This window comes from Hemitrygon akajei, unplaced genomic scaffold (genome assembly GCF_048418815.1).
Source record: "Hemitrygon akajei unplaced genomic scaffold, sHemAka1.3 Scf000049, whole genome shotgun sequence".
Taxonomy (NCBI): Eukaryota; Metazoa; Chordata; class Chondrichthyes; order Myliobatiformes; family Dasyatidae; genus Hemitrygon; species Hemitrygon akajei.
In genome coordinates, this window is record NW_027331935.1 from 3,198,435 (window position 1) to 3,342,613 (window position 144,179).

The following is a 144,179-nucleotide window of genomic DNA, read 5'->3' on the forward strand; positions in this document are numbered from 1 at the left end:
TCTCCACTCTTTTGTCCCCGGAGCCGCCTGCGGGCTCGACTGGCCGCCAGAATCAGCCTGACAATCAGAATATTGAAAAGCAAAATCAGAAGGAATGGGATACAAGGGGTTAAAATGCGGTGAAACATTGTAAATGCTGGACATGAGGGAGAGTGTTTGCAGCTCGATGTAATAACACAATACCAGGGAACACCGTCAATTATTACAATATGCTCTAATGTAAAGCTCCAGGGGACACACTCCAAACAGGCCAGCACACTCACTGTCCCGATAACCACAGCAGCCGTTCTCTCCGTGCAATATTTTGTTTTCAGCTTCTCACAGCAAATAGCCACAAATCGATCGACGGTGAAAGCGACAGTCAGCCAGACGGAGGTCGCAGTGCTCGCAAAAATTAACCAAATATAGAGTCTGCACACAGGAGCGATGTCCAGAAATGATCCGGAAAAATAAGTTTTAGCAGTCCCCCTCAACAGCGGATCGGAGATAACAACAAATAGATCGGCCTCTGCCATTCCCACCATGTAGCGATTGACACATTTGGAGAGTCCGCATTTCCCCCGGGACAGGATCACAATCGCCACCAGGTTCGCTGGAAGAGAGACAGGGAACAGCAAGTTGAGAAAATACTGGCAAGAAGCCAATGCAGCGGTTTGATGCGATCCTGTCATATTTCCACTTCATAGTTTCATTCAGCGGTTGAAGTTTTGAGGGAGGCGCAGAGCTGCCAGAAAAATGCATGGAATTTATACAGTAAAATAGTCAATATGGTCTTCATACCTATTCCTTACTGATGAACGAAATGTGAAGTGTTAGCGGAAAACTAAACTTCCTCAGAGTTAATACGATTATTTTGCTCCGCCGCCTTCAGCATCTCGTATGGATGAAATGAATAAATCCGGATGCTGATGGCAATCATCAACTTCAATATCGCTCCTTGTCATTGGAACAAGGCCGGATCGAAAACAGGAAATGCTGGAAACGCGCATCCAGACAAAAGGGATATCTGTCATTTCTCAGAACTGTTCTCGGAGAGATCTCTGACATGAGTGTTAAATGGTTTCTCTTTCCATACAAGTTCCTTGTATGACTTTCATATGCAGAAAGACTGGATCGACTAGGCTTATACTCACTAGAATTTAGAATATTGAAGAGGGATCTTATTGAAACGTATAAAATTCTAAAGGGATTAGACAGGCTAGATGCAGGAAGACTGTTTCCGATGTTGGGGAAGACCAGAACGAGGGGTCACAGTTTAAGGATAAAGCGGAAGCCTTTTAGGATCGAGATGGGGAAAAACTTCTTCACACAGAGTGTGGTGTATCTGTGGAATTCTCTGCCACAGGAAGCAGTTGAGGCCGGTTCATTGGCTATACTTAAGAGGAAGTTAGATATGGCCCTTGTGGCAAAAGGGATCAGGGGGTATGGAGAGAAAGCAGGTACAGGGTTCTGAGTTAGATGATCAGCAATGATCATACTGAATGGCGGTGCAGGCTCGAAGGGCCGAAGGGCCTACTCCTGCACCTATTTTCTATGTTTATATGTTTATTGTGGCTTCGTGCTTCCAGCCTTTTCCGTTTTTGTTTCCTATTCCAGGATTGCCACCTCACTCACGTTGCATCAGATCATTGACTGATTCCAACAGATGAAACGCAATCTGACACAACATCGCAAAGAGACATGATTCCCCCCACTGAATCCATCACAAGGAAGCAGGGCAGAGGGTTTCAACGTCCAGCAGCAAGCTCGTTGCCATAGCCAGATGCCTATAACATAATTCAGATAACCGCTCACATACAAATGCAGACAATCAATTGATAAAGACAATGTGTCTAAATGTAGAGTAGCTATTACAAGACCAAAAGAACAGAAACCGCAAATTCGCGTTATCGATGACAAACAGCTGGACCCTCTGAATTCCGCTGACGGTTGCTGATCCGCTGAACACCTGCAGCGTTTCGTTTTTCAGATCCAGATCCCACAATCCACAGTCTCAGTGTTTTCATTCCGGACACTGGGAGTGGACTGGTGACAGTGGAAACAGGCGACACAAACAATCACAATGTTCGTTGTAAACTTCAATTCTCACGCACGGCAAATGACACTCCGACTTACTGGGAACTCCAAAGGCTGAAATAAAAGGATAGTAAATTTCTCTTATCCGCAACATCACTGGATACAGCATTTCAGTGAGAATTTGTGACTCTGTTTCTCCCGAATTCACAACTCCGGCAGGCAGCTGGTGCATCCAAAACGTCCCTATTTATACAGAGGATCGGTCTCCAGAGATATCTCTACCTAAAATGATTTGTCACAGTTACTTGAATATAGATATTAATACAACACCATTGTATCTCACGGAAATATTGGGCCGATTGTAAACAAGTCGATAAAAAAATACTTGGGCATTGCATCAGCATTACTCATCTGGTGAAAGTAATGTCGTGACTCTAATTACAGCTATTGAGCTTTGTAATCGATTTGCAGATTTCATGATTGTTTTTTTCCGTGCATTACTGCTATCCCTGTGGTTACCCATTTCGAACTGTCCTTCAGTCCTTCCACTCCCTCAGCCACCAAACCGAGAGAGAGAGAGAGAGAGAGAGAGAGAGAGAGAGAGAGAGAGAGAGAGAGAGAGAGAGAGAGAGAGAGAGAGAGAGAGAGAGAGAGAGAGAGAAGACAATAGACAGTAGGTGCAGGCGTAGGCCATTCGGCCCTTCTAGCCAGCACCGCCATTCACTGTGATCATGGCTGATCATGCACAATCAGTACTTCGTTCCTGCTCTCTCCCCATATCCCTTGACCCCGCTATCTATAAGAGCTCTATCTAACTCTCTCTGGAATGCATCCAGAGACTTGGCCGCCACTGCCTTCTGGGGCAGAGCATTCCACATATCCACCAGTCTCTGGGTGAAAAAGTTTTTTCACATCTCTGTTCTAAATGGCCTACCCCTTATTCTTAAACCGTGGCCTCTAGTTCTTGACTCACCCATCACCGGGAACATGGTTCCTGCCTCCAGCATGTCCAATCCCTTAATAATCTTATATGTCTCAATCAGATCCCCTCTCATTCTTCTAAATTCCAGTGTATACAAGCGCAGTCGCTCCAATGTTTCAACATATGACAGACCCGCCATTCTGGGAATTAACCTTGCGAACCTACGCTGCACTCCCTCAATAGCAAGAATGTCCTTCCTCAAATTTGGAGACCAAAACTGCGCACAGTACTCCAGGTGGGGTTTCACCTGGGCCCTGTACAGCTGCAGAAGTGCCTCTTTACAGCTATAAATAATTCCTCTTGTTATAAAGGCCAGAATGCTGTTAGCTTTCGTCACTGCCTCCTGTACCTGCATGCTTCCTTTCATTGACTGATGTACAAGAACACCTAGATCTCGTTGTGCTTCCCCCTTTCCTAACTTGACTCCATTTAGATAGTAATCTGTCTTCCTGTTCTTGCCACCAAAGTGGATAACCTCACATTTACCCACATTAAACTGCATCTGCCACACATTTGCCCACTCATCTAGTCTGTCCACGTCACCCTGCATTCTCATAACATCCTCCTGACATTTCACATTGCCACCCAGCTTTGTGTCATCGGCAAATTTGCTAATGTTACTTTTAATCCCTTCATCTAAATCATTAAAGTATATTGTAAACTGCTGCGGTCCCAGTGCCAAATCTTGCGGTACCCCACTGGTCACAGCCTGCCATTCCGAAAGGGACCCGTTAAATGCTACTCTTTGTTTCCTGTCAGCCAGCCAATTTTCAATCCATGTCAGTACTCTGCCCGCAATACCATGTGCCCTACTTTTGCCCACTAATCTCCTATGTGGGACTTTATCAAAAGCTTTCTGGAAGTCCAGGTACACTACATCCACTGGCTGTCCCTTGTCCATTTTCATAGTTACATCCTCAAAAAACTCCAGAAGATTAGTCAAGCATGATTTTACCTTCATATATCCATGCTGACACGGACATCGTTCTACTGCTATCCAAATGTGTCGTAATTTCCTCTTTTATAATTGACTCCAGCATCTTTCCTACTACCGACGTCAGGCTAACCGGTCTATAATTCCCTGTTTTCTCTCTCCCTCCCTTCTTGAAAATTGGGACAACATTAGCCACACTCCAATCAGCAGAAAGTGATCCTGAATCTATAGATCATTGGAAAATGATTACTAATGCGTCCACGATTCTTTAAGTACCCTGGGATGGAGCTAAGCGTCTACTCGCCCTCCGTCAAGGCGCACGTAGTGTTGCCGAATACTCCGTGGAGTTCGGGACGCTAGCGGCCGACTCGGGTTGGAATGATGAGGCACTCCAGCAGCTATTCCGGCAAGGCCTCTGTGATAAGGTAAAGGACAAGTCGGCTGCTAGGGATGACACTAACAGCCTGGATTCAGTTATCTACCTGGCCACCAGGTTGAAAAACCGACTCGGAGAACGTCAGAGAGAGAGAGAGAAACAGTCGTCCTACTCCTTTGGCACCCCATGGCACGCTTTAACATCTTCTACCAGCCCTACCTTCTCTCCTCTTCCCGTCCGTAGAATAGCACCCGACCCGGCCGTTTCCACCACCCCGGGAGAGGAACCAATGCAGCTGAGATGGAGCCGTCTTTCTCCCACAGAGCGACTCCGGGGATTCAGAGCTGGGGATTGTTTCTGTTGCGGTCAGTCTGGCCATTTTCGTGCTACCTGTTCCCTTTGGCCAAAATGGAGGGCTCACCAGTAGAAAGGGGGATGCTGGTGAGTCAGACAATATTCGCTTCTGTTCCCCAATCCGGGATGCAGATCCAAGCTACTGTAAGCTACAGCCAACAGTTCCTGTACTTGAGAGACTCCGGTGCTGAGGGCAATCTGTTGGATGAAAGAATTGCTTCCTAGGCTGGAATTCCTCGGGAGCCGTTGAGTAACCCTCTGGAAGCCCGGGCACTGGACGGAAGACTTCTGGCCCGAATAACTCACCGTACACCACCACTGTCTTTGATCCTCGCTGGGAGCCATCGGGAGCTGGTACAATTTAACTTAATTTCCTCTCCTCAAGCTCCTATAGTTCTTGGGTACCCTGTTAAGCCGGCATAATCCTTATATTGATTGGTCCGCCGGGAAGATAGCCAATTGGAGTCCGTTTTGTCACTCCACTTGTCTACAGTCGGCCCTTTCCCCTGTAAGAACCGCCACGACCTCATCTGCCGTTGAACCCCCCGACTTGTCCATGGATCCAGCGGAATACTACGACCTGGGACAAGTGTTTAGTAAACAACGCGCCCTTTCCCTGCCTCCACACCGACCATACGATAGTAAAATCGACCTTCTCCCCGGAGCCCATCTACCCACCAGTCGGCTGTATAACTTGTCCCAGCCAAAGGTGGGTTACATCAGTGAATCTCTCGCGGCGGGCATTATCCGACCTTCATCCTCCCGGGTGGGCGCAGGGTTCTTCTGTGTGGGGAAATAATGATGGTTTTCTCCGTCCCTGCATCGACTACCGAGGCCTAAAACATATAACCATAAAGAACAAGTACCCACTGCAGCTTATAAGTTCTGTGTTCGAACCACTTCACGGAGCCGCCATCTTCTCGAAGTTGGACCTGCTAAGCGCCTACCATATGGTCCGAATAAAGGAAGGGGGCGAGTGGATGACGGCATTCAATACCCCTTTAGGCCACCTCGAGTACGTGATTATGCCTTTCGACCTCACCAATGCCCCCACGGTTTTTCAAGCCTTGATTAACGATGTACTAAGAGACTTTATTAACCGTTCTGTCTCTGTCTACCCAGATTAGATCCTAATATTTTCCAGCTGTCCCCAGCAACACTTTCATCATGTGCGTCAAGTCCTGCAGAGACTGGAGGAGAAAACAATATTCATAAAGCCGGAGAATTGCGAATTCCACGTCCCCTCGGTCAGCTTCCAGGATTATATTATCGACAGCGGACAGGTGATATCCCTGAACAATTCTAAATGACTCCCTTCACCGTGTATCTCTGCACTTTTATGTTTGCCGATTCTGTTATCTGTTCCTCAATGTGCCCCAGAGTACGAGTTTATTCGAGTGATGTCCCACTCGTAAATAATATCACAATCATTTCGATGTTCTTCGTTCACTCAGCTTCAGGAATAAAATCGGCAGATACCGCTGACACTCATTGCCCGGTGTGTTACCAGCACAACCATCAATACGTTTGCCTCTGGTGTAAATACTGGAGGGATATTTTTCTGTCATTTATGGATTCAACTCAGTAAACAGATGACTTTATCTGCTGCTTTATCGTAAAATACCGGTTTACTTGGGGTTATCTCGAAAGTGCCCTGGTGGAAATAAACGCAGGACATCTAAACAAGGTGAGGCACCAAGTAATTTCAAATTAGAAACCATTATCACCAGAGAAACACATACAGACAGACTGACAGAGACACACACACTTAGAGGCACACGCACACACACATACTCACGCTCACGCATACACATACACACAGACAGACAGACACACACACACGCACACAGACACAGACACACACACACACACATACTCACGCTCACGCATACACATACACACATTCTCCATCTTTCACTCGCACACGCACACCCTCTCACACTCATACACACTCACTTTCCATCTCCCGCTTTCTCTCCAACTGTCTCTCTCTCTGTCACACACACGCACTCACTTCCTCCATCTCTCTCTCTCTCTCTCTCTCTCTCTCTCTCTCTCTCTCTCTCTCTCTCTCTCTCTCTCTCTCTCTCTCTCTCTCTCTCTCTCTCTCTCTCTCTCTCTCTCTCTCTCTCTCTCTCTCTCTCTCTCTCTCTCTCTCTCTCTCCCTCCCTCCCCCACACGCTCGATCTCTCGCCCCTTCATGTATTAAACTATTTGTCGATGTCTCTGTTCATGCCTTTCTCTCCCGACACCGAAGGCTTCAAACAAGATATTATACGGTTGAACTTGCAAGTTGATTAAGGGACAGAGAAAAAGAAAACAGAAACGACATTGAAACGGTCGCACGGCCATGTTGCAGAAAGAATGCAACGGTAGCCTCATGAATGAAAAAAAAACATTGGGTTGGGGGAACAGAGAGTTCGTTTCAATCCGGAAATGAAGAGAGGGCTGATTTGCAATCCACTTGAAATACAAATTATTGAGAGGAAACGATAGCAGTGCAGGGACAATCAACAAACGGGAGACATTCAGTCCGATTATATGAGAGTGTATGTTTCATTCTCCACCTGCCTGTCGCGGGCAGAGTGTGAAGAGGGGCGGTTCATTATGTACCCATTGGACTCCAGTGCAGTGTGAGACTGTACGGTTCATTTTGTAGATTTCAGCCCCTGGTATAAACTGAGAGTGTGGGATTCTATAGGTGTCACTCTCTGGTTCAGTGAATTCATTCTGTAAATTCCAGTCTCTGCTACAGTGCGAGAATGTGGGTTTCATTCTGTATCTGTCAGTCTCTGCTGCAGTGCAGTGTGGATGTGCGGGTTACATTTGTGTCTGTCAGTCTCTATTGCAGTGTGAGAGTGTGGGTTTCATTTTGTGTTTGTCAGGCTCTGCTCGAGCGGAAGGTGTGTCGTCTCCGTCCAGAACCTGCGCACATCTGATACAGTGTGAGCAGGCGTATAATTTTCTCCATCTTTCCAGCTCTTCCTCAAATCAAGTAAATATAGTAAATCTAGTAAAAAAAAAAAGAAGTAAAACAAGATTCTGTATTCCCAGAACTATTTGTTAGGACAAGCGTCTTCTGCAGTCGGCTATGTTAAACGTGTGAGATGGACAGTGCACTTATGAATGATGACGTGTTATGGAGCAGTACGCCCTGTGTAATAGATTCATATGGCAAACAGACCGTTCGGCCAGTCTTCGTTGCTCAACCACATAGAGCCATGTGATTAGCGCCTGATCTGAAACTTTCTATGGCTTGGCAACACAAATCTGTACACGTTGTATGAAAATAAAGAGAATATTGAAATTATTTAGTTTAAGTAAATAAGTGCCTAAGTAAGATCAGAATTTGGTAGGAACAAACCTCTGAAATACAGCGCGTGTCATGTTCCAGTAACATTTATGTGAATATATTTCACTGAGCAATTCGAAATTGCTACCTTCACTGTGTATCTCTGCACTCTTACGTTCCGCGATTCTGTTATCCATTCCACTATGTGCACCTCAGTATGAGTTTGTTCAAGCGATCTCTCACTCATAAATAATATAATATTCGTTTATATATAATATGACAGCCTCAGCTAGTGCGTAATATGTTTTGTATATTTCTCATGGTGTGTGATGTGACGGTGCAGAAGAAGCTGCACTCTGTGCCTGACCCCGTGTGAGTGTATGATGGGACAGTGCCGAGGGAGTTTCGCTGTTTTGGGACATCCGTGATATACTGTATTTAGTCAAGCAACTAATGCTGTCAAACCCCTGTCATGCTATCGCGATTGCATTACTGCGCTGGACCTGTGCTGGGTCCTCGGAGATACTGGCACCCGAGATTTTTACACTGCTCTCCGTGCCCACTGCCGAGCTGTGCAGGGCGCCCAAACTTTTGTTTCGGACTCTTTTCCTTTTTTGTCATTTGGAAACTGTAAAAGATGGAAATAATAATAAAAGTAATCTTGCTTAAAATATTAAATAAATATCTCATCTTTAACTTTTTGTCTTTTCGATATCAGGTAATTTTTATCCGCTTAGCTGCTCACAGTAACATAAATTTTGACCAGGGGTGCCCAAACATTTGCATGCCACTTTATTTTGGTTATTTTTGTGCTGCAATTTATTCCTGGCACAATTTCTTCCTTTCACATTTCCCCCGACAAGTCAATCTCCGAAATCACATGCAGTGTGAATCATTTGTGAATGATTCCCTCATTCGTGTGTCTCCATCCATTTCACAGTTTCAAAATACATATATTGTAATATTTTAAACATGTGAAATTCTGCACATGATGTAATCCAAAGCAACTCACAAAACGCTGGATCAACTCAGCAGGTCAGGCGACATCTGTAGACATAAATAAACAGTTGACGATTATTCCATCATCTACCCGAGACCTTTCTTTGCGTCTGGCAAGTAAGCGGGGAGACGCCATAGTAAATAGCTTGGGGAGGGAAAAGAAGAAGCGAAATGCGTATAAAAGATAAATCACTGGAGCGGTCTCAATCTGTTAAGAGGGGACAGAGGAGCACAGGGAAAACGGAAGCAGGAAGGCGACGACGTGTGAGGTGATAGGCGGGTGGGAATAAACATGAAGCCAGAGTGGTGAATAGAAGTAGAGGGAAAGAGGAGGGATGTTTTTAACCGACACTCATGACATCAGGTTGTTGATCCTCCGTCTTGAGTTCATTCCCACCGTGGCACAAGAATAAGCCATGAACCGAGAATATCGGGTCGGGATAAGGAAACAGAATCTAATGTCTGGACACCAGAAAGCTCCGCTTTTAACGGCTGGAGCGCTGGTGCTCGACGAAGTGAAGCCCAGTTCATCACGGGCCTCGCCAACGTGGAGACGGCCGCAACACATCAGGAGAAATGTTACCTCACCTTGAAGACTTGTCCCGGGGAGCTGAATAGGAGGAGGTGAATGGCAGGTGTAGTAGGCTGACCGCTTGCAGGGAAAAGTACCGTGAGAGAGATCAGTCTTGAGGGAGAGATGACAAAGGGAAATCACTCCTGAACGATCCCTCCCGACAGCGGAGTGCTGGGGTTGAGAGGTAGTGATATGTGTCTTTGAGCTATCCCTTTAAAAATATGGTCGGCCTATCCGCGCTCACCTAACCTTCCCACCGCCTTAACAGCGACAGTGTTCCTTTTGTCCTTATCTAAAACACAATGTCAACCCGAATTCAACATATTCTACATTTCAATTTCCACCATCCTACCAGGAATCTTATGTTTATTTCTCCCCCACCCTCGACTCTCCGCTTTCTGCACGGTTCAGGTGCAACGCCTTTTAATTCTGTTTGGGAAGCCTCCAACCTAATGGCGTGAATATCGAGTCTCCTACCCGTAAAAATGCTACTTCGCTGCTCTGTTCTATTCTCCACACTGGCCTCTTCTCACTTTCCTATCACCCCGTCGTGGTCCCCTCCTTCTTCCCTTTCTCATATGGTGCATTTTCCTCTCTCATCCGAGTCCTTCCTCTCCAACCCTTTAGCTTCCCTGTCCTGTTGGCTTCACCTGTCACCTTCTTGCTCGTCTCCTTCCCCTCCACCAGCTTTTCTATTCTGCCGGCTTCACCCTTCCTTTCCGATTCTCAAGAAGGATATTGGACAAAAGCACCAACTGTTTTATTTGTTCACTTCCGTGAATACTGTCTAAACAACTGAGTTCCTCCAGCATTTTGCGTGTGCTGCTTTTAATATTTGGTGGTGAGATATCGTGCCGGAGCTTCCGATTCGAATGTGTTATTGCAGTGTTCCTTTTGAGCCAGTGATGGCTCGTTGTATTCCAATGCTGAACTTGCGTTAAAAGCTGTTCCCTATAATGTTCAGGTTGGTAATGACTATGGAAACTTACACTGATATAATGAGTTTCAGAGGCCAGGAACTCTCATCCTTGCAGCGACGACAGTTTGGAACTAGTTACTCTCAAGTACAGCAGGTTGTCATTGTTCTAACTATGTGATTTTGAGATGGTCGTGTGTCTAATATTACATTGCAGGAAGACAGTGTTGAATTTATTTGCCAGTTTTACGGCTCCGGGTTGTGACTCGGAAAGGAAAGGCTGCACCTGCTTGAAACAATTGGGCTGGCAAAGGTAATGGAACCGAATGAACAGAGTTGCAGATGACAACAGATGAGTCTGTATCAGGGCAGCGTGAGTGTCAGGAAATGTTGAAACCAGGGTGTTGTGTCCGTCCATCTGGGAAGAATCTGGAGCGACACGGATAATCAATGGACAACATTCTGACCTCCTTCTTGAAAGTAGAGGAGACGTATGCTGGTCAGATGGACCCTCAGTATCGGATCCGTTTCCAAATGAGAGTGAGAGGGGAAGTCAGCACCTGCTTCAGCTGCTGCCTGAACTTAGTCTGGCTGACGGCGTAAAGAGCGGTGTTCGTGCAGCAGCTCAGAAGTTGCAGCATGTAGCACAGATCATTGAAAAATGTAGGTATCTTCAACCAATATGGGACGTCCACTGCAGAAAGCAGTCTGTTCCACATTGCCATCACCCCGTACAACGCCCATAACAGGATGAAATTTCCCGAGATGACCAGCAATAAAACGAGGGACTTTCTGCGGCTCCGCATCTCCGGGTCTCCGGAACTCTGACCACGGCTGGAAGCCCGGAGTCTGCCGCGGGCTCTGCTGACGAGTAAAACGTTCGTGATGGTGAAAGCATTCAGCAGGATAACAACGAGGAACGGGATCACAGTCGAAAATGCAGAACGAGCGACATCGATTACTGTCCAGAATAGTGACCCCAGTAATTCCCATCTCTGCATGCAAGGCCACGCTATGTTCGAGGAGGCATATATATCTTGGACCATGAAGAACCAGAAAACGTTCTTTAAACAACTCAGTGCAGTCACTGTGCACAGAACCACAGCCGCCGTTCTCCCATTGCAATACTTAGCGTTTAGATCCTGGAAGCAAATGGCCACAAATCGATCAAAGGTGAAGGCGACGGTGAACCAAACAGAGCAATCTGTGGCGGCCTGCAATAAGAAAACGTGGGTTCTACACACGCGGACGTAAAACAGGAAGGAAAAGTCATCCGAAAAAGCCTTCGGAATTTTCATCAATATAACGTCCAGGAAAACGACCGCTAGGTCTGCCGCTGACATGGCCATCAGATAGCGGGTGACTGTTTTAGAGAGTCCGCACTTTCCCCGTGATAGTATGAGAATCGTCAGCACGTTCACTGTGAAAAGCAGAAGTACAGATAATATACTTCAAACTGAGAACATCGTTGTAAAATTTACTAAGAACAAAATCAAATACTTTCACGATTCAGAGGTCGAAGAATTTATCGTTGATTGGAGACAGTTTCTAGTTCAATCAGGGATTAATATTCAATACGAATGCTAATTAGTGGAAGTGACGTCATCCACTGGACAGAAGACGGTTTGAAATCCGATATCCGAGTGAGGACAAAAATGAGCGGATGTCGTTTGCAGCTTTTCTCTCCCCAAATAAAACATACAATCTGTGAGACGCAGCAAATATAAAGTTCAACATGAGCCACATTTCAATCGAACAAATCGTTCTGATATTTGCCCCGGTTCATTGCCGTATCATCGATCTCTGTACACCATGGTAACACACGGCCAAAATCAATAAGGCAAAGTTTGTTCTTTTTGATCGAATACCGTGGCTGCATGCAAAATGGAACTGAGGTCAATGAAATTCATAACGTTTCAGCTGGACATGGTTCGGGTAAATGCCGTAACCTTTGTATCTTCTGCTGCTTTGCTCCTGCGTTATCAAATCTGACATTTCACAAGGAGGCGCGGATCTGATCAATATATTTGCTGCGGAAACTGTCGGACGCTCATTGAGCGCCTCGGCCACTAGACCACAGGTGGAGTATATTTGGAGATTGTTGGAAAGCATTAATACCCAATGAACACACGGTTACACAGAGAGAGTGTGAGAAAGCTGCAGGGAATCGAAACTGGCGGCATAAACAAAAGCACGAATATTTAGGTCAGCCCAAAGTGTAAAATAAAATAGTCATGTAGAGGTCCGGTGGAGAAAGTACAGCAATGTGACCAATAGTAAGTTAGGTACAGTTAGATTCAACGTGCAGTGAACGCGTTGTGAATGGCTGGGCTGGTCAATTTCAATTGCCTCAAAGCGGCCGGGTCAAGGCAAGAAGCTGTCTTGACAACATGAGTGAACCAACAAGCACGAATATTAATAGGGCGGGATACAGATTACGTAGTAACTCCACACACTGAATAGATGGTCTTCACGTTTTTATTAATTCCACACCCACTGATTTTCCGTTTGTCCCATTGTCGTCTTGCATTCAGTTTCGGATCGTACTGTAATATCCCGTACTATCTAAACTAACCCCCACCCCCCACCCCATCCCCGACTGATGGAGCTGTTATTTCCGGGCCATTTTACTTCTTTCGCTAAGGACATTAAACTGTTTCTACTAATCTTCCTGATTTGTTCCACAGTTACTCTTTCTGTGGATAGAAAATGTTCGACTGTCTGTCAGAAGTGCAGATGCCTGTACTGTGTGTTGGCTAACCCTATCAGAGTTTGCAGCCTGTGTTTTGGACTAATAAAATCATATAAATGCAGAAAGCACTCTTTTTTTCTTCTTCACGAATCACTGTTTGGCCGCGCTGAATACATGACGTGCCAGACCGGCCTTTAGCGAGAAAGTCAGACATGGTCCAAGTTTTGGTGAGGAGCAGAGTCTGAGGTGCAGCACAGATATTGATTAGAGATTCGGAAGGGGGATAGAGTGTAGATGAGACTTCTCCCTCTACTAAACCAGTATTGAACAGGGAATTATGGGTTCATCATGCCCGGTGACAGAGTGAAACAAAGTCTTTATCAGCCGAAGAACTTTGATTCTACAGAGGAGGCGCCGATCTGTGGTGTTTACTTTGAATGTTGAGTAATGGAAAGGACAGAGGCTTGCTCTGTGCTCACAGTCAAAAACAAACAGACGGATAAAGACGTCAATTGCAGCTGTCGTGTGATATTTATGGAAGGTTAGTGCAGCGGGCAGAGACAAATTTTGGAATCGGCGCAAATTTAAGTTTACATTCCCGATAGGTAAAAAAGCAACACAAGAAAATAGAACGGCGCGTATCTTTGAAAATCCCCGGTGATTGGTGCCGTCTACACGATACACTGGAGCAACTCAACAAGGCTCGTGGACAACTTCCTAAACTACGACTGCAAACATCTAGATGTTCAGGAGCAGCAAAGCATGGCGATTCCGCTGCCTGGACATTTCCCTCTAAAATACGCCCTCTAAAAAGGAACATCGCAATTCCATTACAGTCTCTGAGTCAGGACCCTGGTACTGTCCCCCCAACAGCCATGTGTGATACCCAGTCCTCAAGTACATCAGCTGTTCCACAAAACAACTGACACATCCGTTCGCAAAGACAGGCAGGGATGGACAATACAATGCTGGGTCAGCTTGAGAAATTCACGGCTCTTGAGCAAGTAAAACAGAAATTGAATGTAAAGATTTGACAGCATCCCTAACTGTCAGAAAAGAGAGTAAGTCGTCAGTCTGACACTGGCGTTTTCAACCTTTACCGAATATAAACGTGGAGTTAAGAATATATATCAAGCAATCAAAAAGGACAGAGTGTAATTGTAGGTAACATGGGGAACAGTAGACGTGATATGCGTGTTGTGTGCGATAATAAAACTATGGTATAGCTACCGCTTGAAATATTTTCAGCATGAGACATCGACTTACCAGAGATGGTAACAACAGCAAGAATTGGGTAATAAATCGGAGCAAAGTTCCAGAGCGCGATTTGTATCCTCTGTGATAATGTTAGTTCATCTGAATGAGTTTTGAAGTGAGCATCCCCATTGAAACGTTCTGATCCATTGATGTAACTTTCCACTGAACTGATCCCAGATTCAGACCGAATCCTGAACTGTCCCACTCCACTCTCCAGGGCTTGTGCGTCGGAGCTCCGATTCCCAGTTCTGTTGAGCAATGTCATTACCGGAGTCGATGCTCGTACTGACAATCATTGTAGGCAAACCCTATTTGTAATACAGAAACACGCTCCAATGACTTAATCAGATCTCATGGGTGTTCACTTAATTAAACCCAGTGGATGAACAGGTGCAGTTAACCCCTGCATAGACGGTGAAACAAAGAGACAAGTATAGAGTGGATGGAACAACATGTAAGGAGCGGGGTTTAAACCTATTTGTCATGAGCTTGCGGTAGAGAAACTATCACCGAACATTTTCTCCAGACGGCTGGTGCATTAGATAGTTGTTTTTCTTGTTGTTGTTGTTGTTGTTGTTTTTTTACGTACACGGTCTGTTGTTCACTTGTATGAGCGATCGATGATAAACCTTCTAATGCTCAAGGACAGGATTAAAACCTCAGCTTTCCAAACGCACGATACAAATCCACATCTTATAAGACAAGAAAGCATGGAAACAACAAGGTTCCTGTGAAATTTCGATGTCGAAACATGATAGAGCGTATGGCGGATAGTGATGCTCCACCAAGAATATTGCATTCTCCGGTTATACTTTATCTTGTACACTCGGATCTATGCTCAGCATCATCCCTCATCACACCATGCTCGCTTTCCATAAATTAGGATTCCGTTTAATTACTCCTTTAATCACTGAGCGAGGGACAAGTAACAATTTCTTCTCAATTACTTTGCACCGTCAGAAGGTTCTGATTGTATTTCTCCTCCCTGAATCCGCATTATTTGCAATGACTAGATAATATGCAGATGCTGGAAATCCAAGCAACACACGCAAAATTCTGTCGGAACTCAGCAGGACAGGCAGCATCTATGGAAAAGTGTGAATAGTGGATGTTTCAAGCCGAGACCATTCATCAGGACCGGCAACAGAAAACTGATGTGCCACACCAGCGGGTTCAAGAACAATTACTTCACTTTAACATTCGACTCCCAAACATGTAATTACTGCGGTTCAGCAGCATCCTGACCAGTGATCACTTTGCAGTAAAATTAGCTGAGTTTATTCTAATTGTCACATACCATAAGACTATAAGACAATGGAGTACAATTAGGCCACATCGAGTCCGCTCCACAATCCCACCATGGAGAGTCATGAGCCCTCTTAACCCCAATCATCAGCTTTCTCTCCTGATACCTTTGATATCCTTACTTCTCCGGAACCTATCAATCTCCGCTTTAAGTACTGTATACCCGGCGACTAAGCATTTGGGCGATAATGTCTCTCGAATTAATCTGAATTTTTGAGGTTGTCAACAAGAAGCTCGAGGAATGCACGATGCTATGAATTGGATCCCTGAGCATTGGCAAGCTCCCGCGAGATGGTCTGCTCCAGGGTGTTACAATACATAGTGTCCAGAAATTGACATCGTGGTAGGTGACACAATGTGCTGGGGGGCTGAGGATCCCTTTATTTAGGATTGCCGGCCGGTGACCAGTGATGTGCCGAAACGATCGATGTTGGGCCTTTGATAAATCACTGTACAGGTTCTAAATTATAGGAACCACCATCAACACCGGGGAAACATGACGTGCAAATGGTTCCAGTGTCACAGAACAAATTCTGAAATACAGTCTTTGCGTTTTCTGGCAGCCTAAACGTTGACACTACTTCATGTCGATAGAATCGATAGTTTCTGGCAATGTACCGGATGACTGGAAAATTGCAAGCCTTACTCCGCTATTTAAGAAGGGTGAAAGGCAGCAGGAAGGAAACTATAGACCTGTTAGCCTGACAACAGTAGTTGAGAAGTTGTTGGAATTGATTGATAAGGATGAGATTACGGAAAACCTGGAGGCACATGAAAAGATTGGCCAAAGCCAGCATGGAAAGGAAAATTCTGCCTGACAAACCAATGGCAATTCTTTGGGGAAATTATAAGTAGGGTAGAAATAAGAGAAGCGGTAAACGTGGTGTATTTGGATTTTTTGAAAGCCTTTGACAAGGTGCCGCACATGTAGCTGCTTAGCACGATAAGAGCCCAAGGACTTACAGGGAAGTTACCAGCATAGGCGGAGTACTGGCTGGTCGGCAGAAAATAGAGAGTAGGAATAACGCCATCTTATACTGACTGGCTGCCGGTTACCAGTGGAGTTCCACAGCGGTCGTTGTTGCGGCAGTTACTTTTTATGATGTATGTCAATGATTTGAACTACGGTATTAATGGATTTGTGGCTCAATTTGCCGATGATATAGGTGGAGGAGTGGGTAGTGCTGAGGAAACAGAGAGCCTGCAGAAACTCAAATAGTTTTGGAGAATGGGCAAAAAAGTGGCAAATGAAGTAAAATGTTGGAAAGTGTATGATTATACACTTCGGTGGAAGAAATAAATGGGCAGTCTATCAGATGGGGAGAGCATTCAAAAGGCAGAGATGCAACGAGACTTGGGAGTCCATGTATAAGACACCCTACAGGGTAACCTCCAGGATGAATTGGTTGTGAAGAAGGCGAATCGAATGTTGGCATTCATTTCTAGATATATAGAATATAAGATAAGTGATATGATGTTGAGGCTCTATAATACACTCGTGAGACCACACTTGGAGTATTGTGTGAAATTTCGGGCTCCTAAATTTAGAAACGATATACTGACGTTGGGGAGGGTTCAGAGAAGATTCAGGAGAGTGATACCAGTAATGAGAGGGTTACCGTTTGAGGAACGTCTGGCAGCTCTTGGGCTGCATTCCCTGGAGTTCAGAAGAATGAGGGAGGATCTCATAAAAACATTCCAAATGTTAAAAAGCCTGAACAGATTAGATATGGCAAAGTTATTTCCCATGGTAGGGGAATCTAGGACAAGAGGGCACGGCTTCAGGATTGATGGACGTCCTTTTAGAACTGAGATGCGGAGAAATTTAGTCAGAGGGTGGTCAATCTGTGGAATTTGTTGCCACGAGCGGCTCTGGAAGCCTGGTCATTGGCTGCATTTAAGGCAGAATAGATAGGTTTTCGATTAGCCAGAGTATCAAAGGGTATGGGTTGAAAGCATGGAGCGGAGATCGCTGAATGAAGTAGATCAGCTCATGATTGAATGGCGGAGCAGACTCGTTGGGCGGAACGGCTTACTTCTGCTGCTTTATCTTATGCTCTTATGGTCTTATATCGCCACAGAGGAGGCTTTGATGCGAACTGTTAGAGTTTAGGAATTTATGCATGACATTGACACGCTGAACACCGAAAGATTAAAAACAAAACTTGAAATTTTAGTAACCAAAGAGTCAAAAAAACAACAAAACCGTAGAAATTACACATTCCTGTTTAATTCGAAATAACTCGGCTGAAAAGTCAATAGTCAAGGACCAGGTCGACCGAGACCGGAAGGGCTAACACTGCCACTTTAAATACTCTCCAGGGTACTAAGGAGTCCGTGTCCAGCTAATTAAAACCCCCGACTCGTGGCAAGACTACAGGTAACCATTGTGGCAAGAGGGAAAATTCGAAGGATACTGAATTGGACACCAGCAAAGTGTATACGGAAAACCCGGTGCATGAGATGCTCTGCGGTTTTTCCGGATGATGGCAGATTGTTTAGTGGATTGAATGAGCAAGCCTTGGAAAACCTATGGACAACAACTGAAATACTGAAAAGGAAAGGAAAGTGACAGAGTCAGACTGGTAATAAAATCTTCAGGAAATTTAGACCAGGGGTGTGAAGGACAAAGGAGAGGAACGGGTTCTGCTCCGCACGACATTCTTCCAGTTTCCGACAGTCGGCAGTGTAAGTCGACTTTGATTGGATCATCAAAAGTCACGGTTATCAAGGCGATAAGAGTTATGATCATCTAAATCAGAATGAGAACAAAGATCAGCAAGTAAATGGGTCAGTTTTACTAGGGACAGAATCCCTGTCCGCCACGGAATTAACCCAGTGAACTGTACACCCGGATGCCTTCTGTTCCATATTCTTTTCGCGGACAATTAAAGGATTCATCTCGAAAACGCGGCTCCCTGTCTCTGCATTGCCTTTAAAGTCTCCTGGTGAAATGAAGTATCTTTATTGTCATTGCATAGTACAATTTCTCATGCACCGATACAGCGAAAATGAGTTTGCAACCCTCGTACTCAATGTTATGAAACAACAAATAAAATAAATAAACAATAAATAAAATCAAGTAACCAACCAGTACAAGCAATGTCCAGCAGTACAAAAGTGCAACACAGATGCATGACAGCCATAAAACCAGTATTAAAAGTAGAAATATTTACTAATTTATGGATGATGCTCGATCAATTGGTTCAGAGCAATTATAGCTCTGCGGGAAAAAGCTATTCTTCAGTCTGAAAGTGCGGGCATAGAAAATCTTATAACGTCCGCCAGATGGAAGAAGTTCAGACAGATGATTGTGTGGGTGTGTATTGCTCTGACAAACGCTTGTAGCTTTCCTTAGGCAGCGTAAGCTGTAGGTGTCCTCCAGGGCTGGTAGTTGTGTCCCGATGTGTACGCTAGAGACGACCCGTTGAAGTGCTTTCCTATCAGCTGCTGTAGAACTGAGATACCACACAGAGATGCAGTACGTTCAGGTGCTCTCTACAGTGCAGCGGTAAAAGGTCACCAGCATCTGTTCAGGTAGACCAGCTTTCTTCAGCGTCCTGAGGGAAAAAACAAGCGCTGCTGTGCTTTCGTAACTATTGTTGTGGTGTTAGTGGACCATGTAAGGTCCTCTGAGATGTGTATTCCCAGAAACCGGAAACTGGACACTTCCTCCACTATGTCTCCGTCAACGTAGACTGGAGTGTTCTTCTCATCCCGTGACTTTCCAAAGCTGATAATTAGCTCCTTAGTCTTTGCTGTATTAAGAGACAGGTTGTTCTCTGAGCACCAGATCACTAGGTTCTGTACTTCCGCTCTGTACGCTGATTCGTCTCTGTTGGAGATCAACCCGATCACTGTTGTGTCGTCTGTGAATTTGACAATAGTGTTGGAGTTAAATGCAGGTACACAGTCGTAAGTGAAGAGGGAAAGTGTATGGAACTCAATACACAACCTTGTGGTGTACCAGTGTTCAGGATATTAGTGGAGAACAGGCGAGGGTCCCGTCTCACTGCCTGCGAACGCTCTGACAAGAAATTCAGGACCCAGTTGCAGAATGATGAGCTGAGTTTGATCTCCATGAGTTTGGAGATGAGCTTGCTGGGGATGACGGTATTAAAAGCTGACAGAAATCTCACAGAAGTAGAAGTACCACTTGTCCACCGTTACCTGCATAGATCGTCCAAATAAAAAAAAACACAGAAAAAATGACACAATCTCTGCCTCAGTCCTAATGTCCTTAATGTAATCAAAAGTCCTTCTTTCCATAACGTACCACGTGCTTCCAGATTAGCTTATTACCCATCCTGGAAATATTACCACTGATGCAGAATCTATCGTCAGTCTACCCTTCCGAAATCCATTTTGATAAAACGGTATATCACTTCTATTTTCAGAAATATAATGCAAAAGCTCGATTATCAGACATTCTCTAAACGTATATCAATGGGACATTAGCGAAATAGGCAATATAACTGGAAGAATCAGACGGGGACTTCCCAGCGGAGGCCTAACCTGCAAGTACGATTTATACAATTTAATAACACCTCAAGAGAGTTATCTAATAATAAAATATCATTTATAATCCATTCCTGGGCACGCCTGACTTGCACTATTGATAGCCTTCTTAAAGTCACACAAAGCAAATTCTACATTAGTGATATATTCATTGCTACATGTGACTTCCAACCCCTTATCCACACACAGTTTAAATTTTTTCACTTAAATTATCTTGAAAATGAATCGCAGAAAGTGACCCTTCTACTATGTCAATCTACCCTATTTCAGTAACAATATTGTTACACTCATTAATCGATACTGGAATGTTATTATCCCTGCAAACACATTCCCCACCCTCTTTGTCTTAATCATTCCCCAAAAACACCTAAGTCGATTTTCTGTTCTAATGTTATCACAATATAACCTTCAGTAAGCCTTATTTGCAACGTTTACCACGTCCCTCAGCGCGGACTGTTCCTTTTACTACTTATAAGGTCACTCAGAAACTGATATTCGTAACTTTCCAAAACGCCCTAGTGATCTCCCTAATTGCCTCTGCACACTTCTCAATCCAGCATGATGCAGATCTTCTCCTATTAATCTCAATTTACCTGAATCACTTAAAATGCAGTTTGATAAATAGAGTGGCATAACTTCACATAAATCTCAAACTTGAGTCCGAACAGACGTTCATCAAGTAAAAGCTGAATCTTCTCCCAATTTGCTTTACCAAAAATCCACCTGCAAAAACGGCTTACAGTCTTCGATACAAATGCATATCCAAACTCATAACGATGGGGCAATGCTCACTCAACAACCTTCTCACTCCAGACAAATTATTTGAAACCAAAGTTAAATCTACAGCAGTTCCAGAACGATAATGAACATCACATCTCGTGGCGACAAGCAGGTTTCCTGAATACATACAGTATCGGGAATAAAAGAACAAATCTGAAATAAACTTCTTAAAATATTGACCATCAGAAAACAGGCTTTTCGCATTTCACTGCCATATTTGAATTCCATTATGTGTCTTCACAAGTAGACTGGGATACAGATACTCCACACATCACAGCTTCGTTCATAGCTTCCAACGTAACACGAGTTGTAACAAAATACTCCACTGCGCTTCCACTTTAATGTAAATTTCCTCAGTGGGGCTAGATGATTGGGCAGTACAATTAACCACATCCGTTATAAAGATCAGAAATGTGTAAAGCATCTTCAGTAAGAGATCTCTGTTACCGACATATATCCACTGGCTTCACAGTCTGTACTATGACTGGCAGCACATCATCAATATTCGGAATTCCTTGTCCAAGGCCCTTCTCCATGACTGACATTCATTTTAACTAATTATCATGTCAATTCTAAATTGACCGACAGGCGCCTCAGCCGGTAAGAGCAGGGCGCTCAGGTTGTTGGAAAAGTGCCCCATGGTCAGCCTCTCCTCTTCTGTTGGTGCCACTCCAACTGAACGTCGGAGCTCAGCGAGTTGCTGTTGTTGGTTCCAGCCGGACTCTCTTCCTTTTTCTCGCACGGTGTGTCTGAGATGTGAGGAAATGTTCTGAGACAGGCAGTGAGCGAGGAGGCGAGACCTACACACTACTTTTGCCAAACGACCCCACCTTCCAGCCGGCTGACCACTTTGCGCTGCTTCGGTCCAGCACCACACTCCCCCCCCCCCCCCCCCCCACCCCGCCCACACACCTTCATGCTCTGACTTATTCTCCTTTTATCACCTCTGATTAAGAGTTTTGGCATGAAACATCGACGATTTCGTCTTTTCCATAGATGTTGTCTGGGGTGCTGAGATCCTCTAGCGATTTTGTGTGTTGCTTGAAGTGCTTCAGGTTTTTACTTCTTGCACAAATAACCTACGTGTGTAATGGGAATATAATTGTACACAGTATTGTACGGATAGTCACAATAAAGTTCAAACAAGTGTGTGAGTTTATTTTCACTGTTATACCCAGTAAATATTCTTGTAAATAAAATATACCTTTGACCTCCTCCCTACCCACTGCACCTCAGTCCTTAACCTCTTAAATGCACTCAGCGTTTCTGTCTCTTCTGCAGAAGTAGTTTAACTGTAATTGACAATTTTCCGCGTTCTTTTCTTAAGTGTTAACCGTTTGAAAAAGTTGAAGATTGTTAAATATTCTACAATATTCATGCTGTTGTATGATCTGTCATTTCTTGGCTACCGATAATCGTGTATTAGCAGCATTTACAAAGAATTCACTGAAATTCACTCATCTAATCGAAACATTAGGACAGGCTTCGTTTTCAATTTTAGAATCTTTTTATTGTTACGTAATCTTCAACAGCTATAAAATGATGCAAAACTTCAACAGATTAATATGTATATAATTAATAAAGCTGAAGAAAAAAAACTGACAGTAAAATATAAATATTGAAATATATGAATATAAGGTAAACAAAGAAACCCATCTAACTAGGGGAAAAAAATCTAAGTAGAAAAAAAAGAGAAAGAAAAAATGAATCAACCCCCCCCCCACTCCTGATCACCTAAATATTAAAAAAGTCGTCAACCGCCATTTCATATATATAAATATATAAATTGGAAGTAAGCCATATAACTTAATTCAAATTAAATGATTATATTTGGCAAAAGAACCCCCATCTTCTCTCAAAATCAAATTTAGGATCAAAAGTTCTACTAATTTTTTTCCAAACTAAGACATAACATTACTTGAGAAAACCATTCAATTAATGTACGGGAAGAAATAACTTTCCATTATAATAAAATAGCCCTTCTTGCCAGTAGTGTAACAATTACATGTTGATCTAAAGATGAGATACCCTGAATATGATGCGGAAATATTCCAAATAGAACAGTCAAACTAATAGGTTGTAAATTAATTTTCAAAGCTTTAGGAATTGTGGAAAATAAAGATCTCCAAAACGATTTTAACGAAGAGAATGACCAGAACATATGTGACAAAGTCATCAATCGACCATCACAAAATAAATTTGTAAAAGAATGGATTCCTTTATTTTTCCGTAGAAGAAAAATATGGTCAGTTGTTTACGGTTTAAATGAAAAGTTTCGATATAAAAAACTAGACAACGCAAATATTTTAAAATTTAATTACAATCCGAAACTGAACCCAAATCCGTAGGGATTGTTTAATAACCGGATGGAGATATAAATTTGGAATTTTAGAGAGCTGTAAATGTAGTGGAGCTCCTAAAATTGAAGTTAAATGAAATTGTTTAACAGCTTTTAATTCCAAATCAACACATAATGGTTTTTGGTTCTTATCAACACAATATAACCAAAAACATAATTGTCTAATATTCACAGCCCAATAATACAGTCTTAAATTAGGAAGTGCAAGTCCACCATCTTTTTTAAATTTTTGTAAACGATGCTTATTAATTTTTGGTCTCTTATTGTTCCAAATAAAAGAAGAAATAAGAGAGTCAATTTGATCAAAATTCTTTTAGTTAAAAAATTATGTTTTGGAAAATATATAAAAATCTAGGTAAAAATAATCATTTTCACAGCATGAATACGACCTACTAAAGAATACTAAGTGGATTCCATCTAGAAAATAATTGTTTCATTGAGTCCATTAAAGGAACTATATTCGCTTTATACAGATCTTTATATTTTTTAGTAGTTATGATACCTAAATATCTAAATTTATTAACAATTCTAAAAGGAATATCATTATATATGCTAACATGGACATTTAATGGTAACAACTCACATTTATCAAGTTTAATTTATACCCTAAATATTTACCAAAATCTTTAAGTGTTTCCAAAAGATTTGGAATTGATTCCTCAAGATTTGAAATAAAAAGCAAAAGATCATCTGTATAATGAGAAATCTTATCTAAGGTTCCATTCATACAAATACCACGAATACTTTTAGATTCTCGTAATGTTATTGCTAAAGACTCCAATACAAGATTAAATAATAAAGGACTTAATGGACATCCCTCTCTAATGCCACGAGAAAGAGAGAAAAGAGAACACCTGCATTTATTAGAAATGACAGGGGAAATAATATTCTTGTAAATCATTTGAATCCATCTATTGAAATTATTACCAAAACCAATATTTTCTAATTTTTTTTTAAATGGCCACTCAACTCTATCAAATGAATTTTCTGCACCGAGAGAGGTAACACATTGAGGTTGCTTAGATAATGATAAATATATAATGTTCATCAATCTCCGAACGTTGGAGAAAGAATAACGCCTTTAATAAAGCCCTTTTGATCCATAGATATTATTTTAGTTAAAGATTTTCCAAGCGATTAGTCATTATTTTAGAGAGAGTTTTGCATCCGCATTTAATAGCGAAATATGTCTAGGTGATGAACATTCAACAGGATCTTTATCTTTTTAAGAATTAAGGAAATATATGCTTCACAAAGAGAAGGTAAATTACCCTTCTCAAAGTATTCATGAAATATTTCCAGAAGATTTTTTTGTAAAATCCCACTGAATAACGATCAAGTCCAGGAGCCTTACCTGATTGCATTGATAAAATGTTTTTCTGAATTTCGTGTTCGGTAACTGGAGCATCAAGCATCTGTTGACCTTCAGGAGAATTTTTTGGAAATATAATCTTATGTAAAAAAAACCCTCATTTTGGAAGAATCTGCAGGAAATTGAGATCAATAAAGATCAGAGTAAAAATCTTGAAATCCTAATGTCCTATAATTAATTACTATATCTCTATTATTTTTACGCATCTTTAAAATTTGTCTTTTAGCTCTAGCTGTTCTTGATTGTGAAGCACAGAGCTTATTATTTTTATCACCAAAAATATAAAATTGACTTTTGAATTTAAGCAACTATCCTTCAAAAGGATTTCTTAGTAATACATTATACTGTGATTGTAATGCTACTCTTCTTTTAAATGAAACAACATTTGGAGAGATTGCATTGATGTTATCTAATTCTTTAATTTGTTTAAAGATTTTATCTAATTCTATTCTTGCTTGTGTCTTCAGTTTAGCTATATACAAAATAATTTGTCCGCGTAGATAAGCTTTTAATGTATCCCAAATTACTAAATTAGAGACGTTTCCTATATAACCATATAACCAGTCTTATAACATATAGCCATATAACAATCACAGCACGGAAACAGGCCATTCCGGCCCTCCGAGTCCGTGCCGAACTCTTAATCTCACCTAGTCCCACCTACCCGCACTCAGCCCATAACCCTCCACTTCTTTCCTGTCCATATACCTATCCAATTTTACCTTAAATGACACAACTGAACTGGCCTCTACTACTTCTACAGGAAGCTCATTCCACACAGCTATCACTCTCTGAGTAAAGAAATACCCCCTCGTGTTTCCCTTAAACTTTTGCCCCTAACTCTCAAATCATGTCCTCTCGTTTGAATCTCCCCTACTCTCAATGGAAACAGCCTATTCACGTAAACTCTGTCTATCCCTCTCAAAATTTTAAATACCTCGATCAAATCCCCCCTCAACCTTCTACGCTCCAATGAATAGAGACCTAACTTGTTCAACATTTCTCTGTAACTTAAGTGCTGAAACCCAGGTAACATCCTAGTAAATCGTCTCTGCACACTCTCTCATTTATTGAAATCTTTCCTATAATTCGGTGACCAGAACTGTACACAATATTCCAAATTTGGCCTTACCAATGCCTTGTACAATTTTATCATTACATCCCAACTTCTGTACTCAATGCACTGATTTATAAAGGCCAGCGTTCCAAAAGCCTTCTTCACCACCCTATCTACATGGGACTCCACCTTCAGGGAACTATGCACTGTTATTCCTAGATCTCTCTGTTCCACTGCATTCTTCAATGCCCTACCATTTACCCTGTATGTTCTATTTGGATTATTCCTGCCAAAATGTAGAAACTCACACTTCTCAGCATTAGACTCCATCTGCCAACGTTCAGCCCATTCTTCTATCCGGCATAAATCTCCCTGCAAGTTTTGAAAACCCAGCTCATTATCCACAACACCTCCTACCTTAGTATCATCGGCATACTTACAAATCCAATTTACCACCCCATCATCCAGATCATTTATGTATATTACAAACAACATTGGGCCCAAAGCAGATGCCTGAGGCACCCCGCTAGTCACCGGCCTCCATCCCGATAAACAATTATCCACCAGTACTCTCTGGCATCTCCCATCTAGCCACTGTTGAATCCATTTTATTACTCCTGCATTAATACCTAACGACTGAACCTTCTTAACTAACCTTCCATGTGGAACTTTGTCAAAGGCCTTGCTGAAGTCCATATAGACTACATCCACTGCCTTACCCTCGTCAACATTCCTCGTAACTTCTTCAAAAAATTCAATAAGGTTTGTTAAACTTGACCTTCCACGCACAGGTCAATGCTGGCTACTCCTAATCAGATCCTATCTATCCAGATAATTATAAAAACTATCTCTAAGAATACGTTCCATTAATTTACCCACCACTGATGTCAAACTAACAGGTCTATAATTGCCAGGCTTACTTCTAAAACCCTTTTTAAACAATGGAACCACATGAGCAATACGCCAATCTTCCGGCACAATCCCCGTTTCTAATGACATCTGAATGATCTCCGTCAGAGCTCCTGCTATCTCTACACAAACTTCCCTCAAGGTCCTGGGGAATATCCTGTCAGGATCCGGAGATTTATCCACTTTTAAATTTCTTAAAAGCGCCAGTACTTCCACCTCTTTAATTGTCATAGGTTCCATAACTTCCTTACTTGTTTCCCACACCTTACCCAATTCAATATCCTTCTCCTTAGTGAATACCGAAGAGAAGAAATCGTTCAAAATCTCTCCCATCTCCCTCGGCTCCACACATAGCTGACCACCCTGATTCTCTAAGGGACCAATACTATTCCTCACTATCCTCTTGCTTTTAATATAACTGTAGAAACCTTTCGGATTTACTTCCACCTTATTTGCCAAACCAAACTCGTATTTTCTTATATTATTAAAAAGAAAAAAAAACTCTTTTATCTGAGCTTCGACAAACTCAACAAATTCCGAAATTTGTAATAAAAGTTCTGGGAAACGCCAAAATGGTCTGGTAGAAACAACATCTTTCAGTACAAATATTAAGTTTAAAGGAGCATGATCAGAAACAGCAATCGCATCATACTCACATTTCTGAACATTGAATAAATGTCGAGGGTCAACTATAAAATAGTCGATTCTCGAATATTTATTTTAAACATGTCAGGAAAAAGGGTATTCTGTATCACTAGGGTGCATATGCCTCCAGAACTCAATTAAACCGTAATCAATTAAAAAGTAATATGTGATGTAGAACGATTAGGGAGTTGATATTCGGATGATGACATATCCATTAAAAGATTTAGACAAGCATTAAAATCACCACCCATTAATAACATATATTCATTTAAATCAGGTAATAGAGCAAAAACAGTTTTAAAAAAATCAGGGATCATCAACAGTTGGTCCATTTTCCTATTACAAATTATTCTTTCAACAATCAAAAATCTACCATTAATATCAGCTATAATATCCTTTTGATTAAAAGGAATACTGGAATCAATAGTAATAGAGACACCTCTAGTATTACTCTGGGAGTTTGCGTGAAACTGAGGACCATCCAATATTTAAAAAATCGATTTTTATCACATAACCTGATATGCATCTCTAGAGCAAAGACTATATCAGGCTGGAATCGGTTAATAACTTTAAATGTTTTCTTACGCTTAATAGGATGATTCCAATCGCGAACATTCCAAGTTAAAACATTTAACTCTTTAGATATCACCATGGAACTTTGTATCTAAAAACAATAGTTAGACTCATGTCAGGATAGGGTAGTCGAAAATGGCGGAGATGAACAACAAAAAAAATAATTGGCGTATGCTCTGGGATTCCATAATGGGGGGGGGGGGGAGCATCCCACCCAAACTACAAAGCCCAGAAACAAGTCAATATCAATCGACGTAAGCCCCAAGAAAAGCATAGGTGCCAATCCAAGCTCCGCCTACCTAAGTTAAAAAAAAGAAAAAAAATCCCTGTCTCCCTCTACCGAACATAAAACCCATTAGAGTCTCAATATAATTAACTTGGAAGAAAAGTGTTTTTCTTGTAAAACAAAACGACCTTCAGTTTGAAAGTAACCTTCACAACATTAGATAAGGGAAGAAACACACATCCAAAATAATTCTTTAAATAGTTGCACAAAAAAAATCAATCGCCATCTTTAAATTGTCCCAACTATCTTTAGAACATAAGGAAATCCAAATAATTATTGAAAAGTTCCTTACAGAAGCATACGAAACAAAAAAAAACAATTAATTAAGTTAAATCTGCAGAAAAAAATTCTAAATGGTTCAAACTTATTACAGTCTATCAACAGTTCTCCCTCTATGTCTTCTGAAATTGAAGCCATCCAAACGAGTCTATTTCAGAGATAAAAATGCATTTTGGGGTAAAGACTACTGTAACCATCAAATCTTCCAATCTCATCACTCTTTACACCCGAGACAATCAAGACATTATAAATCATTCAATCTTCAGGCTTCAGACTCGTCATCGGATGCGGCAGATAAAGATTTAATAAAATTCAATGCTTCGACTGGATCATCAAAAATATGAAAGCAAGACATTTTGACAAAAAGCCTTAATTTCGCTGGATACTGAAGCAGTGGAAAGAGCTTTTTTTCATACGCTAATTTCATAAACGATGCAAATCTACCACGCTTCTTAACCATTTCGCGTGGAAAATCTTCCAAAAAGCGGATGTCCGAATCCTGATACTGAAACTGATTGCATGTCCATAAAGTGACCCTCGTATAGGATGTCTGCACATAAGGTGATAGACAGTAAATTACAGAGTAGAGGTGTTCGCAGGTGTGGAAGGGTGGGTTAGTGGGTAGAGATATCCATCAGCCTTACTGCTTGGGAAAAATAGATGTCCCAGAGGCTGGTAGTCCAGGTGAGGACGCTGCGTATTCTACCCCCGGAGGGGATTGGGACAAACAGTCCATGAGCGGGATGTGTGGAGATAAATTATGAAAATCAGGTTGGTGCTTAATCTCGAGAGCGGTAATCTGGAAAATAGCAATGAGATGTTTTTAGAATAGAATTACACAGAAAAGGGAATTTTCAATCAGTTTCCCAGACAGTCAACATCAAGCTACAATCTTGGATACAGTTCCTGGCTAGAATAATGCTCCCAACCTAGGAGTCGAACGCAATTCTTCTGATTCAGTTATCTACATCGACACCTAAGTCATTAACATACCTGACAAACAATAACGGGCCTAACACCAAACCCTGCTGTAGACTTAGCAGAGTCAAAGATAATCTATCGACTCTCTGCTATTCCAGAAAAGAACGTTCATCAATCCGTCCACAAATCGGGTCTAAATACGGTTGGGTGCATAACTTTTTTTATTAGAAAGTTCCCTTGAATAGTACTCTCGAACTCTTTTATATGCTTAGAAGAACATACATACAACACTTTTTGATGCATTTCATCTGGTGATACTGTGATTTTCGTCTTTCAAATGACTTGAAATGATTGAAACAAGCGACAGAAGAAATGATCCTATCTTCTCCGTCAATAAATTGTACCCTATTCCATCTGCCGTGCTGATGCCCCTCCCCCTCAATATCAGAAGCGAATGTGCTCCGCTGAATGGGACAAAATAAATCTGGTTGAAGTTGATCGTCCATGTTGATTGTTCAGCATGATTGTCTACTTTAGAAACAACACTGATCAGAAAAGGTCATATTTCAGCAGCTGACGTCAGATGTTTTAGGAAGCACATTGGTCACGTTCATATTATCTTTTGTCTAAAAGTTCATAACTTGTAACATCCTTTGGGGATGAATACGAGTTCATGGCACGGTGACAGAGTGAGAAAAACACTTTACTGTAACTGTGTAGCTGGTTGTCCCTCATGCGAATGATGTCATAATCATTCTAATTGCCTCAGTGGAATTACTCTCAACTTCATATAACCCTGTAAAACCTGCCAGCAGTCCAAATCAACAGTCGGAACGTTCCGTGCAACTGAACGCTGCTTCTGACAGAATATGGGATATCCAGCAATATTCTACATCGTGGGCATTTTCTATCCTACAATTGTTGCGATCGGTATCCCCGGTAAGATACTGGAACTGGTCACTATATGTATGGTGCTGTCGTCATCTTGATTTTTGTTCGGCCGCACTGTTTGGAGTTTTACTGAGCACAGAAACTACCTTCGTCTGAAATGTGTTTCCAGAATTGAGGATTCAAGCATCTGATAGTTTTGTTATTCAGCTTCCATATTGTTTCTATGTGATGCTTTTTGTTGCTTTTGACAATGACATTGGTGCCGCTATTGCCATAGTTCTATAGTTTCACCGTGCTCAGCTTTCTGATCCTACAGTGGTCGCATCTCCAGATCAGAAGCATTTTCAACCGACCGGCCAGTCGAATATCGACATACAGGTCTGTTCTTGCATAAAAAGGTAAATTATAACTTATGCATTACATCTCACGATTTCGCGACAAATACACCTTTCAGCTATTTCACCTCAAATAATGGAAATTGTGTTGTTTAGGGAGCGATCGACCTTCAGCGGTGCGTGAGTCGTGGAGATCAGATTTCCGGTTTTAATCTGTCGGAAACTCGACAACCCAATGCTAATTCTGTCCATTATTGTCCAGCCGGTCTGCACGGACAGAGTCCGCACAAACTGAATTTCTGCTTTTCACCTCCAAACAAAATCATACCCTGAGTAGCATTGGATAAATTGTGCATTCAGGCATTTGTAGCTAACGATAGTTCTTTATTGATTTTTTTTCTCTCTCTCCAAATTTCTTGTAGTTAATTTAACGGCCATTGTGATCCTATCTCGGGGAAAATGCGGACTCTCCAAATGCATCACCCGTTACCTGGTTGGAATGGCAACAGCGGATATGATGGTGGTAATAGTTTTCGCTTTAGTGGAACAGACCAACAATATCTACATTTATTCCAGATCCCTGCTCATCACTCCTGTATGTGCAGTAACACTTATATTTTTTCTTGTGACGAGGGACTGTTCTGTTTGGTTTACGGTCAGTTTTACCGTCGATCGTTTCATCGCAATATGTTGTCGAAAGCTCGGGGAACGATACTGCACTGAGAGAACAGCAACGGTGGTTATGGTGACCGTGGTTATAGTGAGTTGCGGGAGAAATGCCCCGTTTTACCTTGTTGTTGAACCTTACGTCATCATTGACAACATACCGTGGCGTTGCGCCCTCACACATGAATACGCTACTTCACCCGTGTGGAAAGGAATGGAATTAGTAGCTGGCATTTTAACACCATTACTACCAATCGGCTTAATTCTTGTCTTCAATGGGTTAACAGTAAGACATATAATTATGGCAAATAGGGTCCGCAAAGGGCTTCGGAAGAGCAGCGATAAACAGAAAGATACCGAGTTGGAAAACCGCAGAAAATCGATGATTTTATTGTTTGCAATTTCAGCTAATTTCATATTATTTTGGATGCCGTATACAGCTCATTCCCTGCAATGGCAAGTGGAAAATTACTATTACCTGGACAGATATTTGAGTTCCCCGGTATATATACTACAGCAATTTGGGTACATGTTGCAAACTCTCAGTGTATGTAGCAATACTTGTATCTATACACTGACACAGAGGAAATTCAGACAAGAGCTGAAGGATGGAATGAAGTATGCTTTTACGTTAAATGTCCATCTGTGCAGATAACGTCCACTCCAATTGTAATTCAGCTGATTTTTAGAATAAAACAGTTTTTAAAAAACAGTTTCTTAAGTTCAAACAATCATATGCCTGACTATCCGGAAATGTGTAAATTCCAAACTATCACAGAGACTTGCCAATCATCCTGGAAGCATTACCACAGCATAAAAGCCAAGACGAACTGGCTAAGGGACAGTTTCATCCACCAGGTCACCAAACTGATTAACTCGCGCTAATTTGAGTGTCTTTCTATGTTATATTGACTGTTCTATTTATTATAAATTCTTATAAATTACTAAGATTGCACATTGAACATTTAGACGGGCATGCAACCTTAAGATTTTTATTCCTCGCGTATCTGAAGAATGTAAGAAATAAAGTCAATTCAATCACAAGGCGAGGAATGACTTCCGGACTTTTCGGGGTTCAGATGTTTCAACGTGCTCATAGTCGGGTAAGAGAGAGTAAAGGGAAATCCTTTGAAACACAGTGAGAGTGTGACAGTATCACAGTTGCAAAAAGGGAGGACATTGTTGTGGGATTGTATGGTAATAGACTGTGAGAAAAATTCAGAAGTAGGAAGGGAACAAACACACGTTTGAGAGTATTCTGTACAGAGCTCCCATCACCAAAACGAAAACAACACAGAGACAGTGACGGATCCGGAGATAGATTTTGCACAGCTGCTTATATTAACACGGCTGTTGTCACAGGAAACTTAAACTTCACTGATATTCATCGGCAATTCCTCTGTTTAAAATATTTAGATGTGACGGAATTTCTCAGTTGTGTACAGGAAGGAGACACGGCACAAGTAGTGCGCAGGCGGACTAGTGAACAGTCCATCTTGTGCTAATAGTAGAAAGTGTAATGGGTCGGATAACTAATCTCTCCACGTGTCAGCATTTCAGAACGATCGAGCACAGCTATTCGACATACCTTACACTGGGATATCAGCAGACAATATGGAATGTACTTAATTGATACTATTGGGTAGGTAGGTTTTAGCCGATATTAGGGAAGCGGTTAGTTACTTCAAATGCATAAGAGAAATATTGAGGTTGTTAATGCAGCACGAGATTGGGGTTCAGCATTGGCCTCTTTCACTGAGGCGGGGATCTGATAGCCCCGTAATGTAACCCTGGTTGATGAGAGATATGGAACACCTCTTCAAGTAGAAGAAAGAAATATACTTAAAGTGTTGGAAGAAAGGATCAAGCAGGGCTATAGAAAACCACACAGTAACCAGGAGGGATTTAACAATAGACTTAGGAGAATTAAAAGGGGTCATGAGAAGGCATGGGAGAGCACATTAATGTAGGTGAAAAACAGGAAGGTAACGAGAGACAGTGTGGGAGAGATAAGAGATAAAAGAGTAAACGTGTCTGCAGTTCACGGAGGCAGTGAAATTCCTTGCTGATACTTTGCTTCGGTATTCACCAGTGAGTGAGCCTTTGATGAATTTGGATACAGTGGAAAAAGGCAGGTGTGGTGAGTCATGCAGACGCTTAGAATTACGAGCTGGAAACGGGGAATACATGAATATAAACCATTTTCCGGTGCTAGAAGGTATGCAATCCAGGTAATTAGAGAAAGCGAGCGGAAATATTGCTGGGATTTTGGACATGACATTTGTGTCATCACTGGCCACAAAGTAGTGCGGGACGATTAGAGAATGGCAAATTTTATTTCTTTGTTCAAGAAAGAACAAACAAATAGGGATAGTCTTCAGAATTACAGGCCAATGAGTCTTCGGTCAGTAGAGGGCATGGTATTGGAGATGTTCTTAGAGACAGAATTAATGGAGAACCGTATTCTGGTTGGGGATAGTCAGCATGGATTGGTGTCCCTTATGAGCCGGAATAAATTCCATGAAACATTGAAAAATAAGCCGAGGAAGCAGAAAGGTCGATGTGGGGCATATTAATTGTGTAAGCTATTAGACTGAGTTCCCGATGGTGCAGACTTTAAGAAAGTCACGTAGACTGGGATCTCGTGAAACCTGGCTGCATAGATTCGGAACTGGTGATCCTAGGGAAGGCTGAAGAGGTAGTGGATGGAGTGTATTCTGCATGGAGGACAGTGACTGGTGATGTTCCGCAAGGAAGGTATAACCTTTAGTACGCTTTACAACTATATGTAGATTCTTCTATTATTGTGTTCTGAGAGACAGGCTTTAATTTGATCATCCTGCAGGATTGGATAATTTACTGAGTTAGGGCTGATTTTGAAAGCAAATTACAGAATTCGGACTGAAACTGCAAGCTATCTAAACTGAAATCACATATACTTATTATGGGACTGAAACTGCAAGCTATCTAAACTTAAATCACATATACTTATTATGGGACTGAAACTGCAAGCCATCTAAATTGAAATCACGTTTACCTATTACAGGACAGATACTACGATTACATCAAAACATTTTTTTCCCAATGAAACCCTGCAACTCAAGATCAGTATTTCAAAATATTCAGCAGTAGCCTTTGTTGCGTTCCAAATGAACCAGCCTCCGAGAAAGCGAATTTCAAATTGCCAATTCAAGTACACAATGAATTTGTCTTATGTGAATTTACCTTTGAACAGCGTATTTATCGTATCCGGAATAGATACACTCATATCTCGATCTATTTAAGGTTGATTTCACATGGCTAGTGTGGAATACGTGTCTCCCTCTGAAATCAATACCACAGCAAACAAACACAAGAACCCATTCGAAATCGGCTGGTAAGGTGAAACAAATTCTAAGCTGCAACGTTTCTTCCTTCAACTCTGTCGCTGGTAACTGGCGTATATGCAATAAACAGTTATTTCCTAGAGTAAAAGTCCTTATAAAATATTCTAAATAAAAACAAAGGGAAACCAGATGTGGGGGACTGAGGCCCCCATACAATAAAACTTTATACAATTTCGGAAAAAGAAGCAGTCTCTGATATTCACATTTTCCTGCACATTTATTTTAAACAATGAAGCAGACATTTGCAGACAGTGAGATCCTCCTGTGAATGAAAAGATTAATTCAAACATCCTTTCAATGTAATTCTAACAATCACACGACTGCCTCTGTTCATTCACGCAGGCATTACCTCTGTTTCTTTTTAAACTGAATTCACTAATGTTCAGTCCTTTTGAAATATTTTACATTCTCAATGCATTCACACTTTAAACTATCGCAGAACCTTTAAGTGTTCAACAGTGAACAAATAAACTTTAGTTAGAAACATACAACACATACAACGACGTCACCAAATCTCCAACGATTTAAACATTTTCTCACCTCCAATCACTGACCAAAGATAGGATTGAGATTAAATCAACGATTTGTTGTACGTTATCAGGTTTAATGATCCCCATCACCACCGATAAAGTAACAAACTTGTAAAATGTACAGTCGCATTTATCACACGACACCCCCCCCCCCCGCCCACCTCAATCCGGACCTATGGTCTTCACTGCCTTATTGATGGAGTGATGGTATATTCCTTTAGTGTGTAACCTCCCTTATAATCGGATGGAGGAGTTTAGGATGATGGCGGAGAATCGTTTGCTAGCATCTTCTGACTCAGCTCTATTTATATCTTTAATATCTCTTTTTCTTACCTTTCTGAGTTCGTTTGAAGGCTGTAACCTGGAGTTAGTCGATATAGGAACATATAAAACTCTGAAAGGGATGGATAAGATAGAGGCAGGAAAATTGTTTCCACTGGTAGATGAAACCTGAACTAGGAGACATAGTTTCAAGATACTGCAAAGCAGATTTTGGGCGGAAGTGAAGAGGAACTGCTTTTACCAGAGAGTGCTGAATCTGCAGAATTCTCTGCCCAATAAATCAGTGCAGGCTACCCCTGGAAATATATTTAAGACAAGGTCGTATAGATTTTTGGAAAGTAGGGGAATTAGGGGTTAAGCAGAATAGTCAGATAGGTGGAGATGAGTCCATGGTCAGATTGGTCATGAACTTATTAAATGGTACAGTAGGCTCGATGGGCCAAATGGCCTACGCCTGCTCCTATTTCTTAAGTTCTTCTGTTTTTATGCTTGCCGCTCGTATATTTACATTTCGTTGGCACGTCTAGCGGATTCCTCTGCTAATACCCAAAATTAAATTGACGGATTCTTTAATTCTTCACTTAGTCGTCTCTCCTTGTATTTTATCCTTGTACCGTTGGATTACGCTGCTCTCTGGTGATCAGTTGCCTGTAACAGCTCACTACGATTATCCGCCGGCAGTAATGTCCCAATATCATAATCAATATCTCTCAGATGCTGAGGTATAAAGGATGTTGTGCATGTTACATTCTTCATTCAGATTCCTGCCGCTCTTTACTTCCATTGTGACTTCTGTCTGGTCTCAAATGTGGAAGAGAGTCAGAGTAGTGACAAGAGTACATAATGGAAAACATGATTGCTTCATCTAATCTGTCCGTTTGACCTTCATTTTGCTTCCTCAATTCTACCTCAATGAAGCATCCTTTTGCTCTGGTTTCGTTTAACTTCCTTGCCTCACATTGTCCCGTGGGTAATCATCCAAATCGTTATCACAGCGTCTTTTATTTTCCTTCATACATCCATGTCCAGCGATATCTCCACACTGAGGAGATATCAGTCAGGATAGAATTTTGATTACGGATGCTGTTTGGCCTTTCGAAGCAAGCAATAATTTCACTGTTAATCTAGAAGTTTTCTCAATACAACAATAAATTAAATTTCATAAAGGCAAATGTGTGCAGATGCAGCTAGGACTTCAGAAAGTAAACTGAAAGGAACTGCTTGACATTGAGCCAATTGCGAAGCAATGAGGTCGATTTCAAAAAGGTTATTCACGCTGTGCAGGAAGCTTTCAAACCCAAGCTCGTGAGATGCATAAGAAAAACAATAGATTATTCTTGGAAATTCAGAGTAAAATGTATTATCAAAGTACGTAAAACATACAACCTGAGATCCTTTTTGTCCACAGGCATATTTGGAAATCTATACACGAGAATATAGATGAATAAATATATAGGTAAAATATTGAAGAAAATACAGCAATAAAAAGAACCGAGAAAAGATAGTTCTGATGTTAACCGTAAGGCATATGAAAATATGAGAGTAATGGTCGAGAGTTAAAGTCGTATTTCAAAAATACTCTTTGAGAAGCATGTTGCCGATAATGGTAAGATTGGCAGCAATAGATATTGACACTTATAACTGAGCAGTGAAATAAAGTTTAAGGAGGAAATTTATTGTATTCGGAATAATAGTAGGGCTTTAAGCTATGCAGAGAAGGACATAGTGGATACTCTTAACTTATAGTTTGCAACCTTATTCAGCTGCGAATATCATAGCAATACGCCAGTGTGTAGAGATACAAAAGGATGTTTTAATAGTGACCAGCAATGTTAGAGTCTAATCAAGGACAGAGGGAGCAGACAAACCAGTTCTCTTTGGATACATTCCCCCCCCCCCCCCCCACCAACACAATTTGTTTTGGTGAACTGATTCTTGCTCTCTTGCTCTTGGATAACCTTGTCAGAAAAATTGGTGCCGATACAAGAAGCTTCACGTAATGTTCTGGTAAATCATTACTCAGCCAAGCACCTATTTGTTATGTGAAGAGCGCGGACTCTGAACTGAATATGGTTCTGGGACAATCTAATCAGAGGAATTGAATGTCGACACAAGGAACTTCAGGTAATGAGCTGCTTAATGAGACCATTCTCGGAGGAGTAGCTACTTATGATGTAAAATGTCGGACCTACCAAACAAGCAATCTGCAATCTCGTTAGACGCTGTCTGTGTTGCCTTATGTAATTGGTGTAGACTAGTCAGAGTTGAAAGACAAAATGCACAAGTCTGGAGTGGGACACTGCTGTTTGCAGCCCTGTACAATGATCAGTAAGAAGGTGATCCATGTTGGTCAGCTGACCTTGAGCCAATGGAATAGAGATCAACTGATGAGGAACACTATAAGAGTCAGGAACTCTAAATACGCTGGGGCGATAACTCTCCAGCAACCAGAAACCCACCATCGCGGATAAGGACACGTGGAGATCGGGACCATGAGGAACGTCTGGGCAGTGTGATCACTTTTCTCTTCATTGACTGTTCAAGGAGGGTCGGGAATTCTAATAGGGTACACATAGGTCCATAGCTTGTGAACCCACGTGCTCTTCAGTTGGGAAAATATAAGTTACTTCGCTGTAAATACAGATCCACTCTGCCTCACTGATCATTATTACAAGGGCTGATACTTGTAATGGGATTGTCGTCCCTGCCTGGTCTCGAGGATGAATCACTTTGTTCAGCTGCTGACTCGAGTCGGACCGCGGCGTGAGGTATAGAGAGAAATGATGCTAAACATGGTGAAGAATTCAGGTGTGTCTGCAAATCCAATGTATTTCTCTTGCTTTAATTGGAATGGATGCTTCCAGACATACCTGTTGGAGAAGGGGCCGGAGAATGAGGAGTTTGACCCTCACTCACCCTGTTTCTGAGCGGAAAACTGCTGGGAATGCATTGTGTATGGTCGGACTACGGGAAGCTGTCGACCAGGAAGTTTAAACAGTTGCTCAAACCAGTAGCAGTTGGCTATCTAATTACGAATTTGATAGTAATTACGACAAATTGCTAACTTGGAAAGTCACAGGATTAGAATCAGAAAACGGCTGTCTCTATAAAGTGGAAGCCCAGCGAGATAGGTTAGATAGAAAACATAAAATGCTTCAAAAGAAGGTTGAAACCTTTGGAGAAAGGATTACTTAGTGGAGCATTCTGGACCTGATGCCTATGAACCAGTTTGAGTTGAAGTGTGAACAATCACATAAAAAAATGTAAGCTAGAGAAACCAGCCGGACTACTGAAGGATGAAGGAAACGGTGCTGTGAAAAAAGGCGGCTATGGATGTGATTGAGATATCAGTACAGAAAAGACAGAGTGACACAGGTGACATTGAAAAGTGTTTAACGGAAGTTCCAAAGCTTGCTGCACAGAGAGGAATAACATGTGATTTGGGATCTAAAAACGGGAGGAATTTTATATGAGGAGGATGATTGGTATGATTTAGCAGATGGATCCACTAGATGCAGTTACGATAATTACCAAGCACCATTTCCAGAGGAACTTTCATCGACAGCATACCAACGGGAGCTGGTGCTACCGTTTGCAGGATTGGCACCGTTAGTTACTGTCAGAAAGGGAGCAGCAGGGGGAAGAAGATCAGATCAGAACAGAACATACATGTACCACATCTTTGGGGGTATAGAAGCTTAAATATATTGCAAAACATAACGGGACATGTGTGCTTGGAGAGCATCCTTGGGAGCTTTTCCAAGCAACCTGTCATCAGAGAGCAATACCTGTCCGAGATGACTCCAGGGAATGTGTCTACATCCAAATATTCATTCAGCTTTGCCAGATAGACAACAACATTATGGGAAACCAGTGAACAAGTAGTCGGAAGAACCCAATTATGACTTTTACGGGTCTCGACAGAGGGGACCCGGTAGAAGGACTAGGCAAATGTTAGAAGAAAATAGTTGAACATTCCACTGCATTGTGTGCATGGACTGTGTTCCAAGGGGTTTGTGGAACAGCATTATAGTTGAACCATATGGGACCAGAGGCCTCAAATAGATGGTTGAGAACAGTTGTGTATCACTGCACCAATGAATCTAAAACGGCAATGGAAATATTGGATCCTTCTGAATCCAGACATACTGAGGCATGTGTACCGAAGAAAATGAGTAACGTGTGGGAAAAGGAGATACAAAGACCAACAAAACTCTCTACTGGGAAGCCGGTGCCTGTTAAATATCAATCTGTCTGGTAGGAGACCTCCCTGCCAGACTATCAAGGTGCAAGGAAGGGAAGAGGAAAAGGAACAGGGAGACTTGAATGTGGAGTAATTAAATGCTATAACTGTGGTCACGTGCGACACATTAAGAGAGAATGTCCAAATCTGACACGAAAAAGAGCGGAGCATTGCTGTTTGCTCTTGCTGGGGGCAGAAGGACCGGGACCACAAAATAACATGGTGGACATACGGCCGTCCGGGCAATTGTACCCTGAGCTTCAGTGACGGTGAAATTTCCACCGCGATTGACTTCTGAGATTCCCTTGGTAGCTGCAGTGCTTACGGAGATCCCGGTCTCGCATGTAGGTCTACTGGAGTCATTCGTGACAACAGAAGCAAATCATTGTCCATATCCTCGTCAGCCCTCACAAAAATCGGCGACGAAGTGCGCCAAATGGTCCTTGTGCTCCTGGGACTTGGTTCCAAGGATCTCCGTCTTACATCCTCAGACAGGCGGTGAGAACTGCTGTCCCTGGGTTTAGGTGCTAGAGTTCCAGTTTGCTTTAGCACCTGCTTAGTTTGCTCCTGCACTACAGGTCTCTTTCCAGCGCACTCCTTAGTGGAAAGGCTCCGGATTTAAACGGGCCTAAAGGCGGCCACCAGTTTGTCTTCTCTCGAAAGAACGAAAGGGTTCCTTGAAGGCTGTAGGTTACCCTGAAAGGAGGTTTATCCCCTCGTCGTCTGCTGGTATCGGGAGAGTTAGTGGGGGGGAGGGAGGGTTCGAAACACCAAGGCAAACACAACCCTCAACCAAGCTGTTCTTATCCCCTCGCTGCAGTTCACGGATGGGTTATGCTGAGACATCCGAGGGTACCTGATGATTATTGTTCTGAGTGGAGAGTCATCAATATAAAAAATAATGCATTCCGTATGATCCCATATCCATATCTGCAACACCATAGTTTGCTGCTGGAACTACTGGGAAACCAGCGTCATATCGGACCGTCCCTCTAAGACGAAAATTTACCCATTTTCCCAGAGAGAACAAATGCATTTACCTGCCTCAAGTATTTTACCAGATAAACTCCGCCTGCTGCACAAAACCGGAATCTGTCGAAGCTGCTGCTGTCACAGAACTCCCGAGGTTGGACATTCTTAGCAGTTCCCCAGGAAGCTGCAGCTTTCGACTTTCCGCCCGCAGGTGAGCTGCGTAATCACAGAAAAAAAGAGCATCCTCAATATCGGCGCCAGTACCTCTCATCGGCCGAGAGTCTAGTGCAAACTTTCTGCCGTTCTGCAAGGGTTAGACTGGATCTTGAGCAGGCGACGGACTTGTCATCGACCGAGGTTGGGAAATGGAACAACGATGCATTGAGTCCATGCTCGGGTTAGCTCGCCTCGACCTCATGCTGTAGTTCCATTTTCGCTCTGCCAAACGAATATTTCAGACGGATGGACTGGTCGATGAGAATTTCTATTTTCTCCGTCGGTTGTCCCATGAAGTAGGCATCATTCAGGTTATTCTGTGAGTCTGTAGCGGTAAAGTGTGGCAAAGGCATCTCCGTTTCTGGCGGACTGTCAGACGTCATTCGTAGAAGAAGGTTCGTGGATAACTGCAAGGTCCAGACTTCGATCCCGTAGTCAGCCACAGACCGCCCCCCTGTTGAACATTCATTGGGCGGTCTGATGCTCGGCTTACTCCAGCCAGGTGAGGAAACTCCTCCCTCATGGTAGCGATGAGTTCGAGCAAATCTCTGAACTACATTCCCAATGCACGGTGTCCCAGGCAAGCTCCCTCTCAGTCAAAAGAGAGACGTGAAGGTCAGCTTTCCGCGCCCCAAATGGACGGCTGGAGGTCAAGCACTAACGAGCAATGTAGAAAGAAACAGCGGCAAGAACCGAGTGACTGACGAATTTCTCCTGAGTGAGATGATGCACTGATACCAGAGTGGTACCGACTGGATCCGGCAAGCAACTCTTGCCTCCTCCTTACAAAAGTTGACCAATGGCTACAGACAACCCTGAAACTTTAAAGGAGTTTTTACAGCGTGTAAACCCCGGAAGCTGGTGCGGATGTTTGAGTATCGTAACAAGACACCTCCCCGATGGTCAACTGCTAACACTCTCTATTTTGGCTCCTTAAAAGCCTGATCCTTTAGGGAATTGACTTTGTCCCCTGAAATCGCTTTGTTTTTAATAAATCTGTAGAATCCATTCGGATTCTACTTCACTTAGTCTGCCAGAGCAACTTCATGCCTTCCTATGGCCCTCCGGATTTCTTTCTGAAGTGTTCTCTGAAAATTCTTACCGTTCACAAGCTCCTCATTTGTTCCAAACTGTCTATATCTGAAATGCCCCTCTTTTTATTTTCTTAAACATTTCCTGACAACCAACTTTACTTACGCTTGTTACCTTTAACTTGCATTCTGACTGTTCATTCATTCAACCTTTGCATATTCAATCTTTCATTTTTGAAGGGCCCCCAGTTGCCAGAAAACAGCCTTTCCTTATCTACACCTTAGCAAATCATTTCTGACACAATCACAATTAGTTTTTCACGAATTCAGAAATTCAACCCATGGAATAGACCTTTCTTCGTTCCGTGTTTACTTTGAAACCGATGGCATTGTGATCACTAGTTCTAGGTGTTCCCCAACATAATTTTTGTCACTTGTCCTGTCTCATTACCTAATAGCAGATCCAGTATCGCATATGCATACTTCTGAACTTATTTGTAGTGATTAAGGACCCTTACCTGAATATAGTTGAAAAAAATGTATCCTATCTTTGTCCTTTGGTCTTGGTCTTGCTCCTTTGTCCATCCTGGTCTATGGTCCTTTTCAAGTGCGGATTTCCCAGTGAATATACAGAAAGTTAAATCACCTACTATGATAAATTTAATGCTTTTGCAACAGTCTGCGATATATCCTAAATACCACGGAGTATTGAGTGGTCCATAATATAGTTTCATTAACGTGATAATATCTTTCCTATTTCTCTGTTCCACCCATAGCTGCTCATTAGTCAAGTCGTGCATTCTGTCCTGACGAAAGACTGTTATGATATTTTCCCTCACAAATAAAGATTCCCTTCCTCCTTCGGGTCATTCCACTCTATCGTGGCTGATGCAACGGAACGCTGGAATAGTAGATCCAATATGGCCCGCATTCTGGCACCCGGGAAACAACATATCGTCCAGGAATTTCGATCTTCTCCATAGAAACTCCTTTCTTTTTATCTAACTGACGGACCCCTTATCACCGCAACTCACTTCTTTTCCTCCCCTCACTTCTGAGTTACAGAGGCAAACTCAGTGCCAGAATCCCCAGCACTCTGACTTTCCACTGCTCAGTCATCCTCGAAAACGATATACAAAAGGGGCATACCTGTTGTTCAGCAATATGGCCACAGGGATATTCTGTAATGGCTTTTAAGTATTTCCCCTTCCTGACTGTTTTCTGTGTCCTGGACCTTGTTTTTAAGTAGCTCTCTGTATGTCCTATATCTCACACACCCAGCTTCCTCATTGGTCCGGTGTCTTTAAAGTTCCATCTACAAATACTTAGCGCGGGTTGTTAGGAGCTGCAGCTGGGTGCACTTCTCGCAGTTGTAATTACCAGAATCACTAGATCTTCCTGCCTTTCCATATCTCGCAAAAGGAGCATTCTGCTATCCTGTCTGTCATTTCTACATAACGAAAAGCTCAAATATAAAATATAATCAAAAATTAATTAAAGCGGATGATTTCAGTTTGGCGAGCACTTGGTGGAACCAATGATCACAGGTTGCCACAGCAATCCGCTTTGTTGGCTCCATGGCATTGAATATAATCATTAGTCTTTCTCTGTCAACAGGAGCTGCTGACGTGCTGTGCATTTGTACTTGGAATTACATCAGTGTGCTGTGCACAATTACAGTCAATCTACTACAGTCCAACTGCTACATATCGACGCTCTTCGCCATGGATCGTCAATCGAACTCTGCTTCGCCGTTTCGGCAGATTTACCAATAAGGAATTCGCTTTCCACAGAAAGCGAACTGACGGTGTCAATGGTTGTAAGGTTTCAAGCCTAATCACTGCAAATCACTTCTACCTCAGAGACTCTCCGAATTTCCAATATTCCGTCTTCCTGTCTTTGTGGGTGTTCGCTCACGCCGGTTATTCAGGTTTGCATAAATACATATGAAACTGTAGCGATGTGCTACACACAGCGTTAAAATATCGACACACAGTCGGTAAGTCGTTTCGAGACTACTTTATTCAAATTTAGCTGCGCTGGCATTTAATCCCAAGCGCCCGCCCTCTCCGGGCGGAAATGACGTCAGGGGTGGATTACCAAAGTCTCTACCCGCGCGCTGGCTATTTGTGAGCCGGTTCACCTGCGCAGAAAGTGGGTCGCCACATAATCCTCCTCCGAGAACCGGCGATACACCCCCCAATGTCCACAGTCTGCATCGGCCTCTGTTTGGGAGGTCTGCCTCTGCGCCGTTGTGCCTAAACCTCGCCCGCTGCGCCAAATCCACATGGGCTGGTTTGAGACGGTTCAGCGTGAAAATCTCCTCTTTCCCCCCAATGGCCAGATCGTACGTACACCCGTTGTTGTTGATCACCTTGAACGGCCCCTCGTACTGCCGCTGTAGCGGTGCCCGGTGTCCGCCCCATCGTACAAACACAGACTTACAGTTCTGCAGGTCTTTGGGTACATGGGTCGGGGTCCGTCCGTGCTGTGAAGTCGGTCGGGGGGCCATGTAGCCGAACCTTTCGCGTAGTCTGTCCAGGATTGCTGCGGGTTCCTCCTCTTGCCCCTTTGGGGCTGGTAAGAACTCTCCTGGGACGGCCAGTGGTGCGGCGTACACCAACTCGGCCGACGAGGCGTGCAGATCCTCTTTGGGCGCTTTGCGAATTCCAAGCAGGTCCCAAGGAAGCTCGTTCACCCAGTTAGGTCCTCTCAGGCGGGCCATGAGAGCCGATTTCAAGTGACGGTGGAAGCGTTCCACTAGTCCGTTCGACTGTGGGTGGTAGGCAATAGTGTGGTGTAGCTGCGTTCCCAACAGGCTGGCCACAGCCGACCGCAGGCTGGAGGTGACCTGGGCGCTTCTGTCGGAGGTAATGTGGGCCGGTACCCCGGAGCGTGCTACCCAAGTTGCAATCAGTGCTCGTGCGCAGGAATCGGCAGATGTGTATGTGAGCGGGACCGCCTCTGGCCACCTCGTGAACCGGTCTACCATAGTTAGGAGGAAGAGCGCTCCTCGGGACACTGGTAGGGGGCCCACGACATCCACATGAATGTGATCGAAACTTCGAACTGCTGCAGCGGGACTTTAGTGTTTCGCTGCGCAGTGCCAAACAGCCAAAGTACAGGGAAACACTAAAGCCCCGCTGCAGCAGTTCGAAGTCCGTGCCACGCGAACTTGCTGGAGACCAGCCGGACGGTTGTCCTGAAAGATGGGTGCGCCAAACCGTGTTTGGAGTCGAAAACTCGCCGCCTCCAAGCTGCCGGGACGATGGGGCGAGGTTGGCCGTTAGCCACGTCGCACAGGAGGGTCCTCTCACCTGGGCCTACGAGAAAGTCCTGCAGCTGCAAACCCGAGACTGCGGTCGTGTAGCTGGGCATCTCGTCGTCTGCCTGCTACGCCTCCGCCAATGCTGCACAGTCCACTCCCAGGGACAGGGACTGGACAGCTGATTGGAGATGCGTCCGCCACGACGTTGCCCTTCCCCGAGACATGCTGGATGTCCGTCGTGTACTCGGAGATGTAGGACAGATGTCGCTGCTGGCGAGCCGACCAGGAATCGGACACCTTCGTGAACGCGAAGGTCAACGGTTTGTGGTCCGTGAACACGGAGTTCTAAGAAGTACACGAGAGCACTGCACTTGAGTTCGGGTGGTCATTGCTGCTTGCTGAAGAACGCCAGGGGTTGCCAGCGCCCCTCGATGAGCTGCTCCAGCACCCCACCGACTGCTGTGTCGGATGCGGCCACCGTGAGGGCGGTCGGAACGTCCGTTCTGGGGTGCACCAGCATCGCGGCATCTGTCAAGGCTTCCTTGGCTTTGACGAAAGCGGCCGCGGCCTCCTCGTCCCAAGTAAAGTCCTTGCTTTTACCCGACATCAGGGTGTACAAAGGGCGCATGATAGGGGCTGCTGAGGGGAGGAGACGGTGGTAAAGGTTCACCATACCAACGAACTCCTGCAGGGCTTTAACCGTGTTGGTCCGGGCAAAGTGGCGGATCGCGTCTACCATGGCGGGCAGAGGTGTTGCCCCGTCTTTGGTAATCCCGTGGCCCAGGAAGTCGATGGTATCGAGACCGAACTGGCACTTGGCCGGGTTGATCGTGAGGCCGAAATCACTCAGGCGGGAGTAGAGCTGGCGGAGGTGGGACTGATGTTCCTGACGACTACTGCTGGCTATACGGATGTCGTCCAAATAGATGAACGCAAAGACCAGGTCGCGTCCCACCGCGTCCATTAGCCGCTGGAACGTCTGTGCGGCGTTCTTCAGGCCGAACGGCATTCGGAGGAACTCGAACAGGCCGAACGGGGTGATAAGTGCTGTTTTGGGGATGTCTTCAAGGTGCACAGGGATTTGATGGCATCCCCGGACGAGATCTACTTTGGAAACGATTCTTGCCCGTTTTCGGATTTGCTGCAAAGTCCTGTATGTGCGGCACGGGGTATCGGTCTGGAGTTGCAGCCAAGTTCAGTCTGCGGTAGTCGCCGCATGGTCTCAAACCCCCGGCTGCTTTGGGCACCATGTGCAGGGGGGAGGCCCATGGGCTGATGTGGTGCTGTACCCCGTATCTGGGCATGTCTGCCTGAACTGCGGTGCCAGAATCGTTGGAAAGTCCGGCAGGATTCTGGTGAATTCGTTGTCCGACAGTGTGATGGAGTCCAGGTGTGTGGCCGGCAACTTGGTCTCACACAGGGAGAACGTCTGGAAAGTCTCGGCATGTGCTAGTCTTTTCCCTTGCAAGTCGACCAGCAGGTTGTCAGCTCGCAGGAAGTCCGCCCCCTGGAGTGGTTGGGCTACGGCGGCCAGTGTGAAGTTCTACGTGAACCGGCTGGCGCCTAACTGCAGCTGCACTGTGCGGGTGCCGTAGGTCCGTATCGTCCCGACTGTTTGTCCCAGACGTAATACAGTCTGTCCTGGTAGCCAGCAGCCGTAGCCGCCATAGGGCGGCAGCTAGCCCTGGCCCTGGCCCTAGCAGGGCTTGCGACAGCGGCGGGCTTTTGTGCCCCTCCGCTGGTGGTAGAAACACCACTGTTCACTGTCCTCCTCACTCTTGCCTCTGTGTTGTTTGCACCCCCTGCCGGGCTTGGTCTGCTTCGCTGTTGGGCGCGTGGCCTGGTAATCTGACCGATGGACGCCACGCTCTCCCTTTTGGCTTTCCACAGAACGTCTGCCCGGCGTCGCTGAAATCTGCGTCGGCCTGCAGCAGATGTATGTCCTCGGGCAGTTGCTCTAGCAATGCTTGCTAGAACAGAAGGCAGGGCTTGTGTCCGTCGACCAGGGCCAGCATCTCGTTCATCAATGCTGACGGCAGTCTGTCTCCCAAACCGTCCAGGTGAAGCAGGCGGGCACACCGCTCATGCCGAGAGAGGCCAAAGGTCCCAATGAGCAGCACTTTGAATGCTTCATGTGTGCCTTCTTCCGGGGGCGACTGTATGAAATCCGCAACCTGGGCAGCCGTCTCCTGATCAAGGGCGCTCACCACGTGGTAGTAACGCGTGGAATCAGAAGAGATCTGCCGAATCTGGAACTGGGCTTCTGCTTGGCTAAACCACACGCATGGTCGCAGCGTCCAGAAAGTCGGCAGTTTTAGCGAAACTGTGTGAACAGATGAAGAGTTGGTCATCTTTGGTCCAAATCCCGTTTGGACCGTCGGGGTCACCAATGTAGCGATGTACTACATACAGAGCTAGAGACGACATGCAGTCAGTAAGTCTTTTCGAGATTAGTTTATTCAAACTTCGCGGAGCTGGCATTTAATCCCTAGCGCCCGCCCTCTCCGGGCGGAAATAACATCAGAGGTGCATTACCAAAGACTCTCCCCGCGCGCTGGCTATTTGTGAACCGGTTCACCTGCGCAGAACATGGGTCACCACAAAACCATAATTAAAAAATAGAAAAAAGAAAGTATAGTAGTGCAAGTCAGGTCCAGATATTTGGAAGATACGGCCCGCATCCGGGTCAGGATTTGTTCAGCAGTCTTATCACAGTTGGAAAGCAGTTGTTCCTAAATCTGGCCGTACGAATCTTCAGGCTACTGAAACTTCTCCCCATGGGAAGTGGGACAAAAAGTGTGTTGGCTGGGAAGGTCTTGTCCTTGATTATCATGGTAGCACTGCTCCGACAGCGTGTGGTGTAAAGTCAGTTCAAAGATGAAAGATTGGTTTGTGTGATGTGCCGGGCTATGTTCACTATCTTCTGCAGCTTCTTGCGGTCTTGGACAGGACAACTTCCATAGCAGGTTGTGATGCACCCTAGAGTAATGTTTCCTACGGTGCACCTATAAAAAATAGTGCCGGTTCTAGGAGACAGGCCAAATTTCTTCAGCTTTCTCAGGAAGTAAAGGCGCTGGTGGGCCTTCTTGGCAGTGGACCTATATATTGAGTTCGATGGGAACTTGGCTAGACAGTCATGGGTGTACAGTGAGTACAGCAGGGGGCTGCGTACACAACCTTGTGGGGCACCGGTGCTCAGAGTGATTGTAGAGGAAATCTTGTCCCCTATTTTTATAGCCTGAGTTGAAGATCAAGCTGCAGATCTGAGTGCTAAGACTCAGGTTCCAGAGCTTAGGTATCAGTTTATTTGGAATGATGGTATTAAAGGCAGAGCTGCAGTCGATGAGAAGGAGCCTTACATTGGCGTTTTTATTCTCCAGGTGTTGTAAGGAGGAATGTAGTGCCAGAGCGATGGCATCTGCCGTTGACCTGTTGCTCTGGTAGGCGAATTGCAAAGCGTCGAGTTTGACCGGTAGGTTATGGTTGACGTGTACCATAACCAAACGCTCGAAGCACTTCATAGCAACTGATGTTAGAGCCACAGGTCGGCAGTCATTCAGGCATGCCACCTTGCTTTTCATCGGCACCGGGATTATCCTTGCCTTCTTAAAACACGATGGGATCTTAGACTGAAGCAGGGAGCAGTTGAAGATGTCAGCAAACACACAGCTAGCTCACTGGCTAGCTATCCCGTGACGCCATCTGGGCCCGTTGCCTTCCTTGGATTTATCTTCAGGAAGGCTCTTCTAACGTCTTCCTCGGTGACGATGAATCTTGATGCCACCAGGTCCGGTCCATCCAGAGGTGGTGGGACGCTCCTCTTCTGTTCGAATCTTGCGTAGAATACGTTGTTGGTCAGGAAGAGAAGCGCTACAGTTATTGGTATTCCCAGCCTTTTCATTGCGCCCACTGATCTCACTTACACCCTGCCATAGTCTACTGGCATCCCTTTGGTTAGCCTGGGCTTCCAACCTGGCTCGATGTTGCCTCTTGACGCCCTTAATGGCTTTCCGGAGTTCACGCCTGGATTCCATTTAGCGACTGTTTTATCCGGACCTGAAAGCCGCAGTTCTTGCCTTCAAAAGGGACTGGACCTCAGAATTCATCCAACGTTTGCGGTTAGGCTATACCGGCATTGTCTTGCGAAACACACAGTCCTCTGTGCATTTCCAGATAAAGTCCGTGACAGCTGAGGCATACTCATCGAGGTTAGCTGCTGAGTCCTTGAATACGAACCAGTCCACCGATTCAAAGCAGTCACGGAGGACCTCATCCGTTTCCTCTGTCCAACGCGACAACACGTTTGACACCGTGACCTCCGGCTTTAGTCTCTGTGTGTAAGCTGGAAGGAGGAATACGGCCGGATGGCCCAATTTTCCGAAGTGAGGTCGTTGGACGCAACGGTAGGCATCCTTGACTGCTGTGTAGCAGTGGTAAGTATATTCGGGCCTCTAGTGGAGCAGGAGAAATGTTGGTATAACTTTGGGAGCGCTTTTCTGAGGTTGGCCTGGTTAAAGTCCCGGATACCTGGTCACAAGTTCACTGATGTTGGTATACAGTGTATTCACAGCACACTCCACGTCCGCCTGTGGGGGGGGGGGGGGGACGGGACGGGACGGGACGGAATTTAGACCACTGTCGGTATGACTGAGATGAATTCCCGTGGCAGATAATAGGGACGACACTTCACCGACAGATGTTCCAGGTCCGGACTGCAGGAGCTTGTCAGTGTTACTGTGTCCGAGCACCACACAGTGTTGATCAGTAGGCAGACTCCACCTCCCTTCGTCTTGCCCGAAGACGCCTTGCGGTCCATCCAATGGATCGAAAATCCCTCTGTTCGGATGGCACAGTCGGGGGTGGCAGGGCAGAGCCAGGTCTCTGTGAAACTGAATACACGGCAGTTCTGCATCTCCCTGCAGTAGGTGAGTCTCTCTCTAAGATCATCCACCTTGTTCTCTATGGCTTACACATTAGCTAGAAGGATGGTGGGCAGAGGGATCCTAAAGACCCCCCCCCGCTTCAATCAGACCAACAGCCCAGCTCTTTTCCCATGCTTCCTCGGTAAGTTGTGCATCTTTCCAGGTTTCCATCGATGCAGTGTGTTGTTGACAGTTCATTGAGGTTGGTGGATGCGTCCCGCGGAGATCGATCGGCGCGTCGCGTCGTCGGGCACTCCAGGTCGGGCCGAGTGACGGGGGAGTCTCCGCTGCCACTTCCAACTGTCAGGGACCCGGGCTGTCGACCGGATCGCACCCCGAAATCGACACTTAATCCCGGAGGCCGGGGCTGCCGGCTGAAACAAGTCAGTGAACTGTGTCACATTTGCGGAGACCTCCGCTCCATCCGAGCCCCGGGCTCAATTTCCAATCGGCGGCGGAGGTCTCACTTCCGGCAGCTGTGTATAGCCACAAACGAGCTCTACGGTAGTCGCTCCGGGGAAGCGTCTGGGGTATGTTGAGGTCTCCGACATCACTTCTGTGTGGTCGTCTGCTTCGGAGAGGTGCTGGTTGGAATGGGCCATGTCTCTCGGCGCTCCGACGCGGTAGAAGGCCGCGGGTTTCCAGGAACGTGGTGGAACACGGACCAGGCCTCGACGATCGGGTACAGGAACGGTCTGGAGTTGAAGCAATTCTGGCGTGTCGATGATTTCAAGCTGGATCAGTAACTTCGCCAGTGTATTGTTGATCTTGTTAGTTGTAGAAAAATTGGAGGTTTAGAAGTGTTTCTCGGGAATAGGATAGCGTAGAGGGCAGTTTTCCCGGGACAGCACGTACAGAGTCACCTGTTACTGGCGCTATCTATAGGATTGAAAGTAAAACGAGATACTGAGTGTTGTCCCTAACCGATTGGATCCGATATCTGCAGGCAGGCAGCAGATCCTTTCATAATAAGATTCACACGTGTATCTAACTTGCAGAGTTTCATCAAGAGCAGAATCTATTGTTTCTCCTGTTGTGAAACTGAAACCCTGCCCACTGGACCCTGACTCAAATGCTTGAAACGATGTCCCAACATGGAACCTGATAAAACTAATCGAATCCACCCCGTCTGCAGCGAATTATGTGAGGAGAATATATTATAGTGCAGTGTGATCCCAATATGTCGATATTATTTTCTGAGGGTATGTTCCTCTTGTTCCATCAAAAATCCCAAAGAACATAAAACTTCAATTTCCGTTTTTCAATTGTGTGTTATATTTACACACTACTACAGTAACACATCTCAATTGCTTAGGATTTCTAAAATAATCAGAAATTGTGTCTTTCCACAATATCTGACCTCATTTATATTCTCTATTCAAACACTACGGAAGAAGTCAAGTTCCATTTAGTTTTTTTGACAATTGAGCCTCTCAACCAAAAACCTAATGCTGATTTGAATAGCTGGAGCAGCGGCAACGGGCCCTGGGATGCTCAGCCGGTTTGATCTGTCGCCAGCTGAACTAGATTAGACAATTTACTTGGCAACGCTACATTAATTATAAACAAGCATCAGCATGGATATGATAACCCCAGGGACACAACTTACCTCAGGAACTCTGTTGTTCCTTTACTAGCTGCACGCACTCACAATACTCCTCCATAATCCTAACGTAGGGTACGATTGATACTTCTTCACTAAACCCCTGGCTGTGTGGTCTTCCTTGCGGTGGTTATTCTCCGAAGTTCCCGCTGATAGACATTTCAACAGTGTCATTCTTATTGTCTTTGCTTGTCATTACAAAATGTTGTCGGTGGCTCTGACCTCTCATAACATGTCTCGGCATTTTTTTGGCTGTCGCCCAGAGTGGTAAAAATTTATTTTCCTTCTGGCAAGTAAAACCTTGTAATTAATGTCCATGTGTCTTTAATCGCCGCAGTTCAGCCAGTTTCTCGGCTCAGGTTAATCCAGGCACAGACACAGATTGTCTTATTGATAATCGTGCGCGTTTTATCTTACCAAAGAGTAGCCCACAAATAATTTATTATTGATCTGGTTCACTAGATATCAGTAAGGGCATCATTGTGTCCAGTTTTAATTGCTTATTTATAATCATTCCTGAGGAAAATGGTAAGACTTTTGGCAGTGTGGAGATTCATCGAGATCATGGTGCCCGTGTCCATAGACCACTCAAACCTACTGCACAGGTTGACATAGTTCCATTAAGCCGTATGGCGTGTTGGCCTTCATCAATCTTGGGACTGAGTTCAAGAGCGGCGAGGGAAATTTACATCTATATCAGACTTCACTTACCACCCTCTTGGAGTACTGTGTTCCGTTCTGGTCAGCTCATTACAGCAAGATGTGGGTACTATAAAGGGTGCAGACGTACTTACAGGGACGATGCCTGGATTGGAGAGCTTGTCTTATGAGAATAGGTTGAGTGAAATTTGCCTTTTCTCCTTAGAGCGATGGAGAATAAGAGGTAACCTGATAGAGGTACATTGATCTAGTGGATAGCCAAGGTTCCCAAGGGCTGAAATGACGAACACGAGAGGGCATAGTTTTAAGGTACATGGATGTACGTACACGGGGGATACAGATGAAGGTTTTTCACGCAGAGAGCGCTGGGTGTGTGGAATGCACTGCCAGCAAACGTGGTAGAGGCTGATAGGGTCTTTTAAGAGACTCCTACATTGGTACATAGAGCTCAGAAAAATAGAGGACTATGCGGTATGGAAATTCTAGAGAGTCTCTACAATAGATTACATGGTGGGCCGAAAGGTTTCTCATGTGCTGTAGACTTATATCTTTCTATGCTTCTATAACCACTTCAAGAGATCAGAAAAAAGAGATTACATCGCCAATTGGGAAAAAAAAAACCCACATCGGATCTTGATTTCCTCCAATTAGATGGCAAAACAAAGGCATTTCCTTAGTCTACATCGACTGCCCTGGCCTCATTCCAGTTGTCTGTTTTCTTCCATATTTTCATTCCTTCATGGACAGCACTTCTCCGTCTGCAGGAACTGGTTCCCAGATCTAAAATTTATCCTTTGACTTCATCCACCTTATTCACACCTTGGACACCGCATGGGTTCCAGTAATGCCAGAGGTTTCATCGGCTACGGGAGACAGTCCATGTTTCAAGCCTGCACTCGTGGAAATTCTCAAATCCTTCTGTGGTATATCGACGACTGTACTGACGCTACTTCCTGCACCCACGTGGAGCTCGGAAATATCAACAACTTCCGCTCTGCTCTCAAGTTAACTGGCTCTGGTTTCTGAAACCGTTCTTCATATTCTCAATCTCTCAGTCCTTTCCAGTGGCATATCTGGTGATACCATTTATAAACATACCAAACCTCACAGGTCGAACATTTATATCCCTTCACACCTTGTCTGTTGTAAAGTTACTTTTCACTTCCATTCTCTCAGTCTCTTCTGCGTCTTTTCTTAGGATAAGTCAATGCATTCAGGGACCGTAAAAAAAAAAAAATCGGCATTTTCCTTACACTGGTGTCAATGCCGTCCGGTTCTTTGACTTCAGTTCTCGCACATCTGCGCTCACCGCACTGCACTGCTGCCATATTTGGAATATGGCTCCTTCGATATTACCTATCACCTCACGATACTCCGTCTCCCGCAATTAATTCCCATAAATGTCGGCATCTGCAACGGGATCTTGACATGAAGCAGGTTTCCCCCGATCCCGGCCCAATCCCGCTCTACCTACAGGCGTCGATCTCTAGGTGAATTCTCTGTCCATTCCTCTTGCCCCTCTGGTCTCTCTATTATCACTTATTCCTGCAAGCAGAACACGTTGCCAACCTCCTCATTTACCACATTTTAGGGTTTACAAACCATCTTTCCAGTTCAGATGCCATTGCACCTTTTCTGTCCTGTCCACCTCTTCTTTCTGGCATCCATCCTATTCCAATTTCTGACGCTTGGCTTCCCTTTCCTTCCTCGCATGATTCTTCCTTCTTCTGCCATTAATTGCTTTGAAGTGTAACCCCCAGATTCTTAATTCATCACCCATCACTCACACACCACCACTACATCTAATATTATCTCTGCCTTGTACACTTTTCTTTCCACCCTCTCCCATCTTCTTCGCCGCTCCTTTAACGTACCGTTGAAGGGTCTCTGCTCGAACCATTTACTACTTTACTCCCCTCCATAAATGCAGCCTGAGCTGCTGAGTTCCTGCAGCATATTGTGTGTGTTGCTCCGGATAACACAAAAGGAACAGGCTGTCTGCTGTATCAATGCCTCCATAATCTCATTAACCGCGATCCTATCTCGCCTAAGCTTTCGTCGTCCAGAGAGAACTGTACTCAGAAATATACTCAGTGTGACAGTAGTCTTGTTAAAAACGTTTTCTTCTGAAACACCTACTGTCTTTGTCTTTCCTATGAAACTCCTCTCGCTTACCTTAGGTATAGAGTTGCGCTGGTTACACTCTCCGTTCGGGTTCAATCTGTAAATCCGGTTTGACTACGTGTTGCCAGAAAGATTTTGCTGAGAACTTTAAGTTGCTGCAGGAACATGATGATGAAATAGATGGCTTTGTTGCTAAGTTGGCAGATGATACAAAGACTGATGGAAGGGCAGGTAGTGCTGAGGAAACAGGTAAGATGCAAAAAGAACTAGACAGTTTAAGAGAATGGGCAAGAACGTGGCAAATGACATGGAATGTTAGAAAATGTATGGTCATGGATATTAGAAGTAGAAATAAATGTGGGGGCAATTTTATAAACGGGGAGAAAATTCCAAAATCTGACATGCAAAGGCTTGTGTAGACCACCGTAAAGGTTAACTTGCGGTTGAGTTGGTGATGAGGAAGGCAAATGCCGTGTTCCCATTCATTTCCAGAGATCCATAATACAGGAGCAAGGATGTGATGCTGTGGATTTATAAGGCACTAGTGAGGCCTCACCTTGATTATTGTGAACCATTTTCGGCGCGTCCTCTTAGAAAAGATGTGGTAGCATTCGCTAGTTTCCAGAGGAGGTTCACAAGGATGATTCCAGGTATGAAACGGTACGAGGAATGTTTGATGGCCCTGTGGCTGTACTCACTGGAACTTAGAAGGATGAGGGGGATCTCATTGAAACCTTTCGAAAGTTGAAAGGCCGAGATAGAGTAGATGTGGAAAGGATGTTTCCCATGGTGGGAGAGACTTGGAGAAAAGCGCACAGCCTCAGGATAGAGGAGTGTCCATTCTAAACAGAGATACGCAGAAATGTATTCAGCCAAAGGGTCGTGAATTTGTAGAATTGTTGTCACATGCAGATGTGGAGACAGACCGTTGGGTGTACTTTAGGCAGAGATCAAAAGGCGCTTGATTGCACTTGGCATCAAATGTTACGTGGGATTGAGGAGGAGACAGCACAACTCTGGATTCTCTGGCCGCGTCAGTCCACTCCCAAATTCTCTCAGCTCCTCCTTTTCTGTTGCCCTGGCAATCTGTTACTAATGCTCCGACTCCTGCACTCGGAACAGAACTAACTCCCGCCTTTGGACCCCAAAAGATACCTCGTCCGTACAGGAAACGATTATATCACCACCAGGCAGATAAACTGGTGATCCCGATGGCTGCAGGAATTTGATTACCCAATGGCAGCTGACGTTCCAAAGTTGGCCTGCTACTTTTGGTAATAATGAGGGAATCCTGGTGTCAGTGGTCAATCTCCTGGATGGACTCCAAGAGCCTGTAACTTCTTACGGGTCAAGGATACCCAGATGTTTCGATATTTCCTTGTCGAGTGAAGGAGGGATTTTGACTTCCCAGTACAGGTTCAATGGGATGGCCACCGACTGTTGGACCTGTGCCAAGACAGAGGAACGGTGATAGTCTATGCAGTCAACTTCTGCGTGCTTGCTGTAGAAACGAACACTCACTACTGCCTTCCAGCGTGGACTCAACGCTGGGTTCCGGTATGATATCGCTGTCCGGGATGAGCACGATAGTCTGGATGACCTGAGTAATCTGGCTATTCGAATGGATGACCGAGTAACTGAGTGACGCAGGGATTTATACTCGAAAGGCTTTCTTAAATTTATATATTATAATTATAGATTATTTGTTAAATGTACAGCACTTAAAATCTGTCATGTTAGAGTATGAATATATTAAGAATGTAATATTATTCCACGAGGACTGGACATTTGTGAGTTCACTTGAAATAGTAAAAGAGATAATTCGTGCGTGAATGAACGGAAGGCAGCAGTGTATTTGTTAGGGTTGTATTGACAGGATGTTTGAGTTAATCCTCTGTTTCATAATAGGAGGTGACAGTCTGAAAAAGTCTGTTTCTTTTTGTGAAATAAATTTGCAGGGACTGATGTGACTTTCAGAGGCTAAGTCTCATTCCGAAATTGCATGGTGCTACTGCATATAGGCCTCACCAACCCTTATCCTCCTTCCCTCTGTTCTTTAGAATATTGGATAAGGATTTTCACTCTGGCAATTGCCTGATTATTCAGAACACGCCAGTTACCTGCGAAGGTTTTGAAGGTAGAAAAGTGCAAGCTTGGACTCTGTGTTGCCTTACCTGCACACTTAGATGTTGTCTTTTATTTGTTTGTTTTCGTATTGATTTCAGAGGGAGACACAGTATCCACACCGGCCAGGTGGAATCAGGGTTAAAGGTTGAAGATATGAGTGTATCTATTCCGGGTACAATAAACCCACGGTTCAAAGGTAAATTTGTATTCCGGCAAATTCGTGTGTTCTTGAAAGTGGAGTTTAAATCAGCATTTTGGGAGGCTGGTTCATTTCGGGAGCACTAGATGATGCCGGTCAAGACGTTGAAATGCCGATTTTTAGCTGCAGTGTTCCATTGGGAGTGTTGCTTTGAAGTGATCGTGGTATAAGTTCTGTAACATGTGAATGGGAGTTTAATTTAGATAGACTGTAGTTCCCGTCCGAATTCAGCATTTTGCTTACATCATTAGGCCTAATGCAATAAATTATCGAAGTGCTGCAGGATGGCCAAATTAAAGTCTGTCTCCCTGGACACTGTAACAGCAGAGTCGACATACCGTTATAAATTGTAATGAAGTTTATACCTTGCTCGCGGAACATCACTGACCACTGTCCTCCAGGAAGAATACACTCCGTCTACTAGCTCATCTGCCTTGCGTAGGTAAGGAAAATCTTAATCCATTTAGTCAGGTTTCACTTTAACCCATGCCACCAGATATTCTAAATGGGGAACTAGGTCAAACACGTTCCAATATTAATAAACCTGGCGTCTGCTGTTCTGACCTCAGTCGTCTATTTTTTTTTTCACTCTTTCGAAGAATTCAGTCTGTCCCTCCAAAAACAATGCTGACTATCCCCAACCATGATACGTTTCTCAGATACTCATAAATTCCGTCTCTCAGAATCCTTTCGAATTGCTTTTCTACTAATGACAAAAGACTCACTGGCCTGTAATTCTCAGGACAGTCCCTTTACATCTTTTGAAGAAAGAAATAACATTTGCTATGCTCCAATCATCTCGTACTACTCCTGTGGGCAGTGAGTACGCGAATGACATGTACAAAAGCGGAGTAATATCTTAGCTCGCCTTCTCTAAATACCAGGAAGCATATCCCTCTAAACGCGGGAAATGTTTTATTTTAATGTTTTGCAAGTTTCATATAATTGTTATCGTTGGCATGACCCAGCAAATTAAACTTTTTATACTATATCCACATTCATGAAGGTGAATACTGGTGAATACTGAAACAAAGTTTCATTAAGGACCTTTACTCTTTCCCTGCACTCCAGAAACTTCCTTCCTCTTTTATCGCTGATCTGTGCCATCCTCTCTCTAGTCATCCTCTGTTCTTCACGTACCGTAATGCGACTCTCGAAGGCCTTCTAATGGTCACTTCAATCTCTTTTCACTCTATTCTTAAATTCCTTTCCTGGCTACATTGTGACTATCCATAGCCCTGCCTGATCTTTTCTTCCCAAACCTTAAGTATTTTTTCTTTCTTCCTCTTGGCGAGATTTTCCATATCTCTTGTCACCCAGGGTTACTTTTCGCGACCATCGGTTTTCTTCCTTAGTGGGACAAGCCTATACTGAACCCAAATCAAGTGCTCCATTTATATCTAACCGTTTCTGTTGCGCATTTCAAGGAGCACACCATTTCCCAAATTCGGCTCCAAGTTCCGACCTAACAGCAATAAGTAAATACATTCCTATCCCAGCGTAAGGTTATAGTAAATGTCGACAAATTGTGCTCTATCGTTCTGAAATGCTGACCCGCGGAGAGATCTGTAACCTCATCCGTTTCAATTTCCAGTACAAGGTCCAGAATGGACTGTTCGCTGGTCCTCCTGCCCGCTTATTATGCCAGGAGTCCGTTCAGGACACAAATGAGAAATTCTGTCATATCTAAAACTTTTAACCTGAGGAAGTGCCAATGAATACTGGTGAAGTTTAAGTTGACTGTAACAACAACCGTGTCAATATGGCACCTGTCCAAAATCTATCTCCCGACCAGCTTTTCGCTTTCTCCAGGTTTTCTTATTAGTGAAGGGGTTGGGAGGGTGTGCGGTGGTCTGTACAGAATATTCCCAAACGAGTGATATCTCCCTTCCTGCTTCTGAATACTTCTCGCAGTATATGAACAGACAATCTCTCCACGGTTGTTCGCTTTCTGCTGCTGTGTTACTGTCACACTCTCCCTGTGCTTCAATGCACACATTACTCTCCTTTACCCGATTCTGTTCATATTGAAAGAACTGAACCCGGGGAAGTCCAGAAGCCATTCCTGACCTTGTGTTTTTTAGATCTCTGCGATAGTTTAGAGTAATTCAAACAATGTAACAATCATGCCAGCCCATTGAAAATTTGCGCCAGTGTTTCCTACCTTAAACGTATGAAGAATGCAGCCTTCCGAGGGGTTTGCAATTTCAGGATGACCAGGCAAATGATGGTTAGAATTTATGACAAGCCTACATATTTTAATACCGTTTTATTTGAAAAATCTGCTGATTGCAAATTAACATAGATGCTATCTAAACAGATGGCCATTTAACGTAAACACATACTTAAAACCATTCATCAGTTCCTTTCTGAATTTCCTCTGTGTCAGTGTATAGATACAAGTATTGGTGCACATACTCAGAATTTGCAACATGTACCCAAATTGTTGTAGTATATATACCGGAGAACTCAAATATTTGTCCTCATAAAAATAGTTTACCAGTTGCCATTCAAGAGAATGAGCTAAATATGGTATCCAAAATAATATGAAATTAGCTGATATCGCAAACAGCAAAATCATCGACTTTCTGCGGTTTAATATCTCGGTATCCTTCTCATTATCACTGTTATTCCGAAGTCCTCTGCGGACTCTATTTGCCGCAATAACATGTCTTACTGTTAACCCATTGAACACTAGAATTAATCCGATTGGTAGCAACGGTGTTAAAATGCTGTCCAACAATTCGATTCCTTTCCACACGGGTGAAGTAGCGTATTCATGAGTGAGGGCGCAACGCCACGGTATGTTGTCAATAATGACGTAAGGTTCAACGGCAAAGTAAAACGGGGCACTTCTCCCGCAGCTTACAATAACAACGGTCACCATAACCACCGTTGCTGTTCTCTCAGTGCAGTATCGCTCCCGCAGCTTTCGACAACATATTGCGACGCAACGATCGAAAGTAAAACTGACCGTAAACCAAACAGAACAATCCCTTGTTACAACCCTAAAGACAAGTGTCAGAGCGCATACAGGAGTGATGAGCAGGGATCTGGAATAAATGTAGATATTGTTGGTCTGATCCACTAAAGCGAAAACTATAACCACCATCATATCCGCTGTTGCCATTCCAACCAGGTAACGGGTGATGCATTTGGAGAGGCCGCACTTCCCCCGAGATAGGATCACAATCGCCGTTAAATTAACTACAAGAAATTCGGGGAAAAAAAAAAAACAAGACTGAATTATCGTTGGCTGCAGCTCTCTGAATGCCCACCATTCTCCCAATGCTATGCAGGGTTTCGTTGTTCTGGAAGTAAAAAGCAGAAATTCAATGTGTGCCGGCTCCGTCGGTGCAAACCGGCTGGAGGAAAATAATGGTCCGGAGTGACAGTGGGGGGATTGGTGACCTTCAGACAGTTTAGAGTGAGGCATCTGATTCCCACGATGCACGTACTGCTGAGCAGTCGTTCGCTCCGGAAACAACACCATTTCCATTATTGGAGGTGAAACAACTGAGGTGATAATTTGTAGTGAAATTAATGATGTTCAAAGCATAATTTATTAATTAGTGATTATGGAAGAACTGACCTGCGAGTCGAAATTTGATTGGACGGTATTTTAAATACCGATCTGTCGATCTGCGTTGTGGCTTCAGAAAGCCGAGCAAAATAAAACTATGAAGGTATAGCAATATCAGCAACAAAGTATTTGACAAAAGAGAAAATCTTCACATCGAAAAGAATATGGAAAATAAGACTGAAAATAGCATTTGTGCTGAGTAAAAGTCCGAACAGTTCAGCGGATCAAAAGCAAGACGACCGCACCATATATATTTTCTATAGTGACCAGCTCCAGTATCTTACCAGGGATACCGATCGCTATAATTGCAGGATAGAAAATGGCCGCGATGTAGTAAATCGCTGGATATCCCATATTCCGTCAGAAGCAGAGTTGAGCTGTACAGAAAGTTCCAACTGCGCATAAGGACCGGTGATCGGATTTACAGAGTTATATGAAATTCAGAGTAATTCCTCTGAGGCAATTAGTGTGGGTATGACATCAGTCACATAAGGGAAAACAAGTTACAAATTAAAGTGTTTTTCTCACTCCGAAACCGTGCCATAAATTCGTCTCCCCAAGGATGTTGCAGGTTATTGACTCCAAAAACAAACAAAAAAAAAGATAATATGAACGTTCCCAATTTAATTTCCAAGACGCCTGACTTCAGCTGCTGAAATGGGACATTTTCTGATCAATGCAGTTTCTAACATAGATATTCACCCTGAACGATCTACATGAACAATCTAAGTCAAACAGATTTCTTTTGTCACATTCGGCGCAGTACATTCGCTGCCGACATTAAGGGCAGGAGTTTAGCTCAGGAGGTGAAATGGAGTACACGTCTTCATTGAAGGAGAAGACAGCTTCATTATTGTCATTGTGTTCGTTCTCGCCACTTCGAGTGGTTTGTGTGATAAACGTCGCAGTTACGGCTGATGAGACGTATCACAATAGAGCACGCTGTTCCAATTTTCATTCAGACACATCAAACTAAAACAACGTGAATCCAACACTGTTCTAGCGTACAAGGCCAGAGAGTGGATGGTTGATTCTTTGACTGTAACGGGTCTACTGCAGGGATTGGTGTTCGGTCCGTTGTTATCTATCAACCGTGTGGTACTAAATTGCTCAAACACCAAGATTGCATACAGAGTTGTTTTGTGTAATGTATGTACAGTCACATACAATGTACAGTCAGATATGCAATCAGATCAATGTTTGTTGCTAAATCTGATGGCCTGGCGATAGAAGCTTTCCAAGAGACTCTTGGCCCTAGTCTCCATGCTGTGGTATCGCTTGCCAGAGGGACTCACCTGAAACAGTTCATGGTTGGCGTGGCTGATCAACCGTTCCACTTGGTCATCGAGCCTTTTTTCATGCACCCGCTGCTGTACGTATCTCACCAAGGGGAAGGTTCACATCCACAGATACGTTGGGATGTACGCACCATCCTCGCTGTGCCCTGAAATTGAGGGTAGTACAGTTCACGTACTAGGCAGTGACAGAGCCAGTCAGAATGTTGTCAATGGTGCCCCTGTAGAAAATCTTGAGGTTTTGGGAACTCATGCCAAACCTCCTCAGCCAGCTGAGGTGAAAGAGGGGCTGTTGCCATTTTTTTCACAATCTAGCCGTCATGTAGAGTCCAGGTGAGTCCAGTATGTAGAGTCCAGTCCTCGATGATGTATAAACCGAGGAACTTGACACTACTGAACCTCTTAAATGCAGTCCTAGTGATGTCGACCGATGTTAGCTTGACTCTGTTCCTTCTCTAATCTACTATCGGCTCCTTCGTTTTTTCAACATTGAAGGAGATGTTGCTTTCTTTGCACAAATGTGTCAGGGTGTTGACTTCCCCTCTGTACGCTGTCTCATCATTGTTGGAAATAAGGCCTATCGATGTCCACTCAGCTGCAAATATGATCAGAGTGTTGGAGCAGTGCTTGCCAACACGGTCATGAGTGTATAAGGAGTCGAGGAGGTGGCTCAGGACAGAGCCCTGCGTGGCTTCTGTATTGAGCGTTAGAGGGGTAGTGGTGAGTGGGCCATTTCTTACCAGCTGCCGGCGGTCCGACAGGAAGTATAAAATTCTGCTAAACAAGGTGCGGTGCAGTCCGATGTCTCAGAAATTCGTGTCGAGAACTGTAATCGAATAACATCATTATAACGTATGTATCTCTCTTCATAAGTGTTTGAGCTTTGCACAGTCTGTTGATTGTTTGTGTCACTTGGCGACTTGAGGGGGGGGGGGGGGGCGGAGTGTAGGCCTTGACCAGCCTCTAAAAGCATTTATTTATCATTGTGGTGAGTAAGGCAGGTCGCCGATCGTGCAGACACGGTAATTTGGTATTCGTGGTACACGTACAATCAGAATGTTTTGAAGCTGGAGGGTACTACGCAGCGGGAGAAGGAAATAATAAAAATGTCTGCGATCACACCAGCCAGTTGTGTCGCGTACACTTTGAGTTCCCGCCCTGAGTGCTGCACATTCATTCTCTGATGAGATGCCTGGGATTCAGTGGGTGGCTGCGAAGCGACGGCGTTCCTCAACGCGGTTCCACAGTCTACGTTGTGTCTCACCAGTGTGAAGGCGGCCGCTCCGGGAGAACCGGGTATAAGCGTCTGTCCTGGAAGGACAGATTTTCGCGAGTGGTGGTTGGTGACGGAGGAGGTGCAGAAGCCGGTGTGGCACTTGTAACGCTTGCAGGGATAAGATCAGTAGGGAGTGATAGTGGACAACGGAGTGAGGGGAAAGAGATAGCTGCCGAAAGCGGATAAAGCCCTGGGGCGTGCTAAGATACGTGCATCGTCGTAAGACACCGTTAGAGACGGAGAAGTTATAGAGAATTATAATTTTCTTTGATAGTAGATAGCGACATAAAGAACACCTTTTCCTCCAGTAGTGAATTGAGAGGATAGTATGAAAACAAATTCTCTAGAAAGGTGACATCCATCTCAAAAAAATCTCAACTCTTTCTGTGTGATCAATTCGTTCAGTCAAGCCAAGGCTAGGCACATTTTGTATTAAAATCAAATCATTCGAATCTGGAAAATAATGGTGATTACCATCTAAAATAAATGAAAATTCAGGAAACCGCGCAAGGCCTCAAGTGTGTGTCGATGGTTTGTCAGGTACTTCAGTGGGAGTTGTCTAAGGGATTTGGGCCGGAAGGTATACTTAGCTACTAGAAAGAGTTGTTCTGCCAACTCCAAATAAATTCCTAGTGGTGTATCTGCGTTGAATACAATGCTGCCATTGTCTGTGTGAATGTTGATCTCTTGCTGGTCAGATAAGTATTGTAAACAATTATGCTAAATATCAGCAACTACAGCCAGCATTACATTGCTAACGGCTCAGGGAAACGCGGGTCTTAAATCTTCAGGAGCACATATACACATGCATGTAACAGCTTCTCTGCAGCAGCCCAGTTTGTTTTATAATTAGAGGTCACGGGGCTCTGCAATGCCGGGGCTATGCAATCAGAGACATGTTGTTATTCCTTGTGAGTCTGGAAGAGAGATTTTCAGGCTTTTTCGTGGGGGAGCGAGTGCGAGAGAGAGGACGCGACGGAGAGCGTCGGAAGAACACTGGGTGGAGTGGACTGAAGAGAGAGCAATCCGAGGGCCGGCAACGTCTGGAGGTTGTGGGGAACAATTGAATGAATAGTGAGCTCCAACGTTGCGCAATAGACTGTTTCAGGATAATGGGCCCTTTTCTTCCTTTTGTTTCTTTACCAATCTTATAGTCAAATTAAGAATTTTAAAGCTCAATCGTTTAATCGCATATTGTTTATTGTTTGATATGGTACGGTGCGGGTTTGTAACTGGGGCGATATATCACGCAGCATCCACACAAATGTAATTTCTCAGCTTGACGGGGCCGGTGGCCGTTTCCCCCTGGACAAACATGTTCTGGCCGAGCCTGAGGAGAACAATTCTAGGCGCTCGTCTGGGATTGATTCCACTGAATGCTGCGTGATTGCATTGAGCATTGAAACAGTTGTCTATGTGTTTAAATCTGGGCTGGTATGGAGGCTGCTGGGGTGCAGCGTTGGTGCACATCCGTGGGGTTGATTTCGTACCCCGGATGAATTGTGAATTCGATTTTTTGAGTACTGTTAAAGCTGTACGCAAAGTCGAAACTGTAGTACGGAGTTCTATAAAACGGCGGGATCAGGCCTAGTTTTAGTTGTCTATCGGTGCCCCAGGTGAGGTGGGGACATGGCCTGTCCATACTGTCAGGGAGGAAGAGAAGGCAGCCGTGCGGGTGAGTCACAAGTTGAGTTTCCCGTAGCTGGGTCGGAACTTCAAGGACGGAGTTCTGTCGATTCTGAGGAGAAAGAGTGCCGGAGTAGGAGACACAGACTCGGATGCGCGGTTGGCGCTGAGATCGCACGGCTTCCTCCCTCAACTCAGTTAAAGCGAATGTGATTAGTTGACAGTTTGAATGGGCTGGCCGCTGACATTGGTAGAATGTTGGGTTGCAGTCTCCCGTAGAAACAGCTGTTAATTATCTACAGTACTTTTGGCCGACAGGAAGCCCTGTGGAGCTCATGCTGGGGTTTGAGAACAAGTGTTAGTTTTCCATCACCGTGAAGCCAGAAGAAAAAGGGGGAGAGGTGACAGCGAAGATAGAGGCTACATGTCCAAGACCCCAGGCTGGGAGCGCTCTTCACTCGTTCCTCGCGGTCTGTGGTATATTCTGCTTTTCGCTAACTTCCCAATCATTGAGAAAGAGACTCCCGACCCTTCTACCATTGAGTTAGATAAGGAGGTGCGGAGGTCTCAGAGAATTAGGAGACCACCAGATAGGCTGGCCTACGTAGCACCAGGCGGACAGAAAGTGACCCCTACTGTCACTCTCAGTAGGTGTGACAGTTGGGGAGCTATGTTACTGCTTTGTAAACCTGGACGCGACTTTGTGTTTTGCAGGAAAGGTTGGCGAATTAATTCAACGTCATGAGGAAAAGACTGCATATGGTTGGGGGAAAGTGTAAAATGCTGTGCAGCTGCTAAAGGAACGGCTTACTTGTAGCAACCCTGTTGGGGTTAGAACTAGAGATTGCGTGGCTCCGGAATGCAGGGAAAATCCAATAAGAGAAATTATGTTCCTTCTTGTGCGTATGGAAGAGAGATTTTCACGGTCTTTCCTTGGGGAGCGATGGCGAGAGATGATGCGATGGAGAGTGCCGGATGACCACCGGACGGAGCGGCCCGAGGAACGAGGGTCCGAGGACCGGATACGTTTGGAGGTCGACGGGAACAAATGAACGAATTGTGAGCTCCAACGTTGAGCAATAGACTGTTTCATGAGAATGGGCTCTTTTCCTTTTATTGTTTCTTTACTATCCGTATAGTCAAATTAAGAATTATAAACCTCAATCGTTTAATCGCATATTGTGTACTGTTTGATATTTTGCGGTGCGGGTTTGTAACTGGGGCAATAAATCAAGCGGTATCCACACAGACGTGATTTCTCATATTGGCGGGACCAGAGGCGGTTTTTCCAAAGACGAACACGTGCTGGCCGAGCCTGAGGGTTACACTAATGTATGCTTACATGTGTACAGGGTATTTTAACAATTACGTTTAAGATTTTATTCCTGGTATGAGACATCAGAGAAAACCATATCAGTTGTGTAAAGCTGTAAGTGGTGAAGGCTCGACAGATTATGTTCTCGGTGGTTCCCATTATCTGAACGTACTGAAAACAAGCTGCACGTACTTACGTCTTTGAGGTTCTTTATCGACGAACTCACTGAACAACGTCTGCATTTCTTTTCGTGCTGACTGACTAAATGAAAGAATGTAATAAGGCTTGCAAATAAATAACACCGAATTTGTTTTAAACTTACGAAGGTATAAATATGTTTCGAAAAATAAACACGGCACAAGGTGGTGATAAAAAAGAAAGTGACTATCTCTCCTTCACCGCCGGGTCACTCCTAATATCAGAACGAAAACAACAACGATAATAGTGTTTCCATGTCATTGTGTTCCGGCGGTTTTTCCGTCACTCGTTGGTACATTGACCGTACATATCTGTCCAATAAGGTGCACGGAAATCCTGTCCACATTACGGAGACATCTGGTGAGGAGACTCAAAGTCGATTCGGGTATCGCATTGTGAACACCATCGCAGCTCACTCACCCACTAAAGTCCATGCCTTTTGCAATAGCGAATTAATGTGTAACCAGTTCCCAGTATTCTATCCGAATGGATCTGCAGCCGATCTATAAGGATTAAGCCCAGTGAATCCCAGGTACACTGGCAAATTGAGTTTCAAACTGTATGCAACAGGGGGCAGATATTCACGGTGGAGACGTGCTCGGTGACTCCCCTCCTAAAATATCCTACTTTCTGTCTACACAATGGACGGAACAAGAATACGATGGAATATTCCACACATACGGTAAAATAAATATTCAGCATGTCGATAGGAATTTTGATGTCACCCAGAAAAAGAACCCCGCTGTATCAAATTGAACTCGGCAGAGTCTACTGTTTGCAATGTTCTACTAAACAGCACTTCCAGCGCCTGGAGTAATGACCACAGCTGCAGGGAATCTCGCCACCTCAGTTCCTGTGCCGGTCAGGAAACTGCTCTGCCGAGAAAGATATGTCCGTCCGTCACTTTTCTTTGATCTACAATTTTCCGTTCGCTTCTTGAAAGACTGCAATCGTACATTATTTCCATCTGAGGAACAATTGGAGAAAGATGATAAATGAAGCCTTGGTAACAACGCATATTTCGCAAAGAAATAAACGAAACCAGTGCAGGCGTGGATGTATTAATCAATTAACCCGATGTATTGATAAATACGCCGTTGACAATAAAACTGCGGAGTAGGAGTTGAAAGGAACTGTTGTCACAACAAAGGACAGCTGTTTACCAGTTAAAGATAAAGGCCATTTAAAAGAAAAGTTGAGTCAAATCGTGAGACTGGCAAAGTCAGCCTCACAAGCAGTGTGAGCAGGTATACCTTGCTATCAGTACTGAGATATTCTCAAATGATCCGAGCGCTTCGCATCGATATCAACTCTACAATGGATAAAGAGTTGATTCATCCTCCAGTGATGATACCAGTTCCACATATCGCACATTGCACATTGACACCCGTTCGACAATGGATGCAAGGAGGTGATCCTCCAGAGAGCCGTGCGCCGCACATCGATACCCCTTCCACAATAAATAGAGAGTGAGGCTTCCCCGAGAAAGCCGACGGCCGCTCATGGGTAATTGAAAGGTGAATTTGAACACATCTTCTGTCCTGCATGTGCTTAGATGGGTGACGAAGAGGAATGCTGAGAAAACTCTGAATTGAGAAATGGGACAGAGATAGTCATGGAGTCAATAGTCCATTATGTCAGAAAAATAGGCTGCTCCGCCCATCCAGATCTTCCCTCTGTCATCTTCCGTCTCGCCCCATTTATCTTCACCCTCCGTCCGCCTGTCACCCACGTACCTACACAATCTTCACTGAAATGATACAATCAATTCGGCATCTGCCACTTACACTGGCAGTTCCTTCCACACTCGCACGACAGTCTGAGTGAATAAGCGTTCCCACATACCCCGCTTGCATATTTCACCTTTCACCCCAAACCTAGTTGTAGATTCACTCAGAAGTTGGCGAAAATCTCCGAGCATTCACCCTGTCTGCAACTCTCACAATTTCGTGTACATCTGTAAAATCTCCATTCATTTTTAGGCTCTCAAGGGGAAAAATTCTTAACCTGTTCAACTTGCCCCTCTAACTCTGGTCCTCAGTCCCCGAACTCTTCCTTTCAATTTATCCCTGCACACTTTGAAGCTTATTGACATTATTCTAGCTACGGCCTCATCAAAGTGTTGTACAGCTTCAGCATAACGTCCCAACTCCTGTACTCAGTGAACTGATTGTGAAGGCCAATGTGATTAGAGCTCAGTTGAAGCCGATCTGCCAATCACGCCAGATTCTTGGAATTTTCGATCTGTATTCCCGGGTCCCTTTTTAGATACTGGACACGAAAGTCCACCTATTCAGTATGTGTTTCATAACTTGTTGTATCTTTCCTCACAACGCAGACCACCTCACACTTGCTGTATTAAATTCCATCTGCCATTTTCTAACACATTTTCTAGCCAGTGAACATCAAGGTACAAGCTTGGATAGAGTTCCTGGCTGGAACAACGCTCACAACATAGGAAAATCCCGATTTGTTTTCTGATTCAGTTTTCTACATCAACATCTAAGTCATTAACATACATGATAAATCGCTACGTACCTAACATCAATCCTTGCACTACATTTGTCACAGTCGAACAATCAACCTTTCCACGCTCTGCCCATCCAGAAAAGAACGTTCATCAGTCTGTCCACAAACCACAGCTAAAGTCTTCAGGGCAAGTGACATTTTATTATGAAGTGTCCCTGGAATATTGCTCTGGATCTCGTTTAAATGCTGAGAAGAACATACGTACATCGTGTTTTGTTGTGAAACCTGCCATCAGCCGTTTCTGTGACTTCCGCCATTCAAAAGACTCGAAATGACTGGAACAGTAGGAAGATGCTATCTTCCCGTTCAATAAAGTGTACTCCATTTCGCCTGCCAAGCCAATGTCCCGCCCTCAATGTCAGAAGCGAATGTGCTCCGCCGTATGTGACAAAATAAATCTGTTTGAAGTTGATTGTCCATGTTGATTGTTCAGGATGATTGTCTACGTTAGAAACAACACTAATCAGAAAATGTCCCATTTCAGCAGCTGACGTCAAATGTCTTGGAAATTACTTTGGCAATTTCCATTTTATCATTTGTTTAAAAGTTAATAGCTTGTAACATGCCTTGGTTAGAAGACGTTATTGCATGGTGACAGCGTGAGAAAAACACTTTAATGTAAGTGTTTGTGTAACTGCTGGTTCCTAATGTGACTGATGCAATAATCACACTAATTGCCTCAGGGGAATTATTCTTAATAGCATATAACTCGTAAAACCTGGCACCAGTCCAAGTGAACATTTGTAAAGTTTCATAAGATTCATAACGAGTTAATTACGTCTCTCGCATTGACTGTAATTAACCTGACTAGTGATGTGCAATAAATTTCTCTTGTTGTTCTATACCAGCTGCTTCAAACAACAAAATCATACGGATTTATTCGCAGCAAACAGCATATTTTTTAAAAGCTAATTATACGTAACATACGTTTACACTTATACAGGCTATTTTAACAATAATATTAATTACTTTGTTCCTGGTATGGACATCAGAGGAAACCATATCGGTTGTGTAACGGTGATGAAGATTTCGCATTCTCATGTTCCCCGGTGGTTCCCATTATCTGAACCCACTGAACACAAGCTGCACCTATTTTCGTCATTGCGGTTCTTTATCCGCGAACCCACTGAACAATGTCCGGATATCTTTTTTCGTGCGACTGACTAAAGATAAGAGTGTAACGGGACTTGCACATAAAGAACACACAATTTCATTTAGAAATACAAAAATAAAAATGTGCCATGCCTTGATATATAAGCACGGCCAAATCAGATGATAGAAAATAAAAGTGAATGTTTAATCTAATCCGCTGGATCACGCCTATTAGGAGTACTAAAATAACAAAAAAAGCCAAGGTTAAATGTCTTTATGTCCACTGATATTTCGGTCACTCTGGTACAACTCCCTCTTCTGAACTGTACAACCGATAATATCGAGTTCATAACTATAAGTTGTACGAAATTTCTGTCCACATTACATCGCCATCTCCTACTGTGCATGGTACATGACGCTATTGAATAGAAACATAGAAACATAGAAAACCTACAGCACAATACAGACCTTTCGGCCCACAAAGATGTGCAGAACATGCCCTTACCTTAGAAATCACTTAGGGTTACCCATAGCCCTCTATTTCTCACAGCTCCATGTACCTGTCGAGGAATCTCTTAAAAGATCCTGTCGTATCCACCTTTGCCAGCAGCCCATTCCACGCACTCAGCACTCTGTGCGTAAAAAGCCTACCCCTGACATCTCCTCTGTACCTACTCCCACGCACCTTAAATCTGTGCCCTCTCCTGCTAGCAATTTCAGCCCTAGGAAAAAGCCTGTGACTATCCACATGATCAATGCCTCTCATCATCGTTTACATCTTATGTGATCGCACATGTGTGATTTTGACTGCGCATTTTGAAATTTGCGGATTTATCTGTATTTTATTTGCTGCAAGAGTGCGGTCATTGACAAATAAAGTGCTGAAGAGCATTTTTTTAATATAAAAAGTGATATTGATATAGTTTTACGGCCATGCATCGTCTTTTTGCTGTCCGTCATACGGTTGGACAAGCAATGAAATTACCAATATACTTGAAGTTGGTTTGAATAAGCAGTGAAAGATCGTCTGTCCGAATGAGCTGTGATAATAACATTACGGTATTGATGGAACTGGACAGGTAGAGACATTGCTTGTGTTGTCGGTGGCACGCCAGAGTAAGCACTGATAACACCAGTGTTGCTTGTGTTGTGCCTGTAGAGCTGTGACAGTCCTGTTCATGGCAAGGACGGGAGTAGCACCACTTGCCTCCTCACAGCCCAGAAACGGAATCAAGTTATCTGTCTCGTAAATGTAACCCTTCTCAATCTGTTTATGCATTTATCAGTCTATCTATGCAGCTATCTATCTATTTATAAGCGCCCTTTGGCGACAAACTGAAAACGTCTTTCTTTGAAATAGCCGTGGTGAGAATTTCTGTGGAATATGCAGAATTATAACTAGAAAACAGATGTGCACTTGAGATCATTGTGAATACCGGTGAAGGTAAAATTCTGGTAGATATCAATGCGTTATGTCCTAGTTGATTATTTTGTTGTTTTATTTCCAATTCCTATCTATCGGCCTCAAACGTCTTTGTCCAATGACAAGAAAGACGTCGAGATTGGAGACCTTCTCAACTGCAATGAATAACCATGACGCCTACCGTGCCTGGATTTGCCCTTCGCTCTCCATGAAGCGTTGCTGCACCGGCTTATTTTGTGCTGGATCTTGTAGTTGACCAGATCTGCCGAGTCCCGGGAACTGGCTTCACGTGCTGGGGTAGGCAAAGCCCTGACTCACGGGAGTTCGAGTTTCCCGGCTCCGCTCACCTGGTTTAACCCCTGTGTCGAAGCGCTGCACCAGGGTTGCCACAGTCCGATGCAAACAGTTACTGGGAGCCACCGGTAAGAGCTGGGTGTCAGGAGGGACCTAAAAGTAGACAAGCTGCCTCTGGGTAGAGTACGACAAGCCTGACACCAGAGGTGCAAATAAGTTACTGTTTATAACATTTTAAAATGAAGGGTCTTGGAGACTTTATTTTGGCAGGGAATTTGAGCTGCTAATTTGAGAAACGTTAATAGTTAGTAACTTTCATAGCTCGTACAACGTGCACTAAATAAGTTTCAAATCTGATCTTTGGCAGAGCACAATGGCTCTCTGTTAACGACAGGGAGTTTTTAAGCGGGTAAAATGTAGTAGATGTATATGTGTTCCTGAAAGTGGAAGACCCACGTTTCGCTGAGCCATTAGTTCTGGTTGTAGTTGACGATATTTAGCATAATAAAGGTTTACGATGTTTTCTTGACCAGTACAAAATCAACATTTTCTGGATGACAATGACAGTAATTGTATTCACTGGAGAGACACCATCTGGAGTTTTGCTGCACAGTTGGCAGAATAACACATTCTAGCAGGTCAATATACCGTTTTCCCATGTCCTTAGATGCCTCCCATTGAAGATCCTGAAAAGCATCTTCACATGCTTGAAATTTGGTGCAGTTTCCTGTATTCTCATTTACTTCAGATAGAAAGCATACTTATTTTCCATGTTTCGTTATTTCATTTTGCACAACATTTGTCTGACCTTCGACTCCCTTGTCCACTATCCCTCCCTACCACTCTCCTTCCTGGTACTAATCACTGCAAGCGTTACAAGTGCCCTCCCTGCATCTACACGTCCTCCCTCATTCCACGTTGGTGACACCCAATATAGATTCCGGTACTGCATTGTGGAACAGTATCGCTTCGCATTCACCCTCTAAAATCCATGTTTTTTGCATCAGCGAATGATCGTGTAAACATTCCTTGGTGTTCCTATCCAGAAGGATCTGCGGCCGGTCTATGAGAACGGAGCCCAGTGAATCCCAGGTAGACTGGCAAAATGAGTTTCTAACTCCCTTGCAACAGGATGCACAGATTCACATTGGAAACCACTCCTAAGATATCCTACTTTTTGTCCATAGTTGACACGGATCAAGTATAATGGAATATTCCACACTTAAATCTTCAGCAAGTCATTACGGATGCTGAAGCCATGCAGCAAAGGACCCCGCTTCATCACATTTCACTCTGCAGTGTGTACCGTGTTCAGTGCTCATCTCGGCAGCAGCTCCAGCGTGGATATATATCTCCGTCCGTCACTGTCCGTCCCCAACTCTTCACATTCACAACTTGAAAGGCTGCAATCCCATAAAAAAGAAGTTAATCATTGCCATCGGAGGATCAATTGGAGACAGATAATAAATGATGTCTTGGTAACAAAACAATTATCGCAGAAGTCAACAAGACTAGTACGAGCGTTGATGCATTGATCAATGATTAATGGCGCAGTGGACAATTAAATGGCTGAGTAGGAATTCAAATGAATTGTTGTCGCAACAAATGGCAATGGGTTTCCGAGTTAATGATAGAAAATCATTTACAAGAAAAGGTGAATAACGGACAGACTAGCGCAGTCAGCCTCATAAATCGTATTCAAAGTGTGAAATGGAAAAGCGTTTATCAGTGCTGAGATACTCTAAAAGAATCCGAGGGCCATCGATCAGTAAGAGTTCCACAATGGATACAGAGTGTGAGTCAGCACACGGTGATGACAATAGTCCGGCACATCGCTTGTCGGTACCAGTTCACCGATGAATACAGAGAGGTCAGTTATCTTTCAGTGAGCCATGGGCCGCACATTGATACCAGTTCCACGATGGATACAGAGAGGTCAGTCATCTTCCAGTGAGCCGTGGGCCGCACATTGATACCAGTTCCACGATGGATACAGTGAGGTCAGTTATCTTCCAGAGAGCCGTGAGCCGCACATTGATACCAGTTCCACGATGGATACAGTGAGGTCAGTCATCTTTCAGTGAGCCGTGAGCCGCACATTGATACCAGTTCCACGATGGATACAGAGTGGTCAGTCATCTTCCAGAGAGCCGTGGGCCGCACATCGATACCAGTTCCACGATGGATAAGACGTGAGAAATTTTCCAGTCAACCGAGCGCTGCACATTGGTGCAATTCCCACACTGGATGCAGAATGGTGAGACTTTGTTCTCCCTACAAGCCGGGGGCAGCTCATTGGTACGAGTTCCACAATAGGCACAGAGTAGTTTGTACTCCAATAACAGAAGGAAATGTGATTGAAAGGTGAGCTTGAACACACCCTGTGTTCTGCACATACTTTGACTGGTGACGGTGGACAATGAGAAGACACTGAATGGGGAAATGTACGAAAATAATCATGAAGTCACCATTATTACTACAGAGAAATAGGCTATTCCGTCCATCTAGGTCATCGCTCTGTGATGTTCCGCTTCGCCCCATTATCTACACCCTCCGTCCCTCTCTCATCCACGTACCTAAAAAACCTCCACTGAAATGATACAATTGAATCCGCATCTACCATTTACGCTTGTAGTTCCTTTCACACTCGCTCGATCCTCTGAGTGAAAACCTTCTGCTACATACATTCTTTGCATATTTCAACTTTCTCCCCAAACCCATGAGCTCTAGTTGTAGATTCATTCAAAGGATAGTACATAAAACACAGAAAACTGCAGCATATTACAATGCCGTGCCAAATACGTAACCTACTATAGACCCTCCCTGGACTTTCCCGAGCGCATAGCTCTCTGTTTTTCTGAGCTTCATGAACCTGTCCAAAAGGCTTGTAAAACAACCTATTGTTCCGCTTTCACCACCGCCGCCGGCAGTACATTCCATGCACACACAACTCTCTGTATGCTCCCTGTAACTAGTTCCAAGCACCTTAAAATACTGTACCCCCTTTCGTTCGCCATTTCAGCCCTGAGGGAATAAAAGAACCACTTACTATCCACACGATCAATGCCTCACATCATCTTATACACTTGTATCAGGTCGCCTCTCATCCTCCGTCACTGCAGGGAGAAAAGGCAAAGTACACACAGACTGTTCACCTAAGGTACGCCCTCCAATCCAAGAAATCCAATCCAATCTACTCTGCACTGTCTCTCTAGTATCCACATACTCTCTCTATAATGTCAATAGTATAGACGCTGGATGGGGAATATCTGCGTGCATTCACCCTGTTCATTTCCCCAACTCTTCCTTTCAAATTATCACTGCACTGTTTGAAGCTTATTGATATTTCAAAACTGTAAGTTGGTTGGCAGAACAGCCCACGATGCTCTATCTGTGGCCTCACCGATGTGTTGTACAGCTTCAACATAACGTCCCAACTCGTGTACTCCGTGATCTTATTGTGAAGGGCAATGTGATCAGAGCTCAGTCCCATCCTATCTGCCCGTGACACCGCTTTCCTGGAGTTATCGATCTGTAACGCCAGTATTTTTTTTAATACTGTACACTAAAGATCACATATTCAATAAATGCGACTTAACCTGTTGTATCTTTCTTCACAATGCATATTTGTCTGTATTAAATTAAATCTGCCATATTTCAACCCATTTCCCAGCCAATCAACATCAAACTACAATCTTGGATTGAGTTCCTGGTTGGAACAAAGCCCCAACTAGGATTCGTCCGCAATTCTTCTGATTCATTTTTCCACATCGACATCTGAGTCATTAACATTCATGGTAAATGACAACCGCCTAACACCAATCCCCGCAGTAGCCTTCTCAGAGTCAAAGTATCACCCACCCACTCTCTGCTAATCCAGAAAACAGCGTTCACCAGTCCGTCCACAAGACGCTTCTAAATTCGTGCAGGTGCTTATTTCTGTTATTATCAAAGGTCCCTGGAATATTGTTCTCGATCGCTTTTATATGCTCAGAACATAAGTATAACGTGTTTTATTGTGATACATGCCATAAGGTGATACTGTGACATTCGTCATACAATTGATTCGAAATGACTGGAACAAGCGACAGAAAAAAATGATCCTATCTTCCCCCTCAATAGAGTGTACTCTATTTCACCTGTCGAGCCAATATCCCGCCCTCAATGTCAGAAGCGAATGTGCTCCGCTGAATGGGACAAAATAAATCTGTTTGAAGTTAATGTCCATGTTAATTGTTCAGGATAATGGTCTATCATTAGAAACAACACTGATCAGAAAATGTCCCATATCAGCAGCTGACGTCAGATGTCTTGGAAAGTGCAATAGCAACGTCCATATTATCTTTTGTTTGAAAGTTAACATCCTGTAACATCCCTTGGGGATACGAATTCATGGCACGGTGACAGAGTGAGAAAAACAAATTAATGTAAGTGTTTGTATAGCTGGTTGTCCCTCATGCGAAGATGTGATAATCACACTAATTGCCTCAGTGGAATTGTTCTCCATTGCATATAACTCTGTAAAACCAGTCACCAGTCCATATGAGCAGTTGGATCGTTCCTTGCAACTGAACGCTGCCTCTGACGGAATATGGGATATGCAGCGATTTACTACATCGCGGGCATTTTCTATCCTGCAATTGTAGCGATCGGTATCCCTGGTAAGAGACTGGAGTTGGTCCCTCTATGTATGGTGTCTTCTTCATCTTGCTTTTTGTTCCGCTGTACTGTTTAGACTTTCACTGAGCACAGATGCTATCTTCGTCTGAAATCTGTTTCCAGAATTGAATATTCAAGCAGATGATAGTTTCTTTATTCAGATTCCATATCCTTTCTATGTGAAGCTTTTTAAAAATGTCTTTTGTCAACTGCGCTGATGCCGATATAGCCAAAGTTGCATAGTTTCACCACGCTCGGCATTCTGAACCGACAGTGGACACTTTTCCAGATCGGAAACTGTTTCAACTGACCGGCCAGTCGAATATCGACACTCAGGTCTGCTATTCCATAAAGCACTAAATTATAACTTATGCATTAAATCTCGTAATTTCACCACAAATAAACCCTTCAGCTATTTGACCTCAAAGAATGGAAATGGTATTGTTTGTAGAGCGATCGACCGTCACCAGGACGTGACGTGGAAATCAGATTCTCGGCTCTAATGTGTCTGTCGGCAACCCACTGCTAATTCTGTCCACCATTGTCCAGTCGGAGAGTCGGAGTGCACGGACGGAGTCCGGACAAATTGAATTTCTGCTTTTCACTTCTAAAAAAAAATACCATTGGAAAAATGTTGGGACTTCAGACATCTACAGCTAACGATAATTCTGTGTTTTTTTTTTCATTCTCCAAATTCTTTTAGTTAATTTGATAGCGATTGTGATCCTACCACTTGGAAAATGCGGGCTCTCCAAATGCATCACCCGTTACCTGGTTGGAATGGCAACAGCGGATCTGATGGTGGTTGTCGTTTATGCTTTAGTGGAACAGACCAACAATATCTACATTTATTCTAAATCTATGCTCATCACTCCTGTATGCGCTCTGACACTTGTATTATTTGTTGTGACGAGGGACTGTTCTGTTTGGTTTACGGTCAGTTTTACCTTCGATCGTTTCATCGCAATATGTTGTCGAAAGCTTGGGGAACGATACTGCACTGAGAGAACAGCAACAGTAGTCATGGTGACCGTGCTTATAGTGAGCTGCGGGAGAAGTGCCCCGTTTTACTTTGCCTTTGAACCTTACGTCATTATTGACAACATGCCGTGGCGTTGCTCCTTCTCACATGAATACTCTATTTTACCTGTGTGGAAAGGATTAAAATTACTGGATAGCATTTTAACACCGTTGCTACCTATCAGCTTAATTCTTGACTTCAATGGGTTAACAGTAAGACATATAATTGCGGCAAATAGAGTCCGCAGAGGGCTTCGGAACAGCAGCGATAATCTGAAAGATACCGAGGTGGAAAATCGCAGAAAATCGATGCTATTATTGTTTGCAATTTCTGCTAATTTCATATTACTTTGGATGCCCTATGTAGCTCATTCCCTAAAATGGCAATTGGTAAATTACTTTTATCAGGTCAGATATTTGAGTTCTCCGGTATATATACTACAGCAATGTGGGTTCATGTTGCAATCTCTCAGTGTGTGCACCAATACTTGTGTCTATACACTGACACAGAGGAAATTCAGACAAGAGCTGAAGAAAGGAATGAAGTATGTGTTTACATTAAATGGCCGTCTGTGTAGATAATTGTGTAATACTTGGTATTCGGCGGAGTTTTAGATTACTTCAGTAGGTTTGGCAAAATGTCATAAAATCAAACAATCATGTGCCTGGTCATCCTGAAATGAATGATTTCCAAACCATCACAGAGACTTGACACTCACCCTGGAAACGGTACAGCAGCATAAAAGCCAGGACCAGCAGGCTTCTGGACAGCTTCCACAACCAGGCTACCGAGCTGATTAACTCACGCTGATTTGAGTGTTTTTTTCTGTTACATTAACTGTTCTATTTATTATAAACTATTATAAATGAATGTGATTGCACATTTAGACGGAGACGTAACCTAAAGATTGTTATTGCTCATGTATGTGAAGGATGTAGGAAATTAAGTCAATTCAATCACAAGGCGAGGAATGACTTCCGGACTTTTCGGGGTTGAATGTTTGAAAATGCTCAGTGTCGGGTAACAGAGAATAAAGGGAAAGCCCTTTAAACACAGGGAGAGTGTGATGGTATCACAGCTGCGGAAAGGGAGGACACTGTAGTGGGACTGTGCGTTAATAGACTGTGAGTGGAAATCAGTAGGAAGGGAACAAACACTCGTTTGAGAGTATTCTGCACAGAGCTCCCATAACCAAAACGAAAACAACACACAGAGACTGTGACAGTTCGTGTGCAATATTAACACGGCTGTTGTCACAGGCCACTTAAACTTCACTAATATTCCATAAGACTATTTGTTATGGTTACGGGTATTTCCTCTGGTTAAAAGGATTAGACGTGACAGGATTTCTCAGTTGTACCCAGGCAGGATTCCTGGCACAATAAGCAGATAGGCTGACAAGCGAACAGTCCAAGTGCAGTGGGTCAGTTAACAGATCACTCCGTGGGTCAGTACTTCAGAATGATAGAACACAGCTATTCGATGTTTACACGAGGATAGGAGCAGACATTTAATCAATTCAATCACAAGGGGAGGAAGACTTCGGACAGTTCGGGATGCGATGTTTCAAAATGCTCATAGTCGGGTAAAAGAGAATAAAGGAAAAGCGTTTTAAACACAGGGAGAGTTCGATAGGATCACTGCTACAGAAAGGGAGGACACTGTCATAGAATTGTCTGTTAATAGACTGTGAGTAGAACTCAGAAATAGGAAGTGACCAAACATTCGTTTGAGAGTATGTTGTACAGAGCTCCCAACACAAAACGAGAACAGCGCACCGAGACAGTGACAGATCGGGAGATAGATTTTGCATTGGTGCCATATTAACACGGCTGTTGTCACAGGCAGCTTTATAACCATATAGCAATTACGGCACGGAAACTGGCCGTCTTGGCCCTTCTCGTCCATGCCGAACGCTTACTCTCACCTAGTCCAACCTAGCTGAACTCAGCCAATAACCCTCCATTCCTTTCCTGTCCATACACCTATCCATTTTTTAAATGACAAAATCGAGACTGCCTCCACCACTTCCACTGGAAGCTCGTTCCACACAGCTCCCACTCTCTGAGTAAAGAAGTTCCCCCTGGTGTTACCCCTAAACGTTTCCACTATAACTCTCAACTCATGTCCTCTTGTTTGGATCTCCCCTACTCTCAATGGAAAAGCCTATCTACGTCAACTCTATCTATCCCCCTCATATTTTTAAATACCTCTGTCAAGTCCCCCCTCAACCTTCTACGCTCCAAAGAATAAATAACTAACTTGTTCAACCTTTCTCTGTAACTTAGGTGCGGAAACCCAGGTAACATTCCAGTAAATCTCCACTGTACTCTCCCTATTTTGCTGACATCATTACTATAATTCGGTAACCAGAACTGTAAACAATAATCCAAATTTGGCCTCACCAATGCCTTGTACAATTTTAATATTACATCCTAACTTCTGTACTCAATGCCCTGATTCATAAAGGCCAGCACACCAAAAGCTTTCTTCACCATCCTGTCCACATGAAATTCCACCTTCAGTGAACTGTGCACAATTATTCCTAGATCACTCTGTTCTACTGCATTATTCAATGCCCTACTATTTCCCATGTATGCCCTATTTTGAATAGTCTTACCAGAATGTAGCACCTCACACTTATCAGCATTAAATTCCATCTGCCATCTTACTGCCCACTCTTCTAACCGCCCTAATCTCTCTGCAAACTTTGAAAACCTACTTCATTATCCACAAGGCCACCGACCTTAGTATCGTCCGCATACTTACTAATCCAACTTACCACCCCATCATCCAGACCATTAATGTAGACGACAAACAACATTGGACACAATACATTTATTTGGATTTATTTTCACCATACTTGCCAAAACAACCTCGTATCTTCTTTTTGTTTTTTTCTAATTTCTTTCTTAAGATTCCTTTTTATATTTTTGTATTCCTCGAGCACCTCATTCGTTCCATGCTGCCTATATTTATTGTAAATCTCTATCTTTTTACGAACCAAGTTTCCAATACACTTGAAAACCACGGCTCTCAAACTTTTCACCTTTCCTTTCAACCTAATAGGAACATAAAGGTTCTGTGCACTCAGAATTTCACCTTTAAATGACCTTCATTTCTTTACTATATCCTTCCCATAAAGCAAATTGTCCCAATCCACTCCTTCGAAATCCTTTCGCATCTCCTCAAAGTTAGCCTTTCTCCAATCAAAAATCTCAACCATGCGTCCAGTCCTAACATTCCCCATAATTATATTGAAACTAATGCTGTTGTGATCACTGGACCCGAAGTGCTTCCCAACACATACCTCCGTCGCCTGACCTATTTATACATAACAGGAGATCCAAAACAAGCCCTTCTCTAGTCGGTACCTCTATGTATTGCTGCAAAAAAAAAAATATCCTGCACATATTTTGCAAACTCCAAACCATCCAGCCCTTTTATAGAATGTGCTTCTCAGTCTATGTGGAAAATTAAAATCCCCCACAATCAAAACCTTGTGCTTACTACAAATATCTGCTATCACCTTACAAAGTTTCTCCTCCAATTCTCGCTCCACTTCACGTTGTCTACAATGCACCCCTATAAGTGTTACTACACCTTTCCCATTCCTCAAATCTACCCAAATAGCCTCCCTAGACCAACCATCTAATCTGTCCTGCCAAGCACCACTGTAATATTTTCCCTGACAAGCAATGCAAATTGTCCCCATCTTGCCCCTCCGATTCTATCACACATGAAGCAACAATATCCAGGAATATTTAGTTGCCAATCACACCCCTCCAGCAACCATATTTCATTAATAGCTACAACATCATATTTCTAGGTATCAATCTATGTTCTAAGCTCATCCACCCTTCTTACAATGCTCCTAGCATTGAAATAAATGCATTTAAGAAATCTTCCACTTCTTAGTCTCTGTTTATCCCTATTGTTGCAAACAACTTTACTATCTTCTTTTTCTTCCTTCTCCTCTACATCTTCAGTCTGTGCGCTCCCTTTCTATCACCTGCCTATCCTCCTTCACACATCGTCTACAAGCGTTCTCTATTTGTGAACTAACCTCCTCTCTCCTAGTCTCTTCAATCTGATTCCCACCCCACCCCCAACCATTCTAGTTTAAAGTCTCCGCAGCAGCCTGAGAAAATCTCCCCGCCAAGATATTAATCTCCTTAGGATTCAAGTGCAACCCATCCTTTTTGTACAGGTCACACCTGGCCCAAAAGAGGTCCCATTGTTCCAGACACTTGAATCCCTGCCCGTTGCTTCAATCCCTCAGCCACGCATTTATCCTCCACCTCATTCCATTCCTACTCTAGTGGCACAGGCTGTAATCCCGAGATTACTACCTTTGCGGACCTTCTTCTCAACTCCCTTCCTAGCTCCATATATTCTCCTTTCAGGACCTCTACCCTTTTCCTAACTATGTTATTGGTACCTGTATGTACCACGACTTCTGGCTCCTCACTCTCCCACTTCAGGATATCTTGGACGCGATTAGAAACATCCCGGCCCCTGGCACCAGGGATGCAAAGTACCATCCGTGTCTCCTGACTGCGTTTACAGAATCACCTATCTGAATACCCCTGACTATCGAGTCCCCTACTAGTACTGTCTTCTTCTTCCTTTCCCTATTTTAGAGGACTACTCAGAGATAGGTTCTACAAGTATCTGGAGAGACAGGGACTTATTAGGAAAAGTCAACATGGCTCTATTCGTGGTAGGTCATGTTTAACAAATCTATTAGAGTTTTCGTGGAGGTTACCAGGAAAGTGGATGAAGGCAAGGCAGTGGATGTTGTCTATATGGATTTCCGTAAGGCCTTTGACAAGGTCCAGCATGGGAGGTTAGTTATGAAGATTCAGTCGCTAGTATACATGGTCGGGTCTTAAATTGGATTAGACATTGGCTGAATGGGAGAAGCCAGAGAGTGGTAGTTGATGATTGCCTCGCTGAGTGGAGGCCTGTGACTAGTGGTGTGCCACAAGGATCAGTGCTGAGTCCATTGTTATTTGTCATCTATATCAATGATCTCGATGATAATGTGGCAAATTGGATCAGCAAATTTGATGGTGATACAGAGATTAGAGGTGTAGTGGACAGTGAGGAAGGATTTCAAAGCTTGCAAAGGGATTTGGACCAGCTGGCAATATGGGCTGACAAATGGCAGATGGAGTTTAATGCAGACAAGCGTGAGGAATTGCACTTTGGAAGGACAAATCAAGGTAGAACATACAAGGTAAATGGTAGGACACTGACGAGTGCAGTAGAACAGAGGGATCTAGGAATGCAGATACATACTTCACTAAAAGTGGCGTCACAAGTAGATAGGGTCGTAAAGAGAGCTTTTGGTACATTGTCCTTTATAAATCAAAGTGTTGAGTATAAGAATTGAAATGTAATGATGAGGTTGTATAAGATATTGGTGAGACCAAATTTGGAGTATTGTGTGCAGTTTTGGTCACCTAATAACAGGAATGATATTAATAAGGTTGAAAGAGTGCTGAGAAGGTTTACAAAGCTGCTGCCGGGACTTGAGAAACTGAGTTACAGAGAAAGTTTGAATAGGTTAGGATTTTATTCCCTGGAGTGTAGAGGAATGAGGGGAGATTTGATAGAGGTATAGAAAAGTATGATGGGTATAGTTAGAGTGAATGCAAGCAGGCTTTTCCCACTGAGGCTCACGGAGAAAAAACACAGAGGACATGGGTTAAGGCTGAAGGGGGAAAAGTTTAAAGGGAACATGGGGTGTGCTTCTTCACACAGAGAGTGGTAGGAGTGTGGAATGAGCTAACAGATGAAGTTGTAAATGTAGGTTCACTTTTAACATTTAAGAAAAATTTCGAGAGGTACGTCGATGAGAGGGGTATTGACGGATACGGTCCAGGTGCAGGTCAGTGGGACTAGGCAGACAAATAGTTCGCCTCAGCCAAGAAGGGCTGAAGGTCCTTTTCCTGTGTTGTAATGTTCTATGATTCCATGAAATCTTTTACGTGGCCATTTATAACTTTGTGAACCATGGATCAGACATCAGCTGGAGTTCTGTGTGCAGCCTTGGTCATCAGCTTGAAGGAAGCATGTTTTAACAGTGGAGAGGGGATTCGTTGGCATGTGATCCATGTCAGGGTGATAACAGTCATGCAGAGTTTAGTGAAGAGACAACATGGGACATTTTCTCGAGAGTGAGGTCATGTAGAAATGGGGTGAATAGGATGCAGGTAGGTGGAAGGTGGAGGGATCTGTGGGTCTTTGGATCTCACTGTATTTGGGATGAGTGAGGCAGAGATACTCAGTACATGGAGCAGCACCTCCATCGCTGTAGAAAGAAAGGTTACACATCAGGGCCTGACGAAGAGTTTTGAATTGTAAAGCAGAGAAGGGACGTGGGAGCTTGAAGGAAAGAGAATAAAGACATTTGGAAAATAAGGCATGACTGTGGTGGAGAGGAAAAGGTAGAAGGCAGGAGTTAGAGAGGGAGATGTGGGGAGTGAGAAATTAGCACCTGGTCTGAGGGAGGGAAGATGAAGTATGCTAACTTCACAGAGTCAATACAGGAGGTTGGAACGGAGCTGGCTCTTGAGAGAGGGATAGAGTGAGAGAATGGGACTGAGATGCAGTGTGAGAGAGAAAAAAGAATTAGGAGAATCGGAGATAATGTGGGAGTTAAAGAGAATGGGTGGTATGCAGAAAGAGAGATAAAATGAGACCGAGATGGAGAGGGAGGGATAGAGTGAACGTGTGAGAGGGGAATGTGAGAGTTGGAGGAAGAGAGGGGGAATGGGATGGATGGTTGAAGGCAGACAGTGTGCAGCTATACTCTCCCCTAGAAATGGATAAAGCAGGAAACAGTTCCCCGGAGAGCAAGAAATGTGCTTACAAGAAGGGAGATGTCAGCGTTCTTATTTTATGCAGAGAGTGGTGTGTGTGTATGTGTGTGTGTGTGTGTGTGTGTGTGTGTGTGTGTGTGTGGAATGAGCTGCCGGCAATGGTGGTGGAGTCAGATACGATAGGGTCTTTTATGAGACTTATGGATAAGTAAATGGAGCTTAGAAAAAATAGAGGGCCTCAGTGGAAAAAGCCTGCTTGCATTCACTCTAACTAAACCCATCATACTTTTCTATACCTCTATTAAATCTCCGAGTAAGCCGAGTAATTTCTAAGGAAGGGACATATTTGGCACAACTTTGTGAGCCGAAGGGCTTGTATTGTGCTATAGGTTTTCTATGTTTAACAGAAGAGGAGCCAGATAGTGTAAGGTTCTAGTTCCTCTCTCCACTTCCTCATCCCCACCAAATTCCCATTAGTTAGGACATTTGTTGCAAACTCCCCTTTGTCCATTAAGGGACTTGCACCACCCACCCAACTGAACTGTGCACACAGACTCCTACCCTAACTCTACCCATTGTTTCTGTCCAGCTAAGAGGCTACCAATGTTCAGTTCTCCACATTTATCTGGAATTATAGATGAAATAAAATGAACACACTCCTCAAAACCTTGTGTTCAGCCAGTTCCATGTTTATTGAGCACGCACAAGCAATAGCAATTCAAATCATCAGCTTCACTACCAAATAATATTCAGAAATTCCAATGATCATTTTGTTATTCAGGCCTTCAAACCAATGTAGCCAGAGCTCCTGTCACCATCTGACACGTTATACAGTCTTTACACTCTGTTCTCTGAGGCCATGCCCCTCTCTTGCTCTCTTAGTTTGTGTGAGTCTGTGAGTAGAGGTCGACTTTACATGCTCAGTGTGAGAGGGATGGAGATCAAGAATGTGCCAGAAGGGCAGAAAGATGATGAACGCATGTTAGAGGGAGAGATGGAGTACAATAGTGCCTCAGTGGGAGAGATGGAAAATGAGAGTGTGTCAGTGGGAGAGATGGAGAATGAGAGTGCGTCAGAGTGATGGAGAATGAAAGCATGTCAGTGGGAGAATGGGAGTTTGTCAGTGGGAGAGCTGGAGAGAGTTTATCAGAGGGAGAAATGGAGAATGAGAATGTGTCAGACTGAGAGCTGCAGAAAAAGAGTGTGTCAAATGGAGCGATGAAGTATGAGAGTGTATCAGACACAGATGTGTAAAGGTGTCATGGTGAGTGGGTGGATATGTGCAGGGGTGTCGATGTGATTGAGTGGATGTGTGCAGGAGTGATTTGTGGTGTGCGACTGTACATAGGTTCCTGTGCAAGGGTGTACTGGATGCTTTCCTCAGACATCCAGAGATACAGAGACATTCCTCACAATATCCACGTCCATGACAACTTCACTGGCTGGCATTTTATCAAAAAAGCTATTCATTATTTCACACATAATTTTAGTCCAGTCAAACAGGTAACAGCAAAATTGGTGATCAATTAAAGCAATGAAGCCTAATACCAGCTAATTTTCTAATTCTATTATAATCCCAGATGTGTGTCTCACGTTGATCCAAGTCCTGCAGTGAGGGGTGTTAATGTTTATAGGTACCAGACAGTGTGGAAGGTATGTGTCATCTCACACAGACCCAGTCACGTTAGTGAAGGTTGGCGCTGTTTACATGGTCCATACACTGTGGAAGGTGTGTGACGTCTCACGCTGACTGAGTCCAGTATTGAGAGATGTTGATGATGTGTAGGGGCCATTCTCTATGGAAGGTGTGTGACGTATCACAGTGACCCACTCTTAGAAGGAAGGGTGTCGGTGTTTACATGGATCATGCCCAGGATGTTCTGTTTTTTAAAATCATAAGGGTGATCTGCTCCTCCTGGAAGCATCCGGGTCTGTGTGGTCACTCTCAGTTCTAGACTTCTGCTCTCACTACTCAATGGGATTGCACTTCACAATGTGGCCAGCTGAAAATCTGCAGGCTACAGCACGCTGGGTAATCAGCAGAATATAGCAACATCTTTAGGCTCAGCTAGGATTAACACGCTGTGGCTTAAGGCAGGCTAAAGAAAGGAAGTGAATGTAAAGTGTCAAGGAGCGGCAACAGCAGAGTTCCTCATTCATTGATGGGTCACTTCCTCACTCCTCTGCAGGCTCCGACGTGACCTGCACAAGCTCGATCTGAGGAGCTGGATCCCGAACATCTCCTGGAGCTGCAACCCAGAGAGCAGGAAAGGTGAGTGACTGCTGAGGTGACAGAGTCGAAAGAGTGGAGTTGTGAGGGGGAAAGATGAGCAGGGATATTAGAGGCAGAGGTGGGACAGAGAGTGCGGCATCTAATTTGAAGGGAGGAGGATTAGGGGAGAGAGCATTGAGAGAGTGAGAGAGAAATGAGAGATGAGGAAGAAATGGGATGAAGGGAGTGGAAGGTAGCAGGGTGAATAGAAGGAGAGAATATTGGTTTCCATTTTCCTCCCGTTCCGCCCTCCACCCCATCACGTTCAGTTCTCTCTCTCACCTTGCGTCGAGTGGCTTCCCGCACTTCCTCATCACTCATGTCTCCACTCGACATCACCCGCACTTCAATCCACTCGTCCTCTTGCTCTGAACAAAACAGCCAGTGTCAAGATGGTATCACTATAATGATGTGTTTCGTCATCTCTGTACCTTCGATTGCGCAATCTCTTCCTCCCCCATCTCCACCCTTTAACACCTTGATCCACCACCACCCCCCCACCCCCGAATCTTATTAAATATGTAAAGTATATTGTTCTTCCTGACGACAGGGGAAGGAGAAGTGTGAGGAAAAAGTCAGGCTGATGGGGAGTGTGGAGTGGTGGCCATAGAGTGCGAGATCGAGGGATAGAGCAAGAACTGCTAGTTATGGGAAGCAGTGAATGAGGGAAAATCAGATTGGGTGGGGTGAAAAGTGGTAGCGAAAGGGAATGTGAGTGAGAAAGGAGACTGAACTGTGAATAAAAGATGAATGAAAAAGAATCTAACTGTTCTTGGCCTTCCTGCTGGGTCTAGTATTCATTTTTAACCATTGCTTCAATGATATACTCGGCCATCTTCATCTTGCATGATGCCTGGACATGTCTAGTCCGGTGGTATTTATACCCCATGGTGCATCCGTCCAGAGTGATTTGTCCTCATCCAGTCAGGTTTCCACAGTACCACATCGTCTAATATTGAATTCCAGATCCTACACTGAGCCCGACCTTCATCATGGTTAAAGTTGTTTTTCTCTACTTTACTTCAATGGCATCCTTCACCATGCAGTCGCAAAAGCCATTGGTGTGGCACTGTTGTTTTGTGCCGTTGAAGTCAGTCCTACAGCCAATGTGAATGCAATGTTCACCTGTGCCAATTTCTGTGGGTAACCCGGTAACACGTCCTGTGTTCCTTGATGCGGGTTTCCAGTGTGCATCCCATCTGGCCGACATAAGATGCCACCCATTCACTGGGACTACTGTAAACGCCACCCGACCTGAGTTCCAGTTCATATATGACCCGCATAAACAGTAACTTGAGCTTCCTTACAGGTTTGTGGATGGTATTAATCTGATAATCTTTCAATCCTTCCCGAAATATAGAAAAAACAGGCAGTAGCGACAAACGCCTCCTCACTGTTAAGTTTCCAGGTTTTTCTGAGTATCCTTTGAAGGACCCTGTTGATTTTCTTCATTTTGTAGGGATTGTTGTAGGAACATCATACATAATTGTTTTCTTTCCTCGGAGAGCCCTCTCGTTGCAAAATAGTTTTTTGCACAGTTATTCAAAGAAGAACGTACTTGGGAGGTGTGATGGTGATTGTTATTGTGGAGGTACAAGTCCACGTGTGTGGGTTTCTGATAGATGCCATGTCTGATGCAACCGTCCGATTTCTGCTGGATTAGAATGGACAGGAATAGGAAGCAACCATCCTTTACCGTCTCCATCGTAAATTCAATGTTTGGATATTCCAATGGCCGAGGAATTGTTGGAGTGTCTGCTATCCATGTAGCTACACTTTGAAGATGAATATCTCCAAAGTGGGAGAGATTGAGGCATGGAGTGTGAGACCTCCCAATTACCATAATCGGATCGTTTCCTGGCCATGTGAAATCATGTCAGTAAGATTAGAGTGGTACACCATAATTACTGCAGAATTTAGCGCTCTGGTATTGGGTGTAGTGTGTTAATGAGGAATGACAACTTATCATCACATGGAGAACACACCCATGTAGTAACACATCAAGGGAAAAAAAGGCCTTTTCAACCAAATGGTCAATGCTCACCAAGGTACCAACTTGAACTAGCCTCATTTTCTTGTGTTTCGACCACATCCCCCTAAACACATATCCATGCAGATATCGTTTCAATGCTCTTATTGAGCCTGCCTGAACTACATTCTCTGGCTACATGTCCAAGATACGAATCATTCAATGTGTGAAGAACTTGTACCTCAGATCCGCTTTACACCTTTCCCTGGAGTATTTACAACACATAAAAACATTGGAGCAGGAAAATAAGAGATTCAAACAGAATTAGGCTATTTAGCCCATTGAGTGCAATCAGCTATCTCCTCGTGGCTGATCCAATTTTAGCTCCAATCTCCCACTTTCTCCCCATATCCCTTTATGTCTACCGAGTCAATAATCTATCAACCTCTGTCTTAAATGTATGTAAATATATGGACACCACAATTGCCTGCGGCAAAGAATTCCACAGATCCTCTCTCTTGCAAAGGAAATTCCTCCTCACGTCTATTCTAAAAGGAAGCTCCTCTATTCTGAGGCTGTGACCCTTGATCTTGGACTCTGCCATCAGAGGAAAAAATCTCTCCATATCCACTCTATCAAGACCTTTCACCATTCAAAAGGTTTAAATGAGGTCATTCAACATACTTTTGAATTCAAGTGAATAAGTCCCAGAGCCAAATGCGTTTCATATTCAAACGCATTTCATATGACGTGCCATTCAATCCTTGAATAATTTTAGTGTACTTCCTTTGAAGCATCTCCAGTTTCTACACATACTTTTAAAGATAAGGGGCTCAGAGGTGCTCACAATACTCCAAGTGAACCCTCACCAGTCCTTCTTAAAGCCTCAACAATACTTTCTTGCTTTAATATTGTTTAATATTCTTCCTTGCTTTAATAACCAATTTGCAATCGTCTATCCTGCTTGTTACTTCTTCAACAAATTCCAACAGGTTTGGTAGGCAAGATTTTCCCTTAAGGAAACCATGCTGACTATGGTTTATTTTATCAAGTGCCTGCCTCAAAATACCCTGAGATCTAATCCTTAATAATCGACTCCAACATCTTCTCAACCATGGAGGTCATACTAACTGGGCTATAGTTTCTTTTCCTCTGCCTCTGTCTTCTTGAAGAGTGGAGTGACATTTGCAATGTTCCAGTTTTCCGGAGCCATTACAAAATCTTGTGATTCTTGAAAAAAAAGCACTGGATGCCAACACAGTCTCTTCAGCCACCTCTTTCAGAACCCTTGTGTGTACACCATCTGGTCCGAGCGACTTATCTACCTTCAGACCTCACAGTTTCCCAAGACCATTCTCTTCAGTTACAGTAATTTCTTAGCCTTCATGACCACTGACACATGGAACTTCCACCATACTACCAAAGTCTTCCATAGTGGACTGATGCCAAACTACTTATTCAGTTTGGTGACCATTTTGTTGTCCCCCATTTCCCCGTCTCCAGCATAGTTTTCCAGTTATCTGATACGCACTCCACTCTCAACTCCCTTTTACACATTATGTATCTGAAGAAATGTTTGGTATCCTCTTTAATATTACTTTCTAGTTCACTTTGGTTTTTCATCTTCACATTCTTAATGTTCTTTTCAGTTGCCTTCTGTTGGTGTTTAAAAGCTTCCCAATTCCTTAACTTCCCAATAATTTTGCTCTATTATAAGCACTCTCCTTGGCTTTTATATTGGCTTTGTATTCTTTTGTCAGCCACAGTTGTGGCATCTTTCTTTCAGAGTAGTTATTCCTGTTTGGGATGTTTATGTCCTGTTGCTTGTAAATTGCTTTCAGAAATTCCAACCATTACTGCTGTGCCATCACTCTTGCCAGTGCCCTTTTCCAATCAATTCTGTCAAAACCCTCTCAATAGCCTCTGTAATTCTCTTTACACCACAGTAATATTGATATATTTGACTTTAACTTCTCCTCAAATTTCAGTGTGAATTCAATTACCTTACTAGATTAGATTAGATTCAACTTTATTGTCATTGTGCTGAGTACAGGTACAAAACCTGTGGAATGCAATCTAACCAGAAGTGCAAAAGAAAAGTATTATTTACCCAGAAGGGTTCTTTTACCTGATGATCTCTAATCAATTCCAGTTCATTGCACAACACCCATCCAGAATAGCTGATGCCCTAGTAGGCTCAGATATGAACTGCTCTGAAATGTCCTCTCGTAGGCACTCTGGAAACTCATCCTCATGGAGCACAGCATCGAATACATCTTTCCTAATCTACCTGCATATTGAAAACCACCATAGATATTGTAACATTGCACTTTTGACATGCATTTCTAATTCCCATTGTAATTTGTAGACTACGTCCTTATTACTGTTTGGGGGGGGGGGTCTATATACAATTTCCATGAAGGTCTTCTTACCCTTGCATTTCCATAGTGATTCAACACATTCCAATCCTATGCAGTCTCTTTCTAATGATTTGATTGCTCTTCCTGCCTGTTCTTTCAATGTAATGTGTATCCCTGACATTAAACTCCTTGTTAAAATCTTTTTTCAGCCAAGACTCAGAGATTTCTCGAACTACAAGTGTGTTACGAGTTCATCTACCTTATTCCATATACGGCGAACATTCAAATATAACATCTTCAGTCCAGTGTTCACACTTTTCAATTTTGCCCACATATTATGTTGCAATTTATCCCGTTGACGGCAATTTTGCCTTATCAACATTCTCTCCTCAACACACATTACCTCTATTTGTAAACCAACTGACTCATGTTCAGAATTATTAACTGCCTTTCCTATAATAACTCTTGCATTGAAATGTTTACAAATCAGGACTCTAGTCATACCATGCTCAAACTGTTGATTCCTAATTTTGCCTGAGTTCTTACCAACATCTGACTTCATAACCATTCCACTACCTGGTCTGTCACTCTGGTACCCATCCCCATCAATTCTAGTTTAAACCCCACATGTAGTAATAAAACAACTTTCTCTTAGGGTATTAGTCCCTCTCCACTTCAGGTGTAAACCATCCCCTTCTGTATACATCCCACCTTTGCTGGAAGAGAGCACAATGATCGAAAAATCTTATGATCTCTCTTACACACCAACCCCTTAGTCACATATTAAACTGTATAATCATTTTAGTTCTGAACTCTTTGGTACTTGGCATGGGTACAGCCCTAAGATCACAACCGTGCAGGTCCTGCCTCTTAATTTAACACATAATTCCCTGAACTCTCTATGCAGAACCTTATTGTGGACCACGATTTCTGGGTGTTCACCCTCCCACTTCAAAATGCTGACGACTCAATACGAGATATTGACTCTGATGCCCAAGAGGCCACATGCAATCTGGGAATCTCGTTCTCACCCACAGAAGCTCCTGTCCATACCGTATTACCACAACATTCCTCTTCTCCTCCCTCTCCTTCTCAGTAGCAGAGTGCCAGATTGCCAGACTCATTGTTACTTTACTCTTTTAGATATTCTCTCTCCAGAAGACTAGAGACTTGGCTAGAGGCTTGGGGTGTTGAGGCTTGGCCTGAGGCAGGAGATCTTGAGGCTGCAGGCTTGGGACGAGGCTTGCGGCTGGAGCTTGAATAACTCGGAGCCTGCAGCTAGGGGGCAGACTAGGAACTGGAGACCAACATGGAGCAGGGACTTAACATTCGACAAACCGGGACTCAACTTTAACTCTACACCAAGGTGGGGCAGGACCGTCCGTCGGGTAAAGGGCAGAACGGCCGGACATATCCGACGGAGGCAAAGAAAAAACAAGACAGATTCCCGCCGCAGGGCAATGGCAGAACTGCCTGACTTACCCCACAGAGGCGAGGACAAGGCTAGACAGATCCCCCCGCAGGGCAATGGCAGAACGGACTAACTTACCCCAAGGGGCGAGGACAAGAAAAGACAAACACAAAAGGCCGACAGACAGTTCCATCTCTGCATCGGGGTAGCTCCGAGCAGCTGTTACGGTCGGCAGCCTTGGCTGGCTACGGAAGCAACCGGATCCCTACCTCGCTCGGAGTGGCTGATGGCCACCCAGCTGGCCCGGGAAGCAACTGAATCCATACTGCAATGGCAGCTCCGACTACTACCAGCAAGGTTCCCAGTAGCCATGTTTCTCCAACGCAGCCCCAAGGATGGCAAGAGTCAGTTCCAGCCTTCCACCAGCCATCTATGCCATGAGAATCCTGACAAGACGACCCCCAACCACACTCACTACCAGGGCCACTTATATTCCCAGTTCCACTATGAGCCTCAGGTGTTTCTGGTTAAGTCCAACCGAAGCAAGTGACGCCGGAGAACCCAGAGTCCGGAGTCCGTGGGCCACACCACGGACTTCGGACTGGACCATAACAAAAGCCTTATCATGCCCCCTTCGAGCTCTCCTAAGTCTTTTCTTTAGCTCCTTCCTGGCTACCCTATATTTCTCATGAGCCCCTCCTACTTCCTGCTTCTTAAATCTAACATATGCTTCCAACTTCGTCCTGACGAGCTGCCTCACGTAAAGATCCCCTTTTCATCTCACGTTCGCCCGGCTTAAATTGAATCTTGAGGCAATCTGTCACTACTTCTTCCCGATTCTGACAAAATTGCCTGATATGGAGTATACTGTCGTCGGCATCACCATTCCTGGTCCCATCGTTACCTGTCATTTCCTTTGCGCTCGTTTTCTCCTATGTCTCTACCTGTGGCTTTTCCTTCTGTTTTCCCGTTTGAGATAACTTCCAGTAACAGAAATTTAGCCTTCAGTGAAAGAGTTGGGGAGAGGGGTTCTGCAGTAGGTTCGGTGAAAGAGTAGATGTTGTGAACCCAAGAACAAAAGACACAGGTGAGGCGAAATGGGAACTGACATGGTCTAATCCTACACAAAGTGCTGGAGAAAGTCTTTAGCTCAGGCAGCAGGACTGGAGAGAGATAGAGAAAAAAGATCCAATTCAGCTGCAGTGTCTCTTCGCAAAACGTCCGTTGTTTACTCTTTTACATAGATGCTGCCTGGCCTGCAGAGCTCCTCCAGCATTTTGGATTTGCAGAACCTGCAGATTTTCTCTTGTTTATGGTTGGTCTACTAGTCAGTTTCAACGGGATACTCGGCTATGACACCACAGAACTCACCCTGGACAAAGAACAAGCGAATAATGGTTGAAAAGGACATTGATATAGAAACAGACACTTGATAATTAATGGAACAAAGGCTCAATTAATTTTGTATTTCAAGCAACTGGGAAATTGGAGGGTCTCTAAACAAACACGAATGGGGATATTATTATTTACAAAATTAGAAAGATGATGGGTGTAGCAGTAGATTGTGTTCGGATATTACATACTCCAGATGAAGCTGAATTGAGGAATCAGTTTGAGTCCTTCAGTAGTTGGTCGGTGAATTTCATTAATATTAATCGTGAGCGAGTAATATCGTAATATAAACGTTAAGTATAAGCTTCGTTGAGACGGATAGAGGGTAGTAGGGATAATCCTGGGAATTGTGAAGCAGTGACTCCTGGCATCAATGGAGGCTCAAACTTTGAAATGGGTTTCCCTGCGGGAGGATTGACAAATATTTGGAGAAGCAGCATTCGAGACAGTCAGATCACTTTGTTAGGGGAAAGTCATGAATTGCGCACCTGAATAACTTTCTGTTATTATTTATTGTAATACCGGTACTGTTTTGTGCAGTTTATGCAGTCCAGTATAGGTCTGTAGTCTAGTATAGCTTTCTCTATGTTTGTTTTTTTTAATTATGTAGTTCAGTCTAGTTTTGTGTACTGTGTCATGTAAACCATGGTCCTGAAAAACGTTGTCTCATTTTTACTATGCACTGTACTAGCAGATATGGACGAAATGACAATAAAAGTTGACTTGAGGTGAAAGGGTGACAAAACAAGCTAATGTGGTGGACGTTCAGTGCATGGAATTGAGTGAGGCGTTTTACAGGAGTCGGCACAATAGACTCACCCAGAACGTCGGGAGTCATGGGACTGATGGAATCTCAGCTGCCTGGATTTGGAATGATCTTCCCTAGTGAATATGGGACTGGCAGTAGATGGGACCTTTCCAAGAGATCGGTTATGTACCCCGTCCTTTTTTTTGGATATTTTTAAGTGACTTGAAAGAGGAAGTGGATAAGTTAGTTGGTAACTTGCAATTTGAAGCTCCAAAATACGTAACGTTTAGAATCAAAGCATTCAAGCTCGGAGCAATGGAAGTCGGAGTTCAAATCCGGTGTTTCCTGGAAGGAGTCTGTATGTCCTCCCCGTGATATTAATGGGCTTTCTCCCAAGTTAAACCAAGAAAAAGAGGAACAACACTTAGCGATCAGGCTAGGGTAAAATTGATGTGCTGGGCACTGCGGCTCATTGTTATTCGCTTCATCTCTAAATGCATAAATGACACCTGTGTGGTGTTTCATCATGTGTTACAATGGGACATCGACACGGTGTAGAGCTGGGCTGTCATGTGACGGACGGAGTTCCATCAGTATGAACTGATACATAATTAAAGTTCAAGCTGGATTACAGAGCACAAATGCCAGATTTTATCGCAGTGAGGAGGAACAGGGGAGTCGTGCTATGAAAGCCTATAGATCCCTCAAAATTTCCGAACAAATTAATTTAGTGGTTAAGAAGGCTTATGGCTTAAGAACTTGCAACTCCGGATTAGTGATCTCACACTTACCTCCGGCGTCACAGACCTACGAGGGAATAGATGCTAAGGAAAAATAGGCAAATGTGTGGGTAACGTTTTGTGCAGGCCGGCATCAGGCTCTCAGCCAGGTTTGGTGCGATTGATGTAAGAAGCATGGTTTTTAACCCTGTACTGAGAGGGTGTTTATATTCTAACTGGGAAGCTTGATGAAAAAGTGTGCAATTTCTTCTCTTTCTCCGTGTTCCACGCGATCGCAGTATTGGTACCTGATGTCTGCTGTAACATGGATCTTTCCACTTCTATTTTCCACAATAAGTTTTTTATCTCTCTATTCTACGCTGTACAACAACTGATAACCTTCCTTCAGAAATCATCCCTCGGTACAGAGTACCGTTATCATGATACCTCAACATGCTATTCACGGCTTTCGGTCACGCTCTTGGGGTCTTCTGCATATATTCAGAGGAATATAGTCGACCTCTCTGACGAGGCACTTCCATTACAGAATTGACACTGTACCTTCGGCACACCCCGTGCTGGAGACCAGGGAACAACCAAAGTATTCCCATCTGCCTGCCTTTGTCCCGTCTCCTCAGGCAGAGAAATTACCCTGAATGTACATCTCAATCGCAAAGTCTGAAGGAACTTTTTCCTTTCTGTATGAGTCTCTGATTAAACTTTCCCTGTACTGCATTTGCCGACAGTGTCTTTTACATTTGTTTACGTACAGGACAGTAAGGCGGTGGTGTTTGGTCTCTTGAAGGTGTATTAAAGTGGATAATTTTCCAGAGACAGACGTGATATACTGCAGATTACTGAGAGACAGCAGATTACATTACTGCGGACAGAACCAATATATTTGTGTCCTCCATAGCTACAAAGAAGGGACCAGGAAAGCATTGATAAATGATATTCTATTATTCGTGAAAGGGGATGGATAATCCAGGAAAATATTGACTTCTCAATCACATTTCACGGGGAGGAGATTACTGGACAGTATTCTTAGGCCGATTTTTCCAGGTGCTTCAGTCTTGCTAAAATTTTCATAACCTGCCTCGCTCTCCACCCACGTTTTGAATCTAGGTGTCAGCTGTAAATTCAGTTTACCATATTATAATTGAAATCCGAATATTTATATGTCCTGACCATTAGAATGTTATTAAATAAGTCTGGGGGTGCACAGGTATGTCAGGTTGTTAGTGGATTGGGGAGCACTGTGTTTTGCTGGCCGTAATCAGATTTGCGGTGTTCACAGATTTTGTCATCTTTAGCAGCAGTCGGAGTGATCCTTGTTTTCGGATAATCTAGTGAGCATGCGGTTTTCAAGTTGTACATAGATATGGGGTGCATACGGATTGGGAGTTGTGCAAGGGTTTCGGGGTTCGCATGTATTTGGGTTGTCTGCAGGTTTGGAGGTGTGACGAATCTAAGTTCTTTCATTTATAGATACGTTAATATTAAATTTAATTTGAACTTGATTTCTATTTATGTGTTTTATTTCTGGTATACGCAGCAAAAGTCTTACACTGGGATGCATGTGCGGTTTGATACACACATGGATATTGTGGTGCCTTCTGATTTGAGGACATGCGCATATTTGAGGATGTGCATGATTTTGGGAATACTCATATTCGTTCTCGGATATGGGGGTGTAAACGAAATTGGGGTTAGTCAACGATTTGGGTGTTTTCGGCGGATCTGGAGTTCCACACGAATTTTGGGCTGCCTGCGGATGTTAGTGTCGAGACATTTATTTTCTGAACTGTTTGACATGATTCTTGCTCCTGGATAAGCAAAAGTGCATGTGGGGTTGTCAGCGAGTGTGAGCTGTGCACTGGATTGGGATTCCTTAGAATTAGGGTAGCGTCCGCTAATATTGGGGTGCACACTGCTTTGCAGGAGAACATGAATTCGGGGATGTGTTATGGAATTTGGGGTTGCACACGGATTTGTGGTTACATCTAGAATTTTGGAATAGTGTATTTTGAATGTTGGGTGACAATGGGTTTGCATGCGCACTGAATTGAGAATTGCACAAATTTCGGACGGGGTCTCCACATAGGGGGTGTGCATGTTCATTCTCACGGCTTCGGGGGTGAACATGGAATAGGGGGTGTGCGCAGTTTCAGGGATGTGGAAAGAAATATGAGTCTGCCGGCAAATATGGGTGTAAACGGTAGTGAACGTGTTCTCGGGGATGCGCACTGATTTAAGGTTTTATTCACAATTATTGCGGCGTACACTGTTATTTAGAGGTGTGGGGGTGTACGGAGAATTGGGATTGCACGCAGATTTCACTTTCTCGAACGATGTGGGATGCGTGCGAACTTTTAATGTCGAAATAGCCAGTTTCTGATAGGAATGAAATGATTCCTGCTATTATGTATGTGGGCTATTCGCGTGTTTGGGGTGCAAACTAATTTTTGATGTGCATAGATTCAGGGTGCAGAGGGATGGGTGATGTGCACTGAATTTCGAACATGGGCATGAACAGGCATGTGGGGATACACATAGATTTGTGTGAATTTGCGGATCAGGATTTGCACACGAATGATTGTTTGCGTTCGGAGTCGATACTGCCATGTTCTGATGTGCATGTGGGGGTGTCAGTAGTTTGGGGTGCTCACTGAAGTTGTGTGAGCGACATGGGTTGCATATGGTCTTGGATCTGGGAATGCGCTCTGATTTAGGGGTTACACATGGAATTAGCGGTCTGCCCGGATATTGGGTGCGCACCTATTTGGGGATAGCATATTTAGGGGTGTGTGGGCGAATATGGGAGTCGCCACGTTTTTGTGGGTGCATATCCGGCTGTGTTCTGGTTGTGTCGGCGGATTTGGTGACGTGCGCACGGACTTTAGGATGTGTGTGGGTTTTTAATGTGAGGACAGCCATTTTGTGCTTAGAATGATTATTCCTGAAGTATAATATTCATCTACTAAGCTTGTGGGGTTGCCAGCGGGTTTGGGGTGTGCTCTTATTTGGGAATGGCGCAGATTTGGGATTACAGACAGATTTTAGTGATGTGAACGTATGTGCTGTTGAATATGGTGGTGCACATCGATTTGGGGTGACACGCAGATTTTGGTATGTAGCCGATCTGCAAAAAGATTTCGGGGCGTATGCGGTATTTTAATCTTTAATGTTGATGCAGATATTTTCTAAATTGTTTGAAATGATTCTTGCTTTATTTGTCAGGCTGTTATGGGTGCGGACATATTTGGGGATTGTGCAAATTTAGTGTGGTTTTGGCAAACATGGGATGCACACTGGTTTAGGTGTGTGTAAGCCGGTATAGGCGATGCTTATAGATTTCGGGTTCTACGGATTTGTCTACGGATTTGGAGTTGTGACGTATCTGAAAATGCCTTCAATTACAGATACTTTCAAAATAAATACACTTTGATCTTTCAGCAGTATTCTTGTTGGCGGCGGGTATTGGTGAACTGTTTAAAATGATTCCTGCTCTGAGATAATCAATTATGCAGCGGTGCTGTCAGACTGTTTGAGGAGCGCACTGCTTTGGGGATTGCACAGATTTAGGGCGGTGTCGGTAAAACTGCGATGCACATTCATTTGCCGATGTGAATAGATTTAGAGATGAACGGGTTCAAGATGCGAATTAATTTGAGTTGTTTTAGCTTATATTCTGATGTGTACTGATTTAGCGATTCTCAGAGATCTGTGGTGTCTGCGGATATGGAGTTATGTTGTATTTGAAGGCAGTTTCTTTTACAAATACTTACATTATAAATGCAGCTTTAACTTTAGACAGTATTCTTGTTATTTTGTGGTGGAGGCAGCCATTTTTACAACTGTTTGAAATGATTCATTCTCTGGAATGCTCTGCTGTACATCTGGGGGTGTCAGCGAGTTCGGAGGGCTCATCGATTTGGGGGTGCACACTTAGGATGTGCGCCGATTTATGAGTAAACATGGATTTGGGGCTTCACACGGATTAGTGGATGAAGACAGATTTGAGTGCCTCGAAGGGTCGGGGGCTGCACGCGAAATTGGTGTGCATGGCGATTTGGTGTGTCAGGGATTTTTTTGCGACAATTTATCAGTAAAAACATTTTCACTGTTGTACTTTGCTTTGATGATTGTTTAAGTTTGATTTTGTCAACTGTTCGATTTTTTTTCTTGCTCAAAGATGATCTTAATTTCATGTGGGATTGTCAGCGAGTTTGTGGGCGCACACGGATTTGTGGCTGTCGATGGATGTGGGTGCATGACAAATCAAATTTACAGAAACCTGAACTAAATGTACGTTGAACTTTGTTCTTGATATTACTTAAGTATCAGCCAGCTAGTTTGTGAACTGTTGGAAGTGATCCTTGCTCTGGAATAAATTAATGTTCATGCGATGTGTCATTGGAACTGTGGTGGTGCGCACAGATTTAGGAGAGTTTCGGCCAGTATGGGCATACAAGGATTTTTGGGGTGCGTGTGGATTTGGGAACGCACCCGGATTTGATGGTTTTGACTTTGGGAGTTGTGCAGATTTAGTAACGTATCCTTAAATATGGGTGCACAGAGATTTAGGGTCGGTGAGGGTTTCGGCTGCACGCAGACATGGGTTTGCTTGAGGATTTGGGGATATGGACAAGTTTAGGTGTGTCTCGGCGCGTATGGGTACTCATGGACTTGTGGGTGCCGGTTGGTCTGGGTTTCTGACGAACTTCGAAGTCGATTATCGAACATTTAATAGTAATTGTACCTTAAACTTAGAACTTGGTTCTCGCTATTTCTTTCAGGAAAATGCTGCTAATTTTTGCACGTTTTGAAATGATTGTTCATTTGGAAACACCTAATGTTCATATGTGGGTGTCAGTAATTTGTCGATGTACAGGGTCTTCGAGTGTTCACAGATTTGGGGATGCGGTGGATGTTGGGTCGTGACGAATGTCAAGGTTGCTTCATTAATAGGTGCTTTACTAATAAAGGCACTTTCTCTGGGATAACATAATGTGTATGTGGAAGTGTTGGCAGGTTGGGAGTGCACAGCGTCGAAGTGTGCATACTGATATGTGGAGTGCGATTTGCTGGATTTGGGTTAATTACACATATCAAGGTTATTTCGTTTACTGATACACTCATAAGTAATACAATTCAGCGTTAAACTTCGTTCTTGCTATTTTTACGGTGCATTAAGCCATCTTGTGAAAAGTTTGAAATGACTCTTGCTCTGGGAGAAATGATGGTTCATGTAGTGACGCACTCATATTTGGGGATACACAGAGATTTGTGGATGTGCATGGCGAGTATGGATACACAGGGAGCTGGTGATGTCGATGGATTAGGGTGTGTGACGAATCACAATGTTGTTTCGGTTATAGATAATTTGAGAATAAATGTACACCGAACTTTGAACTTTGTTCTCCTTTTTCAAGGAGAAATGTGAACTGTTTAAAATGACTCCTGCTTTTGAATAATCTAGTGTGCAGGTGGGTTTGTCAACGGGTTTGGGACGCACATGGATTTTGGGGTGCGCCCTTATTGCTGATTTGCCCAGATTTGGGGGTGCACACGGATTTGGTTATTCGCGCATATTTAGGCGTCTGTCTTCGACTATGGAGGTGCACTCGGATTTTGAGTTACACCAGATTTGGGCGTGTCGGCCGATTTGGAGTTGTAGACGAATTTTGGGATGTGTGCGAATTTTTCATGTGGAAATAGCAATTTGTGAACTGCTTGAAATGACTCCTGCTCTGAGTAAAATCTGTTGTGCATGTTGGCGTGTCAGAGTGTTTGTGCATCGATTCGGGGATTGCGCAGATTTAGTGCGCTCTCAGCAAATATGGGGATGCACTCCTGTTTGAGGATGCGAACAGATTTAGTGATGTAACCGCCAGTATAGAGGTACATACTGATTTGGGAATACTTATTTATTTAGGATCATGTCGGCCAAAGGCTGACTGTTCACGGATTTCAGGTTTCTCACAGTGTTTTGGTGCCTGCGGATTTAGCGCTGTGACGTATCTGAATTTTGTTTCATTTATAGATACTTTTAGAATCAATGCAAAACTTTCAAAAGTATTCTTGTTACTTTAAGGTGGAGGTAGACATTTTATGAACGGTTTAAAATTCGTTTTGTTCTGGAATACTGTATGGTGCATGTGGGGATGCTAGCTTTCTTTCGGATATGCACTGAATTGGGAATTGCGTAGAGTTAGGATAAAGTCGGCAACTGTGGTGTACACACTGTTTTATGGGCTGCGCATCGATTTCGGCATGCGTGAATATTTAGGGCTGTGTACTGGAACACGGGGGTGAATACGGATTTGGGGGTGTATCTGGATTTGGTGATGTGCGACGTTTTAGGGAGTGTTGTCCTTTATCCGGATGCTTACGGATTTGGAAATACACCAAGATTTGGGTTTGACAGCTCATCTGACTTTGCAATCAAATTTCGGATTGCGTGCGTATTTTTAATGAAGCAACAGCCATTTTCTGAAATTTGTTGAAATCATTCCTCCTCTGATATAATTTATTTTGCATGAGGGATGACAGCGGGTCTGCAGGGTACACTAATTTGTGGATTGCACAGATTTAGTGCAGTGTCGGCTATTATAGAGGTACACACCAATTTGGGAACGCCTATTGATTTAGGGGTGTCTAGCTCAATATAGGGAGGTTTACGGAAATCGGGGATCCCATAGATTTGTGGTGCCTGCGGATTTGCAGTTGTAAGGTATTTCAAAGTTGTATCATTTATAGATACTCCCATTATCAAAGCACTTTGAACTTTCAACAGTACTCTTGTGTCTTTATTGTGGAGACAGCCATTTTGGGAAGTTCGAAAAGATTCCTCCTCTGGGATACTATACTGCGAAAGTGGATTTGTGAGTGCGCACTTACTTTGGGATATGCGCAGATTTGGGCGTATATTTGGATTTGGGGAGGCACACGGATTAGTAGATGTGCACAGCTTTGGGTGTCTCCGTGGATTTAGGATTGCATACGAATTTGGGTGTATATGCGGATTTGTGGCGTCTTTGTATTAGGAAATGTGACGAATATCAAGGTTTACACATGTTTGCGGTATCTACAGGTTTGAATGTATGACGAATTTCGAGGTTGTTTCATTGAAGCAGAAGTCCTCTGAAGTGATTCTTGCTCACGGATAATGTAATATGAATCGGGATGTGTCAGAGGGCGGACGGATTTCCGAATGGGTGTCGATTTAGGGGCGAACACGGATTTGTTGCGTTCACAGTCTTCGGGGCGTGCTGTCGAATATTTTGTTGGGCTCCGATTGAGGTGCACACGGATTGGGGTGCGTCGGCTAGCTTAGTGATGTTAGTGATGTTACTACTTTGTAGTATGACGGCGAATATAAAGTAACACATTAATTTGGTGATGTGCTCCGATTTGCCCAAGCCGGTAAAATCGGGAGTGCACACAGATTTGCGGGTGTCGTTGTATTAGGAGATGCAGACTAATTTCTGGTGTGAATGTGTACTAGTGGTACACATGGATTAGGGGTTGCGCATATGATGTGAGGGTGGTGTGGATCCGGGGATGTGCGTACATTTAGGGGTGTTGTGGTGAAAATGGGTGAACACGGAAAAGAGTGTGGAAGTTGATTCAGAGATGTGAAAACTCAAGGATGTTTTATTTACAAATACATTTGTAAGAAATACACTTTGAATATTGAACTCTGTTCTTCCTGTACTTTTAAATGTGGAGACAACTGTGCTCTGAACTGTTTGAAAGGATTCTCGATCTGCGATAATCAATTTTGCAGGTAGAGGTGTCAGAAGATTTGATACTGCATGAAGATTTGGTGGTGAACACGGATTCGGGTGTTCATGTGGAACTGGGAATAGGTGCAGATTTAGGGGTTTGTTGGTGCATGTAGGTGCACACGGATTTGTGGATGTCGGTTGATTTGAGGTTGTGACGAATGTCAAAGTTGTTTCTGTTAACTGGGCGGAAAAGTTGCAGATGGAATGCAACGGCAGCCGCATAAATGAAAGAAAACAGTGAGTTGGGAGATCAGAGAGTACGTTTCAATCCGGAAATGAAGAGCGGGTTGATTTGAAATTCACGTGAAGTACGAATTAGTGAGAAGGAACGACAGCAGTGCAGCGACAATCAACAAACGGGAGACCTTCAGTCGGATAGTATGAGAGTGTGTGTTTCATTCTCCACATGCCTGTCGCGGGTAGAGTGTTAAGAGGGGCGGTTCATTCTGTATCCACCAGTCTCCGGTGCAAAGTGAGAGTGTGTGGTTCATTTTGTAGATATCAGCCCCTGGTATAAACTGAGAGTGTGGGGTTCTGCCGGTGTCACTGTCTGGTTCAGTGAATTCATTCTGTAAATACCAGTCTCTGTTACAGTGTGAGAGTGTGGGTTTCATTCCGTATCTGTCAGTCGCTGTTACAGTGTGAGAGTGTGGGTTTCATTCTGTATCTGTCAGTTTTTGCTACAGTGTGAGAGTGTGGGTTTCATGCTGTATCTGTCAGTCTCTTTTACAGTGTGAGAGTGTGGGTTTCATTCTGTATCTGTCAAACGCAGTTACAGTGTGAGAGAGTGGGTTTGATTCTGTATCTGTCAGTCTCTGTTACAGTGTGAGAGTGTGGATTTCATTCTGTATCTGTCAGTCTCTGTTACAGCGTGAGAGTGTGGGTTTCATTCTGTATCTGTCAGTCTAAGTTACAGTGTGAGAGTGTGGGTTTCATTCTGTTTCTGTCAGTCTCTGTTACAGTGTGAGAGTGTCGGTTTCATTCTGTATCTGTCAAACGCAGTTACAGTGTGAGAGTGTGGGTTTCATTCTGTATCTGTCAGTCTCTGTTACAGTGTGAGAGAGTGGGTTTCATTCTGTATCTATCAGTCTTTGCTACAGTGTGAGAGTGTGGGTTTCATTCCGTATCTGTCAGTCGCTGTTACAGTGTGAGAGTGTGGGATTCATTCTGTATCTGTCAGTTTTTGCTACAGTGTGAGAGTGTGGGTTTCATGCTGTATCTGTCAGTCTCTTTTACAGTGTGAGAGTGTGGGTTTCATTCTGTATCTGTCAAACGCAGTTACAGTGTGAGAGAGTGGGTTTGATTCTGTTTCTGTCAGTCTCTGTTACAGTGTGAGAGTGTGGATTTCATTCTGTATCTGTCAGTCTCTGTTACAGCGTGAGAGTGTGGGTTTCATTCTGTATCTGTCAGTCTAAGTTACAGTGTGAGAGTGTGGGTTTCATTCTGTTTCTGTCAGTCTCTGTTACAGTGTGAGAGTGTCGGTTTCATTCTGTATCTGTCAAACGCAGTTACAGTGTGAGAGTGTGGGTTTCATTCTGTATCTGTCAGTCTCTGTTACAGTGTGAGAGAGTGGGTTTCATTCCGTATCTGTCATTCGCTGTTACAGTGTGAGAGTGTGGGTTTCATTCTGTATCTGTCAGTTTTTGCTACAGTGTGAGAGTGTGGGTTTCATGCTGTATCTGTCAGTCTCTTTTACAGTGTGAGAGTGTGGGTTTCATTCTGTATCTGTCAAACGCAGTTACAGTGTGAGAGAGTGGGTTTGATTCTGTATCTGTCAGTCTCTGTTACAGTGTGAGAGTGTGGATTTCATTCTGTATCTGTCAGTCTCTGTTACAGCGTGAGAGTGTGGGTTTCATTCTGTATCTGTCAGTTTAAGTTACAGTGTGAGAGTGTGGGTTTCATTCTGTTTCTGTCAGTCTCTGTTACAGTGTGAGAGTGTCGGTTTCATTCTGTATCTGTCAGTCTCTGTTACAGTGTGAGAGTGTGGGTTTCAATCTGTATCTGTCAGTTTTTGCTACAGTGTGGGAGTGTGGGTTTCATGCTGTATCTGTCAGTCTCTGTTACAGTGTGACAGTGTGGGTTTCATTCTGTATCTGTCAAACGCAGTTACAGTGTGAGAGTGTGGATTTCATTCTGTATCTGTCAGTCTCTGTTACAGTGTGAGAGAGTGGGTTTCATTCTGTATCTATCAGTCTTTGCTACAGTGTTAGAGTGTGGGGTTCATTCTGTATCTGTCAGTCTCTGTTACAGTGTGAGATTGTGGGTTTCATTCTGTATCTGTCAGTCTCTGTTATAGTGTGAGAGAGTGGGTTTCATTCTGTATCTGTCAGTCTCTGTTACAGTGTGAGAGTGTGGGTTTCATGCTGTATCTGTCAGTCTCTGCTACAGTGTGAGAGAGTGGGGTTCGCTCTGTATCTTTCAGTCTCTGCTACAGTGTGAGAGTGTGGGTTTCATTCTGTGTTTTTCTGTCTCTGCTCGAGCGGAAAGCTTGTCGTCTCCCTCCAGAACCTGGGAACATCTGATTCAGTGTGAGCGGGCGGATAATTTTCTCCATCTTTCCCGCTCTTCCTCAAATCAATTAAATATACTCAATCTAGTAAATAAAATGATGTAAAATAGATTCTGTATTCCCAGAACTGTTTGTTAGGACAAGCGTCTTCTGAAATCGTTTATGTTAAACCTGTGAAATGGACAATGCACTAATGAATGATGACGTGTTACGGAGCAGTACGCCCTGTGTAATAGAGTCATATGGCAAGCAGACCGTTCGGCCCGACTTCGTTGCTCAACCACATAGAGCCAAGTGAGCAGCGCCTGATCTGAACCTTTCTATGGCTTGGCAACACAACTGCTTATATGTTGAATGAAAATAAACAGACTATTAAAATTCATTAATTTTAGTAAATAAGTGTGTAAGTACATTCAGAATTTGATAGGAACAGACCTCTGGCAAGTAAGCGGGGAGAAGCCAGATTAAATGGCGTGGGGAGGAAAAAGAAGAAGCGAAATGCGTATAAAAGATAAATCGCTGGAGCGGAAGCCCTCTGTTAAGAGAGGACAGAGGAGCACAGGGAAAACGGAGCAGGACGGGGACGACGTGTGAGGTGATAGGCGGGTGAGAATAAACATGAGGACAGAGCGGTGAATAGAAGTAGAGAGGAGGAGGAGGGATGTTTTTAACCGACATTCATGACATCAGATTGTTGCTCCTACGTCTTGAGTTTATCCTCACCGTGGCACAAGAATAAGCCATGGACAGAAAATATCGGGTCGGGATTGGGGAACAGAATTCAAATGTTTGGATACCAGAAAGCTCCGCCTTTCGCCGCTGGAGCGCTGGTGTTCGATGAAGCCCAGCTCATCACGGGCCTCGTCAACGTGGAGACGGCAGCAACAGATCAGGAGAAGTGTTACCTCACTTTGAAGACTTGTCCGGGGGAGCTGAATAGGAGGAGGTGAATGGCAGGTGTAGTAGGCTGGCCGCTTGCAGGGAAAAGTACCGTGAGTGAGATCAGTCGTGAGGGAAAGATGACAAAGGGAAATCACTCCCGAGCGATCCCTCCCGACAACGGAGTGCTAGGGTTGGCAGGTAGTGATATGTAACTTTGAGCTATCCCTTTAAAAATATGGTCGGCCTATCCGCGCTCACCTAACCTTCCCACCGCCTTAACAGCGACAGTGTTCCTTTTGTCCTTATCTAGAACACAATGTCAACCCGAATTCAACATATTCCACATTTCAATTTCCACCATCCTACCAAGAATCTTATGTTTATCTCTCCCCCACCCTCGACTCTCCGCTTTCTGCACGGTTCAGGTGCAACGCCTTTTAATTCTGTTTGGGAAGCCTCCAACCTAATGGCGTGAATATCGAGTCTCCTACCCATAAAAATGCTCGTTCGCTGCTCTGTTCTATTCCCCACACTGGCCTCTTCTCACTTTCCTATCACCCCGTCGTGGTCTCCTCCTTCTTCCCTTTCTCATATGGTGCATTTTCCTCTCTCATCCGAGTCCTTCCTCTCCAGCCCTTTAGCTTCCCTGTCCTGTTGGCTTCACCTGTCACCTTCTTGCTCTTCTCCTTCCCCTCCACCAGCTTTTCTATTCTGCCGTCTTCACCCTTCCTTTCCGATTCTCACGAAGGATATTGGACAGAAGCACCAACTGTTTTACTTGTTCACTTCCGTGAACACTGTCTAAACAACAGAGTTCCTCCAGCATTTTGCATGTGCTGCTTTTAATATTTGGTGGTGAGATATCGTGCCGGAACTTCCGATTCGAATGTGTTATTGCAGTGTTCCTTTTGAGCCAGTGTTGGCTCGCTGTATTTCAATGTTGAACTTGCGTTAAAAGCTGTTCCCTATTATGTTCAGGTTGTTAATCACTATGGAAACTCACACTCATGTAATGAGTTTCAGAGGCCAGGAACTTCCCCCATTCTTGCAGCTACAACAATTTGGAACTAGTTACTGTTATGAACACCAGGTTGTCATTGTTCTCACTACGTGATTTTGAGATGGTCGTGTGTCTAATATTACATTAATTTTACAGCTCCGGGTTGTGACTCGGAAATGAAAGGGTGCACCTGCTTGAAACAATTGGGGTGCTTAAGGTATTGAAACCGAATGAACGGAGTTGCAGATGAGAACAGATGAGACTGTATCAGGGCAGCCTGAGTGTCAGCAAGTGTTGAAACCAGAGAGTCGTGTCCGTCCATCCAGGGAGAACCTGGAGCAACACGGATAATCAAAGGACAATATTCTGACCTCCTTCTTCAAAGTAGAGAGAAGGACGCTGGTCAGATGGACCCTCAGTATCGGATCCGTTTCCAAATGAGAGTGAGAGGGGAAGTCAGCACCTGCTTCAGCTGCTGTCTGAACTTAGTCTGGCTGACGGCGTAAAGAGCGGTGTTCGTGCAGCAGCTCAGAAGTTGCAGCATGTAGCACAGTTCATTGACAAATGTAGGTATCCTCAACCAATATGGGATGCGCACTGCATGAATCATTCTGTTCCATATTGCCATCACCCCGTACAACGCCCATAACAGGATGAAATTTCCCGAGACGACCAGCAGTAAAACGAGGGACTTTCTGCGGCTCTGCATCTCCGGGTCTCCGGAACTCTGACCACGGCTTGAAGCCCGGAGTCTGCCGCGGGCTCTACTGGCCAGTAAAACGTTCGTGATGGTGAAAGCATTGAGCAGGATAACAACGAGGAACGGGATCACAGTCGAAAATGCAATACGAGCGACATCGATTACTGTCCAGACGAATGACCCCAGTAATTCCCATCTCTGCATGCAAGGCCACTTTAGATTAGAGGAAGTATATACATCTTGGACCATGAAGAACCAGAAAACGTTCTTTAAACAACTCAGTGCAGTCACTGTGCTCAGAACCACAGCCGCCGTTCTCCCAGTGCAGTACTTAGCGTTTAGATCCTGGAAGCAAATGGCCACAAATCGATCAAAGGTGAAGGCGACGGTGAACCAAACAGAGCAATCTGTGGCGGCCTGCAATAAGTAGACGTGGGTTCTACACACGCGGACGTAAAACAGGAAGGAGAAGTCATCCGGAAAAGCCATCGGAATTTTCATCAATATAACGTCCAGGAAAACGACCGCTAGGTCAGCCGCTGACATGGCCATCAGATAGCGGGTGACTGTTTTAGAGAGTCCGCACTTTCCCCGTGATAGTATGACAATCGTCAGCACGTTCACTGTGAAAAGCAGAAGTACAGAAATTAAACATCAAACTGAGAGCATTGTTGCAAATTTTACTCAGAACAAAATCAAATACTTGCACGCTCCAGAGGTGGAAGAATTTATCGGTAATTGGCAGCAATTCTTTGGTCAGTCAGGGATTAATATTCAATAAGCACACTAATTACTGGAAGTGACGTCATCCAACGGACAGAAGAACCTGTGGATTTCACGATTAGAGTGAGGACAAAATTGAGCAGATAGCGTCTGTATGCTTTTTCTCCACATAGACATATACAATCTGAGGGAGGCAGTAAATATTGTGTTCAAGTTGAGCCATATTTCAGTCGAACAAATAGAGTTGATTTTCGCCCCGGTTCAGTACAGAGTCATCAGTCTCCGTACATCACGGTAACTCACGGTCAAAGTCAATAAAACAGAGGTCGTGCTTGTGGATCGAATACCGTGGGTGCACGCAAAATGGAACTGGGGTCAATAAAATCCATAACATTTCAGCTGAACAGGTTTCGGGGAAATGCCGCATCCTTTGCATCTTTCGCTGTTTTTGCACCTGCGTTATCAAATCAAACATTTCACCAAAAGGCACGGATCTGATCAGTATGTTATAATTGACTGACTACTCGGTCCCTTTGAAAGGGCAGTGTATCGGATGCATAGAAAAGCAGAAAACAGAAGTGTACTGAAGTCTGATGTTTCAGGTGGGAATGATGCAGACAAGCACCCAAATATAGTTGCTGCTGAAACTGTCGGACGGTGATTCAACGCCTTGGCGTCGGTATTAGACCACAGGTGGAGTATATTTGTAAGTAATGGAGATGGTTGGAAAACATTAATTCCCAGTGAACACACGGGTACACAATGAGAGTGTGAGAAGGCTGCAGTGGATCGAAACTGGCGGAATGAACCAGTGCAAGAATATTTCGGTCAACCCCAGGATTAAAATAAAATAGTCAGGTAGGGGTCCGGTGGAGAGAGTAAAGCAATGTGTCCAATAGTAACTCAGGTACGGACAGAGTCAACGTGCATTGATAGCATTATCAGTGGCTGGGGTGGTGCATTTTAATTTCCGCAAAACCGCCGGATTAAGGCAAGAAGCTGAATTGCCATTATTACTGAAACAACAAGCACGAATTTTAATGACGCGGATGCAGATTACGTAAAATTTTCACAAACTGACGAGATCGTCTTGAAGTTTTCACTACATCTAAGCCTACTGATTTTCCATCTCACCGATTGTCGTCTTGCCTTCAGTTATCCGACCGGAATCTCGCATTCTCTCTCTCTGCCCCCCACCCCCCACCCCGCACTGACAGAGATGTAATTTCTCCGCCATTTTACTTCTTTCGCTGAGGTCATGAATCTATATATGCTGATCTTACTGATTTGTTCCGCAGATACTTTTTCTGCGGATAGAAAATGATTCCCTGTCTGGCAAAGGTGCAGATGTCATGTACTGTGTGTTGGTTTAAACGTGTTTTAGACTAACAAACGATAGAAAGACAGAAGCGACTCATTTTTCCCTGATGACTCACTGTTCGGTCCGCGCTGAATGCATTGCGGGTCGAACTATAAACTGGCCTTTAGTGAGAAAGTCAAACATGTTCCAAGTGTGTGTGAGGAGCAGAGTCAGAAGTTCTGCACAAAAGTCGGTCAGAGCTTAGAAAGGGCGACAGGGAGTAGGTGAAATTCCTCTCTCCGAAGCCAGGGACTGAATAGGGAATTAGGGTTCATCATGCCCGGTGACCGAGAGAACCAAAATCGTCGATTCTCCACCGGTGGAGCAGATTTGTGGGTTTTTCTTTGAATATTGAGTAATGGAGCGGACAGAAGTTTGCACTATCCTCAGATTCAATAAAAACAAACAGGCGGATGAAGACGTCCATTGCAGCTGTGTGTGATATTTATGGACGTTTAGGGTAGCGGGCAGGAACAGATTTTGCAACAGGCGCAATGATAAGTTTACATTCTCGATATTAAAATGAAAGACAAGAAAAGAGAACGGCGCTTACGGTTGTGAATCTGCAGACACTGGTGCCGCCTACAAGATACACTGAAGCAACTCAGCAAGACTCTTCAGCAGGCTCCAGTCCCGCGGCCGCTGCCGTCTGGAAGATCAGGAGCAGCACAGCATGGGGATTGCGCTGTCTTGACATTTTCCTCTGAAATGCGCTACAGGTGTGCGCCCATTAACGTCCATTCTGACAACGTCCTATCGTATATACGTCCGTAGTCCCGATTGTAGAAAACAGGTACACTACAGGACTCCAAATAGGTTTGCTAAGTATATAATATGGTATTCGTACAACTTTCAAATCACATAACGTTCGATTTCACAGAACGTATCTTGGACGTTAAGCGATGCATATATTAGAACGTAGAAAATAATATCGCAATTCCTTTACAGTCTCCTGGCACTGTCTCCCCAGCATCCAAGTGGAATATCTTTTCCTAAAGTACATCAGCCGCTCCACAACACAACTGACACACCCTTTCTCAAGGACAGTTAAGGATGGACAATGCAATGCTGAGTCAGAAAAGAGAATAAATCGTCAGTCTGCCACCGACGTTTGCAACATTTATCGAATATAAACGTGGAATTACGAGTATTTATCAAGCAAGCAAAAAGAACGTTGTGTATTTGTTGGTAACATGGGGAGGAGTGGACGTGACATGCGTGTTGTCTGCGATAATAAGACCATGGTACAGCTACCGCTCGAATTAGTTTCAACACAAGACTTCGACTTACCAAAGGTGGCAACAACAGCTAGAATTGGGTAGTAAACCGGCTCAAATTCCAAGAGCGCAATTCTGATCCGCTGTGATAATGTTAGTCCTTCTGGGTGAGATTTGAAGTAAGCATCCCCATTGAAACGTTCTGATCGATTAGTGTAAATTCCCACTGAACTGATCCCAGTTTCCGACCCATTGTTAAACTGCCCCACTCTACTCTCCAGGACTGGTGCGTCGAAACTCCGATCGCCAGGTCTGTTGAACAATGTCATTACCGGAGGCGTTGCTCGTACTGACAATCATTGTAAGAAACCCCTATTTGTACTAAAAAAGCACAAACCGATGACGTAATCAGACCTAGTGGGTGTTCACTTAATTAAACCGAATGAACGAACAAGTCCAGTTAACCCTTGCATATACAGTGACAGAAAACGTAAGGATAGAGTGGAGGGAACAGTATGCAGGGAACGGGGTTTAAACGTAGATGTCATGAGCATGCAGTAGAGAAAACTATCACCGGGACTGATTGGCCGAACATTTTCTCCAGACGGCTGGAGCATTACATCGATTTTATTTAATATACTCGTTCTGTCGTGTCGGCCTGTATAAGCGATCGGTGACAAACTTACCCACGTTTGTGGACAAGATCAAATCCTCAACTTTTCAAAAGTACAAAACGATACAAAGCCACTTCATACAAAAAGAGAAATGTTGGAAGCAACAAGGACCCTGTGAAATTTCGATGTGGAAACACGGTAGAACCTATGGCGGACCGTGATGCTCCACTAAGTACATTCCATTCTCCGGTTATAATTTGTCTTGTGCATTTGGATGTATACTCGGTATCATCCCCGCTTCACACCACGTTTGCTTTTCAGATATTAGGATGCCATCTAATTATTCCGTTTAAATCACAGAGCGAGGGACAAGTAACAATTCATTGTCAATTACTTTGCACCGTCAGAAAGTTCTGATGATATTTATCCTCCCTGAACCCGCATAATTTACAAAGACGAGAAAATCTGCAGACGCTCGAAATCCAAGCAACACACGCAGTGCTGGAGGAACTCAACAGGTCAAGCAGCGTGTATGGAAATGTGTGAACAGTCGACGTTTCAGGCCGAGGCCCTTCACCAGGACTGGGAGCAGAAGCCTGAAGTTCCACACCAGCGGGCTCAACAGCAATTACTTCACTTTAACCATTCGACGCCCAAATCTGTAATTACTGTGGTTCAGTAGCACTCTGACCAACGTGTCACTTTGCACCAAAATGGTTTGAGTTTTATTCTACTTGTCTGCTTGCCAAATCTGTGAATATGCTTATATTTGAAGCTGCGCAAACACGTAACTGTGCATACAACTTTAAACTCGGATTGCTACTTCCGAGCTGTCACATACCAAAAGACTATAAGACAATGAAATACAATTAGGCCACATCCAGTCCGCTCCACAATCCCACCATGGATGAGTCATGAGCCCTCTTAACCCCAATCGCCAGGTTTCGACCCGATACCTTTGATGTCCTTACTTCTCTGGAACCTAGAGATCTCCACTTTAAATATACGCGGTGATTGGGCGATAACGTCTCGCGAACTGAACTGAGCTTTTGTGGAGGTCAACAAGAATTTCGAGGAATGTATGGTTTTAGGCATTGGATATCTGAGCATTGGCAAGCTCCCGCAAGATGGTCTGTTCCAGGGTGTTACAATACATAGTGTCCAGAAATTGGCATTTTGATGGGTGACACAATGTGCTAGGGGGCTGGGGAATACCCTTGTTTAGGATTGCAATCCCGTAACCAGTGATGTGTCACAACGATCGATGTTGGGTCTTTGATGAATAGCTATACATGTTCTAAATTATCCACACCAGGGAAGTATGACCTGCAAAAGACACCAGTGTCATAAAACAAAATCGGAAATAGAGTTTGTGCGATTTCTGGAGGCCCAAACTTATGATTCCTCTTCATGTCTATAGAATCGATAGATTCTGGCAATATACCGGATGACAGGAAAACTGCAAGCGTTACTACGCTATTTCAGAAGGGTGGGAGGCAGCAGAAAGGAAACTATAGACCTGTTAGCCTGACATCAGTGGTTGGGAAGTTGTTGGTATCGATTGTTAAGGATGAGATTACGGAGTACCTGGAAGCACTGACAAGAAAGGCCAAAGTCAGCATGGTTTCCGGAAAGAAAAATCCTACCTGACAAACCTACTGTAAATCTTTGCGGAAGTTACAAGCTGGGTAGACAAAGGAGATGCAGCAGACGTGGTGTACTTGGATTTTCAAATGGCCTTTGACAAGGTGCCGCACATGAGGCTGTTTAGCAGGGTAAGGGTCCATGGAATTACAGGGAAGGTGTTAGCGTGAGTGGAGAATTGGCTGTTCGGCAGAAAACAGAGTGGGAATAAAGAGATCATACTCTGGCTGGCTGCTGGTTACCAGTGCAGTTCCACAGGGGTCGGTTTTGGGTCCGCATCTTTTTACGATATACGTCAATGATTTGGACTACGGTATTAATGGATTTGAGGCAAAATTTGCCGATGATACAAAGATAGGTGGAGGAGCGGGTAGTGTTGAGGAAACAGAGACCCGACAGAGAGACTTAGATAGTTTACGGGAATGGGCAAAGAATTGACAAATGAAATACAATGTTGGAAATACAAATATGGTCATGCACTTTGGTGGAAGATATAAACGGGCAGACTATTATTTAGATGGGGAGAGAATTTAAAATGTGGAGATACAAAGGTTGATTCGGTTGTGACAAAGGCAAATCAAATGTTGGCATCCATTTCTAGAGGTGTAGAATATAAGAACAGGGATGTGATGTTGAGGTTCTATAAGGCACTCGTGAGACTCCACATGGAGTATTGTGTGCAGTTTTGGGCTCCTTATTTTAGAGAGGATATACTGACATTGGAAAAGTTTCAGAGAAGATTCGCGAGAATGATTCCAGGAATGAGAGAGCTCCGGTGATTGGAAGGTCTGGAGGCTCTTGGGTTTTATTCCCTGGAGTTCAGGGGAATAAGGGATATCTCATAGAAACAGTCCGAATGCTGACAGGTCTGAACGGATTAGATATTGCAAAGTTATTTCCCATGGTAGGGGATTCTAGGACAAGACTGCATTGCTTCAAAGTTGATGGATGCTCATTTAGATCTGAGATGCGGGTAATTACTTCAGTTAGAGGTTGGTTAATCTGTGGAATTTGTTGCCAAGAGTGGCTGTGGAAGCCAAGTCAAAGTTTGTTTGTAAGGCAAGATAGTTTTTTTTTGTTTAGCCAGGGCATCAAAGGGTATGTGGTGAAAGCATGGGAGTGGGAATGACTCTATGAAGTGGATCATCCCATTATTGAATGGCGGAACGGACCGAATAGCCTACATCTGCTCCTATATCTTATGGTCTTGTAGTCTTGTATCACAACAGAGGAGGCTTAGATGTGAACTGCTGGACCTTTGGAATTTATACATTATATTGTCACGCATCACACTGAAAGATTAAAAAAAGAGAGAGGCACAGACCTAAACCCCACATCCCCACCCACGGTGCAGGATGGACAACAACAACATCTTTGGCAGAGTCAGCGTGCGTTGAGAAATGGATGAACAGATGGAAAATTGGAAACCGAAGAATGTGGTGCGCCTAGGATGTTAGAAATTTTCTGATAAGCGCATGGGATTACGGATAATGTACATATGTGGACTCAGAACTAATCAGCAGGTTAAAGGCAGAGAGACAGAATAAATGAGCCGTTTTCGATGTCGGAAGGCGTGACCAATAGTATTACACAGGAATTAGACAGAGTTCACAGTCGTTTTACCTTCTGGGAAAAGCACTCTGCGCTAGCCGGACATTCCTTGCTCTCCCAATCTCCAAGTGTCCGTGGGCTCCTCTTTATCGACGATGGTTGGTCTCTTGTTGCGGAAGAATTATTGTCCCGACATATTTGCAGCTCCTGGTTGTTATAATATTTCTCATCATGTGGATCTCCATCCCACTGGGTCACCGTCACCTGAGTTATCTGGGTCACCTTCTCACTGGTCATTTTACAGGGCTAGAGACGACACTGTGTCATAGCTCTGTTTATTCCGACATTGCTTAGTTGTGTTTGTTTTAACTCCGACTGGTCCAGACCAGTTAAATATGGTTTCGCCAGACAGACTCTAACGAGATGACAGATTCTTTCTTTTACAGGTCTGGCAGTTTACACGGTAAGTGTCTGCTCCTCCGAGAACAGCCTCAGATTTGGCAGGTCATTACCTGACATTCCTTGTGAACACAATTAGTTGCTTTGATTACATAACTACTTGCTTGAGAATGGTCTTGGGTTTAGCGGGCCATTACACGAAGCTTCTTGCCTCCACGTTAAATTGCTCTAATCGCATTATCCCAGAGCAAGAACCAGTTCAGAGACCATCAAATCGGTGGAAAAAAAGAAAACCTATTTGCCTGCTTCACGTCTCCTTGATCAGACTGTAGTTTCGTCTGGCCAACAGCTCCCTCCTCATTATATCCCACTCATTCAGTTGGCTGCCCAGAAGACTCCTATGAAACCCCAGTAGGTGTGGAACAATCACCTTCTATATAAAATATTGACGATTACCAACCGAATTCACCGAATTTATACTGACCGCAATCTCTGCTAGTTTATGAAAGGATTATCCTCCATTTTTCTTTCCACTTGGAACAAGAAGGCAGCGGGAGAGCACATAAGGATTTCCTAGGATGAGGCATCTGAAAATGACAGTTGTGTGTTGTGTGAAGCTGTAGATTCTGTCGGTCAGAAAGTAATGAAGTAATGACATTATTAGATTACCCAATCCGGAGCATTATTTGCAGGCTCTGATTGCAATAAGACCATAAGAAATAGGAACAGATTCAGGCCATTTGACCCATGAAGTCTGCTCCACCATTATAAGACAATTTGATGCCTAATTCCTGTACGTGCAGGGCAGGGCAGCAGCGGCCTTTCAGACCTGGTGTTACTGTAATTTAATTTTCTAATTTAATTTTGAGACTCAATTTTTGATTAGGGCACGTGGATAACAAAGCGACTACCTACCATCGCCAGATGCTGCTACAATACAGTGATCGCCCAAAAACAAACTCTCAGGAAGATCTGCTGCTTAAATTACACGACCTCGGTTTGCTAAAGGGTTCGAGTCCTCGGAGTCGCCTGATGCTGGTGGCTGGAGGTGGGAACGTCATAAGGGGTGTGACAAGAAACGGAAGCGATGCAAGCGGGCAGGGGTCCATGCCAGGTAAAAAGCAAACCATAGCCGGCCAGCTCTCCCGTCCATTCTGATCTCCAATCTCCGCTCCCTGGACAAGAAATTGGACTACATCCGACTCAAACGAAACACTCAGCGGGAGTACAGAGTCTACTGTGCGTATGTTTTCACAGAGGCGTGGCTGACTGATTGGATTTCGGACGCCGCCGTTCAGCTGGACGGGCTCACTTTGTTCCGAGCGGACAGGGATGCAGCTCTTTCCGATAAGACTCGCGGTGGTGGCTTGAGTGTTTACATCAATACGGAATGGTGCAAGAACTCTGTGCTGCTTTCCAAACACTGCTCAACGCTAGTGGAGTTTATTGCTTTTAGATGCAGACCATTTTACTTGCCATGAGAGTTCACCTCTGTCCTTATATTCGGTGTCTCCATTCCCCCCATCGCTAATGCTCAGGAGGCGCTCTGTGAACTGTACGGGGCTATTAACGAACTGCAGAATCCTGATGGTATGTTTATTGTCGCCGGTGATTTTAACCACGCGAACCTCAAGTCAGTGCTCCCCAGATCCCATCAGTATGTGGACTTTGTAACGAGGGGGGAGAACGTGTTGGGCCTGGTTTACACAAACCTCCCCGACGCGTACCGGGAGGAGCCCCACCCGCACCTCAGTTACTCAGATCACATCTCTGTTTATGCTTATCCCAGCATACAGACCGCTCGCCAGGCGCTCCAGACCAGTTCAGAAGCCGGTGAAAACCTGGCCAGCAGGAGCCATCTCTACTCTTCAAGACTGCTTTGAGCGCACTGTCTGCCACATGTTCAGGGAGGCTGCAACTGATGGCGACTGTACCAGCTTAGAGGAGTACACAGCAACAGTGAGCAGCTACATCAGCTAGTGCGTTGATGACGTCACTTTGTCCAATACCATCACTACACGCTCTAACCAGAAGCCATGGATGACCGCGGAGGTGCCTGCGCTGCTGAGGACCCGTCGCTCCGCCTTCACAGCAGGTCACAGGACAGCCCTAACAGCAGCGAGGGCCAGACTGTACCGGGCCATCAAAGAGGCAAAGCGTGCAAACGCCCAGCGAATCCGCAGCCACTTACAGGACAGTGGCGACACGCAGCTCATGTGGAAGTTCATTCAGGACATCACCAACTGCTAGGCAACATCACATGCCTGTGCTGGTGATGCATCCCTCCCAGATGTGCTGAATAACTTCTACGCTCGTTTTGAGGCGGAAAACAACGTGGCGCCGAGGAAGTCCACCCATTCTACAAATGATCAGGTGCTGTGTCTCACCGTGGCCGATGTGAGAAGAACCCTGTGCAGGGAGAACCCACGGAAGGCCACTGGACCAGACGATATTCCTGGCAGATTGCTCAGAGGATGTGCAGACCAACTAGGAGATGTCCTCATTGACATCTTCAACATCTCCCTGAGCTTCACTATCGCTCTAACCTGCTTCAAGGCCGCCACCATCCTCCCCGTGCTGAAGAAATCTTCACTGTCCCGACCAACGACACCGTCCCTTTGCACTCACATCCATCAGCATGAAGTGTTTCGAGAGGCTCGTCATGAAGCAGGTAAAGACCCTGCTGCACCCCTCACTGGACCCCCTGCAGTCTGCGTACCGTCCCAACCGCTCCACAGACGACGCAATTGCCATCGCCCTCCACCTGACCCAAACCCATCTGGACAAAAAAGACGCGTGCGTTGGAATTCTGTTCATAGACTGCAGTTCATCATTCAACACAATCAGCCCTCAGAAACTGATTGGAAAGCTGAGCCCTCTGCAACTGGATCCTAGACTTCCTGACTGGGAGACCTCAGTCAGTCCGGATCGGGAGCAACATCTCCAACACCATCACACTGAGCACGGGGGCTCCCCATGGTTACGTTTTCAGTCCACTGCTGTTCACTCTGCTGACGCACGACTCTGCAGCAACACACAGCTCGAACCACAGCATGAAGTTCGCCTGTGAGACCACCGTGGTGGGTCAAATGAGCAAGAACGACGAGTCAGCTTACAGAGAGGAGGTGCAGTGGCTAACGGACTGGTGCAGAGCCGACAACCTGTCTCGGAATGTGAACAAAACAAAGGTGATGGTTGTTGACTTCAGGAGAGCAAGGAGTGACCACTCTCCACTGAACATCGACGGCTCCACGGTAGAGATCGTTAAGAGCAGCAGATTTCTTGGTGTTAACCTGGCGGAGAATCTCACCTGGTCCCTCGACACCAGCTCCATAACAAAGAAAGTTCAGTGGTGTCTCTACTTTCTGCGAAGGCTTGAGAATAATCTCTCACCAACCCCCCACCCCCACCCCAATCCTCACCACATTCTACAGGGGTTGTATTGAGAGCATCCTGAGCAGCTGCATCACTGCCTGGTTCGTAAATTGCACCATCTCATTTGAAAGATTTGCAAGGATGTTGCCTGGACTGGGGAGCATGCCTTATGAAAACAGGTTGGGTGAACTCGGCTATTGCTCCTTGGAGCGACGGAGGATGATAGGTGACCTGATAGAGGTATAAAAGATGATCAGCGGCATTGATCGTGTGGATAGTCAGAAGCTTTTCACAGGCTGAAATATTTGCCAGAAGAGGAAACAGGTTTAAGGTGCTGGGGAGTAGGTACAGAGGAGAAGTCAGGGGTAAGGTTTTTTTACTCGGAGAGTGGTGAGTGCGTGGAATGGGCTGCGGGCGACGGTGGTGAAGGCGAAACGATAAGGTTTTTTAAGAGACTATTAGATAAGTACATGGAGCTTAGTAAAATAGAGGGCTATAGGTAAGCCGAGTAATTTCCAAGGTAGAGACATGTTCGGCAGAACTTTGTGTGTCGAAGGGCCTGTATTGTGCTGTGGACTTTTTATGTTTCTAAGGGAGAGAGTGAGGGAGCAAGGAAGAAAAAGGTAGAGATATTGGGACGGTCATATTCTCAGATGATTTGATAGGAAGGAAAGCTGGTTTTAGGTCAAACGACATTCAGATGGGTAAAATTTTTAAGGATCAGCCCATTACGGACGCATAGCACATACAGACAAATATGCAATGTAAATTGTCATCGTGGTTAGCACACAGCAGTGAGCTACAGAAATGTTCCTACCCTGTACTGTTCACTATTTATTGGTCAATGAGTTGAGGCCGAGTGGGCAAAGGATTCAGGAGGCATGTGACAAAATTCCTATTTCTACAATCACTGTGGTTCTCATTTGAGGGACTGCCTGCAGGGTTTGTGGGAACAACCAGTCAGAGTGTTCAAAGAGGGAATAGACAGGTTCTTCAAGCACCGTGCTGAAGGTTACAACAACTGGCGCAAGACTAACGGTTGAGATCGTAACAAAGTCGGCCCCATACTGTAAGGGCATAGAATATTAAAGCAGCTGACCGCGTAGAGCAAGGCCACAGATCTTTCGAACTGCTGGCACCGTAGTGTCAGAATGCAGATCTTTAACTACAGCCGGTACCATGCTGCAAGAGCACAGGACTTTCGAACAGCTAGCACCGTACTGCAAAGGCACAGACCGATACAACTGTTGTCAACACGCTCTAAGGAGTCAGCCTTTTACAGCAGCTGCACATAAAAGAAAAAGCCGCGGAACTGTAATGGAAAGAGGGATTCATTTTTTATATTATAGGCCGGCACTTTATTGGCTTTGTCCTGTGTGATCAGAGGCATGTACCGTCCCTGCAATTAACAGAAGTTTAACAATAATACAAACCTCATGGTTCTGCGCTCTATGATGTTGGCCAGATAAAAACCGCTGTCTAATCAAGGACAGGGGAAGCGGACAAGCCAGTTTTCTTTGCTTCCCCCTTGTTGTGAACTCTAAACCGATTCCGGCTCCTGGAAAATATAATCAGTGCAACTCAATGTCGAGACAGGAAGCTTCAGGTAATGATCTGTTCAACCTGAGACCATGCTCAGAGGAGTAGCTGCTTGTTCTGTAAAACCCCAGAAAGGAGCAATCTGTCATCTCCTTTTACCCTGTCTGGGGTGCTTCACTTAACTGGATTTGGACCAGTCAGTGTAAAGGCGCACATACCCAAAGCGGTGATGGGCAGATTCTTGAAACAATATTCGTTGTAGCCCTGTACAATGACCAGTAAGAAGGTGACCTTGGTTCAGTGGTTTAATTGATGAGGAGCTGTATAAGACTCAGGAGTTCCAAATACGTAGCGGCGATAAATCTCCAGCAGCCAGAGGAGGACTCCACGGACGTGTTGTGTTCGGGACCACAAGGAATGCCTGGCCAGAGTAGACTCCTTTCCCGGGTAATATATTTTCTCTTCATTGACTGCTTATGGGGTGTCAAGGAATTCTACTGGGAGCACACAGTGGGCTCTACTAGTGAACACACGTGCTTTCAGTAGAAACAACAAAAGCTACTTGTCGGTAAATACAGTTTCTCTGTGATTCACTGCTCATCGTTACGAGGGGAGATTCTTCTAACAGAATAGCTGTCCCTGAGTGGGGTCGAGGATAAACCTCATTGTTCAGCGGGGGGCAAGAGTCGGACAACGTGGGGGAGGTACAGGGATCTGGGGCTGGGTAGTTAACACAGGATGAAGAGTTCAGGAAACTCTGTAAGTCCAAAGCACCTGGATTGTTTTGATTGGATACCTGCAGATCTAGAGCTGGAGAAGTGGCCACAATATGAGGAGTCTGTCAGTCACCCTGGCAGTGAAGGGAAAACTGCTGGAGAAGTGGCCACAATATGAGGAGTCTGTCAGTCACCCTGGCAGTGAAGGGAAAACTGCTGGAGAAGTGGCCACAATATGAGGAGTCTGTCAGTCACCCTGGCAGTGAAGGGAAAACTGCTGGAGAAGTGGCCACAATATGAGGAGTCTGTCAGTCACCCTGGCAGTGAAGGGAAAACTGGTGGAGAAGCTCCGTGGAAAATCGCCAAAGGGCAACTGTCGAGCGAAGTTCCAACAAGCAGTAGCAGGCGGTTGTTTAATTGAGGATTTGATAGAATTAACAGAAAATGCTCAGGCAGAATGGTATAGATTAGTATCGGAAACCGAATGACGGCGTAAAGCAGAAGCCGAGCGAGTTAAGTTAGAAGGAGAGCACAAAAGGCTGCAAATGGAGGTAGAGTCCTTCAGAGAAAGGGTTACACGGTCAGGGAGGAATGGACTTGATGCATACGAACCAGTTCCAGTTCACGTGTGAGAAATAACTTGAATAAAAAGGTAAACTAGAAGAAGCAGCCGAACTAGCGAAGGATGCAGAGAAAGGATTAAGAAAACAGTGCAGTGATTTAAAGACGGTGATGAATGCGACGCAGAAGTCAGCACAGGAAAGAAATGGTAACACTAGCGATCAGGCAAAGTCTTTAAAACATATTCAGCAGCTGGAGGATACTGCACAGGGAGGGATAATATGTGCTTTTGCTACTGAAAAATGGAAGGGAGGTAAATCTGCAGATACGGACAGGCAGGATTTAGCAGATGAAGTGACTAGATATGGTTCCAGTATTTATGAAACATCATTTCCCGAGGACCTCACACTGCCACCCAACCAACGGGGAGCCTGTGCTACCGTCTGCCCGAGCGGCACCCCTAGTTACTATTGGGGAGGGGCAATTCAAAATCAGAATATAACATACACCACACCGTTCGGGCTACAGCAGCTTAGAAATATTGCTGAGGATATCGGGACTTGAGTACTCAGGTACTCAGGTACAAAAGCTTTTCTTTGCAACTTGTCATCAGAGAATAATACACGGCCTGGACGATTCTAATGAAAGGAAACTGATTATAACGTGTTTACATCCAAATATACACTCAGCTTTTCCACTTGTATAACGACACGGTGTGGGTACGAGTAAGGAAATGAAAAACTCAACAGTGACCGTATTGGGTGTTAACAGAGAGGACCCGGTAGGCGGGTTAGTGAGATGCTACCGGGCGGGGGGGGGGGGTGGGGGTGGTGAACATTCCACTGCATTTGCATCCGTTTTATGGACTGATCGAAGGAGTATATGGGACAGCTTTACAGCGGGACTATTTATGACCAGAAGCTTCAAATAGATGTTTGAGGAGACTGGCGTCTCATGTACCAATGAATCTCAAAAGACACCTGAAATGTTTGATCATTCTGAACCCACAAATACTGAGGCAGGGCTACTAGAGTGGAAAAAATGGGAAATAAAGATCACTGAATTCTCTAATGGGAAGGCGATGCCTATTGAATGTCAGGCTGCCTGGCTGACTTATCAGGACCCAAACGAAGGGCATTCCCGCCACAATATCATGGGACAAGGAAGGGCAGAGAAAATGCAACAGGGACAGCAACAGAGAGAACTGAAGCTGGTGTATTTGAATCTTATAACTCTGGCCAAGAGGGACACATGAAGGGTTAATGTCCAAAGCAGAGACGACAAAAAGAGCAGAACAATGTGTTTGCACTTGAAGGGGTCAGAAAGACCGTGTCCACAAAATAATATGATGGACACACAACCATCAAGAGAATTGTACCCTGAGCCTCAATGATGGGGTCTGGCCTCACCAACATAGGTTTGTGACACAGGCTGACATGAAAGCGTAAGATCTCTCGTGAGTGGTAGGGGGACAGCGCTGCTGATTCTTAAGGGACAATGGAAGATCCCGAACCACCGTCAACACCACCATGATAAATAACGTAAACTGGGAGAAGAAATTGTAGCATCCGTGCCCCCAATTTATTCCCGTTCGCCTGGAGTGAACCGCCGTCACCTCGCCAGTAGTGCAATACTTCGGTGTAGATATGGTGTAATGCCCCCCGAGTACACGCTCGCAACACAAATACCAAACACAAATACAACAAAGGCAAGTAAATAATTGCAACTTTATAGTTATTTCTTACTGATGGGTTTGTAGAAACAAATAACCTAAAGGCGCCAAATCAGTAAGTTTATCAGATATAAAATATCACATAATATTTTAATACGATGGAATTCACGTCTCCGCTTCCATCCACAACGACCTTCCGAGACTTCGGCCATCGTCCGAACCGCCGACGTCCAGTGTCCGCCGCACTGGCACTGCTGACCGCTCTTCACATTTCCGTCCTCCTCGCTCGCCTCCCGAAAAAGACTGAGAGCTCCCGCTCAGTTTACACATACAAGATAGCATAACAATTCTCCATTGGTTATTTCCCACTTACCTGCAGTCATAACCCAAACATTCAGAACACAGAAACCCATGCAGCATTAAATAACAGTACAGAGAAGCCATTTCATTATAAAAATACAGAGAGGCCACTTTGTTAGACTGAACAGTTAACACCACAGTTACTGGTGCTGAGAGCTCTGCAATCTCCCCTCACCAAATTTATTCATGCCCTCATGACCCTCAGATAATTTGACAACCCTTTTCTATCCAGAGAGACGTACCTGTCATGTGACAGCACAACCCTCAATTGGTCGGATGGCACACCACATGCCCATCAACATTTCATCCCTCCCAGCTAATCAATGCACACTTAACCATTGGTCACCTTAATTGGATTAACCCTTCTAGCACCAAGCCGTTGCCAACACTAACCCTGACAACACCCCCCCCCCCCCCCCGTTGAATCACCTGAGCTGGACCCTCCAGCCCCCTGACTTATAAAGGGTGCTACATGTGCTTAGTTTGTTTCCTTTTGCCATCCTCGAGGGACCACCCTGCCACACCCCAGGCTGAAGACTGCAGAACAGCGCTGGAGACACGTGGTGAGCTCTGCACTGAATAGGATTTGCGAACTTTTTTTTTGTCCCTGTAGCAGAGAAACCTGCCTGCCCTGAGTCAAGGATTGGCGGCTATCGTAGTTACTTTTCCCTTGTTTGTATGTGTACGTGTACTCTGTCCCCACACCATTTTCCTGTATATTGTACTGCCGACCCGATTTTTCCCACGTTCGTCTATTGTAAGAGAGTTTGTAGAATATTGTAGCCGCCTGTGTTGCTCCCAAGCTTATATCCCCTGTAAATAAACTCCTTATTATTAAAACGGTGTGCCCAAAGTCCTTGCCTTTGAGACCCAAAGAAACTGTCTCATTTCCATCACAAAGTTTGGCGCTGTGAGCATGGTTTTTAAGTCTTGGCTGGGCAAAGAGCACAGGGGAGAATGTTCTGGAACAAGGGATAGAAAGCCAGTGCAGACACCCAGAGTAAGATCCGCGGGTGTACCGATGAAAGGGAGGGATTTGAAAGTCTGGCCAGCATGCTGGCAGAGCACGGGAAATCAATGGACTGGTCTGAGCAACTAGACCCCCGTGGCGAGAAGCTGGGCCACCACGTGGTCTCCCTCCTTAAGGAATCAGGGCTCCCGAAAGCCAAGGGGAGTCAAAGGGGTGCTATTTGGTTGTTTGCGTCCCTGCTGAGACGCCAGGTCAGGATAACCGACCACATTCAGCACTTATGTTGTCAGAAGGACAAGGAGCTGGAAGAGCCCCGGCAGCGCTGCTGCACGCTGCGGGAGGCAACACAAACTGCCCAGACCCGAGCCATGGAGCTCGAGGGCAGCCGAACTGAGGACGCCTGCAGGCTCGTACAACTGCAGCAGGCGTGGGCAGCCCATCAGTCTGGTTGGAAGCCGGACTCGCTGAAGATTCGAGCCCTGGTCCAGCAGGACACGTGGCTGGGGGATTGGGACATCTGGCTGGTTAGCGACGAAAGGGGGGAGGGTGCCAAAGGAGTCCCACAACCAGCTTCCCTCTTCTCAACCGAGCTCCAACATGTCCGACCCTTCACCACCCGGTCCCAAGCTGACCGCAGGGAGGAAGGGGATGTAGTGTTCGGCCTGGTCACTCCGAGGCCACGGAGACCGGGGACTTCTCCACCAAAGAGCTGATCGAAATGGCGGATTAGTACCGCCAAGGCGAGTACCTGGCCGCCTGGCTACTCAGGCTTTGGGGCCGAGGTGCTCCCCAACCTCAGACTCTCCCATCAGGAGGCAAGCTTCCTGGGAAGCCTCTCTGACCAACAGAGCATAAACAATGCGCTGCGGAAGGCACAAACAAGAGTCCGCGATGGCACTACCCTGAGGGGTCTGGTGAGAGCCCAATATCCCACCCTTCTGTCGTGGGATCTACTCGTGCGCCCGCAACGGGGCGCGGTCAGTGAGGGCATCCGGGTTATCAGGGAATGGGCACCGGTCAACGGCATCTTTCAAGGTGCCTGCGACCGCAGCTTCCTCGAAGACACACGAGTGACCAATTCCCTAGCAATATACCTGGTCACTACCGCGCGCCCAGACCTGAACTCAGTCATCTTGCCCCTCATGGCACCAGCCAGCGTTAGACCGTACGGGATGCCATCACCCTCCTGGAGGGATTAGAATATGTGCAGAGGGCAGCACCCACACAGGTCCGAAAGACCGAGGCAAGGGCTCCAAACACTATCCCTCCACGCTTTACACGCAGACCTGCTGCGTGCAGGGGTGGACTGTGACAGCATAGATGGCATCCCCACCCCCAACCTATATGCCCCGTGGAAGGAGCATTGCAAGGGCAAAACTGGCTACAATAAGACCACCATCTGCCCGGCCAACAAGCCCGAAACAGAAGGCGCCCCCAGCCCCTCGAGCGCCCGGCCAGAACATGCACACGCCAACCCACCCTCGGCACCTCCCTTACCTGAAACTGCCTCGCCTGCCCTCACGGCAGAACTCAGAGAGTTCCTGAGACAGGAATGTCCCACCTCCACCACCAAGGCGCCTCATCACAGGGGTGGCAGACCTTTCCCCCCCCCCCACAGAATGAAGGCCAGGACCCCCTGCTCATTTGCTCTCTCGCTCTCTCCCGCCCGGGGGACCTGAGGCTACCTATACCTTGAGGAAAGGGGAACACGCAGATGTGCATGGCACTTGTCGATACAGGTGCCCAGTACACCATCATCCCAGGCAATCCCGCCGCATGGAGATGTGCCGTCATCCAAATAGAGGGGTTGAGGGGCTCCCTTTTGACCGTCCGGGAGGTCACACTTCGTCTAGCCGTAGGCAACCATCCCCACCCCCGCCCCCGAACTGTACAAGTCCGTGTCTCCTGTACCCCGGAATGTATCCTCGGGATCAATGTTTTAAAGGGGCAGTCCCTTCAGTCAAACAAGGGCAAGTTCACCTTCGGCATCGTGCGAGCCACTGTTGTCGTTGGGGAGTCTAAGTGCGAGCCCATTGCTGTCCCCCTCCCTGCAAGGTCATCTGCAACCGTCAGTAAGAGTACCAGGGTTACACCAAGAAATCACGGACACCATTCATGCCCTACTGCGGGAGGGAGTTATTAGACCCACAGCCTCCGCTTTCAACAGCCGCGTTTGGCCAGTCCGTAAAAAGAACGGCTCCTGGGAGATGACCGTTGATTACAGCCACTTAAGCAAGCCTGCCCCCCCCCCACCCCGCCACTGCTGAACCCGACATTGTCACCCTCATTGAGGACATCTCAGGACGTCCACACAAACCCTGGTATGCGGACGGTGACCTCGCTAATACATTCTTCTATGTCCCACTGCAGCAGGATAGCAATTTCCATTTACTTTGGATTGCAGACAATTCACCTTTTGTCGCCTACCCCAAGGTTATTTCCACAGCCCCACTATCTGCCATGGCCTTATCTCCCGCGATTTTCACCACACTCCGCTTACCCCCGAGGAGTCAATCTCCCATTATACTGACGATATCCTCCTCCAAGGTCAGTCTGAGACCATTGCCTCGGATGCCCTTCACGTGCTAATGGAATCCCTCAGGGGAAGGGGCTGGGCAAAGTACAGGGCCCCAGCCAACATGTGCTCTTTCTGGGAATACAATGGGACCCTGGCCATAGAAACATCTCTGATGCTGCTAAATATATACATATATAATTTAGCTGTCCCCTCTAGTAAAACTGACACACAGAGATTTGTGGGGCTCCCTGGCTATTGCAGACAGCATATACCCCATTTGACCATGCTTGTTCGGTCACTCTATAGGATCTCCAGGAAAACAAAATCCATATTTCTATGGGGACCAGAGCAACAAGCTGCTTTTGAAACAGATAATCAGGCTGTGGAACAACCAGTGCCACTTTGTCCCCGCCAGGCAGGTCTGCCTTTTGAGTTACAGGTTTCAGCCAGCGAGACGGTCGCCGAGTGGAGCCTCTGGCAGAAGACCTACGGGCGCGGAGTCCCCCTCGGTTTCTGGGCTAAGTCCCTATCTGGAGCGGCAGCGCTCTACAGCCCCTTCGAGCGCCAGCTACTAGCCTGTTACCTGGTGCCCCTCGCCACAGAACACAGAACTGCACCGACCCTGTCGTCCTTCGCCCCCGTCTCTCCATAATGCGATATGTCAAGTCCCCTGACTCCATTCACAAAGAGGGCTGTTCCCAGAGGTCCTCCATTATCAAATGGAAGTTGTACATTGCGGACCGGGCTGAACCCGGTCCTGAAGGGGTCAACCGCCTCCATGAAGATGTTATGACTTTCCAAAAGTCCCAGGACCTTACCCCGGACATCCCAAGGTACAACCGTCCCCAGTGTTTTGGGGTCAACCCTTCGATTCCCTCGACCCCGACAGCAAACTGCGCGCCTGGTTCACAGATGGCTCCAGCCGCTGGGAAGGGGGAAAACCATTGTGGAAAGCGGTGTCACTTCATTCCGCCACGTTCAAATTTTGACAACCGAGGGGGAGGGGGGTTCCAGTCAACTTGCCGAGCGTGCAGCAGTAGCCCTCACCCTCCAAAACACCACCGGACATCTATACCGACTCCTGGGAAGTAGCTAATGCCACTGCTGTGTGGATGACCCGGTGGCAAAACATGAGGTGGGAAATACACGGGCACTCTGACACACTCTCGCACCAATTAATCACACGGCCCACTTGCCAAGCGGGTCCCCACTGTCCCGCCATCTGGCACACTCTCCATCTCCCGACTGGGAAACCACCGAACCTCCCGAGACCGAGGACTCGGGTAGAGTATGGATAAGACAGCCATAGGATCCTTCCAGGAAGGGAGAAATTATCGCGCTCTGTCAAGGGGACACCGGCTGGTTCGCCAATCCGGGTAAATCCGATTTGTCCTGTATACATACCCGGCATTTAACCAGACGGGAATGAGTTTTCTCCTCACCCCACCCCGCAAACCACCCCTCCCTCAATAGGACAATGAGGCTACTTCAGTCATCCATCCTAGTCGCTGCGATCGGCTTCGTGAGAGCTGCCAACACCTTCCTCAGTGTCGCTTGCGTGTTTGCCAGCAACACCAACAGATCGGACTGCTAGATCTGCTTGCGAACCCCAGCACTATCGGATGGTGCGCTGCCACTCACACCGATCCCGCAGGATGACATCGAGATGAACTGTTCACACGGACTATTTGCTCCTCCTGATTTTGGTATATCTGTTTGGGGGGGACGGCTGCTGGCAGTCCCCCACCATCACCTCCCCACTACACAACGTCTCTTCCCTTGATCCCCGATGCGGTGGGTGCTTCAGGAACTGGTATTTCAATTTGACCTCCACTCGAGTCCCTACCCTGAGAGTTATCCCACTTTTGCTGCTCACGTTCCAGACTCGGTGGCTAAAATTCAAAAATCGAAGGACCAGCTCCTCCAGCACAACACCTCATGGGGCAATTGGTGGCCGTTTAGGTTCCGGGGGTGGTAGACAACTGTAATTCACTGCTCCATCGCACTCATTCTTGTCATTATCGCTAATTTATACAATGTTGTGCATGCCAAATTGTTTGGAGTTCGTCTGTCTTTATTTAGCTGCTTAGAAATGGTTACTTCTGGTATATGTTGATATTGTTTGCTCTCTCACTTATGTGTCCTGGCTCTGTGGTGCGTTTTCCGACGTGTGGAGCATATCCAGAGAGCCGTGCTAGTCACGTCACAGCACTGCCCTCACCTGGTCGGAAGTCACCACATGCCAGTCGACATTTCGCCCCTTCCAACTAATCAATGCACACTTAATCATTGGCCACATTAATTGGATTATCCTGTCTAGGACCAAGCCGTTGCCCCCCCAAGGAGATTCACCTGGGTTGGACCATCCAGCCCCCTGACCTATAAAGTTTGCTATATGTGTTTGGCTCGCTCTTTTTTTGCCATCCTCCAGGGACCACCTTGCTTCACTCCAGGCTGAAGACTGCAGAACGGCGCTGGAGTCACGTGGTAAGGTGTGCAATCGATAGCGTTGTGGGAGTGTTTATTGTTGTCCCTTTAGCAAAGAACCGTGCCTGCCCATAGCCAACGGGCTGGTATTGTAGTTACTTTTCCCTTGCTTGTATGTGTACCCATGTATTGTACTGCAGACCCGACTTTTGCAATACTCGTCTCTTCTAAGCGCGTTTGTACGAATATTGTAGCCGCTTGCGTTGTTCCTACGCTTTTGCTCCCCTTGTAAATAAACTCCTTATTAATAAAACTGTGTGTCCAGGGCCCTTGCCAATGAGACCCAAAGAATCTTTCTAATTTCCATCACAACAGAGACCCGCGTCAAATTGTCAATAGGATGCTTTGGGAGGAAATGGTGATGTTGTCATATTTATTTTCCGGCAATGTATGTGTGATGAGAATGAAAGAGAAGTTGCCCCCATCATTTTCCGGGCAACTACATCCAGTTCGCACCCGAATGCCGAAGATATTTCTCTGCATAATCCGCTTTAGTAAGATAGTGTTAAGGCATGGTAATCATTGCAATGGCGCCAGCCAAGGCAGTAAAAATGGAAGAGAGAGCAAATGGTTATTGCATTCATCATCAGCTCTTATGAAAATAAAGGAGAAGATGGAAGAATTGAATTCAGAGGAAGAAACAGTGTTACACAAAATGACAAGACGCACCGATATCGCAAATGTAAGCAGGATTTTGCGTCTGTGCTTGGGTGGGACCGCAGCCAGACGTCAAGTTGTTAGAGTGAAAGGTGAAAGTTTAAGGGGAACATAAGGGGAAACTTCTTAAGTCAGAGGGATGTGAGCGTGTGGAACCAGCTTCCAGCACTAGTGGGGCTGGATTGCTAAATCTATTGCAGCTTTCATGATATTTGTAGAGGTACATGTATGGGAGAGTTATGGATGGCCATGTTCCCGATGCGGATGGATGGGAGTCGGCAGCTTACATAGTTTAGCACATGCTAGATGGGTAAAAAGTCTTATACCTCTCTAAGACTCCATGTTTATATTAATTGGAAAAGGCAGAACATGCTCTCGTTTTTTTTTTTTTGCTATTACCAGTTATTCCAAATCGATTAATTTCGGAATAATAATGTTTGCCGAATAGAGAGCAAACTCTGCAGAAAGTCACAAGTTATACAATATAGTGTATTACTGGTTAATTAAACATTCACTTGGACAGATGCAAAGAATGAACATCCGAATGGCTGTGATTGAAATAGTCATAACTTTCACGGGACAAACATACATTTAGATTCCACCGGACGTTAGTACACTAGGTAGATGAGAAAGCTAGAATGGCATTACGAACTTATGAAAAAGAGGTTTAGTAAATAAATAGGACCGATGTCTGTTGATAACCATGGCCGAATAACATTGATATGTGGAAAAAAAAAGATGGATAGTACTGGGAATTCATTTTTGGATCTGCTTCAGACAATAAAGGGTTATAACTCAAGTACAATTTCAAGGAAATGTAAAGGAACTATTATCTGGTCATAGATCAGAAAGGATACCATCTACGCCTGGCAACTCAATCACAATTTTTCAGGAGCCCCGGGATGTTCCATACGTAAGTTATCCCATGGAAGGGTCGCGACCACTGAAACCACAAGGATTGCAATGCCTAATCTTACAAAACTCTTGTATTGTTCTGAGATTCATACATGTTCAAAAGGGAGAGCTTCAGTAAGCAGAAATAGAAGAGCTGGTTACCTTACTTCCGGGAGATAAACTCCAAATTACTAGTTGGTATATCGATGCACGCCTCCAGAAATTTTACAACATTTATTAATTGAACACGATATCCATAGCGATTTTAAAACATGCAAGAGAAGAAGAAAAGGTTCTGTTGAACTTATCAGATTGGGATACATTGTAGCCACAAGCGATTGTCGTATCGGAATTGCGGCATATTTTACAACCGTTGGGGAATATAACAATCCGAATTATTAACAGAGTTAACAATGAAACTACTCAAACCACGAAGAATGTTGTTTCTACAATTGACAACCTCACGGTTACATTCTGCTTTAGAAATTACAAGATCGAATTGGAGATTCACAGATTTCCTGAATGGATTTCAGATGAACAATTCATGAAATAGATAGGTACTACCACCACACGTTGCCACATCGTGAATTCCCCTGACAAACTCTTCCCTGCAAATTCTAGGAAGGTGTCGGGACCACTATATATTGCAGCATATTTCTTAACAGAGTGAAAACCGAACGTGCTCACCATACAATGTTCATAATGTGAGGAAACAACAAGAATCAGTTTGGATTTCACTCACCAGCCCACCGAGTTATGCTCTGAAATGACCAGAATCTACAAGAGTACGTTTGGCTTCCGTTTATCAAAATGGAAAATATTAGGTTTCTACAACATAATTCTTAAACGAAATGGTCAAAACTTTGTGATCTTTTACTTGATAATTGCTATCTATACATGATGCCTGTCAATAGCAGAACATTCCTAAAATAAGTGAGTAATGTCAATTACAATGCTACTTCAAGGGAGCATTAATGGAAGGATTTTTAATTTTGGCGTTTGCTTCATTCAAATGTTGCGGTTTCCAATATATCGAGTGAAGTGGTGGGACAGAGGAGGTTTAGCTTTGGTGAGATGGAAAACAGCAGTATGTCTCTTACCCGAGTAACCTGAACTGAGCCTCCTGCTTTGATTCAGAACATGAAAAGAAAAAAATAATTGCAAGTCATTACTTGCTGCCTTCGACTACAGTCGATGGGAACACCTGCAACAGGTGGACTAGGCAGGCCAGATACACTGAGATCGAAAGATATTTCGAAATGACTGGAAAAGGATGAGGTGGTTCGATCGCAATAAATACCGCAATGCCAGGAGCCTGGTGAAGAGGGATCAATCGCTCAGCAAATCCCCCATTTCGGTGTCTGGAGTTTGGAGAAGTGCTCTGACTGAATATTGGTACTAAAAGAACAATATAATTCTTAATTTAATTTGCTGCCCTGAGGTCAACTGAGTTCCAATAATGTCCATTCAGGGACAATGAAGTACAAACGGAGTAATTTCAGAGCTGTACAATGAATTACCGAACCTAGATCAGATGGCGATTGGCCACCGCCGGGAACCATCACAAGGCCGGGCGGATCTGCACCAGCTACTCAAATCTGTGGTAATAGTTCGGTTGAGAGGCTCAGTTGCAGCACTTAGATTATTTAGGGGCTGGTCGCTGATTGCATATCTAAAGGCGGAGTCTGGTCGATTGCAGAACGGATTTCGGGAACTGGAGGCTAAACACTAAACTGCGGCGGCAGCCGGACTCCGTTCACCAGTTGGTTTTCTTAATGAACACAGATACTGAGGTGATGTGGTTTTTCAGTTGCTCCCTGAATTTGGACTGAGTCGCCACGTAAATAAATGTGTTGGTGCAGCAGCTTAAAGTACTCAGCAAAAATTCGACGTTATAAAATATATATTCAGAAGCATTCCAATCGCCTCCTGTTCCTGTTATCTGATAATAGAGGAACTGTGTAACCGTTGTCAGCCACAGGAGGATGAAGCTGCCAGACAGTGTGAAAAGTAAAACCACTGATCTCCTCCTGCTCTCCATCTCAGGGTCACTGCGACTCTCCCCTTTGCTCTGACCCTTCAGCCCCTTACGGACCCGACTGGCCACTAAAATGTGTCTGACTGTCAGAGCGTTGAGCATCAGAATTACAGCGAAAGGCAGCAATGGAGTTAGTACCGTATCAAACCAGTCAAATCCCTTCCACCCCAGATCCGTGTAGTAACTTATTTTTATTTCTAAGAACCACGGTACATTGTTAATGATCTTTCGCGGTTCAAGTGCGAAGTAGAAGGGAACGTTTTTCATGCAGAATAGCACACCAGTTGCTGTCAGAACCGTGGCCGCAGTTTTCCCGGTGCAATACTTTGCCTTCAGCTTGTGGCAGCAAATGGCGACGAAACGATCAAATGTAAATGCGACTGTGAACCAGACAGAACAGTCGAGGGCTATACGAGACAGGACAACTCTAATACTCTCCACGGGAGTAATGTTCAGGACAGTCACTGGGAAATAATGAACGCTGATCTGATACAAAATTACCTCAATGATAATGACCATCAGATCTGCCGTTGCCATGGCCACCAAGTAGCGATTGGTGCAAGTGGACAGACCGCACTTCCCCTGGGACAGTATTGTAATCGCCAATAAATTCACTGGAGAAACAGATGAGAGAGACATTATGGAATACAACATATACTCTTGGAGGCAAAGCGCGTGAGTGAATACAGCTTTGAGATGAGTAAACGCGTCTCTAGATAACAACCATTCGAAGAATTCGGGGGAAGGTGAATGGAGAAAGATTCGATAGAATTTGGGGAATAAAATCAACTAGATCAACTAAAATCAGCAAGAGGATACTTTATATTTCTAAACTTTCTGGTAATGCCTGGACAAACCCGATTTACAGGTTACACCGCACCGAGAATGTAAAAGACGCAACTGGACTTCCAAGGAGAGCGAGAAGACGTTTATTTGGAAGACAAAGCCAGTCTGTGCTTCAGAAGAAAATGCTTTCATTACAGGACTACTGTCGCACTCGGCACATTTCAGTTGTTATATTCCAGTAACATGGCCTCTCTGTTATTTGTCCCGTGGTCAGGGGCTCACAGTCTGTGGTTCACGTAGCTCTCAGTTAGTGGTAAAGGTCAATGTAATAAAAAGTTGGAAACCTCTGTTGTAAGTGAACTTCTTAATACAATCCGTGTTAGTAAGGCAGTCCAGTGAGCTACCTTCCCTGAGTTCTTGTTCACCTGTGCAGAACCTGTCAGGGAAGGGTCTGCTTACGGAACCAAGGTTACCGTACGTTCCATGGGCAGGTTTGACTCCTGTGGATGAAAGTAATATGGAAACTACGGAATGCACACTGTGTGAATGAACGAAGTTATATCACCGTACATAGCTTTGGATGCTGGTCCCCGATTTACTAACCTCTCATTTCACAAAGCAAATAAAATTCACAATAAGCTACACAAAGACGGCTCACTCACGGAATTCCTGTGTTCTTGCATTCGCTTACCTGGGACGCCAATCGACGCAATGATAACATAAAGTATTTTCTCGACACTGTAATAAGTTTGAAGCATCATTATGGGTCACTTTAGGTTGTAGGCAGTCTCTTTGATTGACTACTTCAGTCGATGTAATTTATATCTTTTATGAACTCCACAGGGACAATGGTTCACATCGACTACCACAGAAATCTAAAAATGGAAGCAAACAGATGACGCCAGCTCAGTTACATTTCCAACCTGTCAGATTTTGGTCATCTCTGAGATCAAATTAGCAGCTTCAAATGCTTTCAACCTCGCCATTTCATTTGGTTAACTTGCAGCAGTGTCCTTGCAGTAACTGGTTTTCCTTTTTTCAAATGCCAACACCGCATCACCAATTCTCGTATTATTAGAATTGTATTTCTTCTCCTTAACATATCAAATTCGTTTTAGTTACCGACCTCGGTGCATCACTTATTTACAAATATAACAGTCAAGTATGTCTGGATTTCATATAATTAGACCCTTTCCAGACCTAACTATGGACAGAGCGGTGGATTGATAGCGGTATAAAAAAAGTATTATTGTTCTTCATCACGTGTGTTTGTGTGCCTTGTGCGTTTGTAAGAGATCGTTAGATCCAGGATATTACTCCATCGATTCCGAGTGAAAGCGCCCTAGATCAATCACACTATGGTGGACACGCCCTTAATGAAGGGATTGTGCCAGAAAGGTTAACTGTGTATTAATTTCCATAGATCTGCCTGACCTGCTGTATTCATCGCACACCTTGTGTGGTTTGCTTTGATGTTCAGCATCTGCAGCATTTCTTGTGTTCATTATTGGCTACTCCACTGTGGTCACTTCCAGGAATGCCTAAAGTAAAAGAAATAAATCTTCTCAGATATAAAAATAAACCCTCCCTCTCACCTCTTCTTCTGCTCGCCTCTCTCGCTGCTTAACTCTTCTCATCTACCACTCACCTCCTCCTGCCCCCTTTCTTCTTCACTTTCCCTATGATCCAATCTCCACATGTGCTCCACATGCCGAGTGCCTTCAGCATTGTGTGTGTGTTGCATATAGAATACATTCTTTTACAAACAGAAACTGGACAGCAGATTTATAGTACTCAAAAAACTACTTCAACAGTTAAGTATACCTGATTGCAAATTTACCCGAAGGGTCTCAAACCATGAAGCCCATTTGGTTACTGGGGAGTGGTCTCAGGGGGCACGATAAACAGTATGGCAAAACTACCTTTCGCTACTGATGTGATTGGATTGAGATCTTTCGCTGATTGACGAGCTATTGCAGAGAATGGCTTCGACACCAATGCTTACCATGGGAGTCGTGAAGTTACCATGGGACACCATGGGAGTCGTGCAGAAAATTGTTCCATCGGAATAGAATTGAGACAGCAAGTGCTGTATTAGTTCTTAAAACTAATGTTGCAGGAACACTTTACAATTAGACCCATTCCCCTACGAGCCATTCTCTTTCGAGGTCGCTGGCACCGGTAAAACGGTATCAGCTTTCTTACACCAAGAGAGACACTTCCAACTAGATCCATTTGCATTTGAATATCGAGTGGTTAATCCGGTAGAACAAGTTATGCAACATCTGAACGTCGTTAGCGATGTTTCTGGTTGTTGATCGTTTCTGCTTTTATTGTAGATCTTAAACCAATTTTCATTTTAAACGTGCTTACACCATTTCAAATTTGTTACGTACCCCGTAACTGGGTGTCTAACCAGCAGAGAAAGAAGAATCCGTTGGAGTCTGTTGGTACCAAACTAAAGGTATTTATTAATAAAAATAAGCAAAACCATATCAATAATGCAAATATACATATAAAACAAGTTAGCAGTAATAAACTAAAAGTGTAGGGATAATAATAATCCATAATAAACAAGCTCTATCGATGTCTAGAGGTAAACGAGTTGTCATAGAAAAGTATAAAGTTCAATTCAGTTCATGACTGCTGATGTAGTTATGGTTATTGTATTGTAATCGTTGGAGAGAGAGAGAGAGAGAGAGCGAGCGAGCGAGCGAGATGTAACAGCGACAGCAGCCAAACCTTCCTTTGCTTTCTTAATCCGTTGTATCGCTGTGGTCATTCAGTTATGACCCCTCCGTCCTTCTGCTAGACCATTCTTCTGTGGTGGACTCGTCACTCTGGCATGAGTAGACACACACACAAGTCCCCACCGGCCCTGCTTTTACACTGATAGCCTTACTGACCGACCTCCCCCACCATTCCTTGTAGGTTCACAACCCTCAGTCAGGGTCCACTGGTGTGTCTGGAGGGTGTCTCTGTAGGCTTGTATTTTATCCCTACTAATGGGGTCTCAGCTATCCATCAATTCTGAATGACTGTGTCTATCAAATCAGGCCACTCCTGCAGTCCACTGAGGAATGTTATTGAGCAAACTATTGTTCTTGCAGCGAAACAGTAAATAGTTCAAAAGGAGTCACAATGCAGTTAATCAGCAATTTTCCCCTCTCTCTTATCTGTTGCAGATGTTCTTGCCTGTGTTTCGTCTCTCTTTCTCATGGTCAGCATAACAACAGTAATAGTTCGTGGTTCTCAGGAGGGGATGGTCAACTCTGTCCCCCATTGTCCATCAGGTCTGTTCATCATTCATAACACATTGGCGTATCAAGGATGCTACTCTCGGTCAGATTGCAGCAGTCGGATTGAAATTGCTTTTACAGGGCTGTAATATCACAGTTAAAAGAGTAAACGGTGTTGTCATGCTCGCTAACAATTTCGATTATTGGGCCGAAACTCAGGTTTGTCCATTGCCAGACGTACAACAAAGGATAGGATCATTCATTCCCATGTTAAAAACAGGAAAGGGCAATAAGGTCATGTGAATGGAAACTTTCTATTAAATGATATTTATTGATGGATCGTCATCCGTTCAGGACGGTATGTGCTCTACGAAATATGTTATCCATCTAGAAACGGGGTAGAGAGAGAAAAGTATTGCGATCATTATACCTATACCAAAGTGTGCACAAGTGTCAGAACTTGTGGTGTTAGTAGCTGTTATTCGCCATCTAGATACATATCCTTCATGAACGGCAGTGCACTCAGATAGCACGTGTGTCTCTAATAGTTTGATTGAATATTTTCCATTTTGGGAAGCCAGATCTTACGTTTCATGAGAAAGTAAACCCTCTCCATCAGCAGCCTTTTGAAGTACATACTTGAAGAGGCGAAATGAAGCACTTATGGAGACAACGAAATGGAGAAGGTTTACATGAAAAACATCCCTGGGAGGGAACAGGAAGGCGGGTGAGTTGTCTATACTAGAAGCAAGGCGTGGAGATGAATTGCATCCTCATCCGCGTCGCAGAAACCGGGAAACATTATATTAATACATTTCGTTAAGGTACTGCAGCAGGATTACGAGAGAGAAAAGCTGTAGACCGGAGAAAATTCTGAAGAATATGGGAAACATTCGGCAATACAAATGCAGAATAGAAATATAGTTGCTAATTGTAATTGTTTTGCCAGAAAGTGGAAGGAAATAGATGATATATTTGGTACCACTGTACTTCAGGCATCACTGAGTACATGGAACTCTGGAAAGGTTGAAGAATCTGTGTTGTTCGCCAAACCGGTCAGGATATGACAATATTATTGTCAGAATTGCTTGTTCAGTGCTCACTTCAACCCAGATCAATTGGTTAAAAGGCAGTTTTAAGACACAGGCGCCTTGTAGAGGGATATGGCTTAATTTGCAAATGGATTTTGTGTTAACGTTTGCTTCCACCCCCTTCGAGTACGAGGATATATCCGTGATAGTGCATACTTTCACCGAGCAGATACAGGCTTTTCCAGCTAGGAATAACACTGTTCATATAACAGCCAATATTTTGTCAGCGAGAGGTTTTACCCGTTGGGATTTGCCAAAGGTTGGAGAACCCGACGAAGGTCTTCACTTCACAGGAAACGTTATGTAATGTCTGAATCAACTATTGCAGAAAAAATTCCGTATCCGCATCCGCTATCAAGCCCAATACAGTGGAATGTTGAACAGATGAACGCAAGATTAAAGACATTGCACTGGATCACTTGATGCACTGTCTTGCCGTTTGTCCTGCTGAAAACCTGGACCAGCGAAGCATCTTCTGTGGGAATTTTTAAGTTGACGACGCGGAAATAAATGATTGCTTGGAGTTTGTGGTTAGCTACATTTATCAGAGACTGCGTATGATGGTATTATCATGGAGGAGTGGATACAGTAATTAGTTATTGGCGCACACTTTCACATTACCACGTAGTGGATACATTCAAACCTGGCTTGCACTTGGATGAACTGTCATTTTAAAAGCAACACTCCCTTTCAGCATATATCCATGTCTCCGCTTCAGCGCCCTCAGCTTTAGACTTCCACGCATTCTCTACTCTCGCCTTGACAACAAGCCTATGCTCTCCGCAACGAGGTAAAATGACTGATTCAATTTGCGTGTCTGTGCCCATCCTGTTCTTTAGCCGTCGAATTGAAATCTCTCCTTGCGGTCAAAGTCAAGAGACGGTCGTGTTGAAGAAAAAGGAAGCTGCAGGACCGGTTGACTGCCATCAGGGCGCGATATTATTAACGAGTTGCAGCAGTGATAAGACCGGATATTTCACTACGCTCTTCACCTGCTCTCTGAACTTGGACTGAGTCACCGCGTAAATGAACGTATTCGTGCAGCAGCTGAAGTTACTTAACAAATACCCGACAAAGTGAAAGACCTGTTCCGATTCACTCGGATCTGCTCCAGTTCCTGAGAGCTGATAATAGGTAAATTCCGCCACAAACGGCATCCACAGGAGGATGAAGCTGCCGGACAGGGAGAAGAGTAACGCCACGGACCTCCTTCTGCTCTCCATCTCTAAGTCCCGGTAGTTCTCTCCGATCTTCTGGCCTCTCAGCCCCTTACGCACTAGACTGACCAAAATAATGTGCCTGACGGTCAGAGCGTTGAGCAACAGAATTAGAGCGAAGGGGAACAACGGAGTTAAAACCATGTCAAACCAATCAAATAGCACCCACAGGGGGTCTGTTTAATAACTATCCCTCGGGCCACAAAAGAAAGGCACATCGTCAATGATCTTTTCGGATTCCTGTGTGAAGTAGAATGGAACGTCTTTCAGACAGAGAAGAAGGCCAGTCGTTGTAAGAACCACAGCCGCAGTTTTCCCGGTGCAATATTTTGTTTTAAGTTTCTGGGAACAAATGAGGACAAATCGATCAAAGGTGAAAGCGACGGTGAACGAGACGGAACAGTCGGATGCTGCCCGGCGCAGTACAAGTACAACACTACACACAGCAGTGATGTGCAGAAAACACAATGGAAACTAATGATATTTAATCCGAGCCAGAATCACCTTACTGATAATGACCAATAGATCCGCTGCTGCCATGGCCACCAGGTAGCGAGAGGTGCAGATAGTGAGGCCGCACTTTCCCCGTGATAGGACCACAATTGCCAATAAATTCACTGGAGAAAGAGAAGCGAAAAGGCATTACTGAACACATACTCTGGATCCGAACGCAGGTTCAGTTTTCTTATGAATATTAGGACTCTTTTATCCGGCGCTTGGCTGCATATTTAACTAATGGTACCGACTTAGCTGTTTCAAAGTTGAAGATCATTGACGGAACGAAAGCGAGCAGACATTTACTACGATACACTGAAGGACACTTCATTACCAGTTAAGCAGACTGTACCTGATGGAGCTCTTTTCACAGAATTACCATGATCCAGGTAGTGTAGCTACGGCTTTAGCAATTCACCTGCTGGAGGCACAGAGTAGGCTTGAACTCAAAGTCGGGGCAGATAGTGTCGAGCAGCAGAGTGGCTGCGGGATTGCATCAACACCAGATTGAGATGAATCGGAAAATAACACAAACGATTAGATACACGGCTGCTTGTTCAGGTCATTCGATTGAATTATTGACGAACATGTGATAGGCTCACATTCAGCCTAGTCAACTTGGATGAAGGGCTCAGACACTGTAAAAGTAACAATGTAAAACCCAGCCGACACTCTTCCTGAGGAGCTCTTTTTTCCCGGCACCGGTACAACTCTGCATAAGGGCAATCCCGTTAACTATAATAGATCCATGAGTTTCTGGAAAGAATGGTTTTATTTCACGTTGTCCGACATTCTGAGAAGTGCAGGGCATTTTTGGATGGAACTTATGGGTGGTGCAGTAGCGGAACGTTGCCACAGCACCAGCAGCATTCCAGCGCAGTTTGTAAGGAGTTTGGACGTTCTCGCAGTGACCGCTTGGGTTTCCTGCGGCTGTTCCTGTTTCCTCCCAAATGCCAAAGATATACCAGTTAGTAGCTTAATACATGCCATGCTGGTTTCAGCGCTAATATCTAAAACAATAGCAAATAAGCGTAATAACGATTTTAGCATTATTTATTTTTCCTAAAAACAGTCGATTCAGAGGGTTATAAAGAAAATCAAAACTGGTCATTATCTATTAAAACCAGAAGCTACAAAAGGTAAATTGCTCTATTCGTTTACCAGGAACTCCAATGACGGCAATGATGACGTACAAGATTCCCTCAACGCCTTTGTATCTGTCCAGCATTTTCGCTGCCAATCTTGTGTCTCCGTGTGGTGCGGGTAATACCTGGGAAATGCGCACTGAGGCAGCACATTCACAGGACTTTTGGTTTTATACAGTTTGCCTGGTGAAAACGAGCTATAGATACACCCGGTAAAATACTACAACACAATGAAATCACTGCTGTGACAGTCCGTGGTTAATTAAGGAGAAGTAATCGCCATTCCCCGATGTCTAGAGATTGCAGTATACCGAGGAATTCTGGTAATTGTCATATAGTTTCAAATGTAACCAGCTCCAAATCTACTACTCACGTATTTGATCCGATCTCCTTCAGACTGGCTCATTCAGCAAGACCGTCAGAGTTTCTGTCCCGCCAGTTTGAAGGTGGATTTCGCCAAATTTGTCGGTCGCATCTTATGAAAATAGGTCCTAATCTCCACTTCAACAATGAATATGATATTGATTCATTGACTATAACTACGGCTTTACACCCAGTAACCCCGTTATGGACAATTCATGGCATGCTTGCCCGGAAAACTCCTGGGAAAATTATATCTTGTTACACTGCAGCGTCTCGACCGTCTGACAAACTGACCATTGCGCCTCAGTTTTTTTTTATTCACGTAGAGAAGTAGAAGTGCAATAACGAACTGGTCATTCAAGTTGCCACCAACATAAAAAGTCTGCACCTGAATGCCCGGGATCCATCTCCTTTTTCTCATTCGACGTTCTGTCTGTTTTCAGTTGCGGCTACACGACTGCTACTTTATCGGCATCTATCATACATCCGAGAACTGGGAACGAGGCACAAACTACATTGAGTCAGAAAAATAAACTGCCTTAAACATCCCATTTTGGTTCATGCTCACTCATGTCCCCAACCACAGAAAATCACAGTAAATCCATTATCCCTAAACTTTCACATTTCTAAACTATATAACAGACTTCAACTTTTTAGCGTTTACACTATCATTCTACCTGATCGCCTGTCAGCCACTGATTCTCCTGGAAAAAAGGTAATCCAAATGTCTCGAAGATATTTTCATGGTTAACATTTTCTAACCAGGTGGAATCATGATGAAACTTTTCATCCCATTTGACAATGCTCTTACATATGATTAAGCTATCTATCAGACGTGCATACGATAATCCAAGTGCAGCAGATTAAACATTTGTACAGCTGTGCTATGATTTGTTAACTATTGCACTCAACACCTTGACCAATAGAGCAGAATAAGCCATAGAGTCTCATCACACCACGTTTGAGTGAGCTATAGACCTGCAACCCAAGATCCCTCTGTTTAGCAATGCTCTTCCGCTATTTACGGTATACTTATTTAGTGCATTTGTCTCCTAAAATATGTGAACACACCTAACGGGGGTTAACGCACCCTACCGCTTCTATGAGCAAACCTGCACAATTCTACACGTCTTATCAAGCTGGTGTTGTTTATTTAATCACCTGCCTCAGCGTGTTCTAGACATTCTGCATTACCGCAGATTAATAACATACCAGTATAGTAGCTGCAATGATTTTAATAAATGCAGCAATGGAAGTGGAAAGTGTACTCAATCATTTTTATTATATGATTGTCTTCACGTGTCTGGGAATTGATTTTAAAAGCGCTGTGTTATAGTTACGGCCTCCTCCACCTCGATGAAATAAAAAGAAAGAATATATGAGCGCATTATGGTGCACCTCTGCTTACTCTATAAAGGCCATGTGGAGCTTTCGGCTGAGAATCGTTTTATTTCCTTTCCAGTGCTTACAGCGGCCATTCTGTCTTTGACTTAAAACACTTCCAGTGTGAGGCCTCCGTTTCCACTGCAACTCCATGACATTGACTTCTTCAATATCTGGCGATCACCTCCCCCGTTTATTGCTTCTTCGCTCCCTTCAGCTACAATTCACCTTCCACATGCACACTATACCTCCATGCCACAGCTTCCTGATACGCACTGTTTCACTCGGTTCATGTTTCCATTACCTAACATTCCTCTCACTGGGTACCCAAATATTCTTCCACTGCCTTGATTTGCCCAGCCAGCATTTCTCCCTTTTTTTCGTTTACACTAAATGATTTCTGTTCTTTTCATATTCCGTAATCCTCAGCGTTGCATTATAAAATCTCATCTGTCTCGCTCTCACATTTAACTTCATTTCTCACTCTTCATACTGTCCGGCTGTAAGATACAGGAGCTGGAGGCCGTACAGCCCATTGAGGCTGCTCCGTCGTTTCATCGTGGCTGCTCCCTTTCCCTCTCAAACACATTCCGTTGTATTACTCCGCCACCGCGCCGCAAATTTTCACGCCCTGAATAACTGATCAGTCTCCGCCTTAAATACACCGTGGCTTTCACAACCACCCGTTATAAACGAATTCGAAAGATTCAGAAATTCTTCCTCATCTCATTGGAAAACACCCTCGCTCCGAGGCTGCTTCGTCTGGTCTTAGACTGACACACCATAGGAAACATCACTCCACATTCATTCTCTCTGGGACATTCATCATGCTGGACGTTTCAATGAGATCTCCACTCATTCTTCTCAATTCATGTGAGTACAGGGCCACGGCCATGAAACATTATTTATATGTATTCAGCAAACACGAGGAACTCTGCAGATGCTGGAAATTCAAAAAACGCACACAAAATGCTGGTGGAACACAGCAGGCCAGGCAGGATCTATAGGGAGAAGCGCTGTCGACGTTTCGGACCGAGACCCTTCGTCAGGACTAACTGAAAGGAAAGATATTTAGAAATTTGAAAGTAGTGGGAGAAGGGGGAAATGCGAAATGATAAGAGAAGACCACAGGGGGTGGGATGAATCTAAGAGCTGGAAAATGATTGGCGAAAGTGTTACAGAGCTGGAGAAGGGAAAGGTTCTTGGGACGGGAGGCTTCGGGAGAAAGAAAAGAGGAGGGGGGAGCACCAGAGGGAGATGGAGAACAGGCAGAGTGAGAGAAAAACAAACAAACAAACAACTAAATATGTCAGGGATAGTGTAAGAAGGGGAGGAGGGGCATTAACGGAAGTTAGAGAAGTCAATCTTCATGACATTAGGTTGGAGGCCACCCAGCCGGTATATAAATTTGGCGGCAT